The sequence below is a fragment of the Ixodes scapularis genome, unplaced genomic scaffold, assembly GCF_016920785.2.
Source record: "Ixodes scapularis isolate PalLabHiFi unplaced genomic scaffold, ASM1692078v2 PGA_scaffold8__174_contigs__length_109621045, whole genome shotgun sequence".
Lineage (NCBI taxonomy): Eukaryota > Metazoa > Arthropoda > Arachnida > Ixodida > Ixodidae > Ixodes > Ixodes scapularis.
Genome location: NW_024609883.1, coordinates 66,072,003 through 66,214,298, shown reverse-complemented (window position 1 = coordinate 66,214,298; position 142,296 = coordinate 66,072,003). Strand labels below are relative to the sequence as shown.

The 142,296-nt window shown below is 46.4% G+C and overlaps 6 protein-coding genes across 10 annotated transcripts; 3 read left to right on the top strand and 3 right to left on the bottom strand.

The window, feature by feature from the left end:
- Positions 1-841: 841 nt before the first annotated feature.
- LOC120850393 (trichohyalin) lies at positions 842-15,009 on the top strand. Its single transcript, XM_040222860.3, has 11 exons — positions 842-886; positions 1,679-1,706; positions 3,369-3,467; positions 4,907-4,974; positions 6,857-7,043; positions 8,576-8,648; positions 9,934-10,083; positions 12,099-12,209; positions 13,205-13,283; positions 14,110-14,198; positions 14,806-15,009. Exons 3-11 carry the CDS (start codon positions 3,439-3,441, stop codon positions 14,845-14,847), a joined length of 828 nt encoding a protein of 275 aa, XP_040078794.1. The 5' UTR covers positions 842-886; positions 1,679-1,706; positions 3,369-3,438; the 3' UTR covers positions 14,848-15,009.
- A 3,268-nt stretch (positions 15,010-18,277) lies between these two features.
- LOC120850395 (exonuclease 3'-5' domain-containing protein 2) lies at positions 18,278-21,016 on the bottom strand. Of its 2 annotated transcripts, none has more exons than XM_040222863.1 (2): positions 20,978-21,016; positions 18,278-20,338 (listed from the first exon to the last, which is right to left on the bottom strand). In XM_040222863.1, the coding sequence occupies exon 2, from the start codon at positions 20,205-20,207 to the stop codon at positions 18,414-18,416; it is 1,794 nt and encodes a 597-aa protein (XP_040078797.1). In that variant the 5' UTR covers positions 20,208-20,338; positions 20,978-21,016; the 3' UTR covers positions 18,278-18,413. The 2 variants fall into 2 exon arrangements, with proteins under 2 accessions (XP_040078797.1, XP_040078798.1); XM_040222864.1 differs by having other exon boundaries at positions 18,278-20,329; positions 20,969-21,007.
- Positions 21,017-21,358: 342 nt separating this feature from the next.
- LOC120850394 (protein hunchback) lies at positions 21,359-24,701 on the top strand. Of its 2 annotated transcripts, none has more exons than XM_040222862.2 (3): positions 21,359-21,433; positions 22,228-22,359; positions 23,753-24,701. In XM_040222862.2, exons 2-3 carry the CDS (start codon positions 22,265-22,267, stop codon positions 24,135-24,137), a joined length of 480 nt encoding a protein of 159 aa, XP_040078796.1. In that variant the 5' UTR covers positions 21,359-21,433; positions 22,228-22,264; the 3' UTR covers positions 24,138-24,701. The 2 variants fall into 2 exon arrangements, with proteins under 2 accessions (XP_040078796.1, XP_040078795.1); XM_040222861.2 differs by having other exon boundaries at positions 21,377-21,547.
- Positions 24,702-30,753: 6,052 nt separating this feature from the next.
- LOC120850396 (syntenin-1) lies at positions 30,754-41,251 on the bottom strand. 3 transcript variants are annotated; one of them, XM_042286592.1, is made up of 8 exons: positions 39,841-41,251; positions 39,127-39,185; positions 36,242-36,457; positions 35,001-35,174; positions 33,211-33,386; positions 32,529-32,670; positions 31,495-31,616; positions 30,754-31,037 (listed from the first exon to the last, which is right to left on the bottom strand). In XM_042286592.1, the coding sequence occupies exons 2-8, from the start codon at positions 39,175-39,177 to the stop codon at positions 30,983-30,985; spliced, it is 936 nt and encodes a 311-aa protein (XP_042142526.1). In that variant the 5' UTR covers positions 39,178-39,185; positions 39,841-41,251; the 3' UTR covers positions 30,754-30,982. The 3 variants fall into 3 exon arrangements, with proteins under 3 accessions (XP_042142526.1, XP_042142527.1, XP_042142528.1); XM_042286593.1 differs by lacking the exon at positions 39,841-41,251 and adding an exon at positions 39,696-39,714; XM_042286594.1 differs by lacking the exons at positions 39,127-39,185; positions 39,841-41,251 and adding an exon at positions 38,553-38,852.
- Positions 39,837-128,752, bottom strand: LOC120850397 (CAD protein). The gene is made up of 44 exons (XM_040222872.3): positions 128,636-128,752; positions 127,433-127,582; positions 125,097-125,366; positions 122,013-122,071; positions 121,842-121,925; positions 121,273-121,414; positions 117,459-117,636; positions 112,236-112,421; positions 110,484-110,585; positions 108,949-109,099; positions 107,896-108,261; positions 106,456-106,677; positions 105,419-105,607; positions 104,795-105,028; positions 103,222-103,359; positions 100,683-100,850; positions 100,538-100,620; positions 99,436-99,685; positions 97,952-98,050; positions 96,844-96,945; positions 96,583-96,705; positions 95,251-95,433; positions 94,694-94,912; positions 91,944-92,111; positions 89,226-89,408; positions 81,540-81,644; positions 79,374-79,640; positions 77,823-78,071; positions 76,135-76,299; positions 72,401-72,532; positions 71,449-71,650; positions 68,476-68,591; positions 67,750-67,824; positions 66,677-66,817; positions 59,766-59,858; positions 58,141-58,252; positions 54,231-54,505; positions 52,325-52,466; positions 50,928-50,998; positions 50,258-50,383; positions 49,054-49,209; positions 48,305-48,406; positions 46,584-46,678; positions 39,837-41,256 (listed from the first exon to the last, which is right to left on the bottom strand). The coding sequence occupies exons 2-44, from the start codon at positions 127,515-127,517 to the stop codon at positions 41,154-41,156; spliced, it is 6,711 nt and encodes a 2,236-aa protein (XP_040078806.1). The 5' UTR covers positions 127,518-127,582; positions 128,636-128,752; the 3' UTR covers positions 39,837-41,153.
- A 254-nt stretch (positions 128,753-129,006) lies between these two features.
- On the top strand, positions 129,007-131,701 carry LOC8053939 (acyl-coenzyme A thioesterase 13). The gene is made up of 3 exons (XM_002435320.4): positions 129,007-129,260; positions 129,872-130,053; positions 131,250-131,701. Exons 1-3 carry the CDS (start codon positions 129,174-129,176, stop codon positions 131,452-131,454), a joined length of 474 nt encoding a protein of 157 aa, XP_002435365.2. The 5' UTR covers positions 129,007-129,173; the 3' UTR covers positions 131,455-131,701.
- Positions 131,702-142,296: the final 10,595 nt, after the last annotated feature.

Here is a 142,296-nt window from a genome sequence, read left to right as displayed (position 1 = left end):
GCTTTTATTTTCAATTTGATGAGAAATTCTCTTCTCAGTTTTATTTTGTGCGAATCATAATAAAAGCACACCCTATTCGCCGCAGTAGATGTAGCGCTGGATATTTTATTTTCATCATCCAGATTTTTGTACTGTGATAGAGAACAGCACACCACCATTCCAGCGCTTCGACACCTCAGCGCCGAAGGTGTTTGTTAGGATGACTACGCGTGCCACGTTTTCAAGCATTAATAAAGTGTGCTACTTCAAATACCCCTTCACCAAATAAACACAACGCGTGAAACAGGCTTTGCCGCGCGTTACCCACACAGCCCCATGAGGCGAGCTGACGAGCCGAGGGATCCAAGATCTGCGCGGTTTGTCCCAGTCTCTCGTACCCGTGACCTCACGGACGATGATGATGATAGCTAGATTATCGTCCCCTGTATTTCGCGCACGCCGCCATATAAAAGCAATACGCTAAAGGTAGACTCGCACGTTTGCGTATGAGTATGGCCAACTGCGTTACGGTCGCTATGTCTGCTTACGATAAGGGAACACTCCGTTGCCACCCATCGGGGTCTGCATATATTTCCTGAACTATACCGCAGGTTTTGCAGTATAGGGGTCAAATGCGGGAGTTGGTGGGGCTTATAACATTGCCAAAATTACTTTAAGCCGATAGTTAAAAAATATTGTGAAAACAAATTGGAAGGTGCGACGTACGCAGTCACACTCAAACACAGATATAACAACCGGCCTTTAAGCGCACGCAGAAATAAAATAGAAAAAAAACACAAGTTTTATTGAAGCCCTTTTGGCATTACTATCGCTGACCTCTACCTTTTGTCACGCAGGAAAGCGGGTCTCCACTCCACGCAACTGAACGCACTGTCATTGCCAGCCGGTGAGTGGCCCGTCCCTCATATTTGCGACCGATGTGCCATATATATATATATATATATATATATATATATATATATATATATATATATATATATATATATATATATATATATATATATATATATATATATATGGTCACGCAGTTCAAACTTATGTGGACTCAGATTCATTTTGATATGACCAAGTCATATATATGGCTCGGCTCTGCGCGCTTCATCGTCCGCCCAACTGGCTGGTTGGCGCTCTATTCGAACAGGAACTAACGTTGCAATGTTCTCCGGGAATATCTTCGAATGACGGTCATACAATATAAATAAACAATAATAATAAAAATTAAAACTCTTAAACGTGTATAGTTTTTTTTCCACGGCTTTACAAATTTATTAGCATGCATCCTATAGGCCACATTCGCAAAATTAATAGTTTCTGTTCTTCTTGACAAAAAAAAAAAAAAAAGAAATCGTAATTTTACCGAGAATTGTAATCGCCTTGGTAGCATAAAAGACAAACCAATTAGAATTTTGATATTTCCTCAAAAACTTGTTTTCATTCCCCGGAATGTCCCTGAATGTTGGCCATGCGAGCGAACGAACTCGAAGTGCAAATGATTGTACAGCCACTGGCAAACTTAAGAGAGGCAGGGCCTGCCTCGAGTCACGAACATATTGGTGCCGCTCCACAGCCGATGGGATTACAGTAATTGCCAATAAAAAAAAAGAACAATCCCAAAAGCCGAAAGTACTAATCGTTTGTTCTGTTTCTGTTTTCTCGTATTCGCTTGTTCCTCACGCAGGCCTCGAAAAGAAGCCTCAAGATGCCAAGTGAGTCTCCGCCGATACCTCATTTCATTTTTTTTTCTTTCTTCCACCACAGATTTTCGTTTTAGCCAATCTACAACGTGTCTTAAAAAAGAAGGGGGGGGGGGATATATATATATATATATATATATATATATATATATATATAAAGAGAGAGGGACGCTTTGTAGCAGCTACGCATGTTACTGTATTTGTTCTAAATTGTTTCAACGCATTTTATACAGTAGGATGTTTACCTACCTCGAATCATGCCATTTTTTTACACCTTCCCAGCAAGGCTTTCGAAGTAGCTAGCACTTGTGTCAAACACAATTAGTGGAATTTCAACACTACGTATCCCGAGCTCTAGACATCAATAAAAGCAAGTAGACGCAATCTTCCTCGATTTCCGAAAAACCTTCGATGCTGTACAGTGTAACCTGCTATCCAATAAAGTTCAAAACTGGGTAAAAAGTTACCTTAACAGCCGCGAGCAATGCGTTGTTTTAAATGGTAGCAAGACCTCACCCGTAGATGTAAGCTCTGGTTGCCGCAGGAGAGTGTTTTGGGACCAATTTCTAATTTTTTTATATAAATCACATTGTAACAGATATTCAGTCTCCGATGTAACTATTTGCCGACGACTGCATTATTTATAAAGGAATGCAAAGCCCAAGTTCGTCTGCTCCTTACACAGAGCTTGCGAACTAGTGGGTAGACCTGAGGCATCTCGCATTGAGGTCTAGCCACTATATAGCCTTTCTATCAAAGCCAATCAGAGCTCGGCATAGTTCTGACTGACATGCACCGCAACTGCTACGCAAGAGGCAGGCGACTTGCTCACCGCAGAAATTCGCCGCAAGACTATGAGGTATTGCGAAGCGATCTAGACAAAATAGTACATTGGTGTGACCGCTGGGGCATGAGGATCAATTATTAGGAAGTGCAATGATCTCACATTTTCAAAGAGTGTATTCAAATTTCCGGCAAGGTACATTCTAAAAACTGCGACGATCAGCAACGTGTTTCTGAGGTCAGTATTGGCAGCTGCAATACGGCGCGTGTGCAAAGCGTCTACATTACCAGAACGATGTTAAATAATAATCACAAAAATTATTAACAGCTTCTTAACCAATGAAGTCGATTTCAGTTTCTTCGCAGCCATCTTTCAGTGATCGAACGCACTTCTCGGGTGAATGTTGTGAAGCGTCAATCTGGATTAAACATTCTGACTTTTATTATATATATATATATATATATATATATATATATATATATATATATATATATATATATATATATATATATATATATATATATATATATATATATATATATATGTCTGTGTGCGTGCGTGCGTGTGTGGTCTGTGTGTGTGTGTGTGTGTGTTTCTGTGTGTGTGAGTTTTAAGCGTCAACTGAGCGTTTTAGTCACAAAAAAATGTATTATATAATGTTACCGGTTTTCTTTTTTTAGGAATGCATCTAAACGTTCTCTCTCCCCCCCGGCCCCCCCCCCCCCCCCTGGTCCTCCTCTTTCCCCACTAATTAGCATTAAACTTCGAGTGACGATAGTTTCACAAAATGTGATTGGGTTGATTTACGGCGTGAGAAACCCGAATGCACGCTACGTCTGCGCTCAGCTCTTTGGCTAGTGTGTGTTAACACTGTCCCGTCATCGTTTCAGAAAGCAGCTCTTTTCGAAGGAGAGCTACCTGAAGGAACTCGAAGCACAAATTAGGGAGAAAAAGGAAAGGATGTTGAAGGAGAAAGAGGAAGAGGTCAGGTAGGTTCGAACGCCGACGATCTATACTTCGTCTCATCCTACGATGGACTAAAGGCCGAAGCTACGGGCCGCCAGATCCAATCACGTTCCACGCTAAACTATGACACGCTTAGCATTGACGAGGTTTGGACGAATAATGCTCTGAATCCAAAATCGCTGCGTCATTTTTATAGCTTCGACATTGCAAAGAGCCAGTACGTCCTGGCTTTCTTAGCAATGTAAAATTGTTGAGTCACTCATTGCTCGATTCGAACCACTGTCCGCCCATTCCCATCAGTTATCCGAGACGTGGGCACTGATACGTGCATCGAAGCGAAATACCACGCAATGTCTAAGTGGTTCGTGATTGGATCTGGCGGTTCGTAGCTTCTGCCTTGAGTCCATCGTAGGGTGAGACGAAGTATAGGCGAGGAATGATCTCGTTTGAGGGAGCGGAGGCAGAGAGTGCCAATCTGAGCGGACAAAAGTGTCGTCTGCTCGAACGCGAGGAGCAGACAACGCTCTCTTTCGCTTTGATTGGTTGAGAAGCAGCGGCTAGAGACGAAGGGAGCGTTGCGTGTATACCCGCTAATCCTTCCAATCAGAGCTGTGCGCTCTGACGCCGCCGCTCGTTCTCTTCTCCTCCTCCTCTCTTACTAACTCTCTCTTTATCAGTTTCTAACCGTATAGTTTCAAGGGAAACTGAAGAGGTTCTTTATTTGAGAAGAAACGCTTGAATCGTCTTGATTTGGCCTCCAGGATTACGAATATCAAAATTATAATTCAGATTGATGCTCCAGGTAGAGACAACAGCACTTTCGAAATAACTCTGAAGCTTTTTTCAACTAAATTTTAGTTGTTCTAAGCGAACAACTAAAATTTAACTAAAAAAAGAAGGCTCAAGAAAAAAGTTATCAAAAAGCAAAACTTACTGTCAGAGGGGACATCAGTTCACACGTGCCAATAAAATCAACTTCCTTTTTATGCAAAAAAAAAAAGAATACACAATTGAGGACCGGTTGACGCAGAATACTGTGCACTCCTTTTTTATCCCATATGCTACCAGCACCCATCTTGCCACTTTACGCGACTCCTACTAATATTAAAGGGGCACTGATGTGGTTCCCTGCGTACCCTAAGCATCCTACAAAACCCGAATTTATAATCGTGCGCGGTATATTTTTCTATGTAAAACGCGATGTTGCACCTTAAAACGTTCCTTTTTCTCAGATATATATAAAACAAGCGGGTGTAACTGACAGTGCGTTCTTTTCATTAAAAGGCTCGTCCTGGCATTTTTCTCTCCAACTTCGTCTTTCTGTGCGCCGGATTTTAACGTATCTAGTCCCAATTAAGTTCGGTCAACATATATTGTTCTTGAAAATCAATAGACATGCCCTCCCTCTACGAGCGCAGTATAGAAGGGACAAATAAAACCGGTTGTCCCGATTCCTTTTCAGACTAGATCGCAAATGCATCGAGGAGTATCACGACCCATGGAGTCGAGACCTAGCCGTCGTCATGACTGGTGAGCGAAAACGTTAAACACAGCGAACGCCGTGTTCGGTTCCTCAGAAAATTTGAGGGTTCATCCGGTATCGGGAACAAAAAGTAGTGTGTGCCAGCCTATTTATTTTACGCATTTTCAATGAAATTGTGTAAGTCGAACTTTATTATTTTTATTTCTTTATTTCTGCGGATGAACATGAGCATCGTGCACATATGTTTTGGTAAATAATACTTCAGGAAAATAATTGAATTACAGTTACATTTACTTTGCTCAAAACATAGTGTGATTTACATTAAAATTACCGCGCAAAAAGTCATGCCTCGGAATTAGAGTATTACACCTTACTTTATTAAAATACTGCAGTTACGTTTCCTTCGGAGCGGCCGACAATGTAGCAGCATTTGGCCAGACTGAAACATGTTTGTTCGATCCTTGTCTCACTTGGGTATTTAGTATACACGTACCGCATTTCACATTTATTCGCGCGTTTGGTGTTTTGGTTTCACCGACTTTATTAATTGTATAATAGAGCGTCTATTTTGAAGTATGATATTGAGTCGGTGTCAGTATTATAAAACACTACCAAAACTTATTTTTTTTATTATCACGGCAATTTAAAGTATAAGTGATGTAATAAGAATCGAATAGAGATGCAAACTTTTCAAGGTTATATTAATCTGGAAATAGTCGACTGGTAATTTTACATGACACAATCAAAATAGTTTATTCTTTTATCTTTACTCTAACAATGGCACTCTATGTAGAGCATCATACGGGCTTATTTGCGTGTATTTTGACAATTGCTCAACTTCGCCTTCGCGGTCTGTGCTAAGACAGCGCCTGGGGCCTTGTTGGCGTCTGGGGCCTTGGCGCTAGCAAGGCCCTAGACGCTAACAGAAAGGCAATGAGACTGACGCACAGAGTTTTTTCTTCACGGCAATAAGCCCCCGAGACCGAGCTTCATAATTTTAATTGTAATTTAAATTCTTATATTACTGATGCTAGAGAGTAATTAATCAAAACAAACACGTCCATTGAAATTGATATTTTAAAAATAAAAGTCTCTCAAAAGGGTGATTACAGTTATTCAGGTAATATGGTGGAAGTACTATCCCACTAGAATCGGGCACTGTAGAAATTACATTCTGCATAAAATGTAACGGCGTAGTTCTTCGCCGTCATGACACCTGAAAACGATGCAAATATCATCCTGTGTTCGTCGGAGTTCAGAGTTGCCAGCCTAAGGCCTTCGGTTGACCGTGCCCGCCTAGGGTGACACCAGAGTCCACCGAGGGTCAACCTAGAGTTACTCCCGGTGCCTGCTTAGGGTTATGACACTGGGCAAGTGAAACGCCATGCCCATCGACCCTGCACGCGGACATTGCACTTTTTGTTCTAATCGTATTCTTAGCTTCGTCGCTTGCTGGGACCCTGGTGTTACTCGTCGTGATTCGTTGTCTCGTGTTCAGCAGGAAAGTAAAGTCATACACATTTTTTTTTTCTTTTAGAGTGTGGGGCTCCCTCGAGGAGGGGTAAACCCAGTGTTACCCCGAGGTCAACCTACGCGGTTACCCCATGGGATCAACCCAGGCAGGGGTTTCCCCAAGAATTGAAATCAGGGGGGGGCGTCTAAATTTTTTGGGGGGGATTAAAGGGGGGGGGGGGGGCATTGCAAATATAGGAGTCGTTGTGAATTAAGGGGGTGCCTTCGGAAAAACGAGGGGGGGTCCTAACCCCCCCTAGGGGGGGTCTAGGGCAATCCCTGGGTTCAGTGATTTCCCTACACTCTTGTTTTTCTGAAGGCACTTCTTTCATTCGCTACGACTCCTCTATTCTCAGTAGGAAACCCCTGTCAGGATTGCCCCCGAAGCTTTTTCGCTCGCAATTCGATCCCGTCCAGGACGCAAGAGGCCGCGGTTCCTGGGAGACTTGGTGAGACCCGTGGAGACGTCGAGCGACATCATGCCTTCCAAGGCCAGGTCCGAGTCCAACCTCCTCGGCAACGGCCGTCAGATCGGCGACGTCTCGGTCCTCGTGCCGGAACTGCACCTTCTGCTCGGCAGGAGAACCGACGCGGATGCCGTTCCGTGAGTCCATGGACGCCGAACCGCGGACAGTGCAGTGCCACATAGGAGGCATGACGTCATGGATGGATGAATCCGGCTGAGCCCTTTGGATGGGGCGGTAGCTTACGCCACCTAGCCATTTTGTTTTACCATTTAAGCTTAGAATATTTAAATGCGAAAACTATATTCACTCCGCACTGAAAAGTAAGTGAGGAGTGTCAGCGTCCTTGCCGCGTTTGCGGATCCTCCGCCCCCAAGCGGCAAGGACGCTGAAGTCTAAAACGAGAATGAGTGACGGTTATGCTTATATGCGAAACGCAGTCTATTGGCGTGGCCACGGCAAAACGATGTCCCCCAAGAGGCGCTGCGTGGACCCACTATAGTGATGACGTTTAGGGTAGGGGGCGCCTTGTCTTTTAGGTGGTACGGGGAAATCTGTGATGCGTATGGTATGCGCGCTCAGCATGCAAGGCCACCGCATCAGCTACAGATGAGACGTCAACGGAAGGGGCCGCTGGCACGCCCCGCTGGGGCGTGCCAGAAGCCCGTCGTTGGTTTGGCACGTAAAACCCCCAAATTTGACTTTGACCCATACAAAAAAAAAAGCTATAAAACAAAACTAATTTTTAAGTTATTATGTATACACCTCTGGCGGCAATCATAGGGAATGTTAAAGTGATTTGCCCTAGAATACAACAGTGTTGCCTCCTGAAAGAGATAAATGTGCACCAATTATTAGATCAGGCAATTTTACACTCTCGTCAACATGTGTAACTAAAAACCCAACCGATATATTGATGAAAAAAAAATTGATCGTTATTTAAGTATTAATCGATCACTCGGAGGGTTAATCGATCTATTGCTCATCTCTAGCAAACTGCCACAAAAAAGCTAATGTATCATATTTGCTCATTTTAGTTCTTTATATATATATATATAAAGAAAAAGCTTCAAATTTACTGCAACGCCAACATATCAAAATTGTTGAAGGCTGGACAGTATTAGTCAAGAGTCAGGACCAGGTCAGCAAAGGTTTACTTTAGAATCTATTGAAGTTTACCTCGCTATGCGGAAGTTAAGCAATCTGACGAAATACTTTTTTTTTTTTTTGCAGAAGTTATTGTAACGGATGAATTCGCTGTTGGCAGCGTCCTCCAAACAATCACCACAAAATACCTTTTTTTTTTTTTTTAAGTAAGAGTTACACTTTAGGAGGTTCGTGCGCCGAATATAGTCAATTTCACTGATCGCCCTCTGCAAGCTGCCATCTTTGATTACTGGGCTGTGGGCCGCGTTGTGAGCATGCGCTGTAGCTCTCTTCTGCGAAATATCAGCCGCCGCGCCTGCCTCCGCAACCAACTGAGTTAACATTTTTCGCATGGGTGATAACTGGGGGAAAAGTTTATAGACACTTACAAGCATTTTGAAGCTCACCGAGCACATCTAGAAGAGTTTTAAGGATATAACTCGCTTCACCAAGTTAAGCGAAGCATGGCTACCAGGTAAGTCTCTGATGTATACACGTTGGCTTTTGTTTCATTTTAACATTTCAGACCCCGGCTGAGCAGAAAAGTACATCGCGAAGCCCTGCCTCCGGATGTCTACAGTCAAGAGCTACAGAAGCAGGTATGACGACCGTAAATAAAAATAAGAAAAAACAAAACAAAACAACACTAGGTAAATTATATGAACACCGAAATGTCCGGATGCACAGGGTGTCACAAATCAAGGGGCTTACCGTAAAATACACTGGATAACCCGGCACCTGTACGTAAAAAGGTGGAGCTTTCATGAAATATGTAGCTTAGCGGAGAATTTTTTCCGCGTGTAATTTTAAGACGTAACTCCGTTCCTGCGCAAATCTAAAGCAACACGATTCATATTTACAACAGCGTGTTTCAATCAAGACGAGTCGCCTGAGCTTCGTGCGTGTGGCGCATACTCCCGATAGGGGCAGCGAGCAGACAGTGGCGTCGTCTGCTTCCCATTGGGAGTGTTTCCTCCGACCTCGGGAGTTGGCGCCACACGCACGACTCTCGGATAACTCGGTCGTCTTTCAAGAATGGCGTTCTAACTTTTCACGAGAATATAGCTATGTTTTGAAATGTCACTAGGTAAACTTCCCAGAAACAATCATGACCTCATCATGTACTCAACATGTGTGGACATTACATCCTAATATATGCTCGCACAACATCAACGGCTACTTTGAAACTTTTACTGCAAGTTAGGGTTGTTACATCACCATTCATATTGTTATAGTATATACACACACACACAAACACACTCACACACTTTGCGCACGCGCGTGTGCGCTATACCGCACAGGGGGTGTATCTTCTCTGCAACGCACTAGTGCATAGTGAGAAGCGCACTCAAAGGAGCTAACTCTCGGGCATACATCAAGGCCGTGTCAGTACCACACGTGTGATTATGATCCATCGCAGTGGGCTTTCTGTAGTTTTGTCGATGTAGGGGAATCGGTGGCCCTGTCTTAACTTTCTGCATCTCGGAGCATCGGGAGCGGAAGCTCGCACTGCAAAACCCAGGGATCCTCTCCTCGGTCCACAACCCTGCACGTTTCCATCTGGATGAGCACGGTACCGGCGTGCGGTTGTGTATCACTACACTGCGCGATATTCACGCTAAAAACACCAGGCTAGCAGTGGTGCCGCACTGGCAACATCTTTCATCTACAGCCGGAGACGTTAAACGCCCATTGGGGCTGACTTGCACCCCATTGTTCTAAACATGCACGCAACATACTCTTACGCACTTAACGTACTTTGAGAAAAAAATGGCTGTTGCTAAATCAGGGACATCTTCGTAGAGCTGCGCGAGAGGAGAGTCAGGCTGGTCTCAGCCTCGTGCCGATAATCGGACGCGCTCTCGGCTTCTCACACTGAAGCAGATCGAGGAAAAGAAGCAGCGCGAAGAAGAGCAGCGGCTGAAGGACGCGGCTGAGGAGGAGAAACTGGAGAAGCGGGTCGAAGAGCAGCGGCTCAAAATGTACCAGGAGTACAACGAAGAACGGAAGCGAGGCAAAGGCAAAGACCTCCAGGTAATCCGCCCAGGAAAGTTCGTGCATTAGACACATTCATCACAAAAGCGTGTCCGGCCTTCTACGATTTGCCAAGATCTTATGACGCATATCTACACTTGACATACTAACACCCGAGACGGAGGCAAACAAGGGAGACGAACACAACGTCTCAAACACGGCTACTAAAATTCTATTCGCCACACTACAGATTTGTCTCCATCAAAGCAACCTCTCACCAGTTTGCACACGCTACACATCAACGTAAACTTCATTCTGTCGACCTCCACTCCTACGCCATCCTTTCGTCTCTGACTGAATCATTCCAGAGCTTGCAAAAACTCCAAGATCACATGTATACGCTATCAATAAAAAAAGCGCACCCCCCCCCCTCCCCCCCCCCCCCCCCCCAGAAAAAACAACATATCGTGTACTTTTTTAGTCCGTCCTGTCTGCTTTTTCTAATTTTCTCCAACCCTTTTGCGTTGTTTTTAATTATGTTCTGTACTTCCCTTTGTTTGTTTACACCTGCAAAAAATGTATTTGTTACGTCATCGAGTGTCACTGAGTATTCCATCAGTAGGAAATTGTGTAATTCAACCCGCAATGCTCAATGACACTCGATGATGCAACAAAGAAAACCTAATTGTGTCCTTCAACTCTGCTTTACACAATTTCTTTAAACAAAACCACGGCACCATCCTATTCTGCCACACAGTCATTACACTCATGAAGGTGCTTTGCAATTTCGAAGTTGGCAGAGTTATTTTTACAGCTATCTTATGCTCATTTAGGCGATCATTCAAACAACGCGTAGTCTGTCCGACATAAGAATACCCACAAGCCATCAAATATCATCACCCCCGAGGCAGTCAACTGATGCAGTAAGGCACCCTTGTGTTTTTTAAGGCACTCTCGTTGTCCTCCTATGAAAGGCCTTAGTTTGAAGTCTGTCGTGATTGTGAAGACCACTTGTACATTTTCTTGCGAAGGGCTTTAATTCGAAAGAAAATTCAATGTAAAAGTGGTTTGACGACAGACACCAAGCCGAGCAAACTGACGCCTTTCTTAGGAAGACAACGTCAGTTTCAAAAGAAACAGAGAGATGCCTCAGTTGATTGCCTCGAGCGTGTTGTTGATGATATTTCGATGGCTTGTGAATGTTGTTATGTCGAACAGACTAAACGTTGTGTGAACAACCGCCTAAATGAGCGTAAGAGCTGTAAAAATAAGTCTGCTAACTCCGAAATCGCAAAGCACCTTCATGAGTGTAATAACTGTGTGGCAGAATGGGATCCCAATCGACTTCCGGTCGCACCGTCTTTGCAAGCCTGTTGAGCTTGCTTATGTCACCAGTGCTATAGAAAGCATAAATGCTACACGGACAACAAAGTTGGAAATTTAACGAGGGCCTTCGGCTGTATACAATATTACATCTTGGGGGAGGCAAGTTGGTTTACTCGAAACATTTTAACAGATCATGCACTCCTTCGTTCTTTTGGCGCTCACCTGGAGAAGTGGTGGTTAAACATTTCATCTACATTTCAAGCAGCGGTGTTAAGGTGGCCTTTGTTCATTCTTTTTATAAACTGGAAGTTACCTGAGACGTCAAAAACCGGAGCACCACCTAATGTCGTTTGCCATAAAAAAGGGTCTATACACCTTTCCATTGTTACACAATGTAGCCATTGTGTAACAATGGCTACATTGTTACCCGTTATCATGGATGTTTTTCACCCGGCCTCGGTTAAAATTAAAGGAAAATGTGAGCGTTTTACGTGCAAAACCAGTGACGATCATCAGACATGCCTCTGTGAAGGATTAAGCATTAATTTGAACTGCCTGGGGATCTTTTGATGTGCAACCGAAATCTCCGCTATATAGCGCTTTCTCCGCCGCAAGCCTCCGTCCAATTGCGGGCTACCGGCCTGGATTCGAATCCTCCAAATGGCGATCTGTAGGCCAGCGCTTTGCCTTGGAGCCACAGAGGCGGCAATCGGTTAGGATGGACTCATCTTTCTGGCCTGTTGTTTCAGGTTAGCAAACGGCCGGAGCGAGCGCAGAGGATGCACAAGGCGAAAGAGAAGACGGGTTCGGAAGCAAGCAAAAAATCGACACCTCATCACAAGTCTCAGAAACCGATCAGCGTAAGACAGGGGTTTCCAAACGTTCTTATCGCGAAGAACCTTTATCTGCATCAAATGGCAAGAAAGTAATCCTTCAAAGTCTCGTCTGGATGCAATAAAGCAGTGCAGAAGGCTACAGATTTTGTCAAAAATAGTGCACGCAATAGGAAGTGTTCCATGCGTCAATGAGTGGCTCTAATCTAAAATATTGCTTGAGGATATCTGAAAGCACTGTAAACCCATGAGGGTATACTCTTGAGGAACCCAGGAACCCAGTTTGAGAACCAGTGGTTAATACCCGTGCCACACGGGCAACTCGAATGCCATTTACAACGAATAACATTTGAGCGGACGGCCAATCAGCGCGCGACACTCCGGGCGTGGCGCATTCCACGCGCGATAGATTGCGAGCTGATTCGCCGATCACACAAATGTCATTCGTTGTAAATGGCATTCGAGTTGCCCGTGTGGCACAGGTATAAGATATCGAGCCTACTCGCTGCTGATAGGCAGGAGTCTACTGAAAGTAAAAACAGGACATGCATTTCTGACGTCACACCAAGAAGGCTGCCACTGACTGTAGAAAGTGGGGCGTGTGCAGAAGTTTCGTGATTCGAAAAAACGGGTATCTGCGCGTGCGCAGTGCCCACCGCGGCCGCTCGATCTGAAACGCCGAGGTGCGCACGGCCAGGCGCACATGAAGGGATTTGCCCTCCCTCCTCTCCCAGCTTCCTAGTACCTCGCCCTGTCGTCGCTCTTCGTGTGGCGTTGCCTTCGCCTGCTCTGCACACAAGTGACACGGAGTATGGTACACCCGGCGACCACCGCGGCGTTAACGGTTGGACTGTGGTCCATCACCGGCGCTGGTTGCAATGGTTTGTTCCGTGGTATCTCTCCGCTGCTGCTAAGCAGCGCGCGTCCCCGGAAACTGATCAATCTCGCCTTCACCTGTCGTACTTTGTTTTTAATCGAGCGGCCGTGATACTGTACCAATGACCCTCGACGTAATATTTCAGATAACTCGTCCTCAAGAAAGTGGTAGCAAGAAGAAAAATGAAATCGTGCAAGAACTCCGGCCTCCACGCAAAAGAAGCGGTACCTGGTTTGCTTATCTTTGTTTACGCCTAGTGTTTTGTGTGATATAACTTAAGCCGTAGAGAGACAATCACATGGGATGCGCTTCGCCCGCGTCAGCGTCACCTCGCTTCGCATTGTTGTGGGTGACCTCGGGCATAGGAGGATATATGCCTCGAGCGACGCGCACCGACGCTGAAGCGGGCGAGAAGAAAACGCCCTATGTGGTCGGGGCTTTAATACTATGAACATTTTTGTATAGCACCTCGTCATTTGTCGGCCACTCTCGCAGGTATTATCGACTGGCACTTCTCACAATCTGTGAAAAAATGAAAGCCGTTTACAAATCCCTGTAACGCCAAATTGGAGCGCAGCTCTTGAGGAGGAGTAGGGAAGGATACTGAGGGGGGTCACGTCACCCGCGGGTAGTCACGTGACCTTGGGGGAGGGGGGTCACGTGATCTCGGGGGGGGGGGGGGGGGAGGGGGGGGGTCACATGATCTCGGGGGAGGGGGGTCACGTGATCTCGGGGGAGGGGGGTCACGTGATCTCGGGGGTGGGGTGTCACGTGACCTCGGGGGGGGGGGGGGGGGGTCACGTGACCTCGGGGGGAGGTCACGTGACCCCCCCCCCCCCGGTTACGCCGACGCCGCTCAGGCTGGAAACGGGCCCCTAAGAGCTGCGCTCTAAAAAAAAAAAGTTCTTTAAACGAGGCCACTTTATTACTCTAAATAAGGGTGCCGAAAGGGCGTAGCCATGGGTGTAACTATTCAGAACACTTTTTTTCACAACCTTGAGGGTGTAAATAGTCTAAGTGTCTAATGCCACTGTGCTTCACTGACCGCAGAATCAAGGGACAGAATGGCCGGCAGTTTGGAGATCTTACGAAGGCAGTTGGCAACGGAACAGCAGATCAGCAGAATTCAGCAAATGCAGGTACTACATCTCCTGTGGTTCTTCTCCGCCACGATCGACCAGGAATGAGGCAGAAATATCGGGCCTAAACATCAATTATAGCTGCTCCGTTTGTTTGCAAAGATTGAAGCGTCTCATCGAACTGTTTCCCCGAAGCCCACTCAGTCAGGGATGGTGCTACGAGGGAGCAAGGGCAGGCGCTGCAGACTCCATAGTACAGAGAGCGGCCGTGTTTGAAGTCGACCGAGCTGACACCCGCAACCCAGAAGGCGTGTGGGGTACATAAAGTTGTGTTGGACAAGGAGCAATCTATGCTCGCTTTTAGAGGGGCACTGAAGTTGATTGTAGAGTTTTTCGTTCATGGTTGAAACAAATAATTGACTGTAGTCAGTGACTATAGGTTAAGCATCTAGAACCATGTCCTGCCTCGAATCTTTCTGCCTTTAATAGCACTTCGTCGCACGCGCAGTCAAAGCCCGACTGGAAGCAAGGCTTCTACTGCTTTCCTAACCTGTCACCGACTGTAAAAACATAACTCTATTTAAAAAAAAAAAAAAAAAAGACTGATCTGTCTAACTTGCATGGCAAAATAAGTTCCCTTCACTTTGGCTGCTATCTTCTGTTACAGAAAAACTACGTCGTTGGAGAGCATATTCAAGGCTTCGACTGATACAGACAAGGATCCTTCTATTGTGTCTGTCGTTCATCTCCATTGTGTTGATCCTTAGTTGAATACGAAAGATGGGTGCTCTTCATAAACGGCACGGTTTCCCCCCGGCATAGCGACTGACCAGAGAATAAACGCGTTAATAAAGACTGTTGTCAAGATGATATACAAGAATAAAATGTTTGTTACAAGTGCCTTGTCTCATCTCGACTAACGAATAGATTGGTAATGAAGAGCGTAATTGGACTTCCAAAAGATATTTCGGCGCAAATTAGGTAGTTAAAAAAATATAATGATTACCGTCCCTTTAACTGGATGAAAATGCAGCAACAAGTCGAGTTTAGTACCATTAAACAGTCAAGTTTTACAACTGTTTCTTTTTTTTCTTTGACCGCAATACCTAAAAATCTAACCTAAAAAAATAAAATAAAAAATCTATGCGGAGTGCAAGTTTGTTTGCTTCTTGCACAGGGGTTTGCAATAATCCCAAAACGCCGATTACTGACAAAAAAAAAATCGGCAGAGATATGTAAAATTGCTTACGTGTAGGAATGTGATAGCATTCCTACACGCAGCACATTCCTACAAGCGCCGTTCCATGTCTTCATATCGCACACGGCGCTCCGGCGGTGACATCACGCTCCCGCACTGCGCAGGCGCTGCCGCTTCCGAGACGAAGCATTGCGTTGCTGTGCTTTTCTTTGTGTTTTGTTTTTGAAGCGTGTCCGCTTTGACCTTGAGCGCCGGCTACGCAAAAAGCAGACGATTTTCTCTCCGCTTCACGGAAGCCGTGAAGCCGGCGGGGGCGCTGAAGGTCAAAGCGGACGCGCCTCAGAAATAAAACACAAAGCACAGCAACGCAGACGCATCGTCACGGAAGCCGTGAAACCGGCGGGGGCGCTCAAGGTCAAAGCGGACGCGCCTCAGAAATAAAACACAAAGAAAAGCATAGCTACGCAGATGCTTCGCCATGAGGCCGGCGGGGGCGTCGCGCCTGCGCAGTGGGGAGCGTGATGTCATCACCGGAGCGCCGTGTACAAAAGGAAGACGTGGCGCGGTGCTTGTAGGAATGCGCTGCGTGTAGGAATGCTTTCGCATTCCTACACGTAAGCAGTCTTAAGTGTCTTCAGCGTAGTTTTTTTTCTTATTCAAGGACAACTCTAACTAGGCGTCTCGCCGTTTATTGGCACACACCGAAAACGCAAACACCTGGTCACGATTTAATTTTCACTTCAAAATAGTTGCAGATACTTAAATTAGAAGAGGGGGTGTTCCTTCCCCCTCTACTAATTGTTCTTGCCCAACCAGGCAGATTTCTGCCAAATGTTTACTTTCAAGATACTTAAATGGCAGGTAGGTCGGTTGAAGTGAAACTCAGTCCAACGGATCAAGAGAATTGCTCTATCTTCTAACCAGGTGTGATTTGGACAGGGGTGCTATGTTGCGCTTTTTGGACTCCCAGGAGACTAGGGAGACGGAAGTGACGTCAACAACGCAGCAAATGCAGATTAGATGTTGATTTTGTTTTCTTCTGTCAACATCCAATCTGCGTTTGCTACAGTCGTTGACGTCACTTCCTTCTCCCTAGTCTCCTGGGAGTCCAAAACGTGCAACATAGCCCCCCTGGACTTGCCTTGTTCGTGCCTATTCGCCCATTAAATATTAAACTTTCATAAAATGCCTAATTTTTCTGTTTAGCTATAATATTCGTCTCAAATAATGTAACTAGCGTACAACCTTCGTAAAAAAGCATGAATACTACAACTCAGCACAATCAGTTTTCAAGCAGCAGAAAAATACTGACAATTAAATTCTCCAATTTATAATTATTTTTACATGGATCCAAAGAATCGTGCACTCGAGGACGACTTCTAGGACGCCCTCAAGGACAACTTCTAGTACAACCTCAACGACGATAAGCTATCAGGAACTCACTATCTAATAATCCCAAGGAAGGCTGACTCACGCTGGTTGCCCCCTTTTTTTATTTATTCATACTTGCCCCGACTAATAGGGAGTTTTTTGTCAACATCCACGGACACATTTTCCCCCAGATCATAGCGCAAAACAACTTCGCTGCTCAAAAAAAAAAAAAAAAACATTGGCGTTAGGGTTTTTAGCTTGGGACTAAACTGTGGCCACTGGAAACGAGGCAAAATTGGTTAATGAGTTAGCTCATTAACTAAAATATCTTAATTATTTTTTTCACATTTTCACATTCATGTAGTTGAATTGATGCCCTACCTAATTAAAATCGAATTGTGACGTGAGGCTTTCACTAAGAACTTTGTAGTGGGCACTACAGGCCAAGAAGTGCCATAAGTACATGCCTTCAAACCGAAGCTAAGCCACCAGAGCGCCAGCGACGTCGAACCCTCTGCTCTGAGCTTGTGTCAAATTGCTCACGTCACCTGTGCCGTGGAAGGCGGGTTGCGGAGCCGGTGCAAAGCAGATGGAATGTCATCACGGCAGGGCCGGATTTATAGGTCAGACATGGGGGGAAGGGGGGGGCGGGGGGGGGGGGGGTTGCACGACGACATCACGGGTGAAATATTGTCCTGATCTGTTTTGTTGACCTAAAATTTGTTACTTCACCAAAAACTAATACTTTTTTCTTAAAAAAAGATGGTGTATGTCGATTTTTTCTTTAAAAAAGTCGGAAGACACCTAAGCACTTCTTACGAGTTGTGAATGCGAAAGCATGAATGTCCGACGATGTGGATGCTAGAGGCGGCGCCACGTTCGTCGGCGTCGAGACGAGCAGAAGCACCGCCAACGATGTGGATGCTAGAAACGGCGCCATGTTCGTCGGCAGCGAGACAAACAGAAGCCTCCGAGCGCACGCCTACGTGTCCGTTTTAATCGGCACGGGGCCCGTAGTGGCATGGGGTTGCGGCGGTTAGTTTTATCGGCACGCTGGCGGCATGGACACGCAGCGCCATCTGGCAGCGATCGTTGAAACTGACGTGCACAGCGGCCAATGGGAGCCTCGTCGCCGCGCGCCAGCCAATGAGACCTTTGGGGTCAGGGAAACTAAGTGCCGTTTTCGCGCTGCAAGCTGATGACGTCGGCTCGCTCCATGGGACAATTAATGCTTTTGCATTAAAAAGTTGACCTTGGGAGCCTTAGGGGTGGGCCGTCAATTGCGACCGCCCCCCCCCCCCCCCCCTCTTAAATCCACCCCTGCATCACAGGCACCCTTGGCATCTTAGTGTCAGTTTGATGCCGTGTACAAGGATGACATTTCTCGTCCCGTAGTCGAGCGTGAATTCCCCAAGCACACAAAACAGTTAAGGTCATAAATTTTTTTAGTTAATTGGCAAACTAATTAACCAGTTTTGCCTCTAAAATAACCCTAATGCAAGTTTCCTTTATAAAAGTTTGCATCTTATTAGAAAACCAAACATGCCCTGTACCATAAAAACATTTTTTTAAATAATTCAATTAATTTTTTTATTTACTGCTTTTCTTTTTCGCTTATTTGAGAGATATGTTTAACATAAAATTCTTTCACCAACACTAACCGTGAAGGCTATTAAAAAAAATGGCATGAAATTTACAATAGTCTTTCAGTCTTCCGCGACATTAGAATGCACACCATTATCCGTAAGATTAAATCCCACCTTCTCCACAACATTGTCCACCAGCTCTTGAGTGATCCCGATTTCTGACAGGTTTGCGTCCTTCACGCGGCCCTGCGCAAACTTGAGAGCAAGCACTTCATGATGGTGATCGACAGACCAGAGTGCAGGCAGAAACTTGGGCTTCATCGTTTCCAGAAAGTGCTGCCTCCATCGAAGCTCAAAGTGGACCAACCCTCCATTCTTCTTAAAATGCTCCACCACCCTCTCTCCATGAGGAACGTAGTCCATGTTGACAACCTTGGTGTCAATGTCAGCTGCCATGCTGACATGTCCTTCGGAGAGACAATCTACACCATAGTGATCCTTGAGCACTTCCAACAAAAGGGTAACCCTGTCTTGCGGAAGTTTGTTGTTCCGGGAGTGCATCAAGAGGGCACGAGCTGCCGATCGAACTTTTCTCATTTCGGAGTTTTCCACGGACTTGCTAAAGGTTCCGTCCATAATGGGAGCGTTGCATTCCTGCGCCAGCGCGTACCTGAGCGTCATGTCACGCATGTTGCTCAACTGATGGCAGCGCACGCAGAGAAGAAGGATGTCGTGGGAGATGTGGTGCTTCATCACCTTTGGAAAGAACTTGCGGTACTCGTGGGGGACCACATTCTTCCGAACGAGAGACTCCGCCGAACCACACACGACGCAGTTGTTGTCCTTGGCTTGGATGTAGTACTGGCTATCCAGGACAGGACGGTTGGATGGCTCAAAGTTGAGCCGGATAACCAGCGGTTCTCCTTGCTCGGAGACCACTTTTCCAAGATCCCTGTCGATGTACCAGATTGCCTTTTTGTAGTCGCAGGTGCACAGTGCTTCACCATCGGGTGCCTGCAGAATGCAGTTGTCGTAGAGTGGCGTCTTGCGGGTCATGTACGACCTGAAACAGCCCAACTTCTTCGAAGCTGCTTCGGGATTGGGCATCTTGTCGGGGGAGTGTGGCTTCACCCGGTTCTGAAATGGGATGTCAACGGCTTCTTGGCACATTGCTATTGTGTCTTCCTTGAGCTTGTCGTACCACCCAGGCCGGTACAAGAAGAACGTCAGTCTGTTCCGGATCATCTGGTCGAAAATCTGCACCGCGAGAAGCGCGTCGTCGGCTGCATACCGAATTTGCTTTTCCGTCAGGACATCTGCTTCCCAGTTACTACACCTGAGTCGCCACGACTTGTCAGGTGAGACCCCTAAGAGCGATTCAGAGAGAGACCTAAGACCCACCTTTGGGAAGTTCCCCAGTTCTGGTAGGCAACCCAGGGCGTGCCTCAAGTCTAGACAGCCCCAGACGTCGATACCGTAGTCCTGGAAAAGCTTGCGTGCATCATCGATGACTCCCACTCCAACCTTGATGATCTTGACGTCTTTCAGGATGTCCCTTAGCGATTCGGGAAGTGTCACTGTTGACGCCTCTTCAGTGAACTGGCACAGTCTTAGCAGAACGCTGAAATTGGCGTTTGGAGCTAGTTGTAGTAGAGCAACCCTGTGTCGATGGCCTTGCACAGTTGTCCACTCAGAGTCGAGGCCGAGTACGCCTGTTTCACGGCAAAGACGGCAGAAAACGTCCTCGATTCTGCCGAAATCCTCGAGAGTAGAACACACGACGATTGTTTTCGGTAGCAAGCGACAAAGGTATTTGTGAAATTTCGTTTGGTAGAGGTAGCCGCCCGCAATGCCGGTAACTCCTGCCGCTACACATGCCAGCATGGCATTTCTCTGCCATTGGGCCGAAGACATTGCTAATTTTCTCTTTAACTCACCGCATTGTCCCTTACTTCTGGGTTTAGTTGGCAAGGTGATCTTTCCTGCTTGACTTTCAAAACACGTGTTGGAAACCAACCCACAGATGTCAACACACAAAACGGGGCGAGTAAAGCTATACGCACTCCGGAGTGCGCTTCGGACGGAAATGGCTATACGCACTCCGCTTTTCTCGTATAAAAAGAGTGGACACAACGAGTTTCCTACGTTTCCTAAGCGGTGCCATGGCATAGGGGTTAGGGTGTCCGCCTCATACGCACGTAGACGCGGGTTCGATCCGCGGTGGGCCTACTTTTTTTTTTTTTTTTTTTTTTTTTTTTTTTTTTTTCCCTCGAACATTTTGTTTTGTCGAGACATTTGGCGATATTTACGACATTTCCTTTTTTGCGATGAACAATAAAAAAAAAATATATATAAAAAAAAAAATCGAATGTTGTCGAGAAACTTCGCAGAACTAAATGGTATCGGACTCCCTTTCCGGAGGTGCGATCGGGGACAGCGGGGCTTGGATTGCCGGCTGGACGCCGCGAAGCGGCGTGTACTGGTTACGCTTTGTAATTAGCAGCCGATACTGTCGCCGCGAAGCGGCGTGAACGCAGGCGGGGGGCTGTGTTAACGAGCGCCCCAGTGATTCAACCGCCGTTCGAAAAGGGTGGCCCGAGCGGCATGATCTCTCGGAGGAGTGCGTATAGCCATTTCCGCGCGAAGCGCACTCCGGAGTGCGTATAGCTTTACTCAAACGGGGCCGACGGGGCCAACGGGGCGACGAAATGAACATATCAAATGGATGATGACACAACAATTTGTCATGATTTGCGTGCCTAGGGTAGTAGCTTGCGTCATCTGACGAGAGCTATAATAACTAAATTAGTGTATTTAGGTATTATTTTGCGTTTTATCAATTAAAAATGTGAGTAATAATTATTACAAGCTTTGTATGCACCATATCAAAATCCTAAACAAGCTGAAATATTTTTTTTCGAAAGTTAGTGCCCACGTTACACTTACAAGAAAATGTCCAACTTCTTCTAACTGAGTTATTAAATACAAATATTATTTAACTATAAATTTTAATCAAATACTGTAATTATTTTATGGTGGTTCGAGAAAAAAAGATCACGATGAGTCACAACACACTCATGAGATGGCGCAAAAACAAAGCGGTGCATTCTGGGATTGGAATGGCCATATGCTCGTTCGTCGTAAGTGATAGAAATCTCGATATCTGCGCATTTTAACGGGGTTTTCGCCGCGAACGCCGTTGCCTGGTGTTTCTCACGCGCACTCGGAGAAGACATAAAACGGCCGCAGAACACGTAAGCCTCCCCGCATATTCGGGGCTCTCGTAGAAACCGCGCGAGCTTTTCGAAAACTGTTCGGCGACGTGACAGAGTCGCGCGCGGTCGACCATGACTTGCGAGTTCGCATCGAACGTCCTTGCGGCCAAAACGTGGGCGCTAACTTTAGACGAGAGGTGGTTGCGATGACGCAGTAAGCAAGGCGCAAGTTCCTTCCATAAAAAATTGTGTCGGACTCGACCGGATGTGCTCTAGTTGCGGCGTCATCGAGCTGTGACCTACATATTTGCGACGTAAACAGGACCCGAGTTAAATCAGTCGTAGTTAAAAAAAAGAAGAAAAAAAAATCATTAACGTTGTCGCCTTATATTTAAGACCAGGCTAGCGTCGACTCTTATTCGAACCCGTACCGACACCAACGCGTGCTATTTGTGTTAAAGGTATCGTCAAGATAAATATAATCGATGAATGCTCAAAACATCTACGTGAAAAGTCACGTTTGAATTTAAATTGAGTCGTAGTAGGTCCATAAATCCTGGCGGAATATATCTTAACTATGCGTAGTATGGTCCTGATCAACGTTGATCATGATAGCGTTTCTAGATGTCTAGCAGGTCTGCATATGAGGTAGTGTAATGATCCTCTTCTGATGCATTTGCTGTCTTTCTTCTTTTTTTTTTTTTTTTTTTGCTGGACAGGGAAGCAGCGGCCTTAAAATTGAGGCATGTTAGGGAGATGGATAAAAATCATCAGCAGCAGCCTCCACAGCAGGTTCCAGTGGAAGAGGATCTGCAGACAGCCTTTAAGAAGCTGAAAGTCAACATGGTTAGGTAAGCTCCTCTGTGCCATGCTTTATTACGAAGAAGGTGGGGGCCAACTAGTAATGTAGGTAGCCACGTTACGTGGTGGCAGGTTTTGAGATCTACAATCCACTGAGAAAGATGGTTTCTCTGTGTGAAATAATTTAGTCAAACATAGGTCAAACTGCAGGGGCGCATGTGTTCCGACCATCAGCAAAGTGTTGCGGTATGGAGTTGGGCATGCTGCCTGTACTGAAAAACTTGCAATTTCTATAGAAAAGAAGAACCTACTTTTACCACTCTTTATAATCATGTAGGGTGTCTGTAAAACGAGCTGGAAAAATCGGCACCTGCACTGAGCAGGCCAGTGTTACTGTGTGAATCCTCAAAGTGTAGTCCTCTTTCTCTAAAAGAATGAGTGCGAAAAACTCTCCAAAGTCTACATTAGGCCACTTGCAGACGACCGAGTTACCGACGCTATTAACTTGTGGCATCATCTCCCGATAGGCGTGGCAAGCAGATAAGAGTGAGTCGTCCGCTCGTAGCCCCTATTGGGAGATGATGCCGCAAGTTAATGAGGAACAGAAGTTTGTCTGCTTCTTGCACAGGGGTTGCGATGATGCAAACACCAAGCTCTTATTGGCCGATTGAAAGTAATAGTGAGTAGACCTCGAGACATCTAGCATTGAGGTCTACCCATTATACTTCCAATCAAAGCCAATCAGAACTAGGCGTCGGTATTACGTCACCGCAACACCTGTGCAAGAAGTAGACGACATGCTCTCCGCAGAGCCTTGGTAACTCGGTCGTCTGCAAACGGGTCTAACATGGGCTTTGGCAAGTTTTTTTTTTCTCATTATTCACAGAATGAGAACTAAGTCACGAGATTTTACACTGTAAGTTTGAGCTATCTATGTGCAGGTGCCAATATCTCCGGCTTGTTCTACAGCGTGCCCCGGTGCAGACGACCGAGTTGCCCGAGAGCAGTGCTTGCGTTGCCATCGCCCGATAAGTGCAGCAAGCAGACAACGGTGTCACGTGCCTGCTTGCTGCGTCTTTCGGGAGATCTTTCGCTCAAGTACAACTGTTCGGGTGACTCGGTCATCTCCTTCGGAGCCCGGCACTGAAACTGTCAAGGATGTTGTTCCAACGTTTGACGAGGAACGGAGCTATGTTTTGGAGTTTCACAAAGTAAAATCCACCACTGACATACACTTTCGATGAAAATTTGGTACTGCTACGTGGAGGCACAGATTTTTCGATGCTCATTTAGCCGTGAGCCCTCCAGTTCTTGACGCCCCACACACCGTGTGTTGGTTCCAGCGTCCTTGCATTCATGTGCAAGTCCCAGCAGTAGTGGAACCATCACATCAATTTGTACTTAGAGAACCGCACAGCATCTTTCGTTGTACCACCCTCGCAGTGAAAACCGGCGGTTGGCGCCTGGCCTACAGCGGCACCACCATTACCACCACCACCACCACGGGAACCACCTCTCTGGTCCCTTACGGAAATACCGATCCCGGTCCACCTCAACCAGCTCCGCCGAAGCGCCCCTGGACCTGAAGACGGCTGCCACGGCGTTGGAGCGCCTCCCAAACACCAACCTGGAACCGGCGCCAACGTTGGAAACGCGAACCGCGGTTCGAACGCCAGCACTTGACGTTCGAGCCTCGGCGGCCGACATGACGTGCTCGCAGCAGGCACGGATGGACGACACGACGGTGGACGAGCTGGCGGGGTACTTCGACAACCTCGTTTATATCCCGAGAAAGATGTCTCTCATGGCGGAAATGATGTACACGTAGCACAGATTACACCCAAAGTCGTCCACTGTAAAGGCGCCGCGAACTTCCCTTTGCCACATTTTTATCCCCTCCCTCCGAAGCGAAACTACAAGTTTCGCGGCAAATCAGAGTGGAACTTTGTTTGCTTTTCGAAGTCGCCGCAAGGGATCGCATCGTCGGAATGAGCGGAAGCAATAAAGAAGCGCCGAGTTTGAGTTGGGGCGAGTCGGTCCTTAAGCGACACGGATGTCTCGGTTTTTCCTCCTGGAGTGGAATGGCTAGATCTTCGTTTATGTGATATGTGGAAAGCTGCGTTTGTCTTCCTATTTAAAGCGCTTTTCGTTTGCACGCGTGCAGATTCAGATGCTTTCTTTCGAGGGCTTGGTTTCGTAGCGCGGGTGCGTTAACCGGTAGCAAGTTCCGCGGTGTGGAGCAGTGTCCTCGAGCTTGCCGTTACGCCGGCCGAGAACTAGCGTGCTAGGGGCTCCGTCGCGTGGGTAGTCTGGGAAAAATGTGAATGTTGTGTGTGAAGAGTGACGAGGTGAAAAAAAGAAAAGAATAAACTAAATGTTTGCAATTTTTGAAGCATTGTGCAGCGTCCGTTTTTGTTTCGTTAAATACGAGGACAATTTTTTTTTTTTTGCACAAGATTAAGCAAGTTTGGGCTTCTGGATTGGGGCTGTGCAAATTTAGACTTGCAGGTCTCATCCAGACCTCGATAACATCTGCTGCGAAACACCCTTTTGTATGAATTTTCAGTGACAAGCTAATTCCCAAAGGGCACAAAAACAGTCTTTAGAATGCACAAAAGAGGCCATGTAAAAAGAATTCCTTCCTCCCTGTCTTCTCCAACTGCTTGTGTTAAGCTTTCGCTCCTGCACCTTTGATAAAACTGCGGAACAGTGAGATGCAGTACATAGCAAAGTTTCCGAATGCAATTCTCTGGCAATGACGATCTGTGTGCTCCAAGCATTTTAGATAACCCAAAATTACCGTTGTTGGCAGCCTGTATTCAATTTAAAAATGCTGTTGAATTTAGACATTAATGTGGTGCCGATTCTTGGAGGCAAATATTCCAGCAGTTGGGTAACACAGCACTTGTTGGCCAATTGCAAGCCATGGCCCCCTAAATGTCACTATATCCCACAAAGATTTTAACTCGGTCCAGGGGACAAGTGACCAAATGCAATAATACACACCAGCTCGGAGCACATAGAGCGAAAACTCGTGCTTCGGAACCCAGGGATCCTGGGCTCAGTCCCCACCCCTGCGCATTTCCATGTGGATTAGCATTGTACCGGTATGCAGTCGTGTATTGCTACTGCGTGGTGCATGTTCAAGACCCCGGTCTAGCAGTTGTACTACACTGGCTCATTTACAGCCGAGAGAAAAGTCGCCCATTGAGGCCGACTAACTTCCGGCTCTCTAAACCAGAGATCATACTAACCCTATGGTCTAAACAGAAGCTGCAGTAGACTCAATATTTAAAATTTCAGGGGTCCACGAATTTCGTTTGAATAATCTAAATTTATTTATTTCACAACATACATTGCCCAGGGGTCATTATTGTAGGGGGACTTGATAATGCAAAGAAATAGTTTTTCACACATACAAAAATAGTCTACCAAAGCTAAAACATTTCACAAGAATATAAAATACAAAAGGGAATATCGAGAAGAAAAACTGTTTTGGAGCACAAATACTTTATAAAAAGTTAACACACAAAAATATTAAAAAACAAATATGTTGTTGTGACTCTTTATTAAGAGACGGATGGCCTGGAGGACGATATATATAATATATATATTTTAAAATAAGTATATATATATACATAATAAAATATAAATGTAAAATTATATATATATTTTGAATAAAATTATACATCTAATAAAAAGGTAACGTTGAATCGGGAGTTTCTGTGACGATATACTCTGCGAGACAATTCCAGTCGTGGATCGATCTTGGAAAAAAAGAGTTTTTGAATAATTCTGTTCTACATCTGAACTCTTATTTTCAATAGATGATCCACCCTTGTTAAAGTGTAATTGGGGGTATGAAGATATTTGCCTTTGTTAATACGTGTAAGGTTTAGGAAAAAATTTCTAAAAAGCTTTATTCCGAGCTATTTCCTCCGCATAGTCACCAGCTTCCAACTCAGTCGATATTTGTAATTGGTCCTACTTGATCTGAAGTTGTGATTATTTTGTAACAAACCACACTGCTCTATTTTGTACATGTTAAATTTTTGAGGATAAATTTAAGAATTTAAATAGGAGGTGAGATAAATTATTTGTCATAAGATGGCTGGCTACACATACATAGCAGAAATTTGATGATTTCCTTTATACGGACTTACTAATTGTAAGCTGGTATGCCACACATGACACCTCAAAACAAAATTAAGTTTATTTATTCAGCAAAAAAGTTCTGTTGCCCCGTTGAGCACACTTCTTACTGAGCACCGGAGCAGTGCGGAGAAGCAACACCCGCAGAAGTGAGCTCTGCAGGTGTTGCTTATCTGCAGTGCACCAGTGCTCGACAAGAAGCGCGCTCAACAGTGGCACGAGAACACAAAGTATGAATTGCACAAAAACGCCATTCAAACTGAAGGGGTACAGAATCGAAACTATAAATATCCCCGGAACACTTCAAAATGGGGGAGATATGATCCATGATATCCATAAATGATAATCACACGCTTGTATTTTCAGCGGATGGCTATGTTTTTTGCTGCAACCGACGAATTCTGGCGAGTGCTTCAAAATCAGCCATCGAAGCGTCGCGATGCGTCTCGGCAGTCTCGGGATATTTGCCCGTGACGTCACGTTCGCAACGTCGCGATCCCATAAACAGCCAAGGGTACCGTAATCATGATCGTCGTCACTAGGTGGCGCCAGCTTTATCGTCAACGCGTCACAATCCCACCCAGTGGGAATACCTGAGATATGGTGTAATATAAAGTCCGTTGCAACTCAAGAAGGTAGGGCGAGGGAAAGGAAGGCCAGGGAGGAGGAAGCAGATGAAACACTAAAGAGAGGACAAGGTTTCCCCTCTCCAGCGTTCCGTCTGCTTCCTCCTCCCTGACCTTCCTTTTCCTCGCTCTACTTTCCCTACTTTCTTGAGTTGCAACAGACTACAGAACCAAGAGGTGAGCCAAGCACCGCTCTTTCCTGCGCATCGGACATGTCATGCTCTGGTGCTGCTACTGATGGGCCCATTGACGTCGAACATTCCAACAAAGCTGGGCCTTCCAACCAAGATGGTATTGAAAAATCGTTTTTTTTTTTTTTGTTTTAAAATTGCTTTCCTTGCGTTTAGGGACAAAAAACTGGCGCTTGTGAGCTGCTGTCACAGGAGGGGCCATGTCTATACCAAGAAATAGGGGCTAAAATTTTGCTTTTGTAATCCTTTAAGCGGCTTATAAACATATTGAGAACATAGCGAGACAACCAAGTAGTGGCATAACAACTGGGGGGCCGAGGGGCCTGGTACCAAGCAACCCAGTCACCCAGTCGTGGGGGGGGCTGCCACTTCTGGCAGCGTTTGGCACCCCCCCACTTTACTGGTTGTCGCAATCTCGGGGAGTGAAGGGGAGGGGGTGGTGTGAAGGACATAACGGCCCTGTGTTCCCGATGGCCTAGCTACACTACTGCAACCAAGATTTTACATTTGTCTGAATTGACTCGAAAAACGAAATATCCAAGTTTGAATTATCGCGAGCCTACTGTACAAAAGCGACCTCCGAGCTTTCCGGCTTCCCTGCCGAGCATGCACACTCGTGCAGCGCAAGCATTGTACAGGGCAACATGCTCATAATTGTAGCTTCAACTTTGCTCACACAGGAAGTGAAACAAGCTTGCAATTCTCACCGACCTCGGACAGCAGCATCCGGCAGCGGCATCTCGCCTATGTTGCTGTCGTCGCCGACAGCTTAAGAACCAAAGGGCGCGTGGCTTATGGCCACGTTTCTTGCCTTGCCAATCATTCTCCGGTGTTCTTGTCGGCTAGTGCCGCAATCTTGGTGGCTGAGAAGCAATAATATGGTGCTTGGGACTCGCCACATCCTGCTTTCCTTAACCTGTCCGTAACTATAATCTCAGACATGTTTCTGGCAATGCCAGTGTACATGGTAGCTAATGTTAAAGGGGCAGTGCGTCAATTTTAGCTTTGTAAAGAATTTGCAATTATTAATTTTAATGTGAAACACTCTTTGGCTAGGTGTTCAGCGTTTCGTAAAGCCCAGATAAGAGCGTGGCCGTGAGGCTGAACACCGATTGGTTGACAATTGGGAGAAGAGGAGCGAAGTGCTTGACGTCGATTGGTTAAAGGGGAGATTATGTGACCAGGGGGGTAGGCGAGGAGGAGCTCGACCGCCTGCGCACACTAAGGGAGAGGCGCTTGAGATTATGGAAGGCTCCGGAAGATCGCCAGGTTTATAGGCCCGATTTGCGGTAGTATCGCTTCATTCTAGGAACCACTATCAAGCATTGTACGCATTGAACTCTCTGACAAAGACTGCTGTGAACACAGCTGTCTGTCAACTCAAGAGTATCGCGAAACATTTATGATGCCAAGTTTCACGTATGCGACACCATTGCCTAGCAATTTGCCATATATTTTTTACATTGTTCATTCTACCGAAAGTGATGAAGAAACTGCATCATTCTTTTAAAATATTGCGATTCCATTTCACAAGAGCAAATTAAACGGGAATATTTCGAGACTTGCAGCCGCAAGTGGCGGCCATCGGAACTAAGGCACGACGTTAACCTGGGTGCATGCACTGTAATAAGTTGGCAAGACGTGCCACTGTGTGCTCAATCTAAGGTTATCTTTTGTAAATATTGTCGGTTCAACACGAGTGACTGTGTCAACGGCCTTATATCATTCACAAAATTGTACTATATTTAGCTCTAGTGGGGCCATCTGCCCAAGGTGAACAAAACCATTTTCTCACCGCGCCGCTACTACGTCAGTCTAATTTCCTTAAAAAGCATATGCAAAGGAAAACATTTTTTTTTTAAAACAGCCTCGATGGAAAAAGGACGTCACAAAACAAACTTACAACAAAAAATATATTTTTAATCCGAAAGCATTAACTGTCCCATGGGGTGCAGCCAACATTGTATGTAACCGCGAAAAACGGCTCCTGAATTCCCTCAGCAAAACGGTAGTTAAAATGGCTGCGAAGCGCCGAAGTTCCTCGGAGCGCCACCCCACAGAGAAGCCCTCAGCTGGCGCCGCGGCCTGCGCACTAGTAAAAAGGAAAGGGCGGCGCGTGAGTGGCCACCGTGTCAGGCGTGGTTGGACGGGGTGGGAAATTCCCACTCAGTCTGTGCGCTGCCTGCGGCCTTTTCTGCTCCTCTCGGTGCTGAGGAACATGGCGCCGCCACAAGAGTCTATATCGTCGGCGGCTGCCACCATTATATCGCAGACGAACTAAGAGAACGGATGTTAGTGCTTTCGCATTCCCAACTCACGAAAAGTGCTGAAGTGTCCTTGGATTTGTTTTTTGCAGCTATATTTATGGCGCAAAACGAATTTGTAGTTGGTGCCTGTGCGAGCCTGCAAAAAAGTGGCAGCTGTGGTCACGTGGTGCTTGCATTCTTTTGGGGGCTTCCTATGGGCTTTAGAAGTTACTTATTAATGTTCGTTTAAAGTGCAACAAGAAAACAAAGATTCAGGAATAACTTTTAGAGCCCAAAGGAAGCTCCCGAAAGAATGTAAGCACCACATGATAGACCTGCGAGTCAATCAAAAATTGATGGTGGCGGTGCGCCATCGATTTGCTGGTGGCGTGGGGGTTCTGGGGACTTCAGCGGCGGTACCGAATGGCTCTGGCATAATTTTCGGCAGAGCAGAAGTCTACCACGTGACCAGTGGCGGCTCCCGCAAGTGCCAATTACAAATTCGTTTTGCGCGTAAATATAGCTCTAAAATTATTTTTTGTTCGTTGTAAATTTATTTTATAACATACTTTTCCTGTCCAGGCTGTTTGAAAAAGTTTTCTTCCATTGCATATGTCTCCGAAGGCAAAACAGGTGCTTTGCCCCACCCCTCTCCACATCGCTCAGATCAACCCTTAAGGTCGCCACGCACGTTGCCAATTGCAAGCAGAGGGAGCGCGCGACCCAACGAGAAACACCGTGTCCACACCCAGCTACACGTCACTGCGCACGAGACTCGGAAGACTATGCAAGATTGGGGAGGCACCCAAAACTTCAATTGTACGACAATATACTTTTACGAAGAACTAATGCACACAGGCAAAATTGGTTTTCAGTTTTTTACTCCAGGACAAGGAACAACTCCCACACTAATTTGACCGAAGTCCAAAAATTGTTGCACGGCCTCTCTAAAAACACTGGAAGAGCTGCAAACTCTTTCGCAATGCTCGGCGAGATGCCGAGGCAAGCAAGCATGCCTTCGGTTCTCCCATTCGATTCTTAAGAAGTCCGTTCAAAAATCCATGTAAAAAAATGGCGGCTTAAAAAAAAAAAAAAAAAAAAAAGACAGCTGGCATGTAATAACTGCTTGACTTCAGTCGCACAGATATCAAACTTCAATGGACGCCAGCGGAAAACTATTCTGTAATCGACGCAACCTCGAACGTACCAAACACAAACGTCCTCAGATAAAAAAAAGCACAGCACAGTTTAATACAGCGATGTACAGTGGTATAATATAGCGTAATTTACATACTGCTCCACTTCAGCAGGGGACAGCCTGTCAACAAAACCGGCGCGCGGGGCGCTGTCGGCGTAACAACGGCGAAGGGAGGGTAGGTAAAAGCAGGCACTGCGTCAGTTAGGAATTCTGCCTGCGGAGCAAAGTGTGGGGGGCGTCGCTTCGGATAGAGGCGCGGCTTATATGTCTGGAACCGAGTGGTCCATCAGCTTCTTCAGGATGCTTCCCGAGGTGCTGCAGAAACGGGAAGAGAGAGTCAAAAAGGACGATAGACAGACGGATGGAGTAAACATCCAGTAAGGTATTGGCATACTTGGCTCACAATCTACCCCTCTGTACTTTGCTTCATCCTTCAATTGAAATACAATTTAAATCCCAAGCTCTTTTGAATTTCATATTTTTGCTCGCTTTCCGACAAATTTTAAAAGCCCTTCTGGGTAAAGGAGGCAAAACCGACAACTGCCCTGATCAAGCTGGTGTCGCGAAAAAAGTGCTTCAAACGTGCATCGACTTTAAGCATAACAGACTTCCTGCTGTAAGTAATAGACTTGTAAGAATCCCACCATAGCAACATGCATGTCCAGGATTCATTCCGAGCCGTGACTGGCAAAAGTAAGGAAAATTGCTTCGTGGCTTATCTCACAAGCTTGCGCTACGGACACGTACGTCACAAGGCTCAAAGCACACTCACTGTTTGATCATGTGGTCGTAAATAAAGGATGGCATCACGGTCACAGTGATGACGTTGCCGGCGCTCTCGATGATGCGCGTGATCTCGGGATCCTTGATGCCAACGACATTCTGCCCATTCACCTGCGAAGAGCAGTTGCACGGCATTAGCCCAGCTGCACGGCCGTCCACTGTCCTCCAATAACAACCATCGATCATCATCATATGGGTCACACAAGCCCAACTTCGAAAACATAGCCCCCCCCTTCCCCCCACTTCCCTGTACCGCAGCGTCAAGATCTCGGATCTTTGCCAACTTACCTGCATTCTAGCCATTTCTCTGGCAATAGGAGTGCGGTTTACTTTGTAAAACAAAGCAAACCAATCAATTACAAACCAACAGAAGCCTTAAATGCAAAGGAGACCTCTTACACTGCAGCCAGGTTCTCAAACTCTTTGATCTCGAGAAACCCCCGTCTGCTTTTAATGGCAGCAGAGGAACTCCCTCCGACTTTGGCATTGGTGCAACAGCGCAGTACAGGAGTCTAGAGACCTTGTAAACCAAAATGTACATATAGTACTACTAGGCAGTGTTCGGCTTATGGTTGGGCGTCAACGAGCGACCCAGATCTGCTAAAATAGTGCTTAAGATCACTTTGCTTAGGGGGCGGCAGAAGAAATTCGAGAGCTCAGGCAACCCATGATGGTGCTTTGGAGGGCCTCCGGGTTCCCAGGAACCCAGTTAGGGAACCCATGTTTCAGAGCGTAAAGACATATGTCTTCACGGCTGAACGTTTTCCTATCTCTATGTATCATCTCTATACACCCATAAAACTAACTGGCTCGTCTGCATCAGAACCCGTGCAAGTGTTCCCAACCACAGGTCTGAAAATAATAGCGAGCTTACATTGGCCGTAGTTTGAACAGTATTGGCTCACCGATGAACCTAGCCTTGTACCGTTGTGAAAAACTGAAAAACTGCTCGGAGAGTTTCTCAACAACAAGGAAATCGGAAGACAACGGGATATTTCGGCAGAAGCCTTCCATGACCCGTACCTCAAGAAGCTGGTGGTCGATGAGGAGTCCATTCCGCGTGGCCGACGAGTCCTTGACCAGCGAGATGATCTTGCCGTCACGGAAGGCGAAGCCGATATGGCCCGTGCTGGACTTGTGCATCGTCACCGTGCGCTCAAACGGCCTGCGAAGGACAGAACGCGGTGCCCAGCACAGGTCAGTGACCTTCTCTTTCTGCACTGGAGTGAAATTTAACTTTGTCGGTGACTTTTCAGAATTGAGTCCGGTGAGATGAGACATATCAGTGGGAAGCCCAGCACCACGGAATATATCGGGCGTCACATCCGTAATATCACCCATGAGGAAACAAAAAATTTAGCCGGCCGACTACTCGTTAGTGGCCGTATTTGCTCCACCCCAACGACGCTTAAAGAGCCACCAGAGACAACAATGAGTATTTCTTACTCTCCTTATGAACAAACATTTGTCTTCAAACTTTCCCCTCCACATAGAATAAAGCACACGTACGGCCTCTAGAAATATGCCGCTCCTGAGGGAATGCCGACAAATGCTTCCCGATACTGAGAATGCCCAGAACATTTTTACACTTGTTTGCAAGCCTGAAATCTGCCCTCGCCTCTCTTTTTGTGCCGACAGAGGGGGGGAACTTTCTTTCGCCCCAGTGGTCAGTGAAGGTAGCGAGAGCAACAACAAAGCCTTTTACCTGTCCCTGACGGCCATGACGATGCATTCTGGATTGGCCTTGCGGATCATGTTGTGAACCTTGTCCACGGAGTAACCGGCGACCACTTCGTCGTCGATGGTCAGAATTTGATCCCCAAATCGCAGGCCCACCATGGCAGCAGGGCTGTTGGCTTGAACCAACACCACGAAGATGCCCTGGAAGGAGAGTGCCGAAGGGTCAGGGCCACAAGCCAATCAATCAACCAAACAGGTATAGAGTGTCTAACTCTACCACAATATCTGAAGTCGACTGCTGGTGGCCACCATTTTAATTAGACACCAATGTTACTAGATCAACCTGTAGTTGCGAAAGTCTTGTAAAGAGGCAGACCCCCCCCTCTCCCTTCAGAGGCTGCCGCCCACAGTTTGAAGCACCATCTAGAGGCTGGATTTCGAAATCGTATTGTTTAGAGCAGCTCCAGTGAAGAGTCACTAGACACTCTGCTTCAAAACCCATATATTTGTTACCCTAACAGCCGTCTCCAAAACCGTGGCTTTTCGAATGGCGGGAGGCAAACCTTTGGGGGAGAGGGGAGTTCCTCCTTCAGCTCCTCTCTCGTTGTGGCCGGAGGCGAGAGTTACTGTCACTACCTGTCAAGGTTCCTAGATAGGCATTACAAACGAGGCGTTAGCGACATCCACCAGGTGCTCTTTGCTAATCGTTTAATTCGTTTTAAAATTCGCTTTTGTGTCTTTTTCAACAAGAGATTGGTGCGCCTGATGTGATAATGCTCCATTGAACATGAATAGACCAAAAAATTAAGCGCAGAAATTTCGTTGTAGTACCCCTTTAAATTAAAAAGAAGCCTTTTTCTTTCTTTTTTTTCTGAAAATATAAAAAGCCAGCTTTGAGAGGGTCATCTCAAATTTGAACGCATCATAATTACCGAAATCTCTATTGGAACTTTCACACACTAGACGTTTTTGTGAAAAATCAAACAAAACGGTTCTGTTTGACCACACACAGACTTGTTCAAACGAGGAAGGTCACCTCCCTCTGTAATGAAGCAGGTGCCGTGGTTCGCAAAGTAATGAACACAGAGCATGCATTCTGCTGGGAACATTCTCGGAATCAAGGCTATCATAATTGATGTCTTGAGCATCAAAACACCAACACCCAATCAGAAGAAGCGAAAGTTTGGGAGACAGTTGCCCCCCCAACTATGCTCCACATTTACCACAAGCTCACAGAGTGGTGGGAGCCAACATCCTTAAATTTATCAGTTGACAAGCTCCACAAAAGAGCGGCATTTAAAAACGGCTCTCCTCCTGCTTGCCCACGAGCAGGTACGTGAGAATAGTGTTCCTAGTGTCATCGACGGCAATACTTCCATGCACAATCGACAAGGACTGTTTTCGAACAATGTTCTTTTTCCACAAACTTTATGTTTATCATAAAAAAACCACGATAGAACCACTTTCACCGCAGACAATGGGCATCCAACTTTCCACCGGCTCTGGCTATAAGGTGGGCTGGTAGTGTGGTAAGAGCCGTCGAGTGGACACACCACGAAAGGGGGTCGGGCATTCTACGAAACTTGTCAACTGAATTTTATCTAGTAACATCGGTGGGAGCGACAGACTTGTGGGGCCAGTGAACTACCTCACCTTCCTCGACGGGTCACCTAATCTGTGTGTGGGCACTGGCGGGAGCATGATCACACAGCGCAAAATAGACGTATGACTGGGACCATGAGCACATGTATCTTCCGCGGCATTGTTTGCTTAGGGCTGACTAGGGTATAACGAAGAATCTTGAGCCAGACGCACCTTGTTGATAGACTCGAGGCGCAGGCCAACCTTCTTGTCCTGGTCCTTGCAGAGGACGACCTCCCGGATCCCGTGGCTCACTTCGGCCCTCCTCAGCCCCACCGAGGAGCCCGAGACGGGGGCCACCATCGTAGACAGGCGACTGGCACCCGTCTGCGGTACAGCTACGTGGGCCTGCAAGACGCCGCACGGCAATGGTGGCTCTTACACGATTCACACAAAGACACAAGGACTACTGTGAAGTCTTGAACGCTAAAAGCTAAATGGAATTTGCCGGAATATGGCTCAGGTGGTCAAACCTAATGTAACAAAAAATGCAAAAAAAAAAGTAAAAAAAAAAAATTGGCTGTGCATATACTGCACCCCTGGTGTATTCCAATGTCGTTTTTGGCATCACCTTCAATCTGAATTTCACCATACTAAATAGCGTGCCAGGAAGGGTAAAAGGCCGGGGAATAAAAAAAATATAGGTAGTTGGGGCAGTCAAAAGAAAATTGCCGGAGTATGGCTCAGGTGGTCAGGCCTAATGCTGCTAATGTAACAGAAGACATGGCAAAAGATGGCCAGCCTAATTACATATATTTCACCTGATCCTATAACAAGAAAACATAACAGGGCGGGCATCCTCTTGGGGTGCAACAGCAAACATTTATATACCAAAATGAAACGTCTGCATGCAAGTGCCCGTTACAAACTTGTGCGATGCAGGAACTGAGACTGTTTGTTGTGGACACGGCGATCTCACATTCCATGGAGCTGTTTCTCTACTTTAACAATGCTATTACAAGTAATTTTATTCACTGACCCGGAAAACAAGTAGACGTGTCTAACGGCAATCATGACCGTTGTGCCAGCCCATACAATAGAAACTATTCATGCCACACTTGTGTCAGCGCCCTGTATTGCCAGCGTAGATGCATCGTGAGCACCGCTATTTTTTTTTCACAATTTTTTAAATCTGATATTTTCTTATTTGCAGGCCGACGTTTCTGCATTCTTCGTTTAGGGGTATTTAGTCAGCAGAATGGGCTGGGCGAATTTTCGTGGGTGCCATTTGCTCAGACGATTTTATGCCTAGGCTTGTTGCAATGTTGTGGCACCAACGGATTTCACCGCTGCCACTAGGGATTGCGCTGCATTGGGGTTCAGTCCTTAACGATGCAAGTTTGAGGCCATTTACACAAAGGAGAGGCACTCTTCAACGGCCCAAACTGTGCAGAGCGGAGGCAGACGACACTCACCGGAGGTCGCACGGCCAGGGCAGCCATTTCGGGCGGGAGGTCACGTGACAGGGAGATACCCATGTAGTCGTCCAGGGTCGGGTAGAGCGCCTGGAACTTGTCCCCCATGCCTGGTGCCTCACCTGCACCGCTAGACGGATACAGGGCATACGGGAGGGGAGCAGACGGCGCTGGGGCTCCCGGGGGAGCAGACGACGGCATTGGCCTCGTCTGCGCCTGAAACGCAATGGGGGGTTTGTCTGAAACTATTCTTAATGATGCTAAACAAAAAAAGCTTATAAATATTCATTAAAAAGAAAGGGGGGGGGATACTGAGAAACACAAGAAAGGGGGTGATTACTCCACTATGCTTATTTCAGTCTTAAGTTTTGTTTTTCATAATGCTATGGGACAAGGGGTGGCAACGTTCCACTGCAGGGGGCCAAATTATTGCTACAGAGAGCAGGGGACATGTAACGCAAGATTACTAGAGTCCCTTCTCAGTAAGATTTTGGGTGTACAATATTGATTTGCCAAGATGCAAATATTCACATTTAAACTCTTAACCGAAAGTCTTAAAAAATTTTGGAGGTGCTCATCTGTCATTTGCAAGGACCATGTTTGACTTCACAGTCTTCATCTTGAAAAAGTGTACTGTGGCGAAAACTTCAATCAAGGCCACTGCAAGATGTCAGATTTTAAAGCTTTAGTTCAGGGTGGCCAGTGGAAAACTTAATGAAGTCCTTTGCTACAATTGTACTTTTCAGCCTATTGCCTGTTTGGGGATCAGCTGATCAGCGAATTCTATCCGGCAGATCTTTCGAACTTGTTCAGAGTTAATGCGGCTGATTGTAGTGGGTTTGCAACCAAACATACCTCTTGTCCTTGTGTTTGGGTGGGGGGGAGGGGGGGTATTTTTGGTTGCGTACCTGGGGGCATATAAGGCCACTACGCACAGTTCTGTTTGAAAGCGTTTGACTGCGTTGCGGCTGCGAGAAACTAGGACATATCTGCTTCTTAGGTTGCGTGGCAAGCTATTCCTTGAATTGGATTCCACCCTTCATACGAAGCACAGGTGTGCTTCGTATGATGGGGATGAAAAAGAAATATAGAGGATGAGAAAGTTACCAAAAATTACAAAGCTGTGCAACTTATTATTTTTTTTTTTTTCAATCAAAGTATTTGAAGCTTTTTAGAAGCCACGAAAATTGGGTCTAATATTTTTTGTCTATTTTAGTAGTGAGTGTGAACCTTCGATGACCCATGCCTTCGATTATCTTTGGTGGCTGTGTCTAAACCATAGAAAACAGCCCTTGACCATGGAGAAGAGAGTGAGCGCAATTCAAACCGACCACTTCTCGATCGGCAGTTTTCAAGTGGAAAGAAAACGAATTTCGAGCCGCAAATTCTGTTATGGGTTGTTGGGCTTTCATATGTCGCGTACAAATAAATACCTTGGTCACCATACACACCGTCATAGTCTCTTTAAGAAGCTAATTATACCGACCATCATTAATATTTTATAATGATTCCTTTGATAGAGACAAATGTAGCATTAACCTTTTTTTCAGTCACACTTTTCGCAAGAACGATTTGGCTCACATTTTGAAAAACACCCTGTATATTACCGCCAAAATGCTGTTGCAAAGCATCTGTAGGTGAATGTGCTGAAGTAGCAACCGAACCTGGATGATAAAATTTGCTGTTTGCCACTAAAGCATTTGAGTAAAATGCAAAATAGGGACAAATGACGTTTTTGCCCAAACTTTGTTGTGCCATACGTACGTCCAGTCATACTCCACCTCGCCAATTGCACACATATTACCGAAGATAAAGGGGCGAGAGTGCAGTGCAAGCATTTGGAGAGGAGGGGAAATTCCCGTCTACAGATACTCTCGTTTGTATTTCAAACGCTGCCTTTGTGCCCTTCAGGAATTATCTTGCCACTGAAAACCTTTTAAAAAAAATAAAGGCAATTTTTCCCTTCCCTCCTGTGGCCTCCACAGTACAGTGCTAAACTTCTAAGGCAGAGTATACAGCATTCGTTTCCTCAGTTCTGGCAATAACCGGAGTAGTTTTGATTCCTAGATAGATATATGGTTTATTTAGTTCATATAAACAGCTAAGAGGCCCACACGCCAGTGCACTTGTTTGACGCAAAAAACAACAGTGCTACCACAGGCACAGTCAAAGAACACATGTCGCAATACACCCAAGTGTATAAAACAGCCAACTAAATATGCCACTCTGTAAAGCATCAAACTGTATGTTTGCTGTTAGCCGTGCCATTAGACACTTCGAGTAAATTTATGTTCATATAAAGTGTACACACCTGCAGGCTTCCCCAGAAGGGACCCGGAACCACACTAATTCAAGGTTTCTTCATCTTCGCATAAATCCAAAAACAAGTTAATTAAGTAGCTAAAAAATCCCCCCTCACCCCCTGTAGAGGATATGTTTTGATACTGCACTGCGACATTTGAAGTTCGGTGATCGCACAGCACATGCAAAATTAACTACGGTGCTGGCAAGTCGGAACACACGCAGTTGTCGACGGGAACCGACAACAAACACCTGCGCATAACCTGACGGAAGTGGTTTGAATAAACCGCACACATTAAAAACAAAAACGTTCTTAATTTGTGTAGAGCACCGTACAGACAAACAAAAAAGCTGAGAATAAACGTACGTAACACCTTTTATTTGCCGGCTGGCATAAGAGGTGTCGCCGATTACTCATCTCTGATCGCGGGGAAAACCGGCCTTTGCACGCGCACTGGGCGCACGTACGCTCTCGTATAATCAGCAAATATTCTTCGAACGGAAAAGAAATCAACGTCATACCGTCGCAGATAGGCGCGCGGCCCCCGACAAAATATGTTACTACCGGTATTGCAACCACTCACCTGAATCATATGATCCACCTTCATGTCCTCCAGCGTCGGATACAGGCTCATTTTTTCAGCTGCACAGAAACGAACGGAACGAACTGTTCGAGGACACGCTGAGACGAGCGAATGTAGCGCAGAACAAAGAAGGAAAGGAAGTTAAAAAAATAACGTTATCCACGGATCGCAGGAAACACTCAAGATATATCGATCCGCCAGATAAGTTGCGACGGTTAGAACAAACAAATGACGCACTGCCAGTCACGGGACTTTTTGTTTCTTTGTTTTTTGCATTGTCTGCCAGTGAGAACTTGGATTACCGTACGAGTGGAAACGCTCCGGTATGGTAGCAGCTAACGTTAGTGGCAGCAGGAAACAGCAGACATCCCCAACCAATAAAATTGCCCAACAAAACAGCACGGAGCAGCCGCTTCAAATCTCCCGATGGAAAAAAAATCCGGTATCTGTTTACACGACGAGTGCAAGCTCCAATTTCACCGTCCCGACAGAGCAACGTCGCTAACCGCTTTCGACAGAGAAGTTAACGAACACTTTGATCGAGTTTGGGCCACTTAAATCATACATGCCCGTTTTAAATTACGAATAATCAAACACGACTTGACCGCTGCCCAGAGCGCAGCATTGAGCAGCGTCAAACACTCGTCGTTCGCACCTCTAACAACAAACGGCCTAACCAACTATTTGAATCACTTGCAGGAAAGTTTAGCTCACCTTTATCACAGGTGCTTCTTGAACTAGATGCAGCCAGAGGGCCGGTGAAGAGATTGCAGCTTTTAAACGGAATGACTCACGCATCAACACAGTCAAGCCTCAGCCCCTCTGCGGCGGCGGTCACATGTGCGATCACGTGCACAGACGTCATGATGACGTAATAAGCAGCGCGCGCTTCCCGGTTTTACGCGGGAATAAAGAGTGACGCGTTGGAACAAAAGGGCGGAAGCTGCACCCATTTCTTGGCACTGGAATCGATCAGTCTTCGGAACAAAATATAACGTAAAGGAAGTCAGACATAAAAAAGCCATGAAACAATTTGCGTTCTGCAATTGTTTTATTGACGTTACAAAAAATATATATATTTTATTCCAGCACCTGCGTAGAAATATCTGCAACAAATTCTGAATGGAAATGGCACTGAATCTGATTACAGAAAAAATAAAAAAATAAAAAACACAAAACAACAAAAACAAGGCATTTTATTCTCATTAATATGGCACATCTAAATCAATATCAATCAATGTATGGAAACTTGCAATCATCATTTAATTAATTTATGTAGACTCAGATCTGTATAGAACATACTAGCAGTAGAATCACCTGGTAAATTTGTCTCCAAAAATAACTGGCTAGAGTAGACGTTTACTGTTTAATAAAGTGCAAACCTATTATTTATGTGTGCTTGATTATAGCCCACTTTAAACTCCTGGAGTGAACTTGTAGCCACGACTAAATTTTTCAAGATTGAACTCGCTTAAACACTCAGAGAAAAGGCTGTGCTTTTAACAACACAAACCCCACTGCAAACAAAACTATAAAATGTTAGCAGGTGCAGTCATCGTGTTGCCAACAAACGTTCGGGCGAGGAAAATTCATCCCAGCATCGTTGCCACCCCAATTTAACAATCACAATAAAGTAGGCAATGTAATCATCATAGCGGCGACAAATGTTCGGGTGAGAAAAATTCACAGCATCGGTGCCACCAATCTAACAATTGCAAAGTATAACACGCACCAAATAAAACTGCTACCCCCAATTCAGTACACGAAACCTATGTAAAGAGTGCCCAGTGCCGCCAATATTACGCGCTAAACAACATACAATATACAGGAAACGCAAACCACGGCCGATCATTTCGAGAGAAGGGAGCGTAGCAGTGTGTCCAAAGAGTAAAAAAGTGTCCCGACGCTCGACGAATTCAAATGTCCACACACGTGAGGTGTGCGAGAGGTGCGCAAACAGAAACGTCGCACCATAACAACAAATAGACGAACACAACGCCCAAAAGAAGGTGTGCGACGGCCGCTTCTCAGACGCGGCCGAGGACCATCGCTAGAAGGGCCATGCGGACGTACATCCCGGCCTCTGCCTGGCGGAAATACGCGGCCCGTGGATCCGTGTCGAATTCGGGGCTGCAAGACAAAAAATAATTGCCTGCCTTAGACAATTCGTCAAATGCAATGGTGGTGAGATAGTACTCAATGGGGTTTCCAACGAGCAACACTTTGAAATGCCTTCATGTCTCCTAGGTTATTCTACTAACAGTTCCTATATTACTATGCAGCTTTTGGCCCTACGCAGTGGAGGAGGGGGGAGAGGAGAGTGCTTATGCCCCACTTACCCCCCTCCCTTTCCGTGCAGTGCTGTACCATTCGTTGCGCGTACAATGACGTTGCTGACACTTTCTAACAGCCTTGCTAGTGAAACCACCACCAACAAGAGGAAGCAAGATCAGTGCAAAATTCCCATATAAAGCCGTCACTTTAAAACTAATTTACACCTTGAATACGAAGAAAATGATGCCGGTTAAAAGCAGCCACACTCGTCAAGATATAATTTCATTTCACTCTTTGCTTTCTCTGTCTGCCCGTCTTTCCCTCCCCATTTCGAAACGCAAGATGCCACGTCACAATGAAAATCACATTCTCCTCTGCTAAAACGCTGCAGTACTAAAGATATTGCATCTAAAAACAAGTTTCCGAGTTCCTCTACATTGTCGAAGAGGTGATCGGAATATCTACTGAAATTTCATACAAATTTAGTTATCATACTAGGGTGATGTGGCAGGTATAAGAGCGAACCAAGAACGCAGATGAAGTAACATGCCACCCAACATTCGATTACGGACATACCAGGACAGACATTGAATGGGCCAAAAAGCTGCTAATTAACAATTAGCGGAGTAACTCGTTATCAAAGCATTAAAGCAGCATTAACAACATTCACGAGAATTAAGAGTGTAGGTTGGGTTAGTTGGTTCTGATTCACACCGAGTTTTTACGCTCCAAAACGGGGGTAAAAAGTGAGAGGGAACACAGGACAAGGCATCGTCCTGTGTTGCCTCTCACTCTTTGTCCCCGTGTTTACTGTCGTAAAACCTCAGTATGAATTCATGAGAAGTCGATGGTGGGTTGGCATTAACTCTTTCCAAAGAAAAACAACACAAAGTCCATTACAAAGTGAGCTTTGCATGCTTACATGTTGCCTCTTTTTCTAGCAGAAACAACCCCATTTTGAGGGAATATTCGAACCACACTGTAAACCAGTTCACGAAAAGCTATGGTCCTACAGTAACACTTTTATTTGCAAAGATCAGGTGGCGGGTCAGAGATTCAATGTTTGCTACAAATTTCCATTGCCGGGGCCACTTCGATACCCCTCCTTGGAGGCAGTGCATGTTTCAATATCGCAGAACCGTTGCACCAGCACCAAGAGCACAATCTTAGCTAGAGCCTCTAGATAATTTGTGTCCTTTTCCCAGTTTACTTTTGGGTGCCGCCATCTTGGTGCACCCACAATTGGCAATTGTTACGATTCGGAAAAGCAACATCTTGAATTTAAGGACCCAACGTACACTTTGCCCTTTCCACTTTTGCCTGCCTCCTCTCCTGTATCCTGTCCACTTTTTACCTTGCCCCACCTTGGCTTCCCTTGCAGCTTAGGAGAAGAGGGGGAGCGCTAAGAGGATAAGCTCCTTTGCAGAAAACCAAGGTTGTATGGCGGCCTTTAAGACACCGTGTGGGGAAGCTTCGGCGTCACAGTGATGGAAGCAGTACTGGACCTTGTGTGGCAGGTTTTGTAGCAGGCAAAATATTGGTTTGGAGCAGCCATTGACATTCTTCGAGCAGACGCCAACGTCTGCTAGCCCGTTGCTTGATAATGAAAACGTGATTGTCTCACTAAACAAGTTCATATCTGCTAATGACTGGGGGTTCCTCTTTGATACTGAAGCATATTACTTTCTCGTCTTTTGTAGTAAGAATAGAGAGGATGCAAAGGGAACATGCAGCCTTCTTTAAAAGTCAGGCTTGGGTCAGAGTAGGTTTAATTTACAAGCATGTAAAAACAAATGGTTGAAATGTGAAGCATATAGCCATAGAGCAACACTTCAGTTGAGATAAAGACTCTCTCTTCATCCCTCTATTACCCTTGGTAATTAATTTAGCCTGTAAATATAATTTCCGTAAAATGCCGGCAAAGATCAGCATATTTGCCAAAACTGTCAAAAAATAAAAGATACCCCCTCAAGGTTTATGAATACCAAACTCAAGATTTTGATTCTATAAACTGCAAAAACAGCCACTCGTAAATATTGTGAAAACCTACATTTTCGGTTTAAAAGTTACATGGCGCTTTAGCGGCGTTCAAAGCAGGGTTGAGTCAAAGTTTGCTGCCCTTTCGATCGACCGCTGCACAGGAGCCACCTTGACTAATATATTTATTCAAATATAGACCCGTGTTTTTTCTTCTTTCTCAGCGAAGATTTTTATGAATGGAGATCAACCTACAGTCAAGACCAAAGAAGCTAGGTCGGCACATAATAGTAATGAGCATAATTTCCGAGCCGATCTCGCTATACTTCGTTTCAGCTTAGCTCCGAGCATGGTTAAAGCTACGGGTGGCTAGGGCCAATCAAACGCCAGCGATAGGACATGACTTCTCCTGCACTTCGTATATCAACCTGCAACGAATCTGTGCGGAGGTGCAGAAAAGTTGAAGAGAGACATTTCGTTGGCTATGGGAGTATCAACGGCGTCGTCTGCCCCATAAATAAAAATGTCATTTCGCGTCCTGAATTAAAACTCCGGTTCAGTGTGGTGGTTGCTCGGCTTCGCGAAGGTCCGTCACACTGTTGGCAGAGGAAGGCCAGGGCTGGAACATGGAAGTTGGTAATGTTCTGTGCCCAGACAGGTCTTCCTCTCTGCCGTGGTTTCATTTGGAGCCCACGGAAAAAGCAGGCTGAGCGAGCTCTCTTGGTAGACTGTCTCCGATTTCAGACAAAGCCCTCCCCGCAAACGCATAACAGCAACAAACGCATACCGCCTCCCTCCGGTTGCACTGGAATATGCGTTTTCTCGGCACTCCACCGACACCGCATGGTTTTGTTTCTGACCTGATTTTGACCCATTTTTCACCGGAGAATATTTCCCGCCGTCGGCAGATAAACTTTTCTTCGATTTCCCAACGTCTGTCAGCTCCGATGTTCATTGAACAACTTTGCGGTGCGACACAGTTTGAGACTCTTAACAAAGTAAAGTACACATTCATCACGATCTTGAACCTGACGCTCAAAGAAGCCTTTCTTCTTATCTTGCGTTGTCGTTGGAAATTGGAAAAACAGAAAACCAAAGGATATCCAGCCACCTGGCGAGGAAAGCGTTGAACTTGAAACTTACGATTCGGTCATTAAGAACACAAAATCAAACAAGAAAAAAAAAAAAAAAAAAGAACTGAAAAAACTTGTAGTAGTTGCATCAGTGTTGCCAGCAGGTAGGTGTTTTTCTTCAAACCATATTCATTACTATAATATAAAGAACCTGGAACATCATTTATTTCATTTATATTTTTATAATTAGGTCTCAGCAGGATACAGCTGGAAAATTGTGCAATGTTTTCCCATAAATAAAGTATTTCTAAAATTATACTTTTGCGAACTACATTGTGATGCGTACGAACGCTCTTGTCCAAGTGGTGAAATGACCCCAAGCCTCTCGCTGCGCTCGGACCTAAGCTGAAACGAAGCTTAGCCCGTGAGCTTCCCCACGTCAGCCGCTGCTCCTAGCACTCCGGTGCAAAGCGGTGAAGCTTCGACGCGTGTGCACTGGTGAAGGTTGACGCGAGAGGCACAGGTGCTACGGTACACTGTGCCCATGGCATGCAGGCACGTGTCAGATGCAATGATCAGTCAACATTATTAGGAGTAAAAGACCTTGATCCTGTTTCCTTCTAGTAGCCGCAATCCCACTATCTTGGACATTTTTTTCGCAACTCTTTGTCACCAACGTAGTCTGTAAATTCAGACAATGACGGGGCCGGTGCAGTTGACAAGCCATATCAACAGTTCATCTTAAGTCAAAGCATGGCGATGCTACAAGCTGATGGGACAGTGTCAAAAGCACGACATCGTGGCATTCGTTACAGCTTTCGTCAGCTAAAACAGCCAAGTGCAGCAAATTCCCCTGGAAACTCGTGCTTTTAGCCCGTCTTCGTGATAGTATACATTTAAGCCTTTGAACGCGCTCCAACCTAAGATGAAAAATAACCTAAACGATGCGTAGGGTATAGATGCCGTGAACCACAGATTTGTACAATTTTCGTTTCCCTCCACTTCTCCAAGCATTGGCATCGATTAATAACAGAAGATTTTGATTTTTGCTTCGTTTAAGCCTGCTTTGGCACAGTTGCGGCATGGTTCTTAGCAAAATCGGTGCTCTGGCGCAAAGTGTGGCACACTTTCGTTTGAGGCACGATTTGGCGCCAATGGCGCAGCCCTTCCGTCGCTGGCGACGTCGTTCTGCTACGTTGTGGACCATTAATTTCTGGAGGATGGACAACCATTTCTTGCGATCTCAGATCGAGCTTCGGACAACTGGGAACGGCGATTGTAAGCATCGAGGCGGCCGAGGTGTCGTTACTCCAATGCGTCACCTATTTAGTGGCTATCTTATTTTCAATGCTTTAAACCACCTCCCGGAGTCAAGCGCACTGGCAACCCCCCCCCCCCCGCCCCCCCACATTCGTTGTAATGTGAAATGCAGTAGTTCGGCCGTAACATCGCTCGTGGCCGACAAACACGTGCCACCGCATTCCCCACAGAGACAGTAAACATGAGAGCAAGCGGACCTGACCTCTGCCCTTTGAACTTGTCAGTAAAGGTCGTAGAGACTGTGGAGGCCACCGACGTGCAGCGACCATTTCGCCGTAACTTGGCGGAGTTCAAAATTCGAGTTTGACTCTAGGCTCAAAATTTGTACAAAAAGCGGCTTTATTCTTTTTCCTGCCCGTGGCTTCGACAGCACTGCATGCAACTAGTAAGATAGGGTACAGTCACGCGCCTTCCAGCTACGTGCAGACTGGCTCGCCGGGACCGTAGCCCTCGCCGCTCGCCAAGTTACGGCGAGACAGAGTGTAGCAGCAACTGACGCGCTTGAGCGGAAGAAAAAGTAGGTAACGCCCCAGAAGCTACAACCAACCCCCCCCTTTTGTTTCTCCTCGAAACAAACATCCTGGTTGGCTTTTTTCGACGTCAGTAGTACCTCTCCTCTCCGTCCAAAGGTAAAAGACTACAGTTTCCCTCGATACTGTGCATAGAGCATAGAATTTGGAAACCCTCAGGGGTTTCCAAAATTCCCAAATTTCCTTAACCATGTGCAGCGCTTTTTTCTCTCCAATTTAAACACGAGAGGCGTAAAAACGGGCCTTCGGGTGCCGGCCACAAACGCATACCGCATTCACGCACCTGATCTCGAAAACTCGCGGCAGGGGGTGCATCACAATCATTCTCTTCTTTGCCCTGGTCATCAGCTGAGGTGTCACAACGAATAGGCCGCAGGCCTGCGGAAGAGAGAGGGAAGAGAAACACGCCACTCAGAACCCCGTCGGTTACAACTAGAGTTCCCCGTTTTCAAATAAATCCAATAAAATCAGGGAAACACTTGCTGGTAAAACTTGTTAAAAAAACTCAAAATTTCTAAGTCCCAGTGGCAAAAATAAATAAATAAATAAAAAGAAGAAAAAACACTGCATTTTACAAGTAAGCTTGGTCATAGCATAGGGTCTTTGGTCCTGAGGAGTGGCCTCTGCAGTTTCCTTTCAAATCTCTGACCACTGACAAAAGGGGGTCCACCGTTTATCTTGTCAAGTTTTCTCCAGGACAAAGGGTCATCGCAATTTTGGGTCATGACAAAAGCTGCTGTTGTGGCTTTTGTCGTGACTCAATTATCGCTTTGGCTTGTGTCAAGGTTACAACTGTAGGAGGGAGGGGGGCAGCTGAAGGATCCATCTTACCACACTGCTCTGTGCAGCCACAGGGCGGGGTGGCGAAATGGAATGGGAGGGAAACGAGCTTTGCAGAGACTACGCCACAGATCTCAGTGACTTTAAAGTCGGGCCAAGTCGGGCACCTTGTCAATCGCAAGCTCTTGTGCAACTTTCTTGTTTGGTGCGTACATGCGTGCGTCCGTGCACAACGTGCTATCAATGGGGGTTCGGGACGCTCTACAAACGTCTGTGTAGGGTGTTCCAGTAAAGCTTTATTTACCCGTTGGCTTTGTCCAAAACATTGCTCAACCGCGGTTGCTACGTGCGGGGAGAAGTAGCAGGTTCGCGGCGACCTTACTTTGGCAGAGACAGACTTTGACCCTACACTCTGCGGTTACATTCCAGGATATGGGGCATTCGCTTACCTTGCGATCCCTGACTGGGTTACTGCTTCTGTTATATTTCCGTTTTTCTTTTTTTTTGGAGGGAAGGTTAATTTTTTTGTGAGCAAAAAAAAATTTCTCTTCTGTTATCTCCATCCTTTTCTTTTCGCGCGGATACACTACCACTTCGGGGTCGCTCACGGAGGAAATGCATAAAGAAAGAGAAGGAGAAGTGTCTTTCTCTCCTTCGCTTTACTTTGTCACGGACGTCCTCCAACTGTAACGTCTGCGGCCACGTCATTCGGGTAGGATGAGCGTTCGCAGATCGCGGAATCCGCATTGGGGCATTTGAATGGGTGGGTGATGACTCGGTGTTTATTTGGAAATCGATATTGGCCCAAAAAATGGGGTGGGCGATGACTGGGGTTATTACGGTAGCACTATAGACACAAAAAAATTAACCAAGTGATGTCATAGGAACCTAATCTCCTCGTATATAAATTGAGCTTTGTGATTCACCTGGCTCACTTCAGAGATGAGCAGAAACGAAAAGAAGAGTGCCACTATGCTTACAATGTCCCGTTTGAACACATCTGTTACAATGTGCAAAAAATTAAATGAGAAACATATCCTCACACTTTTTAAAATTTTTATTATTTTGCTATTTTTGTCTTTCAAAGGGAAATTAATATTCATGTTAACCAACCTCCCATTGAAAAAAAGAAAAAGTGGGTGGCAAAGTTAGAGTACAATGCTCATATATATCAAGGAAGGTAAGACAACGAAACGAGAAAAGAGAGGTGAGACATCACTGTACCTTCTCGTATTCCTCGGCACTGCTGAAGCGTTCCTTCTGAATCCTCGTCATGTACAGCACATCCGTGTCTGGCAATGCTGCCTCCAAGCTTGCAATCTCCTCCTGCATTCCAAAATCAAACATGTCCAACAGCCTTCTTTTATCCTCTTGTCACTGGCAGTACGAGAAAAGCAGGGCGCAGCTTAAGTTTCACACTTCTTGTTTTGAGATTCATTCCTTAGCGTCCCTGTCAGGTAATGCGTCGACCTCATTAGCTGCAAGGCGATAATGAGGTGTCCGACACTCGGCACGCCCCCTATTTCTTGAGATGTCGGCGGCTACAAAAGGACGGTCAAAGCACAGCCTGTCCACTCAGGCGCCCGTCCACAAACCCGCCCCAGACCATGCTCGAACGCACCTTTCTCCAAGCAGCTAACCGACATACAATGCACTGCACGTTGACATCCGACTTTCCATCGCATCACGACAAATGCCTGGACGGGCAAAACCGAAGCAACAGATCTAAACAGCTCGACACAACCGTGCTACGTTCTCTGCGTCAGTCGGCTCTATGTGAAGCAGGTTCCAATTTTTGTTTTGTACAGCTAAGCGCGCGGATATTGCTGCACCATTCACGTCGGAGAAAAGCGTCTCCAACGAGAGGTGCCGCCCTGTTTAGTGCTGTATGAAGTTTATGCAGTTCCACGAAAGACCCAACCTTTTCCCGTCACGCTGTACGTCCGCAAGCCGAGCCGATTCACGCCACCCACCTGAGGGATGCCGCGGGAGGCGACAAGTTCCTTGACGGAGTCCGGCATGCCCAGGTTCTTGGGGGCGACGTAGCGCAGCTGCACGTCATAGTGGGTCAGCAGACGGGCCAGAGAATGCACCGTCCGCCCGTGCTTCAGGTCTCCCACCAGTGTCACCTGCACAATTCCCGAGCGGTTAGCCGAGCCTGAGCCGCCAAAAATGAGCGGGGTTGGAATAGGAGTACATATGTGGTACATTCTCCTCACCCTGCGCAACATAACCAATAAATCGTGTGTAGAACACTGTTCCAACATTCTTAATGTGCAACACTGCTCCAACATTCTGAAACCCCCTATATGGAAAGCACGTGTTTAGATGTACCCTTATTTGAACCTTGAAATGGAAAGCGCATCTAAAGACACGCGACACTTCTCTCGGACGGAGGGAGCGCGGTGTGGAACACGTGCCATTTTTTTTATGGAGGTTATGGGGTCTGCCATCTATCGAACACAATACCAAACAGGATTAGGTTCATTTGCATTCGCTGGCTGGCAAAATAATTTAATTGCTCTGTCGAGAAATATGCTTTCTTGTTCCCATTTTGGATCATGAAATTTGTTTTTCTCCAATCCATTTATAAAACACTCGTGTTTATGACCTACAATCCAAAGTCAAACGTGTAAAAAATAAACAGTGCTCCCCTTCTCTGCACTTTAGCACAAGATTGAACGACGAGAATAAACCCTCGAGAGAGGGAACCAGGGGGACAAAGGACAAACACAAATCTCCAAACACAACTAGGTGACTGGTGTACGATTGAAAAATCCCATCTGGTCCTGGTGGTTCAATATTTCCAGGACCATGCAGTGGTTTCTTGCTTTCAGTTATGAAAAGTTTAGAAGAGTGCAGCAACAGCAGTGCCTCCTGGAAAGAGCAACACCACCTATGGCTACGTAGTTCGGTGCTCCACAAAAAATGGCGTGTAGCGCACGAAAACATGACGTCGCACCGTGAAAAATAAAGCATATAAATTGCATTGTTGTTAGATGAATCAAGAATAATTTTTCAAAAGAACTGTGACCTATACACCGGAAAATACGGTACCATCTGCCAGTTTTTCCTTTCTAAGACCACTCCAGTTAGTGTAAAACAAATTCTTCAAAAGTATGTCACACACAAAAAAAAAAAAAGAAGACATATTTAGGAGGACAAACATCCATTTACCGTGAGGCCGTTCACGGTGCCGATTTCTTCCCGGATGGTGTAGATGTCAAGTAGCGCCTGTGTGGGATGTTCGCCAACACCGTCTCCAGCGTTGATGACAGGCTTGCGGCAGTGCTTGGCTGCTCGCTATGCGAACAAATAAAGAGGGAACATTGGTGTAAGGAAACCAAACGTTTCTCCTAAAGTGAGGTACTGAAAGGAAAAGGATTATCTTAACCTCAATCAAACACACAAACCCTTCCAGCTGAAGACTAGTATCAAGAGGTAAGCCATATCATTTTTCTCAACAAAGACATATTTTACTACTATAGTATTTTACAAACACAAAAAACAAAAATTTTGAAAGCACAACTTTTTTGACTTATTGGGACTTTCCATGTAAGAAAATTTCTAAATTAATTTTCTCAGGCATGCTTTTCAAGTAGATCATTTACTTCAAGCTACCACCAAATTCAGCACGCCTGTGGTCACGAAATTTGTTGTTTGAACCATTTGTTGACGATCAATCGGCTCTTTCAAGTGCCACAAACCCCCCGTCGTAGTTGCGCCCCTAGCTAACTGTAGTGCACCTCTAACTTACGCAATTGTCGTGATAGCAAGCAAGAAAAAAATGAATTCCAGGAAGTTTACTCTTTTCACAAAGGTTTCACAATTTCTTAAAGAAACTCACCATGACAGCGCCGGGTTGTGGATGCCGCAGGACCACGACATCGCTGTAGCCGGCCATGACTGCGATGCTATCTGAAGCGAGGAAACAAACAAGTATTCGGCAACACTTCACAGTTCACTTTGAAGGTCACTAACAAAACAACAATGTCACAGACCTCCATGTGAAGACTAGGGCATATGACTTTCCCATGTGAAGAGTATAGCATCCGATTTTTAACAGTAGCTCCACAAGCTTGGGGCTCTAAGAAAGGGCCTTGAGCCCAAAGCTATTCTCTCGCTTGACACATGGAGTGCCTCACAGTTGGGACAAACGAGCGATCCAAGGCATTTCTGGTTTTTTCTCTCGTAATCGAAAGGCTGTCAACAGAATTACTGGTGCGGTGAAAAAAGCTCATTCGGGTCACTGGCCAAACCAATAATATTTGCTGGTCGTACATGCCCCATCTGAGTAAAATACAAAAAACGTGCCGACACCGCGTTTGCGCCGACTGCAGGCACCAAGTAGAGAATGATGCGCTCACCGATTGTACGACGCATGATGTAAAGCTGTTAGGACAATAAGGTTTTTCTTTGTTGTTCTCCAAGAACAAAAAGGCTGCCATAAAAACTAGTAGCATGGAAGGAAGTCCTCTTACAGGGCACTGACCCAGGTGCTAAAGTTTGGAGCGCAGCCATACATCATCCGAGCAAAGTGAAAAAAAGAAAAAAACTTTCACTTTTTCTATTCTGGTGAAGAAGGAAGAGCAGTGAAGCTGTAGCTTCTGTTCTCAACAGCGGCTCTCCAGGCAAGCTATCTGCTCTTCTTTCAAAAGAGAATCTGAAGCACTCGATGCAGTAGAACTTTTGGGCGATAGCGGCCTCGCAGCGGTTGCGGAACCATTCCCGCTGCTGCGCACATCGCCGCTCGTTCTGTTTCTGCTCTTCTTCCTCCGAAGAAATGTTGCCGCCATCTATGAGCAACAACAGCAACCAGTTGTCTGGTTGCCGAGGCTTGAAAGGTTGCCGCGATCTATGAGCGACGGCGGCAAGCAGACAACTGGCAAACACGACACTCTGGACAGCTACCGCCATCTATGAACGACAGTGGCAACCAGCGTTGTGTTGACATTTGTTTGGTACCGGACACGATCCTGGGGAAACTAGCCCTTAACAGCTCCGCTGTAAAAAAGCAACCACCGATGTTGTGTAGTGCAGTGCACAATCTCATTGGCAGTTTTGTGCACGACATCGTGTTCTGGTTTTTAGAAAAACCAGACCACTGCGTGTTCTGGCCGCTCTGTAAACGCAAGTTTGCGAACACGTGTCAGGGAGCGACGTGCGCTCCCCACGGGAGAGAATGGTAAGCTTCGTCCGGGGAACGAGAAAACCCGACGTTTGCAAGTACACCCCGTTCCTCACCCTCGAGACTCTCTCCTTTCTGGGTGGAGGAGCTTGACTCCGCCATGTGGATGACCGTGCCGCCGAGACGCTGCATCGCCGCCGCAAAGCTGCACGACGTACGCGTGCTCACCTCGTAGAAGACGGACGCCATCACCTTCCCCTGCGTGGCAGGAAAAACGCAAAGTCGCGAGATAAAAATAAGGCTTGTGAGCATTTTATGCTGTGTTGTACCGTGCAACTTTTTCTTGAACTGCTTGGGAAATGTGGCAAAAATTCTAAAATTATTTTTCGCCAGCGTACGTAAAGCTTTTTTTACTACACTTGAAACCAATTCACATAATTGTCTGATATGTCTACTTCCCACAGACGAGCCTCCTGCGACCAATCTACTTTCCCTGAAACATTACTGCAATTAAAATGTTTCTCTCTTATTATGCCAATGTAAACAAAATGTGCATGTAAACATAATAAGAAGCTTGGTAACTGTATTTTCCAGTCAGAAGCTAATAGTACACCATATCACATTCGTTGGGCGCATTACCCCTGTCTATGCATAATTTGCACAAATATAACGCAAGTTTTTTTTCGAAATTACGTACTCCAAAACGCACCTCGCGTTATATTCGGAATCGAGTTCATCCACGAGGCGTGCAAGTCTGGAGAAAGCCATCCCTCCGGCTTAATGCAAAATATCCAACGGGAAAAGAAGTAGGGGTGTGGAAGGGAAATTATTAAAAAGAACAAATAAAAAAAACAACAAAAAAAAAACAACAACATTTTTATTGTTTTTGTGTTTGTACAAGGCGCGCACGCCACAGAAATGTGGGCACTGGCCAATTCGAGCCAAGCCAAGCCGAGCCAAGTCAAGTCAACACAAGCCAAGCCAGGTTAAGACCACCAACCGCGTTTACGTATTGTTTATGCAGAGGGACCAGAACAAGAAGTGTGATCGTGTACTGGATTCAGCAGTCTTTTTTCCACCTGCGCATTGTTTAGTTTCTGCTCCAGAGTGATCTGGTGTTTGTGTGTTGGTGCCTCTGCTCCGTGCCTTGTTTGGATTGTGGGCTGCCGAGGAGCTCGCATGCACGGAAGAAAAAGGAACTACCAGACAAGCAGGTGCTGTGCTGCTGCTTCATATCTCCGTAAACGGAAGGACCTGAGCAGTGAGGATGAGTGCAGTCAAAACATAAACTGACATTTCTTCTATTTCCATTGACTTTTCGAATCTGCTATGTCCACGAGTGCGAGAAATTGACGCAGCCTCAGTTCGCGTTATAATAGTAATAATTTTTTTTTTTTTCTTTTTGAGGGCATTAAAACCTGCTTTCGCGTTATATTCATGCAAATACGGTAATTAAAGTAGGTCTACAACATATGTGTGCCACCTGCTTCTTTGGTCCCAAACCAACCGACGGACACAAAAACGTTGAAGGCTCACTCATAAATGCTGTCACATGTAATAACGCACATACTAGGGAGTATCCGGGGCATTGCCACGCATTCTTGGATGGTTAATATTTGCAGAAGTCGTGCTTAGACTAAAAACAACACTTTACTTCAGGGCGAATAAAAGAGGAAATTCGGGAGCTCGGGGAACCCTTGAGGGAGCATTGGAGAACACAGTTTGAGAACCCATAATTTAGGTGCAGTAGGGCGTTGGTGGCACGCGAGCTCACCACAAGTCAAAATCAAATTTGGGCGCTTTACGAGCCAAACCAATGAAGGGCATCTGGTACGCCCCAGTTGAGTGCTAAGGATTGTCTTCGACCACCTGGAGATTTTTTGACGATGCAAGCAAAACCTCGGTCATACGTTGCCCTCTCCACAATGAGCCTCCGTCGTATTGCGGGTGCCTCGGCCGGGCTTCGAACCCGCCACCTGGGGATCCCGCGCCCTGCCTCAAAGCCACCGGACGCAAGCTCACCCTAAGCACGTGGTCGAGCGGGCGGTCCTTGTTCACGAAGAGGCTGAAGGCATGTGCCAAGTTGAACATGGCGTGCATCTGGTCCTTGGAGAACATGTCTGCCGAGAGCACGTGACAGCCCTGGAGGGCGTGGGGCACCTCCGGCAGGGACCACTTGCCCACAGGGGGCACCAGCGGGCTCGGACACCGCGGGAGTAGCTTCGCGTCCTCCGACACGGAGGGCATCTGGAGGTGCTCGGGCAGGCCCAGCTCTTGGAACATCTTGTTGTACATCTCTGCACCGGGGGAGAGATCAGCCTCAATGATAAGCTTTGGGATGCAAAACGCTGATTTATCATACAAACATTGTAGTGAAAGAAAAGAAATAATGCAGCATCAGCCATTTTAGTGAACCACAAATATTTCAGAATGACGTTAAAAAAAGAATCTTCTACTATTGTCTTATATTAACACTACAGGAGTGAAGTATCGCTGTAGTAAACTTCACAAGAATGAAGTTTAAGTTTAGTGATTAGTTAGTTTCTGTATGGTGTCTAAAGTTCACTCTAGTGAGCTTCTAAGCTCAGTGAACTGTCGTTATAACTAAGTATCACTATATAAAGTTTCAGCTTAACTATCATTTTTCTCGCATTACCTAGAATCACTCAACTGAGCTTAAACCCTAATAGAAGTATAGAGAACACAAATAACAAATAAAGATAGACCTTTCTATGCTTTCAATGAGAAGAAAGAGTTACTTCAAATTTAATAATACTTCTCTCAGTGTCATTCGAGCCTGCAAAATGCCATGAAACTGACCAGCAAACTAATTAAAGAAATTAATTGCAATTGAAGCATGAATGAATAATGCTTTAATTGCAGTTCATTTCTTTATTTAAAGCCATTTTGATCCCGTTCCTTGGTCTGGGACCAAGAGACGGGAGAAAAATGGCTTCAGATAAACTTGGGAACATAAAACTGATTCATCATATGAACATTGAGTAGGAAGAAAAACAATGGTACAGCATCAGCCACTTGGATGAATCCAACTTTAGAACAGATTACAAAAAGATGTTACGGAAAAATGTTGTGTGCCACAGCCTTATAGGATTAATAGTGAAGTTGTTTTTTAAAGCGTTAGCTTTACAGGGCTAACCAACCTTAGATGCCACGTAAGCACAAAATGTGTAGTTCAGTTCATAACTGTTAAATGATTTTGAAAAAAGAAAGAAAAAAGTGAAAGCCGTTTACTACTCCCTGTAACGCCGGATTAGAGTGCAGCTCTTGAGGAGGAGGAGGGAAAGGTACTGAGGGATAGGATCAAAGGGTACTGAAGGATAGGGAGGGGGGTCACGTGACATAGGGGAAAGGGTCACGTGACCCCCCCAAGGGCACGTGACCTTGTTGGTGTCCCGTGACCTCGGGAGGGGGGGGGTCCACGTGGAGGGGGAGTCACGTGCCCCCCCCCCCCAGGCCATGTGACCTCGGGGGAGGGGTCACGTGACCGAAATTTTTCGGCTAGATTTAGCGGGGAAATTTTTCGGCTAGATTTAGCGGGGAAGTTTTTCGGCTAGATTTAGCGGGCAAGTTTTTCCGCTAGATTTAGAGGGAAACTTTTTCCGCTAGATTTAGCGGGGAAATGTTTTCCGCTAGATGTAGCGGGGAAATTTTTTCCGCTAGATTTAGCGGGGAAATTGTTTTTGCTAGATGTAGCGGGGAATATTTTTCCGCTAGATTTAGCGGGGAAATGTTTCCGCTAGATTTAGCGGGGAAATTCTTCCGCTAGATTTAGCGGGAAAATTTTTCCCGCTAGATTTAGAGGGGAAATTTTTCCGCCAGATTTAGCGGGGAAGTTTTTCCGCCAGATTTAGCGGGGAAGTTTTTCCGCCAGATTTAGCGGGGAAGTTTTTCCGCCAAATTTAGCGGGAAAATTTTTCCCGCTAGATTTAGAGGGGAAATTTTTCCACCAGATTTAGCGGGGGAAGTTTTTCCGCCAGATTTAGCGGGGAAGTTTTTCCGCTAGATTTAGCGGGGAAATTTTTCCGCTAAATTTAGCGGGGAAATTTTTCCGCTAGATTTAGCGGGGAAGTTTTTCCGCCAGATTTAGCAGGGAAGTTTTTCCGCCAGATTTAGCGGGGAAGTTTTTTCGCTAAATTTAGCAGGGAAATTTATTCATAATGCACCGTGCGGTTAAGCCGACGGCGACGCCGCTCAAGCCGGGAACGGGCGCCTAAGAGCTGCGCTCTAAAAACAAACAGCAGAAACAGGTGCCAGAGATTGAACCCCAATCACCGGCAAGGAAGCCGAGTGTGCTGTTGACTGAGTTACAGACTCAGCATGCAGGAATGAGAGGAGCAGAAGCAGGTGGTGGGAAAAAGTGTGAGGAGCGGAGGGGTGGAAAGGGCAAAAAAGAAAGAAGAAACAGGTGGTGTAGAAAGAGTGTGCGGAACAAGGAGCGGAATGGGCAGCAAAGTTCGCTTTCCTTCTCTTGAGGACCTAGAACATTTAGTGCAAAGTCTTTGCATCCGGAAGGTGCTGAAAAGAAATCCACGCAGCATTGCAAAGAGACAATCATGACGTAATATGTTTTCATAAAAAATCCTGTCCTAGGCACCGAAAGTATAAGGGTCTTTCTGTCCTAGGCACACACAAAACAAGGGCACCACCCACCCTATAAAGCTACCACATTATTTGAGCCCGCTGTTTAGAGTGCATGCTCAGAACGAGCACCCATTAGTAGGATACTAAAACCGACAATCTTGATGGTGTGGAATGTACGTTGCAATAGAATTGTGGAAGTTCGCCGTCAGCACGTGCTCAGCAGTTGTGCACACAGGTATGGCTGCCAGTGAGTACTACTCCCTATACAGTTGCCGACCGATTTTTCAAACTTCGCAGGGATCGAAAAAATGTCCAAATAGAGCAGTTCGAAAAATTAGCAGATCAGAGAACCATCAAATCACTTCTAAAAAATATTTTCCAATTATTATTCAGATGAAAAAAGACTCAACCAACCAATTCCCAGTCTCATGCACCCAATGTTAGCGGAGTGACAAACGGCATCACATCATAAAACTCGTATTTTTCGCTTACAAAGTGCGAAGAAACGAAAGCGATAGCTGTAGCATGGTCGCGCAATGTGGGTGGAATGGTGCCGTCACATACCTGAGGACGGAGGTGCGACGTGGTTAATTCTCATAGCTGTCACGGTTGGCATCATGAATGCCACTGACGACCGCTACGAGTGCTCGGCGATCCGTGAAGTAAGCAGATAAGCGCTTAAACAGTCATACATTGCACGTAGCAACTGGATACTGTCAAAGTGGAATTTTGCATAACGCAAGTAATGTTTGAAAACAAGTCTTTCAAGCAGACGACTCAGAAGGCTCTCCTTTTGTCGCATTTTTACTGACGGGATGCCAGGGCGGCCAACGGAAAAACCTAACTTCCCTGAACTCGCGCCAAGAAAGGAGAGAAGAGTTTTTCCGTAGCGGCAACGACAAAGGGCGAGGTGTAAATCTCTCTAATGTGTCGCCCAAAAAGCTATCGCTTTAACCCTTTAACCTACAGTCACATTCCTCCACCTCGACGCTGTGCTGCTCTTTAGGCCACAGACGAGTTATGGTCGGTAGTTGATTTCGGTTATTATTTTCAACACCAGGGGGCGATAAAAGTTCAGAGAAAAAAAAATGTTTTGCAATATTGCTGTGCGTCAACAGTCAAGAGACAACAGTCGGTATCCTAGCAACGGTGATTTAAAAATGGCGGCACGCACGAGGAAAGCCGGTGGCAACCAGTGGCAACGATGTTTTCAGAAAAAGGGCTGTTTCTTGCGGTATTTCGGACAAGAGCGGACAACTTTTTGGGGGTTAAAGGATTAAAACAGCAGAAAACCTTGCGAAAGTGCCAGATTGAGAAAACGAGAACTCGCCAGTCGTGAGTGTCTTGGCCGAGCTGACCCGGCGACCGGGAGTTCTCCGCCTGGCTTCTGCGACTGCGAGTGAAACCTCCGCAACCCCGGAACTTGCCTTGTCCGACACAGCCTGTGGGAAACAGACAGATGTCGCAATAGAATGACTCTGGCACCCCAGTGGTGACCTAAACACATTGCACATAGCTTAGTTGTCCTAGATAAAAGTTGATCATGCAAAATGAACAGTGGCTGCTACAGCAAAGCCCACCTATATATCTGTCTGCTTACTTCATATGCCGCTGGTTCTTACAAAGGCCAAGATGGAGGCTTGGGAACATACCAGTGGAAGGCACGACACCCGCCGCTTCAAATGCAACATGCAACAAACTCGTGTCACACACAAAAAGAAAAAACTTTCAGCCTTTCCACTCTGGTGAAGAAGAAAGACCAGCGAAGCTGTACTATGGTCAGACAACCTCAAGGACGACTTCTTGGACGACGCCTAAGGACAACGTCTAGGACGACCTCAAGGACGACTTTTAAGACGACATCAAGAACGACGCTTAGGACAACCTCAGGAACAACGTCTCGGACGACCTCAGGGACAACGTCTAGGACGACCTCAAGGACGACTTCTAGGACGATTCCCAACACAACGTCTAGGACAACCTCGAGGACGACCTCGAGGACCACGTCTAGGACGACCTGAAGAATGACTTCAAAGACGACCTCGAGGACAACCTCGAGGACGACGTCTAAAACGACCCCAAGGACAACTTCTAGGACGACCTCAAGGACAACCTCAAGGACAACCTCTCAGACAACCTCAAGGATGACCTTGAGGACAACACCTAGAGAAATTCAGCCTTTCCACTCTAGTGAAAACCAGAGTGAAAAGGCTGGAAAGGATGTCGTCATCTATGAGCAAGGCCGGCAAGCCGATTGTCTGGTTGCCGCCGTTGCTCATAGATGGCGGTAGCTGTCCAGAGTTTGTCAACATTTCTTTGCGGGGGACACGATCCTGGGGAAACTAGCCCTTAACAGCTCCGCTGTAAAATAAAAAAAAAAAGAACTGGTCACCTTGTGTTGGTGCATAAGGTACACATCGCGACACTGTTAGCGCGAATATGACATCGGCGCATTTTGGCATTTTACTTCTAAATTGTATTAGCAAGCACGAAATTTTATCACTTACATTATAGAACTTATATCAGCTCTTTCCGTAGCAATAAAAACTTGGATGACATCCCTTGGTCTCAAAGAGAGAAACTGGAAAAACCAGCGATAGCTTGTTCGCGGTAACAGTGTCGTGCTCTGTACCTATACCAGAACATTCGATTGTTTTCCCACTAGTACTAGGTGTTACTTGGTGCCCTGAAGTTACCGTTTGGCGTGCCACTCTGTCTGCATTACAAATGAGACAGTAAAGGGTCAGGTGCTAAAAACATAATGTAAGCAGGCACCCACATTCTTTTACCAAGAACAGCCTGAAAGTTCTTGGCCCCATACAAAAACAACCTGAGCCCCACAAGTTTTGTGACAGCAGATTTCAGCAGCATTTGCAGCAGCCTTGGAACCCTGGTAAAGCTGCTGCAGAAAAGGCCTCCAAGGTCCCAAGACACAATACGAAAACGGGTACTGACCGCCGACAGGTTGACGAGGCTCGAGGTGCGCTCCAACTCCGTCTGCGCCGGCACCGTCATCACGTCCTGGCCATAGCCTGGCTCAACCAAGACCTGAGTGGGGTGAATGCAAGGTTTTCATTGTACCACCACTGATAACTGTAATCTCCAATTATATACCCTAAAGTTCAGAAAGAACGCCCACCCAAAATGAAGAGATAAATGGTGAAAACATGAGGTGGGCTATCTTTGGGAATTTCACAGCAAAACTTTAACAAAAATAATGAAAAACACCGGGCACCTGCTACAAACTACATGACGCGGGAACTGATACTTCAGATCGTGCACAGTGTAAATTCGCGTTTCACGATGCGATAAACACATGGGAACTCGCTACGAACTCCTGTATAACGGGAAAGGATACCCCGGAACCGGGGGGGGGTCAACAGGGGCTTGAGCCCCCGCTGTCATTTTCCAGGGGGTGCCGGGCAATATGCTGAGCCCCCATGCATTTGGCTCATGGCCTCCCTCTCCCCCAGGGCCGAATTAAGGTATAGGCTTAGGGAGCTACAGCCCAGGGCCCCATGTGGCCCCGTGCTGGTCCCCGGAAATTTGGGGAAAAAAAAAAAATGCTAGTCAGTTTTAGTTTAGAATAGCTCAGACCTAAGAGTGCAACAAAACTCAGAGAAGCTTCTGGGCCCTGGCTTTCTGACATCGTGCCATTCCCCCACCCCCTTTTTTATTTTATGTTTTCCACGGGAAAACAGGGATGCCACAGAGTTACCCTCTTTAGACGAGCTGGTGTTTGTGAGCTTGTTGTAAAAAAAACTGCGCTAGAGCAACAAAATGTAAGCGTTGCCTCCCACCCTCCTTGTCAACGCTGGCGGTCCTTTGAGGTCTCTTCTAATTGAAACCAGACGGAAAAACGGCCACGGAGTCCTCTATTGTACTGGGGCACCCTCGACGCGTTGTACGGACAATAGTGGGTTGGAAGGCAAGCAAGTGTTGCCGAAGGCTACACGAGCAACATACATGTTACACATTATTTTTTGTACTAATTTTTGGTCTTTTAGTGTAGTTCCACATGGAAAGTTTCCTCCGAAACGACAGGTTTAGAACACGCAAAAAGAAATATCGGTGAACTTTCCGAAGCATTCCTTTCTAACCACTAACAATTGTTTCAAAAAGCCGGCTCTTGAGATGTCCCCCCAAAAGTTTTCGAAAGGCAGTGACTGCAAGCAACTGCTCTGGAACCTGTGTCTAATCTGGCATTCCGAAATAACACTTTTACTGCCATCGAGTGATATGACCGCTGCAATTTTTTTTTACGAGCCTCTGAGGTATGACTTTCAGAGTGCGGCTCTTAGGGGCCCGTTTCCGGCTTGAGCGGCGTCGGCGTCACCGCGAGGTCACGTGACCCCCACAGGTCACGTGACCCCCACAGGTCACGTGACCCCCACAGGCCACGTGACCCCCTCAGGCCACGTGACCCCCTCAGGCCACGTGACCCCCTCAGGCCACGTGACCCCCTGAGGTCACGTGACCCCCTTGAGGTCACGTGACCTCAAGGAGTCACCTATCCCTCAGAACGCTTCCATCTTCCTCCTCAAAAGCTGCGCTCTAACCGGCGTTACAGGGAATTGTAAATGGCTTTCATTTTTTTTATTCTTAGCTTAGAGCAGGGGTGGCCAAGCTGTTGCTCTTTGCGTGTTGAAGTGCGGCTCGTGGCTTCATAGTATACCTAACACACCACCCCCCACTCCTTTCTTGCCTCCCTCTTGGCCACATGAGCGCTTCCCCAAAAGAAAAGGAACGAGTTTTAAATCGAGACAGGTTACGGTTTGGTCCTGTACTATTACTACCATACGTACGTGCAGTTGAACTGCTTTTGACTTAGATAGAGCTGAAGTAGTCTAGTTTCATTTAATGGTCTAAAAAAAGTTTGAACTCCCCCCCCCCCCCTTTTTTTTCTGCCTTTTTTTTTTTAGGTGGTTTTTGGAAGTTGGTGGTTTTGTTTGCGGCTTTTAGGCCAGATCAGCCTGGCCACCCCTGGCTTAGAGTAATAAGTCTAAATGGCTGCAAAGCTCTAAATTTTGTGAACTTAGAAAAAGCAAGACCATTTCTAAAACTAATTGCAACATTTTACCCTTAAAACAGACACCATGTAGGAGAGGAGTTTGAAAATACCTTGTTGATCTTCATGAGAGATGCCCGTGAATGTGCCCAAAATGATAGTGGTTGCTATATTACAATTGCATTCATTGTTAATTATTTCTTTTACTATTTGTATGCAGAAGTCGGTTAGTTTGGGACATGAGAGAGGCGGTTTGAGCCCTAAGTACTTTAACCACCAAGATTACTTTGTTGTATGTTTTGCTTTATTGTTCAACTCCCCATATGTAAGATGAGAGTAAATACAGTAGAATCTCGATAAACGGAAATCGTTTAAACGGAATTGCCGCTTAAACGGAAGAGTAGCCCGTAAGTTGGTTGGTTTTGTATTCAGATAAGGTAAAAAAAACTTTCGGTAATCGAAACTAAAATTTGCACTTCACCATGTAAACGGAACCGAAAATAGAACTTCTGGCAGACCCATTGCCATGAGCATCAGCCTTTTCCGATTCCGGCTGTTTCTTTCTTTTTTTTTTTTTTTCTAGCCTCGTAAGCCTTGTTGGTAGTCGGCGCAACGAATGCAACACCGCTGTTCCTGATCAAGTCGTTCGGTCTCTGTTCGAGTCGCCTAGGTTACAGCCGCATCGTTCCTGCCGTCGTGGTGCCTATCGTGCTTCATTGCCGCGTTGGTGTCTTCCAACTTCGGTGGCTCGTAAGCGCTCGCGAAGTTGAGGCCTTGCCTCCGTTGTTTCAATGGCGACACAGAAGCGGGCACACCATGCACTGACGTTGGAAAAGAAGATGGACATCATTCTTGGCTTCAAAAGCGGCTCATACTCGAAGACGGCGCTTGCGACAAAGCACGGCGCCCCGAAAAGCAGCTTAACGAGGATCCTGCACGACAAGGACAAGCTACGAGATGCCTTCGAAACTTCGCAATTCGGGCCCCAAAGGAAGCGTCTGTGACACGACGACCACGAAGAACTGAAGAAGTGTCTGGTTTTGTGGCTTAGGAGAGCCCGGAGCCATAGCATTCCCATCAACGGGCCACTAATCCGTGCCAAAGCAGAAGGGTTTGTTCTTCAGCTCGGGATAACGGACTTCTTGTGCAGTGAAGGCTGGCTGACAAGGTTTAAAAAAAGAAATGGCCTCGTTTTTCGCACCATTGCGGGAGAAGCTGCTGCAGCTGATGCGACTGCGTGTCGTGACTGGCGGGCAGGACGGCTGCCGGAGATAGCAGACAGTTTTAGTGGACCGTACGCTATAGCTTTGCGTACGCAAGGAGATTGCGGGTCGTGAGTGCACATGCGCAGAACAGGCTAGCGTATTGCGTACGCACGCAACGCTGGGGATTTTGCGTTGCTGGATAGCGGGCCTTGCGGGACGCTCTCGAGAGATCTCGGACCCAACGAGAGCGCCAGTTTCAAGATGGCGGTTGCCTCAACTGGCGCAGCAAGGGCGACGTGGTGTTTTCGAAGTTCTGTGTTACGTGAAATTGCGTAATGTTGAGCTCGGCGATTCTTTCTGAGACCTACCACGGTCGAATCAGATCGCCCTGCAGCTGAAGGAGTGCACGGTGGAAATGTTCGCCGCTCGCAGTGTGCGTCGATGCTGCGATCTGCTCAACGCTAAGCCTATTCCCACAGTTCATCGCCGACGGACGAACGACTCTAAAAGAAATCGCCAAAGTTCTCGCTATGCACTGGACATCAGGGCCCTGAATTTCATTCCGCGACAGCACTGATAAAAGGTGCCGTTTCCACGGAACGACTGACAGAGGCTCCGTGATCGAATTTGGCTACGCACTCGTAGCCTCTGTACCCCGCAAAAAAGCCCGCTTGACGAGGCAGCTGTGGCTTGGTTTAATCTGAAATAAAATGATTGGACACTTTCTTTTTCAATATTTCTTTCCAGGAGCATGGTTGTGCTATAAGCACGCGGAATTCTACGGCTCTAGCAAATTTAACCAAGATCATGCGCGGTGTTCACTCGAAAACGTAACGCACAACTAAATTCGGTCCGACCAGGTCATTTTTAGCGTACGCTATACTATTGCATATTGCGTACGTAAGATCCAGCAACGCTATAGTAAGACTTTCTAATGCGGCAGTTCAAGGACGATGACATATACAACGTGGATGAAACAGCCCTTTTTTAAGCTCCTGCCATCAAAATCAATCGCTTTTAAAGGTGAACTGTGCACAGGTAGCAAACTCAGCAAAGACAGACTGTTTTTGTGGGAGCAAACATGTCGGGCAGCGACAAGTTGAAGCTCCTTGTGATAGAAAAATAAAAAAATCCTCGCTGTTTCAAGGGCATCACTACTCTGCCCGTCACTTACGAGCCGAACTCGAAAGCTTGGATGACCCAAGCCCTCTTCAGCAAATGGCCGCACAACGAGGATGCGCGATTTTCGCGGCAAAATAGGAAAGTCCTTTTCCTTATTGACAACTGCCCTCGACATGGGACTGTAACAGGACTGAAGTCGATTCAGTTGGAGTTTCTCCCAGCTAACACCACAGCACTGTTGCAGCCCATGGATCAGGGAGTTATCCAAGCCCTCAAGTCACGCTTCCGCAAGGGTCTCTTGCAGGGGATGCTCTTGTGCATGAGCCAGGATAAAGAGTACAAGGTGGACGTTCTTGGCGCCGTTCACCTCATTGCCGATGCCTGGAGGCAGCTGACTCCCACTAGCATAGCAAATTGCTTCAGGCAAGCAGGATTTTTTTCAAGTGACCTGACATCTGACTTGGAGGACTTTGAATGTGACAGCGAAGATGCCCTTGAAAGGCAGGGGGTACTAATTGAGCAGTGTGCTTTAAGAGAAATCACATTGGACTTCGATGAATACGTGCAAGTTGGCAGCGGCGTTGCAACTTGCCCCGACAACACTGTGCAAAGCATTGTTGACGAAGTATGCGATGAGGAGGAGGAGGAGGTGGAAGAAGACTCTGAAGAGGTAGCTGCCACAGAAGTTATCACACTTCAAGGGGCAGAGTCTGCCGTGCTGTACCTAAGGAATTTTTTTCTTAAGGAGCCAGAATCGGATGTGTTTCTCCAAAGCCTAAGTGACATGGAGAAAAAGATTCTGAAGATAAAGATGCAAGTACTCAAACAAAAGAAAATTTATGCATTTTTCAGTCCACAGTGATTAATTGCTGCCTAATAAACTTGTGAATGCTATGTAAAAACCTCATGTAGTCTCCTTGCTTTCTAAAAAACTATGAGTTACATTCACCTCATAGTGTTTAGACATCCATAAAATAGCATTAAGAGAGTGTACACACATAAATCGGCACTTTTTTACATCTCTCTTAGTAAACGGAACTCCTGTCAAATGGAACAAATTTTTTTGGTCCCTTGGAGTTCCGTTTACTGAGAGTCTACTGTAAATGAATTGAAAAAAAAAAAAGGCAGTAATTAAAGGGGTCATGAAACGATATCGGGTTGAAATGTTCATGACTTTAAAGAGGCGCACTGGTCCTAGTCTGAATGTATGGACAAACCGTATAGCTAGGGATAATAAACATTTTATAAACAATGAAATATTTGTAATGATTGTGTTTTTCAATTTAAACTTGTTTCACTCCCCCCCCCCCCCTTTTTTTTTTATTTTGACCTGTAGCCACCCCCATGTAGAATACACTTCCGGGGTCGCTGAGGATACCACAGGTTGCGGACGCAGCAGATTCGCGTTTTACCGTGTGAAGGACCCGCAGAAACCCGCCGAGAACTCGCATCTCACGGGAACAAATACCGCATATCGCGGACGCAGCAGATTCAAGTTATATGGTGCAATAAACATACGGGAACCCGCAACAAACTTGCTACAAACTTGCCTGTCACGGGAAACGATATCGCGCGCGCAGATCGTGGACAAAAACGCAAGAATCCGCTACAAACTCTCATGTAACAGGAACGGATACCGCAGATCGTGGACGGAGCAGATTCACATTTCATGATTTTATATACACACGGGAACAACCAGCGTATTACGGGAGCCGATATGGCGCGCGCAGATCACGGACAAAAACGAGGGAGCCCGCTATGAAGTACCGGTACAGCAGATCGCGCGGCGGATGCAATTCCTGTCAGAGATTGTGTGAAGTCTGATGGGAATCGGGGGGTGGGCAATGTTTCGTAATTTTTATGTTACAGATATGTATCCAGAAAAACTGGATGGACAATCTCTCGGGGGCGGGCATTCTCTCGGAATTTTACGGTATATATAAAAAATATATTTGGTGAAAATAACAAATAAGGAAGTTCGAAAGGCTATCTGGTATTTACTTTTACCTTATTTCTTGTACCTGGTATGAAAATACAGCGGTCTTGATGTTGGTGTACATGCCAGTCATGACAAACCTTGTCTTTCCAAGCTAAATATGCAATAAAGCTCAAGCTCCCCATTATAAATGAGCACATTGACAATTTTATATTCTTCCAAACCTTCCTTCCTTTTCATGCCCCACTATTAACCTGATAACATCTTTTTCCAGCAACTTTTCCCATAAAAATTTACCGACATTTTTTTTTTAATTTTATATTTTACTCCGAGAAATAGACGTCAAGACATTCATAGCGAAATATTCAACAATTTAGTGTTACACCAAGAAGAGTGTCAAAAATAAACTTTGAAAACATGCAAGCTTGCTTTTGACGATAGTGTGCAAAGTAACCAGAGCAGTCCACATCACACACAAAAAATATTTTGAAAGATTCATTTACAGAGTACTACCATCACTTGCTCAGCTTGGCTACCAAGAGGGCCTTAACCGGCATACAGAAATTTTAAAACGTCAAGAAGATGCGATACGCACCTGTCCGTCGACGAAGGCGACTTCCCCACGGACCACGACTCTCCTGACTTGTCCACGGACCTTGCGGCCGGCGAAGGGGGTCCATTGAGCCTTGCTGTACGGAGGAGCTTCAGGAATGGTCCACTCTTCGTCCAAATCCACCTGTGGCGAGAGCGCCGACGGCCAACCGTTGTAGAGAACAACCACCTTCGTTCAAAGTCGGAAGATTCCCAATGTCCGACCTGGGTATCGTTGGAGCTCACTCACAGGAGGGGCTACTGTTATATACCCAAGAAACCTTAATATCCAGCAATCTGAAGGTAATGTCTCAATTGCTTGTTTATAAAGATCACATTTAGCGTGCAGTAAAAGCTCTCCTCAGAGGAGATTGGCATGCAGTCCTGTCTCATTAATATGGACCCCGTTAAATATGGGTGCTCCACTGTGTAGACAAAATTTTCGGGGAACGACTGGGTAAACACGTGCATTTTTGCCTTTTCATTATGGACAACTCACGTTATGGACGCTTTCTTACGGGAACGGAGGTGTCCATATCAACGAGACGTTACAGTATACTCATTGACAGACGAGGACAGTGCAAGCCTCCAACCTTTGATGATGCTTCAACGTCTCATGACACTCGAGCAGGCACGTGCAGCCAAAGAATGACAGAAGGCAATGAGTGCATGCTTGAGGCCGGGCATCTAAGGGAGATGCCTTACTGTCCTTATCCTGTCGGTAACTAGAGTGGCCCTATGGGTATTTAGTGACTATATGGACACCTAGAGATGCAAAGCTGAAAGGTTCCAATACTGGTATGGACGTCTGGGATTTCGTACGGTGAGGTACACTTCTATATAGTGGATACTTACTGGAAAAACGGACTCTGCTGGAGAGGTTACATCACAAAATAATTCTGTGGCAAGCATCTTTCGGCGTTTATTCAACATGATACGTTAAGTGAGGCTTTGCATTCCGCTTTGAAGCTACAAGGTCGAGGAATAAGCTGCAACTCTTTTTAGGCAGAAGCCTTTGTTGTGACCAGCTCACGAGTCAGGAACGGCAGGAATCGGAGAAGCGCCGGACATACTTACCTCGATGTAGGTGTCTGGCTGTACAGGAAGGTTAAAGATTTGCTTGGGGTTGTGGTACATCTTCTTCACCAAAGCCTGCAAAACATTTTCCAACATACGGTAGTTTGTTAACCGTTCGAGCACGGAGAAACAAGCCTGGCTCATAATTTCGGGTCGACTTCGTTTACGCTCCCCAGAAATCTCCAGGCTCATACTTTTGCAAGAGGTGCGAGCTGCATGAGCAAGCACAGCGAGTCTTTTTATCGAGCTAGCTGCTGGAGCTCGTAGGTTTCGCAAGGTGCTGAACAAAGCGCAGACGAACAAAATTCTGAGCCATCATGTGCTGCATAAACAGTCCACGATAAACAACATTTTTGAGTGAAAAATAAACTTATTACCTACATTTCACAAATGTTTCATCTGTGGCATATCTGCTTATGTTTGATTAGGCCTAAGTAGAGGAAATCATCAAATATCTGCTTTGTATGTGTAGCCCTTCATATGGCAAATCATAATTTTATCTTGCATCATATTTCGATATATTTCTGATATTTCAAACTTCCGATAATTCAAGCGAAATTTGGGGCTTCCTGGAGTTAGAATTAATGGAAGTCTACTGTAGTATTAGGCCCAGAAGTTGAGTTAATTTCAAAAAAAGGACAGCCAAACTAGTCGCTGCAGCGAGGCTGGTAGACCACGGGGAGATTGGGGCCAAGAGCAAGAATCAAGTCGGAAGCCAATCCTTGCCTCCATTGTCAGCTTGCCCTCTGCTACAGCAGTCAGCATCAGTGGCAACGCAGTCTCCAGTCCCGGGAAGCCCGGGGGAGCATTTTCGTCCATCTTCTCCTCCAACGTGTGCGGGGCTGCTCGCAAAAAAAAAAAAAAGACGCAAAAAGAAAAATATTTTTGGCAAATCGAGAAAGAGGTCTCAACGTAGAGCAATCGGTGAGCCAGCAGGCCTTCAAAATTATTCGCAGCGTGCGACACCCAAAAGGGGGCGCGCCGGTCTGCCTTGGAAGCTGGTTTACAGTGCCGCCAATGCAGTGTCCATGTTGCATTGCATAGTGAAACCAGTGAAATGCTGCCGCCTCGACCTCTTCTAATGTGCCAGCAGCGTCTTGGCCGTGTCCGCATCTTCCTGCGCTCGTTTTTTTCAATCTCGCTCCGGAGTGAATGTAGGGCACCTTAAAGTTTGCAAGCCTAACCGCGCCCAGTGTTTCTCTGAATGTGTCTTCGTGTCGTTCGAACCGCACGAGTTGCTCGGAGCTTGGGTTCAATCGTGTGTTTCGCAGACGAGGGACAACGATGGCAACACGCCGCCATGCTTTTTGTTTGTCTGCACCAGAATGTGCCTTTACAAAGTGTCTGTTTGCTCGACAATATGGAAATCACTACGGAACGACGTTCACGGTGGCAGTAATTTATAAAATTTAAATAAGAAGTATTTTTCGCTCCTCTTTTATGGTGGATTTCTCTTCGCTCGCTGGCGGATTGAGTAGACGTAACGCGATTGCGATGATCGCAGCGGTGTTCGCCGGCGCACAGAGGGGATCAGGGGTTTTTAATATACGTGTCTCGTGTAAAAAAAAGTCAGCGCCGAGCTTGGCCTTGAACGTTTTGTAAGCCCTGTAGTCACGCAAACACAAGCAGACATTGATTAGAATAGCTTGGCCGCGTGTGCTTCTTTGAGGTTCGCGAACGCCGATGCATTATCGGAGGCAGGAAACTTGTGCTGGAGGTCCATGGGGGCAACGTTCGACATCGACAAGTTGGCTCAGCAGGTGTTGGTTGGTTTGCCGCCCGCTGCGATTAATCAGCACCACGCTCGACATGATCGCGAATGCTCGGAAAAGTCGCAAATAGACCGGTCACATCGCTGTGACACAGACATCACAATCTGGTTAACATTTGCAATCGCATGAGGCATGGCGCAAACCAATTGCGGCAGGGCGCAAGCTCACCAACCAACTCAAAGATCTGGAACTGGCACCCCAGTAGCTCCCCAAGCGTCGTGTGGGAAAGTACATACTATTAAATTATACATGCGCAGTTCCAGAGTCTCTAGGGCTGAATGACAACTAAACAATTTAGCCTGATTATTTGCTACCGATTAATCGAATAGTTATTAAATTAATCAAATGCATTGACCTCCAGGCATAATATGCAATACTATAAAAAAAAATCACATTTTCTGTTAACGGCATATTTTGGCGAAAAAAACGGAATAATTTGAAACACACATCATTGTTCTAGAAATAGCCTGAGTAAATAAAATGGCTGTGCAGACATTTGAAACAAATGTGTTTAACTTCCAAGATTGGAAATTCTCGCTCAATATGAACGGTGTCATGTAAAACAAATGTAGACCTAATAGAAAACACAGTAAGGCTCGGGTCAGGTTCGGGTCCGGTTTGGGGTGATTAAGGCCGGGTTCGGGTTCGATTCATATCAAGAAGAATAGTCGGGCACGGGTCGGGTTCGAAACATATATTTGTTTTTGGTCAGGTCGGGCTTGGGCTTACGCTTAGAAAGCCCACTCGAGCTTGGGCCGGATTCAGGCCGAGGCTTTATCGGGCTGGGTAGGGTCGGGCCTAAATTCTGACCTGATCTGATCTCTATCGCAAGCTTATGCCAAACAGTTTAACATGTTTCACCCATTTGGCTTTTGGGGCTGATGCTACTGATGAGTCATGTAACCACATGCCCCTGGGACGTTATGTCAGTTCAAGCGACACCATGGTGAACATTGCAGCGGCCTGTGATGTCGCACGGCATCAGTGTCAGACATCATGTCACACGATGCTTTGGAGTCATGCTGACATGTCATGCTGGCATGTCATGGTGGCACGCCATGCTGTCACAGGACACCTTGGCATTTGTGTTGCATCGTGCTGTCACGTGACCTCAATTTAGCGGGAAGTTTCCCCGCTAAATTTAGTGAAAGAATGTGTTGGACGTCAAGACACTGTGCACAAGCTGCTTTAGTCAAGCTTTCCTGCTATATTTAAACTTTGTTATTTTACAGCGTTATTGTGTTTTCGTAACAAACTTTTGTGATGCTCCAGAAGATGGGATCTCTAACTGGGTTCAGAGGAATCCAATGGTTCCTCAAGAATCCATCCCTACTCCTAAGACTAAGTGTTTTTCGACTTTATGCACCGTTTTAGCAGATCTGAGCTGCCTACCGAGGCATAACTATAAGCCAAACGGTCCTCGGCGTGCGCATTAATGTTTGCAAGGTCAGTTGGCTCATGCACTGCCTTACTGCGTCAATGCTAGGACCAAGAGGGGCTCCTCAGCTATCCGTAATGAGGGATGGGTGTACCTCAAGATAAAAAATTTCGAGAACCCAAGCTCTACACTTGGAAACCAGACCTAAAACGATTCCTGCATTAAAATCTTTCAGCCTCTCCACTCTGGTGAAGAAGGAAGACCAGCCAAGCTGTGCTATGGTGGGAATGAACTAATGGCCGGCCGCAAGTCGGCAAGCCAGAGTGGAAAGGCTCGAAAGGTTGCCGCCATTTATGAGCGACGGCGGCAGCCAGACAACCGGCAAGTCGGTTGTCTGGTTGCCGCCGTTGCTCATAGATGGCGGTAGCTGTTCAGTGTTTCTTGTCATCGTTTGTTTGCTGGCGGACACGATACTGGGGAAACTACCTAGCCCTTAACAGCTCTGCTGTAAAACTGCGACCGAGGCAGTTTCGAGCTCCTGGCACGCACCGTGGTCGGTGGCGATGCAGTCTATGACGTCGATGTTGTCCCAGAGGGCCTTCTGGTCCCTGGCGGTCACCAGGGGAGGCTTGACCGCCCCTTTGCCCGGCGCCGCAGCGCTCACGTCCTCTGTCGTCAGGAACAGGTGGTGCGGGGTGACCTCGCAAGTGACCTCGTGGCCCTGCTCTTTCGCCCTCTTGATTATCAGGATCTGCAAGAGTCAGGGTGCCGTCTTTTCGATCCCCGAACTATCAATGAGAACTGAAGTGACTCATTCGCAGGGTTTTGTTAGCGAATCATTTATAGTATGGCCGATCTGGCCATACTATAAACTAGAAAACAAATTTCGACCTGCCAATTGTGTTCTGGGTAGTCAAGCTCTCATATGTGATGTACAAATAAAAACCTTGGTAAGCATAAGTACCCTGTCAGTGTCCCTTTAAGCATGATCAAAACCTCGAGACTGTGGTTTAAGAACGACAAATACACTAGACACAAACGTAACCGTAAGTTAGAAACTTGAGGAATGACAAAAATAGGCATGTAATTGATGCTTGCAAGTTTTATGACGCAAGAGCTCCGATGGCCACACTGCACCAAACCAGGGAAATATACACGAAAAGGATATGATAACTGAAAGAGCTACCGAACACACCAACAAGTAAAACACAAGTTCAAAAATAGGTAATGAAAAAAAACATCCGTCAACCAGTTGCGGCTAAAAAAAAAGTATACGTCAAAATTTCTGCTTTTGTTTTTTGCAAGCTTATTTATATAGTAGGCGCAAACAATTGACCATACACAATCCACCCAAACTTCACTCCAACTCGGTTGTCTAGTAAAATAAAGACGGCGATAAAAAAGGCCGCACAATCTCAGACGTTGTAGGAAACAGCCGAAATGCAAGACAAAAACTAAAACTCCGGTTGTGCCTCAGTTGGCAAGCGGAAAACGTCATTACCTCCTCCTCCCTGGCGACATGGCAGATGTGGACGGGCCGTTGGTACAGGCTCGCCAGCAGGATGACGGCCGCTGTCGTCCGTCCCTCGGCGTGGCAGCAGAGCGGGACGTTCTTGGGCCACTTCTCAAAGTGCTGAGAGAAGACGCAAGCACCCTTACAGCTTGACATACATGTGAAGCCTAATATGTATTCCAACCTAACGAAAATTGGAACACAAAGAAAAAGAAGCTTTGCAATGCACACAAGCCAATAAAAAACAAGTTGTGAATAACAATACAATGCTGCCTGTCATGATGTTGCTCTGCTGTCCTGATGTACTGACGACATTTGCGGGAGATCAGTGGAAGGAATGGAGAGCTCGTAACCGTACGCACAGCGAAGTGTTCCGTCGGGCTGCCTCGGTAGTAAACAGACATTTGTTGAGAACTTTGTTAGTGCTATATTATATTCTGCAAACTTTAAAGAAAGCTAAAATTTTATTAACACTTTTCAACGTCAACAGTCTCTAGCTGGTTATGAAGAACAGCCAAGAAATTTCTGCTTGGCACGGTTCCAATTAAAAAGCTTTCAAGCTTACGAGCTTTGATAATATGAACACACCGGGGAGCTGGGGGTCTAGGCATTAACGCTTGGCTCAGCCCTCGGTTTCAGGTTCTTGTCTTGTTTTTAATGAAATTCTTGCATCTGCCATACGGTAATTTGGTGCGCTAAAAAAAATGCAAGTTTATTCATTCTGCAGCTAGTTAAATTTTCGAGAAAGGCACGATTTTGTGACAAACATTTCTGGCCCTCTTTTTTTTTTTTACTACATGGGGCGTGTTACGGAACGCCGGCCAAATCGTTTTTACTACCGGTACGCCTTGCATGCAAGGTGTCGAACCGGAAACGAACCGAACCGAAAACCGGAACCGAACCGGTATTTTTTCCGGAACTGAACCCGAACCGTTATATTGATATCGCGATGAACCCGAACCGGAACTGAACCGGAAAAAAAATAATGGTTACCGGCTCATGTCAAAACGGTTCGGCCACGCGCTGTTAACAATGAATGTGCTATCAATGCCATTTGTTTTTTAAGTGCCGTCAACTGACACACACCTCGCTTACATATTTTTCTTCTCCACTCAGTCTTAGGAATACGTATAAACGCTGCATCCATGAATCTTGACATAGGAACCAGTATTGCGCTGGTCGCGGCTTGCGCGGAAGAGAGAGAATTGGAAGGCTGTGCAAAAAAAAAATTGCGTCACGGGATTTCATTTTCCTACAATCTCGTAAATCCTAAATGCTGCTGTGTGCTCATTTCATAACATGTTTCTAGAACGCGCGAGTTCTTGAAGCTTGCTTCCATCGGAATGAGAAAAGAAAAGGCTGTGGAGTTCGATAATAATGCATCCGGTTTCGTGTAGGCACTTAGAAGCTAACATATTTGTGAGACAGCGAACTCTTCTATTTTAATATTTATCCTATTACGTCTTTCTGGCGTTGCGTTTGGTGAAGTATTTTTCATATTCCGTATCTTGTTTAATGAAAACTTCTTTAAGGGTCTAATTTGAGTTACCGAAGGCTAGTTCAAATAAAGAAAGCTGTATTTTCTCCCCACTGTTCCTTCAATTGCTTACACGCCGAGGTGGCGGGATAGTTAGCGAGTTCTACTTGTAAGTGGGTTTGTAAGGAGGTCGCGGATTTTACAGCTACTGCGTCGGACCCAATTAGATGAAGTCCGAATGCGTAAACATCGGTGAGGTAACCTTTGAGTGCACATAAAGAAACCATTCCTGGTAGAAATCCCTGAGCCTTACACTACGATGTATCCCGTTTCGTATGTGCTGATTTCAGATGTTTTATTTGTAATTTATTTTGATGTTGCAATTTGTCATTTATAATTTCCGAACCGGTTCGCGAACCGGTTCAGTGCCCCGAACCGGTTCGTGGATCGAATTAATTGAACCGGAACTGAACCGGAACAAAATAAATTTACCTGAACCTGAACCGTAACCGAACCCGTATTTTTTTCGGTTCGACACACTGATTGCATGGGGAAAAAAAAAAGAAAGCATCGTATCAAGAGAGAAAAAAATTGTTTCCTGTAATTTTGGCTTCTTGTGCAGAAAAACGCCACTTTAGGCATGCGTTTCTCCGCCTCTCTCCCAGTATGTTCTGCTATTATGTTTTCCAGAGCAAGCGACGGAGCTTTGGGACTCGCCATTTAGACGATTTAATTCCGCCTTACAGCATCCTCGATCATCCACGCCGGTGCGCACCGGAGTCCTCGATCAAGGCAGCGCACCCTCCCGGTGCAGTTTTTCGTTGCCTCAATGTGTACCAAGATAATCGAAGGTGCACCGGGGTGCAGTTCCATCAGGCATTGCGACCAGGAGTGGAAATCAAGCAGATGGCGGGAATAGCAGACGTGCAGTCTCTCGAGATGGCGACCGAGAAAACGTACACCCCTTGCAGCGGCACTCAATGAATTCCTTAGCCCTTTTGACAGCAAGAACGACGAGCTTCTTACCATTGCCGCAATTACCGGTGATTGCTGCGGTGGCAAGGAGTGCCCAAAAATTAAAAACTTGATGGAGAGCGCTGCGAGGCATTTCAATGACACTAAGGTACGGCTATTATCTAGCGGTACTCCTCCTTGAATCAACAATGATGGGCAAAACATATCTGTGGAATTGTCACCCGCTTTGTGACCCCATTGATAATCATGTCCACGACGTTCATTTGTGTGGGACCGCTAAATCCGCGAGTAAAAAGCAAGGAGAAATTGACCAACAGACGGACACCTTGTGCAGGCGTATGCAAGAAAGAAACAAACAAAACGCAGTGTGACGCATGGTGGCGCTCGCCGCGGTGCACTGGTGCAGCGCAGTTTGTCTGGTTGGTCCTCGATGTTACATTGACTTCGCGCTGCATGACCGAGGAGCACTGTGCACTGTCCTGGTTTCGAGGAAATTCCGGATGAGATATGATCAAGGATGCTATTTGACTTCTGAAGTAGGTGTGTCAACACAACGCAGAGAGATACGAATCCTGGACACGTCGGCTCAGTTGCTTCCTTCCGCGACATGCAATGTGGAAAAAAAATTTTAGCCTTTCCACTTTGGTGAAGAAGAAAGACCAGCGAAGCTGTACTATGGTGGGAATGAAGTAATGGCCAGCCGCAAGTCGGCAAGCCAGAGTGGAAAGGCTCGAAAGGTTGCGCCATCTATGAGTGACGGCGGCAACCAGAGTCTTGTGTTGACATTTCTTTGCAGGGGACACGATCCTGGGGAAACTAGCCCTTAACAGCTCCGCTGTAAAAAGCTGAGAGATAAATCGCTTGGCTCAGACGTTACGTCAAGTGCAACGATGGGGGGGTTTTTGAAGAGGAGCACTTGCTATCGGAATGATAAGCAATGTGACAACCACACGGTGAAGGAATTGCGAATTTATAAAGGACTATTCGTTGTCCCTGCACCCCTTCTTTGGGGGCATTGCACTCTTTTCTTCGAAACACAACCACGCAAGCAATCTGACCGTCAAATACCGCCGTGCCTGCTAGATAACACGCTACGAACTCAAACCTTGGGGGAGAGAGCCAGCCATGGGAGAGTGTCGGCAATAGAGCTACACCTTGTTGCCGATGCTCTCTCCACGGCTTCACTTGCTAGGGCACGACCAACACGACTGCGGAGGGTCTGTGGAGGGTTCCCGCATCACTTTAAAAGTGGGCGAGGAAGAGCGCTGACCTCAAGCCAGTCCGACACGCTGTCCATGCAGAGCGGCCCGAAGGTGTCGTTGAGGTACATCTTGAGTCCCACGACGGACGAGGCCAGCGACAGCACCTCTTCCGCATTGGTTGGACTGGCGCCGGCAAACAAGGCGTAGTCGCAGCGAGCCCCCGCCTTCGCCACCTGTCCACGGAGGGTTGCACATTATTATTTAAGCACACTCTGTCGGCATTTGCAGAAAGACACACTTTTAAGACCTTGTTATTTCCTCCAAACAATATTTTTTTCAAAGACCACTGTCAGCAGGAGGCTGTATAACATCTGACAATGCTCCGTCGTCTTCCGAAGAAGAAGAAGGTGACTTTGAGCACTCGTTATTTCCCTCAGACTAGGTTGCTACAACTTGATAATGTTCACGTGTGGCGAGAGAACTATAAAGGTACAATGCTAATTACACTCGTCTATAATGCGGGAGCACATAACTTTTTCCGGAGAGTGCTAGACTGGTGGCATTCACAACAACTAATCTGGTCACGAGGGCAACATGGAACAGTCCACTCTGAGGGTGTCCTGCCCACTCGATGTGGGCTGCGCCGAATGTGTGGAAGGCTGCTCGCATGCTCTTTACAAACGCGAGATAGCCATAGCGATAGAAAACAAAAATAAAGCACAAGCGCTTATCAACAACGACAGCATTAAGAAAATAAACGTGCAGGAAAAAGCGAGCTGTTGATATGTGCACAATAGCGTGCTGTTGATGTGTGAACCAAAGCGGACGCGAAGCTTGCAAGCGAGCGGCCTCCCGCATTCAGCAGCGCCTGATGGAGGTTAGGACACCCCTCGAGTGGACCGCTCCGTGTAGCCCATGTCACCAGACTCAGTTGCCGCCAACACTAGTCTAGCACTCGCCGGAGAAACCCGCAAGCTCCTGCGTTATAGACCAGTGTGATGTTCGCTCCACAGAGCTTGCTCTTTTGTTGCACTCGGGAAATTTTTGCGACCTTCGCAGCCCTGTGCTTTCCAAGAAACAACAAATGATAAAGAATGCCGTCGTCACTTTTCGTTTGAAGCTCCGAAGCCTGCATTTTGAAAGCTCGACTGTTTTGCTTATCGTAAAATACCGAGCATGCGCCCATGTCGCAATAAGCTCCCTCCCACTACTTTTAAAATGTTTCTAAAAGAAGCACAAAACACATCAAACACTCAACCCAGGTCTCCGAACGCACCTTTGCTAACCGAGATCCTCCTACACGTCAGCCGCCTCTCCAAGCATACCGGTGCAAGGCAGTGAAGCAAGACGTGGATGCACCGGCCGGTGGCAAAGCCCGCCCCATCTCGTACTCTTCCCGCACTTTTGCTCTTCGACCTAACAGGTGCCTGCCGCCCAATTTTTCAAGATTACCTCCAACTTTTGAGTGGGCCCTTGCTAGGTATCTCACAATAAGTGCAAGCTTTCACCCAATAGGTTCTCAAACAGACAGGAAAGCAATGTAACAGAAGCCCCAAAAACAACAAGTTTTGAAAGGCAACTATTTTTACGGGTTAGTTGCGACTTAATTTGCTCGACTTCCATTCCAGTGACAAATGCTTACAATCCCACAAAAACCTCTCACATGCAAGGCACTCTTTAGTTTAGATTTGGATGACAAAACTTCCAATCATTCTACTCATTTAAATTCGAAAAATATGTACAAACATTGACCGACCTGTTGGCAGAGCGCAAGCGCTGCGCCATCGCACAGCGGTGGCTTGGTGTTGGGCATGGCGCAGACAAGAGTGAAGCCTCCGGCGAGGGCGGCCGCCGTTCCGGAGGCAAAGTTCTCCTTGTGGGACGCGCCGGGCTCCCGAAGGTGCACATGCACATCGATCAGCCCCGGCAGCCGCACGATCTTGCGCGACGTCATGCAGTCGATGTGAGTCTTCACCGGCGGTGCCTTGCGAACCAGGCGCAGGGCCTGCGGAAATGCGGACAATATTGCACGCAAGCAACGAAATCGCACATAAAGTTGCATGTGAGGTGGCACACAACACTTTCAATGTGCCGCCACATTTGAAAACGAACCGTCGGGCTAGTTGGGTAGATACGGCAAGAACACAAACAGCACTACTGACACAAGGACAAGTAGAAGTGAACCAAACAAGCACTATACTTTGTTTCGTGTTACGATGAAACGCAATAGATGCCACGAGCCATGTTGGCCAGTTTGGTGCTCCACACGTGACACGTGGCTTCATGCTCTGTGCGTTGCTACGCCAAACCAGAAGGGCACATGACACCCTCAGAGCCACGATTAGCTCCGGTTGCTCATAGTGCCCTCTGCGGTCTATCGCAAGGTGAGACGGAGTATAGCCCTGTTTCCCTCTTCTACTTGTACACGTCTGTAACGCTATATTTTCACTCTTGCCACATCGCCATGTTACTCAATGTCTTCACAACAAACCAAATCAAATTTATTTGTTGACGCATCATCTTAGATGACAACAGGGGACTTGGACAAAAAGCTACCAAATAGCAGCTTGACGAAGGTCCCAGCCCCCGTGCAGTTCGTGACGTTGCCTTTAGTCTTCTGCAGATGAAAGGCAACTTTAGGCAACAAAAGTAAGGTTCCTCAAACACATCTTCGACTGATGCATTTTGCATCCTTTACTGCCCATGCACTGAAAATGGTCCCGAAGCAAAAACAAACGACGTCGCAGCAGCCAGTCTGTCGTGTTGTTGGACTTCACTATCCCGGCAGTTGACCATAAAAGTTCTGGCAAAGGTACAAGCAAAAGTGAGTACTGTTGCCATCGTGACATCCCAATTCCCGGCTACGAAAGCTTCCGGGGAACGTAAAGCTGCAGGTATGACATGCAGCAGAACAGGCCCGTTTATGCTCTATTGTGGCAGGCAACAGTGTGACTTTTTAAGATTTCATTGGGCACAAATCCTTGAGGGCATGGTAAACTGACCAATCGGAGACGTGCTCCAGGCACCATAATGCCACAGAGAAGGACAGGCAGAAGCGAAGGAGGTGAAGCAAACGTGGAAATAGCGAAGAAGTAGAAGTTATCAAGTAGCAGAAGTGGTGAAGTAAGAGCAGGGGAAGAAGCGGCAAAGCAGTGTCGTAGCAAAAGTAGAGCTTGTCCCATTTAATTCCCCTACTTGTCCCTGCCCACGCTGCTATTTTTGCGCCCTTCCCGTGTCACCCTGTCACTTGCAATCTTCCGCAGACTCGAAAGGAAAACCGGGGGAAAGTCAAAGGGAAAACACGGACCTCGACGAGGAGTTTGGCACACTTGACGTCGGTGACAAGGGGCACGGCATAGTCGACAGCCATGCGGCGGGTGCGGTATCCCTGTGTGAGCACTGTGGAGATGCGCCGCGCGCCGCTGCTGCACATGGGCAGGTTCACCACCAGGTCGAAGCCCTTCTGCTCCAGGAAGTCCGCGATGCTGCAGCTTTGGCCGTCCGAGGACACGTTGGAGGCGTTGGCGTTGCCCTCTTCACCCGCGTCGTGGAATGGCCATGTCATCGCCTCGATCTGCGGACAAAAATAAAGGCAACAATAATAATAAAGTTCTTTATCTAAGTGCCCAAAAACAACCACAATGGCCTTTAGATTGCTGCAAAAATGAAAAGCAATTAATGGTATGTTCACACAAAGAAGTTTTCCCGAGAAGCGAATTAAACACTCTCCAGTTTCTAGGACACGTGTGCTGCTCAAAGGACATTCACCAATCCTCCCTCAACACCAGCTCGAAGAACCAAAGACTGCGCACTAGAACTTTTACTTTGTCGCAGCGAGATCGAGCGTGGACGCAGATTGGACGCAGCTGCTCCATCAACGTACAGCCCGGGCTTCGTGCCCAGCGACAGCATCAAAGGGCGCTCGGCGTCCGGCTCGGGCCCAATCGCAGAGTTGGCACCATCCGAATGTGATGACGTCACGTGGAGGAGGAGGAGGCTGTTCAAAAGCTCCGATTGTTCCAAGTATTTTAGCCCAACCCCGCGAGGAGCTGCGGAAAATCTGCAACTGGTCCGCGGAATATCCGCTGTCCCGTCGGAGGAAACGGACTCCCTCCTTTCAGGGAAGGAGGGAGTCCGTTTCCCTCCTTCCCTGAAAGAAGGGAGTCGGTAATATCGAGCCGCAGCACGCTTTCTTTTACGAAGGCAGCCGTTACGGACTCTTCCCACTGCTGGAAACGAAATCCGTCGGTGATATTCCAATAGCTCTCAATAGCTGCAGCGGCTATTGTTGTTCACGTTTTAATCGGCGATGTAGGGCATCCGTTGTCAATGTTGCTAAATCCTGAAAAAAGACTGCCCACAGAAGTCAAACCTGGGTCCACCACGTACGAAGCGGAAACGTTACCACTGAGCTACGCCACAGCATTAACAACCCGCTCTATACATTTTTTTTTTTTTTGTAGTATTTAATGTTTTCCTCGTGATCTTGGAAAAAAAAAAAAAAATTAGCCTTTAACAAAATGTTGTTGTAGCACCGTCAATGCCAAGGGCTCGTGCCGGGAGATGCGCTCTCACACGCTCCGGAACAAAACAGATATCTATTTTGTTCCAAACGCTTTTGTTCACGCACCCTACGGTACGTGAACGCGACATTGCCGTGACGTGTCGCATAGCTGTCGCTGGGACTGCATTGCGGATTAATGCAGGACTGCTCAATTTTTGTTTTTTTTCGTTTCTCTCTTCCTTTGTTCGATGAGCCTGAAAAAGTTAACAAACATGCTTATGGAAAGGAAGACTCCGCTGACTCGACTACATGCGACTCTCGTGCGAAGGCTGGCCCCGGGTTTTCTGAACCGCCGTCTCTTACCCGCAGTCTTCTCCATGGGTAGGACTGGTTCGCACGTTTGCACTTTAATGTGACCAAGTGTGTTGTGCCCGCTTGTAAACGACTACGATGAACAAGCTGGCGCCATCCATAGCACAGCCCTGAAACATCTTCGATCCGCGTAAACCTTGACCAGAGGTTTTGCAACGTTTGCGAGACAAAATCTTTGCGCCATCTCTGGTAAAAGGCTGCTTATAACGCTTTCAGGATTATTTCGAGCCCACGATCGAGGGAAGGTATATTAAAACATTAGGAATCACATAGTACCGTAACAAACCCAAATTTTGCGACGACTCAATTTTCGCGAAATTTGCAAGTGTAGAAATACCTCGAAAATATATCACAGGTATGTGTGGTGCACTTGTCCCCCTGCGGTAACGAATGCGTAGCGTACCTCGACCAATCGCGCAATTTTGTGACCGTCAAATACTTCCAGAACCTACACACACAGTGCCCCCGTGTGCCCTTTCGTCGTCGTAAGCAGTCATGATCAATCGCACTCAAATGCAGATGTGTGAACCAGCCCTTCGACTCTCGGAAGTCCAGATCCCTCTTCTGGCGGGGGGTGAAAAGAGTCCGAACGCCTACCTTGATGCCGTGCTCCATGTAGAAGTCGGAGGTGCCCAGGCTTCCGTACAGCTTGTAGCCCATTTTCTCCAGGGTTCTCACACTGGGCAAAAACTCTGCCTTGTGCTGGAAGAAAACAAATGCAGTCACATGCTAAAACTAGAGCTAAGCGAATATTCAATTACCTAGCAAATACTGTTTGCTATTCGATTCAATTCGCAGCACACCTTTACTGTTCAAAGTAATGGAGTTTTTCAAATATCCAAATTACAAATATTATTGTATTCGGAATAGTGTTGTGCAAATAGTATTCAAATTTTCGAATAGTAGGTAATTTCGAATAGTATGCTATTCAATATTTGCTTCGATATGAACTTTGATATTATCATTTTTCTAAGTGTTGACACGTTCAACGGGGCTAGCCCCGTTGAGCGCATTTTTTTACTGAGCACCGTTGCACTGCAGAGATGCAATGCCCGGGGAGCTCACTTCCGGAGGTGCTGCTTCTCCGAGTAAACCAACGCTTGGTAAGAAGTGCACTCAACAGGACTAACCTGCTGCGATCAACACACCGAGAAGTACAAATATTGCTTAGGAGGAAAGCCCACTTTTTGAAATTAAACTCTGGCAATTATGCAAGAGTATATAATAGGCAGAGATGTCCTGAAAATCTAAACTCATCAATCATGACTTCTTTTTTTTTTCCCCCTCATATTTGATATTAAAGAAAGGATATTAGCATATAGCAAGAAGATTTACAAATCTCTTCAATAAGGTACAGCTGGACATCTCTACAGATGTCCAGCTGTTTATTTTATGTTAAACACATTGTTTACTTGCCCTTCCAATGTAGGCAGTGGATTTTCTGAGCCCACAGTTTACAAACATGGCTTGATTAAAATTAACTTAGCTCAGAGATGATGTGGAAGCTTGGGAACTACCTTTACGAGTTCAGCTGAGTTTTGGTTTAAGAATGGTGCAGTAGTGAAAGGCTTGGAGAAACTATTCAATATCCAATTAGAAAATATTTGTCCAAAACCATTATTCACTTTGAAATTGAAATCCCCTATACGCACATGACTGCTTCAGAATTCCCCGATTTCTCGTGTCAAGCTTCGCTGCTTTGCACCGACATGCTAGGAGAAACGACTAGGGGTGTGCAAATACTCGAGTATATGAATTCGAATTGAATAGAAAGTTCCCGAATAATTTGATTCGCGAATCGAATTCCTAGCATTCAGTCACTCGAATATTCAATATATTCGGCCAAAAACACGCGGTTGGCGCGCAGCTGACAAAAAACTGTTTTTTTTCTCCTGATGTTAGTGCCGTAATGTTAGACAGACCATGCAAGAAACACCTCTTGGTCCTACCATTCCACAAAAATCAAACGCACAGGTTAGAAAAAAGAAAAGTAATGAACACCACAAACTTTATAGCACATAGATTTACTCATGATCATGACAATATCTACCCTTGATTCACAACCGAAACATCCCGTTTGGGCCGCTTCCAGAGAGAGGAAGCCCCTAGTTTCAAAATGAAGCACCGATGTAGAACACACTTGCCGCACTCACAGAAATCGGCGACTGCACCATCACAAAAAGAAACCACATTAACCATGCCGATGGAACCAGCCGAGTTATCGTCGTCATTCTTTTGGAACCTCAAGCCACAAATTCTGATTCGGAATGAAACTGAACGGAAAAATAGTGTGCCTAGATTTGAGAGTATTTCCAACCATTCCATAGCCACGTTTGAATTACGAACTGCGAGAAGGTGACGAAAAGACGAAAGTGTTGATCGGGATCGGGCAGGCAGGGCAGGCGTCGCTTTCCCATTTGCTCACCTTTTTTCCACGAGACAACACAACACATGCGCGCTTACGACCAATCTGCGCTGGAGCAGTCTCCGTGGTTTCAGTTTCGCTTGCTCCCTCTTCAAAATCTAGGCTCTCTAAATCAGGATAGATGGACAGAGGAATGGATGCATAGCGGCAGTTGGACGGTGACTTGAGCCACCTAACCCTATGTTTTCTTTCCTTATTTCAGATTATATTGTTTAAGCCTGTTTACTCAGATTTAAACCCACTCTGTTTATTTATGGGAAATAAAATCCCAGGTGCCCTTTTTCTTCCTCAAAATTGAGACCAAATATCGCAAAATGCCCCTTTTCTAAAATATGCAAATAAAGATAAAAAAAAAAAAAAACGACGCAATGTTAGGTTGTGCTTTTAACTAGAAAAAAAAAAGGGCACACGTGGCTGTAACTTTGGGTTTTTTGTGACATTTAGGGTAGATAGATTATGTTTGGGCCATAAAATGGAACCTTTAGTGCCCAACGTCCATCAGCAGATGCTTTTATTTTTTTTTTCACCAGCATTTTTATACATTTCAGTTTTTGTTTTGTACGAGATGTATATTCTACATTAGGTGCACACTCTGCACATATAATAATCTCATTCGCAGCACACTTTGAAAAATTCCCACAAATAAAATCACCATTCAATATTCAGCTTTTGTTTCTTAATTCGATTCGGTATTCGATTCCAAAACTACTATTCGGTATTCGCACACCCCTAGAAATGACTGATGTGCGATGGAAGCTACTAGTTTGCCGGACCAATCAAACACCGTGCTTTGATCAACTGACCGTGCTCTCTGCACATGTGTTTGGGCAGGAGCGTGATGACGGAACTCGGGATAGAAGTATGACTGGTCCATCGAGCACGTAGCTTCCACTGCACTGTCAGCTTAGCTATGAACGGAATAGAGGGCAATTCTACGAAATTGCTTTTTCTTCAAGTAACCCGCGTCCCGCCATGTAGATGAATGGCGTCCGCCACTTGCTACATGCGGACACTTAGTTATTCACATCGTTTTTGGTGCTGGTGAAATGCTGAAGCATGGCGAGTGGCTCCGTCAATGCCAGACCTCAGTCAGTACTAGGGATGCCGCAAACTTTTTTCGAATCGAAGTTTCGATGATCGAATCAAGCGGTTCGAAAGGTTCGAAAGATTTCGATTTTTCGAATTGTCTATACACCAACTCATGTTTACAAACAAACCGGAGCGCCCGGAGCGCCCCTAGCGGACGCCACCGGCGCCGCGCATGCGCGATGGGGGTGTGGGCAAAAGCTCGCCGTCGCCCATAAACAAACCATTGAAATGCGATGTTGTCGGCGCCGGTGCGAGTCCCCGCGCTCTTTTTCGCGTTGGAACTGGTGATTCTACGTCCTCCTAACGATGTCTGACTACTTGAGCAGCGTCAGCAAAATTAGCGAGGCTCGTTACACCGCAAAAACTTCGCGTGAATAATCTGACATGCGGCGATTCATTCCGCGTGGACGCCGCAGAACGTACGCTAAAGCCTGATTCGCATGATGAGATTTCGCTCAGAATTCTCAGTCGCGACGCCGCTCGTGCTGCAAAAGCGTGAACCGTAGCTGAGTTGGTCGACGACGATACTGAAAATCGCAAGCAGAATCGGACCAACTGAATTAGGCATAACAACAAGTCGGTGTTGGTCACTGAATGACCAACATCTCCTTGTATTTACTGTTTACATCCAGCCTGCTTACCAACCTTCAAATGTATGTCTTTTGAGGCCTGCACTCATTTCTTATCGCAACTACCGGGCCAACATTTGGTCTACGGACCGGCGTCGTCTAAGAGAGCAGACGACAAGCAGAAACGTTTGAAAGAGCAGACGACAATTCGAACAATCAAGCGGCCGTTTGAACTTGAAGACGCACTGAACGTAGTCCGCAGGTGGTCCGCACAACTTGATGGTAAATTTCTGTCGTTCATGTTGGAACAAAACAAATAAATCTGATGACCACAAGTATCCGTGAATTCAACCAAAAGTGCTTCCCGCCCACGCAATCGTTGTCCGACGGCGTCTGCTTTTCCCTTTTCACAGCACATGTTCAGATTCTCGGACGAACCGAGCACGTGAAAACTGACCTTCAAACCTTTCTCGACTCTTCTGGTACGGCCCCAGTCCCGGCGTTTTGACGGGAAGGCAGTTTTTTGTCTGGTTCCCTTCAAAACAACGCAGGAATACACGTCTGGCATGGGGACTTCTGCCCACAGCCCCAGACCGGAAGTGCGACCGACGCGCCACCACCGCGCCGTGACGTCACAGAGATGAGTTGGTGTATATCGTAAAATTCGACGGAGGTCGAATTTTCGAACTTGTTAAGCTAAGAAGTTCGACGCTTTTCGAACCGTCGACCTTATTACGCTAAAAAATTCGATATTTTTCGAACTTTCGAACTTATTGCGCTGCAAGGTTCGATGCTTGTCGAACTTTCGAACTTGACTGACCAAAAAATTCTATTAATTTCGAACTTTCGAACTTATTTATCAAGAAAATTCGAAAAGTTTCGAACTTTCGAATTCTGAAAAGTCAGAAGTTCGACGAACTTCGAACTTTTAGGGTAAAAGTTCGACGTTCGTCGAACTTCGAAAGACCGGCGGACGGTTTCATTTGATTTCAAGTAGTGGGGTACATTCGTAATTTTTTTTTCTCGAACTTTTACACGCGGTGCTGCGTTTCTTACGAAAGACAATGTCATTTATTTCAATGTTCTGGCATGCTTAGGTTTAAAGAAATAAATCCCGAAGGGGCGAGGACGGACGACGGGTTTTTGACGATTATCGTTTGTGCCAGATTTGAAGCACGCTGCAGCCGGAGCTATTTATGGCAGATATGTTATACTTTTTTAAGAATGATCTATGTATAGCCTAGGTAAGTGCCGTCTTAAGATGTGATTATTGTTATTCAACGTGAGTTTCGAAGAAATGTCCAAACATGTATCTGCATGCAATTATGACCTAAACTTGATATTTATTTTCGTCTAAGTTGTTTGAGGTATCGCATTTAAATTAACACCACAGACAGTACATATCATTGCCATCTGCAGAATACAAAATAATATATTTATTGTTTTTTCACGTTAAGGAATAAATTAACTCATTGCAGAAGATTTCTAGTAGTGTTCAAGTTCAGCACGTCATTAAAAGAAAACTTTTTTTTTTCGCTTCACGTTCCTGGGACGTGTTTCTTTTAGCCTGTACACATTTTAATAAAAGAAACTTGTTTCGAAGTTCTGAACCTCTGAATATGCAAGAATAGAACACTTCCGACGAATTCTTGATAGTTTTTTTTTTCTCTTGCTTTTTATTCCCGCATTTATTCGTTTTTTTTTTTTTTTCTTTTGTTACTATCGGCACAGGTGTTTAGGTCGAAAAGACATAGCTTTGACCTTCCGAACCACTAAGCATGTGACGAGCAGTGCCTTCTGACAACGAGTTTCTAACAGTGACCATCTACGCAACCTTTTATGCAGTGAAGAGCGACAGTAGCTATACATATGCATAAATAATTTCAGATTAAAATAAGCTCGACCACGCCCTCTTTCCCCGTATTGTTTTCTTTAACAGTCCGAAATACCTGCAAGAGGGAAAAAGAGGTTGAAACCCCCCCCCGCTACCCTCTTTCCCCCCGTTTTTCCTCTTCCGACGCCACTTGTATGGTAGAACGCTCCTCGACCCCGAGTTGTGTCGGCTTTTGTGCTTTTTGCGAGGCGATTCCTCCGTCCCAGAAAATAAACCTCCAGGACAATTATAAACTTCACCGGATCGGATTACTACCAGCGTGCAAGGGGTGGCGAGCTAGTTTGCCAGGTCACTTCAAGGTTTTTCTGAGCCTCAACCTCCTGCTCGCCCCTGGCCGTTTCGAACTGGATGAGTCTCGTAAAACAGTGTGTTCGTGCAATCACTACTGCGTGATTCAGGTTAAAGACACCCCCGGGGCTGGCTGTCACAATTCTGCACTGGCAAATATTCTAGCACGTCCGGGACACTCGTGTCTCATTTAATTGCCTGACCAACTTCGCAGAATCTAGATATCACACCCTAACTTTTCTAAACTTGATTTTGTGAAAACCAGTGAGTCGTGAAAACGTTATTTGAAACTGAAACTGTAGAAAAACTTGGAAATCGGACTTCAAACTTTGAAAACTTGGATTAGAAAAAAATTCAAAATCTTCGAAGGTTTTTTTGTTTGTTTTTTTGAATTTAGCGTTAAAAGAGAATCGAAACTTTCGAACTTTTCAAACTTTATGCCAAAAGAAATTCGAAATCTTCGAGTTCTTCGAACTTTATGTCTATAAAAATTCGAAGCGTTCGAAGTTTTCGAATTTTTTTTACAAAGAATTTCGAAATCTTCGAATTTATCGAACCTGAAGTAAAAAAATATTCGAAATATTCGAATTCGAAATTTTTGGAAACCGTGAAAGCTTCGAAATTTTCGAATTCGAAACTCCGATGTGGACAAAAGTTGCGAATTTTTCAAAATCGAACCTCGGTCGGTACGAAAATATCGAAATTTTTCGATATCGAACCTCAGTTCGCTTCGCAAATATCGAAACCTTTCGAAATCGAACCTAGGGTGGTTCGCGACATCCCTAGTCAGTACGGTTGGGAACGTGCCGTATTTACTTGTACAATGAATGCACCCCCCCCCCCCAGAACAGTCATCAAAATTGGGATTTTCTTTTTTTGCGCACAAAGTGAACGCACTTCTATTTTTTGTTTTCGCAAGTCTCAAGCTACGTCCGATGCAGTCAACCACTAAATCAAGTAAGCTGCCAAGCACCCAGATGAATCCAAGCCAAGGATGTCAGCAGGCGCGCGCGTTATGGCGGCAAATGGGAAGTTGCAAAAGTGATCCGACAGCGTAACCGAGAGGCACACACAACCAACAAGCTGGGGTCGACGAATTGCCCAGCCTCCGGACGGCTTTCGTCTATGGGATGCATTGACGCCAACGAACACGCCGTCATCTGTGGTCTGATTTCGTATAATGAAATCGCGAAAGTGGCTAGGCCCAGGCACGCTCACTTCGCTCTTTGTGCCGAGTAAGTAAGGCACTCTCACTTTGGCTAAAAGGACGCCAAGGCGCCATTAAAAAAAGTTTGCAATCTGTAGAGCATGTTTACTGTGGTGCGCCCACAGCCAGCCATGAGCACTGCTCCATTGGCGGAGATTTGCCACGGTAATGCCTCCATCAGATTGGCACCTGGAATGACATCTACACAAAATGCATAAATGCACGGAATTTTAACGCCGCATAATGAGTGGATTTATGAAACCTCAAATATGCATAAAGCTTTCAGGACAAAAAGAGTGTTCATTATGTGAATTAATGCAGTGTTTAAGGTTCCATAAATCAAGTTTATTCCGATTTGTTTTCCTTCGGAACCTCCTGGGCGGCTTTTACAGAGACCTTTATGGCTGCCGACGGGGCGACTTCTCTATCACCGGCTCGGCTTCAGTCCGAATAAAGACCGGTATGTACGATAATTAGGTGTCAGACGATGCTCCCTTGTGCCCCCGACCATGCCGGCAGACACAGCCAATCACAACGCAAAACACGTCGACTGAGCTGGAAGACACTCTAGCTCGGTCGAGACAAACAACGAAAGTTCACCGATATGGCGTCTGGCGAGAGTTTGAGCCGAAAGTATGTCGCGTGAAACCTCCTCACGGCACAGCTGGCAGACGATGTGCGTGCGCACAAAGCGCTGGCAGCGCCACAGCTATGAATACTTAGACGCGGCTCCAAAACCTCTTTGTTGTGCAGTATCTACGGGAAGTTATACAACTGTGGTGAGCCACCGGCGCTGGGTCCGGCGACATACTTTGTAGCTGCCGATGGAGAGGAAGATGTTCTTCTTAGGGATGCAGAAGCCCGTGCTGACCAGGGCCTTGAGGTACGCCTCGTAGCGGTTCTCCCCGAAGCAGGCCACTTCCCCCGTCGATGCCATCTCCACCCCCAGGCGGATGTCGGCTCCCGCCAGGCGTGAGTACGAGAACTGCGGCACCTGGGACGGTGGCAACCGGGACTCGTTGGCAGTCCAAACGCAGACGTAACCGATGGCTCGAAATGGCTACGCGTGCGACGTTGCTTTAAGGGGCAAAAATGCTTTTAGAGCTTTTATAATGTAACTTGCGATCCAATTCAGATGAAATTTATGTAGCTTATCTGCCTTTACAACCTGACTACAAATATACGCTCGGTTTCAATATTGCCTAATTAATTAGTTTTGTTAATACTGATATGTAAAGACTATGAAAGACAAATTGAAACACTGAAATCAGGGGGAAAAATTATCACGGGAAGCAGAAAGGTGTGTGGAATCCAATAAGGTAAGAATGAAAGCTCTAGGGTCATTTATATAACTTTTTTGTGATGCTTTCAAATTATTTATTGCAGGATGTAATAAGAGGCATCTAAAAGAAAGAACCTGACGCTATAGGTCACAGATTTATACCCCTCATTGGATTGCTTCCAGATTTATCTACCAGAGAAGAAAAAAATTATGAAGACTGGATGTGTGCACGTAAAGATATGGCTTCCATAAAATAGCAAAGCGTGTAAATACTACATTCTTAAATAACAGCAAGAAACATGCACAGACCCATTTTTTTCCATATTTTTGAAGTCAAAATTTCAAGGGATTCGACACAGCGCACAAGAAACGAAGACGAAGAAGAAGGAGGTACAAAGGACAAGCGCTTGTGTACCCCCTTCTACTCCGTCATTGTTTCTTGTGCACTGTGTCAAATCTACAAAGCATGAACCAACTAGCCCGCACCGCCGCCCCAATTCATTATTTTAAGATAAAAAGAGACTTATTTCACGAAAATACTTCAGCAGAATATGATAAGTGCCTGTCAATCTCCAGAAACACAATTTCAAAAGTTAGTATTCTTTTTTTTATTTTTTGCTTCAAAGAGCAGTGTCTCCCCTTAAGAGTTGCATATTTGTTTCGGGCTTCGACAATTCGGAAAAGATTCGGCCTTTCTCAAAACACTTGTTGGTTTCACAGAGGGCTTTATAAAATTATCAGCGGTATTCAACTGCGCTAAGTAAGCAAACTGTAGGAAATTTCAGGAGTTACATCGCGGACATTACGAGCCGAGACAGCCCTTCATGCTCCTTTGGTGTATCTGCCATTTTTGAGATAGCTGTGGCTCAAACTACGAATGGAATGCGAAGTTGGAGCTTCAGGCTTCAGACCAGTGGGCAAATTGAGACAACAGAGCTCGTGGGGACCGCAGGCACAGAGAAAGGTTGAACCACTCAGCTCGTATTGTCTGCAGGGACTCGATGGCAATTATAAATCAAACTGCCGATGAGAGCAGAAGGCCATATCAAGGCTGGACGATAAATCATCATAATGAAACACCCGAGACTGTAATGCGGATATTTTAAGAAACTTTCAAGTCGAAGGCAAAGACACCAATAGGAGAACGTCTCAAATCCAGTTAATTTAAATTTATTTTTCTCGCTCCCTATATGTGTACATCTGATGCTGGCGTTACTGAACTCTTCGTGGGTCGGTTGGGTCCTCTTTGTGGACACAACAGAATGACCTCTCAACTGCAAGACCTTGATAACGGTACACATATTCATCTAAACTGTACATCCCTTTCTCACAATGGCTATGACCTAGAGACACTTTCTTTTACAATGAATCCCGAAACCCTCTAGAAAAAAAAAAAGTGATTGGAGACATTCTTTTACTGTTCGACCTGCAGGTTTTTTGATCTTGTTGCGGCCAGAGTCTCAGCTGTTACATTATGATTAAATAACACCAGCTCGCCTGCGCACTCACTGTTTTTTCATTACTGGATGATACTTCTCTTTGTCATGTGATAACGTCAAGGTGACATCACTGTGACATTACCCTGAGGCCACTAATATTACTAAGTCTAACATGACTCATCATGCGTCAGGTGGCAATTGGCTGCAGAGATTTTCATCTCTCACATTTAGCCTTTTCTGAGACTACTAGTTTTATTGTACTTCCCCTCCCAGCTCCACCGAGCAAAATTAAAGGATTACTCATCGCAAAAATATAAACCTCCAATTGTCAATTACAGAAAGAATGCTTCATGGCCGTCGTTCTCAAATGGGGTCCACGAAGGCATTTTAGGGATCTGAGAAGCCCTGTCTCATCAGTCAAACCCGACAATAAAAGTTGTCTATTTTTTTTTCAGATTGAGAAGAAATCTCTAAACTTTGGTGCGAGTTTTCACATGTCAAGGAGAGAAATCTACTTTGCACCAGCCCTTAGTTATATTGAATTATTAAATCATTATCATAATTAATCTATACCCGTGCCGCAAATGAGGTCCTCCATTATCTCCACTGATCCATAAGGAATTCGCAAAACATCAATGGTTGAAACCCACTGCTTTATAGCACTCATATTGCGGTGCATAGATGAAACAGTATGAATGTGAGCGAAAAATGTGTAGTTGTAAAAGAATAAATCATCTCTTTCATAATCTCTTCTAAGATACAACGAAGAGACACAAGACGAGGGGAGGGCCGAAAAACGAGCACCAACCTTCACGCCGACCTTGCCGCACCCAAAGGTCACCTCGATGGGTTCTATGGGCAAGCCCAGGATGACTTGCGTCGCCAGAGCCACGAAGTCGCAGTTGAGCGTCTTGGACACAAACGGGAAAGAGCGGGACACCCGCAGGTTGCACTCTATCACCTTCAGCTGGTTGTCCTGTCGTGCCAAAAGAAAAAAAAAAATGAAAAAAGAGATAAACATGGCTGTCCAAGTTGTGTAAATGGTCACATAAGAAAGTGAAAGCTTGTGCTGCACAACTCAGGGATCCTGGGTTCAATCTTCACCCCTGCCCGATTCAATCTGGATGAAACTTGTTTAGAACAAACCCACACACAGCGAATTACTGGCGATATCGAACTCACGGAAAATTTAAATAAAAGTGCATGTAAAAAGTACTTTTCATACCGAACAACATATTGGCTATATTGAACTTTTTCTCCCCGGGAAGGCTTCCAAACCGTGCAAACAATCGCCTTCTAGCCTGTCCTTTCCCCCCCATAAAAAATCTATGAAAGAAAGAAAATTTTAAAAGCTCCTGCCACAGACAAAATTGACGAAGAGAAGCGATTCAGAAGGGAAAAAAAGCTAAAAAAAAACACTGCACACACACACCGAAAATAAAACCATCCCAAAGCAGTTGCCTTTGAAGGGAAGTGATTCAAAAGGAAAAATAAGCTTCTAAAAAGAAAGAAAAACAAATCTTCTGCACATATGCAAAAAAAAGTTATTCCACCGCTTTATTACAAGGTGGAAGCGAAAAGATGAGAGAGAAAGAGAAGCTCTCGCCTTACAACGAAAGCATTGTGAAAGTTCGTTGTAAAAGGTTTATGCTACATCGAACTACTTTCTATATCGAACTGATCGTAGCGTTTGCTGCTGTTTGTTATAAACGGGTTTGACTGTACCGGCGTGAGGTCATGTACGTACCACTACTGCGCGGCGCACATTAAAGGCCCAAGGCTGGCAGTTGTACCGCTCTGGCTAGATTGCTCATCTACAGCTGAGACACCAGGCGCTCATTGGGGCTGACTAACTTCCGGCTGCATAATCATGCATACAATACACAATTACTACATAAGAACCCCAGGGCTGGTTTGCTAATGATGCGGATACTGCTCCCAGCGGTCAACTCTTCCGCAAGAGAGATGTTTAGGTCACTTAACTGACTCCGTGGGAACAAGAAAATAAATTTACCCCGCTGTCCTAATCGCAGACTCGTGGCGAGGCCACGTCGACAAACACTTGCGTTCCGCTGTAAGTGCTGAGTGCCTGACTTGGGCCTCAGCAAGTTTATTTTACGAGGTCACTATCGCTGCCACCACACAGCCACTGACATCATGAGACTAGCGTTACAGGCATGCCATAAGTTTGTCCTCGCTTGGAGTATAAAAATCCAATTTCATGCTCATTACATTTTTTCACGTATAACCTGCATCAAAATTTTGATACGAAATCCAAGGCGAAGTAGGGGCACGGGTTATTAGAGAACTTCGGCGGACAGTGCAGCTTCACGGCAATGCACGCAAAGTTACATGGATAGAATCCCTCAAAGACTCCAAATCTCCGGTCTCTTCAAGGGACTTTCTTTTTCTCACTTTCTCCTCCTTCTTTATTACCTTCTTTCGAGTAGCCATTTTTGCATTGTTTTTGCCGGCGGAGCAGCAGAACAGAGTCGTCATCGATTCGACGGCAGCGCGCTGAGCGTTATTGCTGTAAAGCATGCATTGCAGTCGACGGCAACGATTTTCGCGGTTTCTGATCTCTTCGGCAAAATGTGTGACTATCGCGAGATACGTTGCCAAGAGATCAGAAACCGAGCAAAAGGCCGGGACTACAGCCTTCCGCTCGGTGCCGAATTGTGCGTGCGCGATGGATTACGATGCTACCTGCGACAGTGAAGGCACATCAGAAAGCTGCAGTGACTGCAGCGATGAGTGTATTCAAAATAAAGGTACGGTTTCTAGCGAGATTTGGACACTGCTTTCCGTAGTTAGTGCGGAAAATATGAGGTATATTTCTGTTTTTTTTGAGAGTATTAAGTTGGGGGTGCGGGTTATAAGCAGGGGTGGGTAATACGTGTGAACCTACCGTAAAATGCAGAGCAACCGCCTAATCTAGAATATCTTCCTACACGTCAATTTGATAACTCTCGGAAAACATACAAAAAACATAGTTTTACATATCGTTGACCTAAAGAGTGGCCATCCCCCAGCTTGCTCAAGATTTTATGATACAACAAATGAACAACATTGCTGTACCTCAAAAGCGGCGTGTAAATTTATTTCCGAGGAAGGTCGTGTTAAGAGAGAATTAAAGAAGACAAGCGAAATCAACTGAAAGGCCCCGGTGCTCCTCTCCCCAAGCCCCCCACCCTTTCTACTTCAGCAGAGCGAACGCTGGAAAGGAAGGAAGAGAGTTTCTCTTTGCCTCCTTTCTAGCGTTTGCTCTGTTGAAGTGGAAAGAGTGAAGGATATTGCAGGAGAAGCTTGTCCTGCACTCTTAACCAGTCACTGACTATAGGTACTTCTTCCCCACAGAGCCGGTCACGTGACCTCAGAATCCTTGTGGCTACTTTACCCACTGACCGAGATGATCGCATTGATAGACAAACTGGCCCTGGAATGCTTCGGTAGCCCAGGCTTTTCAGAGAACTCGTGAATTCCCAGGAACTTTAAGAAATTGCAGCCTACAGAATTGACAATTGACACCCTCCCAACCACAACCCGTGCCAGACCGACCTTTGCGATGAGCTGCATGTTGTAGGGCCCGCTGACCAACAGGGCCTGTCCGATAGCCTGACAGATGGCCCGGATCTTGGTCAGGGTTTCGGGGTTCAGATCCTGGGCCGGGGTCACCAGGGTCGCATCCCCGGAGTGCACTCCGGCATTCTCGACGTGCTCCGACACTGCCATGGCCACCACCACGCCGTCTTTGGCCACGGCGTCCACGTCGATTTCCTGCGCGTCGACAACGTAGACGCTGTTGGTCGTACGGCCGCACCGTCTGAACGAACCACGCTCGGTGACCAGATGTCAACCTGGTAGCTCTGGAGACGATGGTTCCTCTAAATTTTATTTTAGCTCAGTTCAAGTTCTGTGTTGCTAGAAACGTGCGATTGGTTGAGCTAATGCTTACATAAAACATTTTTGTGAGGCCCTCCAGGTAAGGGAACAAAAAATTCCGAGGACCCCAAAGCACTTCTTTTGAGCTGTGAACGCGAAAGCATGAATGTCGTTCTTCCGCTCCCTTAGGTCGTCACGTTTCGTACAACGCGAGAAACAAGGCGGCGGCCCACCTTGGCCTCGCAGATGAACTTGGAGATGACGACGGGGTGCTCCTTGGAGACGGCGCTCGCCTCGCTCAGGTAGCCTTCGAGGTCGCGGTGAGAGTAGGCCACGTTCATGGCCGCCCCGCTAAGGACGTAGCTGGGACGAACCAGACACGGGTAGCCAACCTCCTCGCAGAATGACTTGATGTTCTGCAAAGGAAGAACGAGGAAGAACGTCTGACTGGGGAGGGAAGAGCCCTGTGCCATCCACACCAATCTCGTGTCTCTGTTCCGTCGTGTGACGAAAGCCGCACAACGCTTCGCCGGATTTCGGTCAGAGGTTGCCCCTGGCGGAAGAAAGGTGGGCTACTGCCGACCGCAGCTTGATACGAGTTTGTGGCGCGAAGACACAACTTTAATGGGAAGCGATGCATTTCTCAAATGTCAAGCAAGTGCTTTAGTCTATCAGGTGTTGATGGCAGGAAAAAGTAGAAACAAAAATAATCAATCAAGGAGAGATCCCCTTCTGCAATGAAACTGGCCCTTCACAGCGGCGACAGAATCGAAAACTCGTGTACGAAAGGAAGTGCAAGTTATCGATGAACCCCTGGCAGCTTGTCCCGGTCTTGTGCCCTCATCAAGATATACTATACCATGGGCGGCCACGCTGACCCGGCCTAAGAGCCACAAAGCAAACCACGAAACTTCCAAGAGGCGCGGGGGGGGGGAGGGGGGGGGGGGGAGAGAGAGAGAGGAGAGGGGGGGGGTCAAACTTTCCCAGAGCAATAAACGAAACTCGAGTTACTTTCAATCTATCCGAGTAGCCCAACTGTATACGTAAGGTAGCAGTAGCACAAGACTACCAAACCGCTACTTGACTTTCGATTCAAAACTCGTTCCATTTCTCTTTTTGGGGAAGTGTTCGTGTGACCGGAAGTGCTGGGGGGGGGGGGGGGGGGGGGGGGTGGAGAGAGCCGCGAGCCGCACTTTAACACGCGAAGAGCCGCAGCTTGGCCACCCCTGTACTGTACTGATGTTGTCTACAGGACAAACTTGAATACACCTGGTTCTAAGTAGCAGACTAGCAACTGGTTCCAAGAGTGTATTTATTTTTTTGTAACAAGATCCCCGAAAGCACCCCGTGTCAAACACTAGCAGAGATGTGTGTTGGCATACAAAACACGATTCTTCGCAAGGGCCACGCCTCAGCCGAGACGACGGTTGAAGAGAGAAAATTCATCTTAGATGTCCCCTCGGGCTGTAATGGACCCCTTAGGGTATGGGTCTCGGTAGTGCAGTCATGTGCAACCCCAGGATAAATGAATAGTGTTTCGGGTAAACAACGCCTTCTGTCCTCACCTCAAGGTTAGTGAGCTCCTTCCAGCGAGGCTGGGATATTCCGATGGAATCGAGCATCCGCGAAAACTTGAAGCGGTTCTCGGCGCAGTCGATCGATTCCGGGGATGTTCCCATGATCCGCGCCTGTGCGTCAAAGCGTGCCACTTGTCCCAAACAAATGTCATACACAACACAACAAGGCGCCTCAACATACGCATGAAACACACGCAATGGCATTTCGTCAACGTGTTACTTGCTAAACGAAGAAAAGGAAGTGCAAACCTTTTGCCTGTGCAAATCCATAGCAATGTTGTTTGGCAGCTGGCCTCCCATGTTGAGGATGATGCCTTCGGGCTGTTCTAAAGTGTAGATGTCCATCACCGTCTGAATGGGAACCACAATCATGGAAAAGTGACTTGTTGCAAACTCTTTGGTTAAGAAAAGCGGTGCTACAAGCTATGAGCGGGACAACATTCAGGGTCAAAGGCATTAGTTCATCCATCACTTTTTCTAGCTGATGAGCCACACACAAATAGAACCCTCACCTGAAAATTTAGGAGATCTATAAGGAAACAGAAACATGAAAGACGGCAATCCTAATTTTCTCCATCTACAAATGAGCATTAGTGTGTTCAACCAAACAATAAACGAGGGTAGCTGGCCTAGAAGGTTAGTTCTAAGTGGAAGTGAAATAGAGTTGTATGCACGAGGAGAATTCAAGATTTTTGCACACTGCACATATGTGGCCAGTAAGATTATGAAATTGCTCAAATTCTTAAAAGCTTTTTTTTTTTTTTTCAGTTGTGAGTTTTTTTTTTAGTTTAGAGCACTGTGCATATCTATGCCGGCTAACTCATTCTAAAAAAAACCTTGCAGTCTCAGAATTAAAAAAAAAAGACGATGAGTCGGATCAGCTCTCGCACATGATCAGCCATTCCAAAGTTAAAATTAAACTTTGCGAGGGAAGCCCCCTACCAAAATCCCCAGAGGACCACTTTACCGACGGCACAACACAAAAGGATTCAGCAAAATGTTTTGCACCCGAAGATTCGCCAAAAAAGGCTCGACATGCTTGCAGCTGGTGTCTCCTTTTTGCGCGACATATCGAGGCCACATGTTGACTGTAAGACAACGGATAGGATGTGTCTTTCCACTCCCTAAAAAGTTCCAAACTTCAGATGTAACTTTCGTAAAATGCATTATGTGTAAAAAGGTGCACACAGGTGTAGTATACGAACTAGGTAGTTTGTTCAACCACACATGGGTGCCACCATTTTGCTGTGTTTACCAGGGATCAGTTATTCCCTCATGATCCTGTAAGAAGGTACAACCAGATCTCGATAGACTACAAAACAATGGGATGAAAGGAACGAGTGAACACAGGACCTACCTCAAATGATATCTCGTCGAAGTAGAGCCGGTCGCACATGTCGTAGTCCGTGCTCACCGTTTCTGGATTGCAGTTCACCATAATGGTCGCCTTGCCGAGCTGTTGGTCACAACAAAAATACAAATTGTCAAAGGGTCAGTCTTGAATCGGAGTGCACGTAGCATTGTCACCAAGATCCAGGAACAATCTAGAATTTCAATTTGTCTTACAAAGACCAGAGCAAGCCATACAACACCGCAAGAACACCTAGCTATGTTATTAAAAAAAAAAATGGTGCATATGTCAATAAACTATGGCATGTTGGATTCCTGCTTGAGGATGTTAGCGGCTGTGGCACCTTTACCCATAATACAGAGGTCATTTGTGACACTCTATGTTGAACTTTTAAGCAGTTTATGCTGGGAAGCTTTCTTTTGAAACCCTAAACGGACTCTGACGACATTGTATCAGGCTCTGCTTCCAGAATATGGTAAAATGTCTAGCATGCGCTCAGGTCGCAATAAGTGCACTCCCGCTACCTTTGAAATATTTAAGAACTAAGCAAAAGATGTATCAAGCACACACCCCAGACTCCTGAGCCCACCTAGCTAACTGAGCTGCTCCTCCCCATAAACCACTTCTCCACGCACCCAAGTGCAACGCTATGAAGCCCATTCTAATATGTGCCCCTTCTGCATTTTTGGTCTTGGACCTAACGGGCATTCCTTCCTGACTTTCAATTGATTAGACTGGGTAGGCACTTGCACAGTATTTTACAGTAGGTTTCTAGGCTGTTTGCAGACCATTTCCAGGCACTGTTTCAAGGATGTTTTCAAACCGTTCGTTTTCAGACTGTTTTCAGACCGTTTCATGACTGTTTGCAGATCATTCGAACCACGCTTGCCGACTGTCTTTGGACTGTATTTAGACTATTTCAAGACTGTTTGCAGGCTTTCAGACAGTTTGCAAAATGTCTCTGGACTGGATTTGAACAGTATCCAGATTTTGTTTGCAGACTTTTCAGGTTATATTTGCAGACTGTCTTTGGACCAAGGTTAGACATTGTTTCCAAACTCCCTTTGCAGACGGTTCTCAGACTATGTTTGCAAACAGTCTTCTTACTGTGCTTAGACAGTTTTCTTTTTTGTCTGCAGACTTTTCACACTGCTTTCAGACTGCCTTTGGAGTGTGTTTAGACTCTAGACTCTGACTGTAGATAAGCTTCAGATGTTTGCAGACCATCTCTGGACTATGTTTAGACTATGTTAGGCTATGTTTAGACCACGTGTGGATTATGTTTGGACAACGTTTCCAGGCTCTGTCTGCAGGCATGTCCAACTAAGTTTTCAGAATGTTTTTGAATTGTGTTTAGACTCCATTTCCAGACTGTCTGCCGACTTCTCAGACTATGTCTGAAGGGTGGCCTGTCCTTGGGCTCTGGTCAGATTCTATTTCCAGACTCTGTCTGCGAGACTGTAGACATTCCGAAAGAGAAGCGAGCCCACCTTCCTGAGCTCCTGGACGCAGCTGACAGCGCACCAGTCAAACTCGACCGAGCTTCCGATGCGATAGACGCCCGAGCCCAGCACCATGATGGCGCTCTGGGCCACGAAGGCCAGGTCGCTGCTCGTGGCGTTGTACGTCAGGTACAGGTAGTTGGTGGCCGCCGGCCACTCCGCCGCCACCGTGTCCACCTGCTTCACCAGCGGCACGATGCCCAGCTCCTGACGCGTCTTGCGCACCACCAGCTCGGTGCTGCAGGCAAAAGACGGGTGGAAACAGCGTACGCCTTCGCGGTCGGAGGCACAAGAATGCTGAAAGGGCCAACGGGAAAGACACAAAACAAAATCCCGAAACTTGCAGGCCTGTTTTTGATTCTTCTGCAATTTTAAACAATAGGCAAAACTCATGGCTGCATTTCAGGTTTAGAACAGCGGGAGTAGTCCCTCGTCACACTGATCCCTACTTTTTGCGGTTGGTGCATGCATGGTTTCCTCCTGTCCATTCACTTCCTCTCTCGCATTCACTGCTAAAGTGGAAAGGACGGAGGATTTCATGGAAGGAGCTTCACCTGCTATTCTGCACCTGCAACGCACTATAGGTAGCGCCATATTGTGGACAGCTACAAGTGCTAGATGCAACCGGGCGGATGGGTTTGGTAGCTGTACCCGCTGCCTATGTACAGCCGAGGGGTTCCTCAGGAGCAACACTGCTTCTAGAGCTTTTAAAAGCATCAAATGCCTTTTAACCCCACCCCACCCCACCCCACCCCACCCCAGATGTGTTAAGCGTTTGTCTCGACAAGCACACTTTTCACGAATATGTGTACCAAAGCGATCCTACTTTTACGAAGACACTTTTTTCCGATTTATATATCTTAGTTTAGGAATATGACCAAACTGGAGTTATGCATGTTAACTCTGGAAGACACTTCGAGACTTTTACTCGCACGACTACATGCCTACAGACGGAGGATAATAAAAAAAAAAAATATCAAATAATAACAACACAAATTATCGTCTGCACAATAATTCTTATCAAATAACTGGTCATCTAAAAAAAATACAAAAAATAAATAGAAGCCGACAACAAAAGTATGACACTGACCTCTCCACACACTGCGCAATCTGCTTGTCCGAAAAACCGAGCTGCTTGGCACGCTTCAGGATGTCGTATGAAAGTGCCTCCGGCTGTAAAAAGACAAAGGAAATGTTACGCACAGTCTGCCGCAACCCTCCACCCAACAACTCACCTTGTTTCGAAGACCTTCGAGGAAAGTGTGGTATTTGATGATGTTCATGATCTTGCTGAGGAACCAGGGGTCGATCTGCGTGAGCTCGTTCAGGCGCTCGAGCGAGTAGCCCGCCTTGATCGCTGACGCCAGGTAGAACATCCGCTTGTCTGTTGGACACTTGAGCTTCTGCGTCGACCCACAGAAATACGATGCGAGAAAAGCTTCATTGCAGGCCTCTGTTCTCACAGAAACCCACAAACAGTCATGCCTCATTAATACGTACCCTGCTAGTATGAATACCCCTCGATGTTCACATAACTAATGATCTTTGCTGGAATACCTACTTTAACTGTGTCAATAACAATGCTGATGAATTATTGGGTTACATCAAAAGGAACTTTTCTCTAGCCCCATTTGATTCAAACTTCTTTATAAAAATTTAATTCATACTAAACTTGAGTATGCAGCTTCAATCTGGGAGCCTAGCATCACCCTTGAAACTGAAATAAAAACTATCCAAAATGACTCTGCTCATTCATCACCATCATCAATGTTTATTCACGTAAAGATGTACAAAGAAATGTCTGATTAGTCATCTGGACCCATAGCCTACATGGCTAGTAATGGATCCATTAAAAAAACATTCACATTTAAAACAATCCTATAGGCATTCACACAATCTATACATAGCTGCACAAATAATATAACTACTAGTACAGAATTAACAGGGTGAGTTGTACACTTCAGATGAAATAAATCGTTTTAATGAGAGTACAAAATTTGTTGCTAGTTTTATATTACATGAAATGTTATTCCATATCTTCGCACCAATGAACGATATTAAGCGGCGCCCGTAAGCATTGTAAGTTATCGGCAAATTAAGGTTATTATAATGTAGTTGTCGGGTTTCACGTTTTGGAAAACTGAATATAGAAGAGTGATATGGAGTATTCTGGGTTAAAATTCTTTGGACTAAAGTGGCAGTCTTATGGTCGCGAGCTATACTTTCTAAGTATACTATATTGTATACTATATATATATATATGTATACTATATTGTATACATTCCAACGGTCACTAAACAGCTAGGATCACCTCTATGAAAGCAGCCCTGTTCTTGCCTAGTCTCTCCCTTCATAGGAAAATTTCCCAGCCGTATTGGTTTCACAAGATGTATCGCTCGAACCCAACACTTTGCCAGGCACTATTTTCAGAACCATTTCACTTATCATCACGCACCAGTCGTCAACTGAAACTTTGGATCTCCCACAGAAGCACATCTACTTTTAACGCCTCCTTCTTAAGGGGGACACTATCTGGCAATGTCAAATTTTGAACACGCAAAAAGTACCACAATGCGAAAAATTATTTTCACATACACGCGAACCTTTTTAATTTTGCTGCTTTTCTTTCCCCTTTTACCTCCTCGCTTCTTTTTTGTGACGTAATTGATTATGAAATTTAGAAGGTTTCTAAGTGGCATTTTTATAATATTTAATACCAACAGTCACAAAAATTTTTTTTTTTTTTTACGCAACTGCAAACGCATTATGGCCTTTCGTTTAGAAATACAGAAAATTGGAGTCCGGAGTGATGTCGCCTCCTCCCTCAGAAAACATGGCGGCACCGCGGCGCTCCGCACATGTAGCACTGAGGATGATCGGCGAGTCGGGGAATCGAACGAAGTTCTCTTTTGTATGTGCCTGACGACCTCTCAGACTTCGAAAAGGAAATCGTCAAATGGTCAAAGCAACTGGGATTGGTGTCTGTGTACCAATTTGCATTGTGACTTAGCCGGGGCAGCCTCTCACACAGAGCTGGCGTGACATAGCCCCTCATGTCGCTCACAAAGGTCCACTGCGTTCTCTTCAACCTCACACCATTTCAAAGAATTTGAGATCGCTGCAAGGGCCCTAAACGAACTTCAAACTCGAAAGTGAAGCATCATCTGCACACGGCAATAGTCAGTACGCACGGAGGAGAGCAATTGTTCGCGGGCGAACATGACATTTCGGGTCTGGTCAGTTCAGAGGCGTGAGAGAAACTCGAGTTGCAGGACGACTCAATCTCTGACGACGCTGCATTGACGAGGATCGCGCGGGAACTTCAAATTTGCCTTTTGGAAATTGTTCTTTTACTTCACAAATACCGAGTTCCTAAGCTTTTCATTTCGAGGGTGATGTCCAGGCATCATTTTCAATCATTTCCAATAATAAACAATAATATGATTTTGACCTGTCAGCTTCCCTTTAAGCTCTTCAACCCTTACTGTGACAGCACACGTGACCAGGGATCACAAATGTTGCATTACTCTTCTACAAATGTCCAGCACCTGTTATGCCGAGGGCAAATTCACATCTGCTATTGTGACTGTATACAAGGCTGTGTACCTATCCCCACTATACCACAACGTCTCGTCGTGACTGTCCTGTTAACGTCCGTAGGGGCCCCCCACGGCATCCGGGTACTTCTGGTTCGGCGTGGGCACCTTAATGAGGTCTTACACCGCTGAGCATGCAAGTTTTAATGCGTCCATTAACATAAACACAAACATTTACCTCGTCGCTGACCGGCTTGAGGTACGGGTCCAGTCCGAAGACCAGTTCGTCGACCATCCGAATCGCCTTCTGGAACGCCTCTTCGAACGACCGTCCGATGGACATCACCTCCCCGACGCTTTTCATGGAGCTCCCGATCTGCAACCGTACGACTGTGACTTTGTAACAAGACTCCTGGTGGAGAGGCAGCTGCATTGGTACATGGTGCCTGGGGCACATCTCCGGCTGGTGAGTCTGCTGTCGTCTCAAAAGTGTTCCCTCGACTTCCGCCCGATGACGTACAGGTTTCATGCTGTATGTAACTAGTCACTGAATCTTTCCAGAGTATTATATTTGATAGCATCCACAGCGACAGCACTATTACAGCTTTGATCGGCCATTTTGGCGCCGAAACATATACACTGCAAGGGGTTTCGGGAATGCCAAACCCTGTCTTCGAAGTAAACGCGCCACGAATTGCCACTGAACTTTGGACCCACCCAGGACGGGAGGCACTACCTGAAATCACCGGAGAGACAAGGTTGTATAAAAACGATGTTAATTGTGCTGCAAAACCTTGTAAACTAAAATTCCACGAAGACATCACGTTTCCGTGATTCTGTACTAATCTCCAATAATAAAAGTTCATACGAAAAGGGCTTTTTCCGTTCTGTTTTTACGCAAAAACATGTTTTCTAAGCTCATAACGACTAAAAAAGAAGAAGATTGGGCCGCCATCTTGGCGCTATCGAGCCTGGGAGTTTCGGCGACACTAGCTGTCACCGGCTGCGATCCTAGCAGAGCGACCTGCGGCAGACGCATGCTCCGCTGCAGGTCGCTCAGCAGCCGGGCAGCCCACGGAAACCAATGCGAGATGGGATGCCGCGACGACGGCTACTCATGCGTCTGCTCGCCTTTTCGTGCTGGCGTTCCTACGGCCGATTGCCGGGATTGTGACATCCGACGGCACGACACACTCTCTCCAGTGACTCAGTCAGTTGCCACTTCGGGAGCACTTTCAATGCATGGGCAGGATGGGACAGGAAGCACATCAGTCGAAACACATTGGAGGCACTGTGATGGACCCTTTTCCAGTAAGGCCCCACACCCACTCCCCTGAACCTTGCTCCCTGCCGTCGCCATTTTCGGAAGGCACTGTCCCGCACGACCAACTTGTTTAGCACCCGTCTTTGCACATAGTTTGTCGTTTTTGACAACTCTTTTGTGGGCATGATAGTATGGGGCATAAAGACCAATACGATGGCAAAACGCCAATGGGTTCTGACGGTTGTAGGAACATTCGGCTGCCCTTTGTTCATAGTTAGCAGACAATTGCCAGATGGCACTCGTTACTCAAAAAAAAAAAAAAAAGTCCATACTGAAGAACAGGAAGTTATGGCACAAATGAGCTGGTGACGATTAGACAAAGCACAGCTTCGAGAGTGCAGGCAAGGAAAGCATGACACACGCACAAAAAGACTGAAACTTTTCGTGTGTTCGTGTCGTCCTTTGCCTACCCGCGGTCTCGGTGGGTAGTGTTCCGTCCATGTTGAAGGCAGCCATATTGGTGCACCCGGCGTGCCCACACACCCACCTTGTTGCTGACGTGGGGGAACTTCCCAAGGTCCCAGCGGGGGATCTTGACCACACAGTAATCGAGGCTCGGCTCGAAGCAGGCGGTCGTCTTGCAGGTCACCGTGTTCTTCAGGGAGGGCAGGGAGATGCCCAGGGACAGCTTGGCCGCAATGTAGGCCAGCGGGTAGCCCGTCGCCTTGCTCGCCAGGGCGGAGCTCCGCGACAAGCGGGCATTCACCTCCACAATGTAGTACTGCGGAGAGAACGGTTGGCAGCTGTCCTCGTCAAGGAAAGAGTCGCACAGCTCTTTCTTGGACACTAGGTTATGCCAAAAAGACGTATCATTCAACGATGCATAGTTCATTCTTGCGATTAAGTGAACAGCATATATTAAATTATCAATATATTGAGCTACTTTACGATCCCCTTTGAATTCTATGTATCAGAGTTCGACTTCGCATTTGCGCGTGGAAGTCAAATGTCTGGTTTTTCGTACAAATGAAGAGTGCTCGAGAACACTGTTAGAGCACCGCTAAAACATACCAAACTTCCAAGAAACAGCCCCCGACTTCTCTGCTAAAGCGTGCAAAAACATTCAACCTCTAGACTCTATTTAACGTGGCGCATGGCAGAGCATGCATACCTCAAAGGAGTGGGGGCTGAGGGCGTACTGGACGTTGCACTCCCCGACGATGCCCAGGCGGCGCACCACCCGGATGGCGGTGGTGCGCAGGCGGTTGTACTCCTCGTTGGTGAGCGTCTGGCTGGGGGCCACCACGATCGACTCGCCCGTGTGGATGCCCAGCGGGTCCAGGTTCTCCATGTTGCACACCTGAGGGGAGGCACCCACGAGATTGGCACAAGGGCAGGAGGGCCGTGACAACACGAAGGTCGCAAGAATGTCATAGAGGTCGTAAGGCCATGGTGGTGAAGAAATCCGCAAGAATGTCAAAAAGGTCACAATGTAGAAGGTCACGAGAAACGAGGTCATGAAGGTCAAGTCATGATGAAGAATGTCATAAGGGTCGTGGTGAAGAAGGTTGTAAGGACAAGACGAAGGTGAAAAGTAACAAGTTCATGAAAAGTAAAGTCACGGCGGAAAAGGTCCTACCGCAATATATCCCAATAGATGGCCCACCTAAAATCGAAAACAAATCTTGAGAAAATAAGGAAAAAGCTACCTTTCGGAGTGCGATAAAAAGAAAAGTTGTAAGCATGATAGTTTTAAATTCTGCGATTTGTGAAACTTGTGATCACAGGGAGGGTTTAACGAATTAAAGACGACAGTCTTTCTCAATCAGTAATGTTTGCCTATCTCCTGCCGTGTCTAGGTAACACCATTTTGGTCGAGGTCACCATTGGACAAGGCTCTGCAATAACTAGAAGTGGGCTATCTGAGTGTTTTAGAAGAAAACAGCAAATCATGTAAAAAAAATAGGGGGCGGGTTATCTTTCAGGCGCGGGGCATCTTTCGGGATACTATGGCAAGAATGTTATAGATTGCAAAGGTCATGATAAGGAGGTCATGACGTGTAAGAGAAGTTAGTGCCGACCGTGGCACCAGACATCTTATCGTGCTTCGTCACTCTTCTACGAGCTGGTAACCCTAAATCAGGCCACGCCTCTACGGCCGGCTGTCCCGCATTGACGGTGACCGCCCCGTCGGATCACCCCACTCACCGTGATGCAGTTGTCGTAGGCGTCGCGCACCACCTCATACTCGACCTCCTTCCAGCCCTTGAGGCTCCTGTCGAGCAGCACCTGGCTGGAGCGCACCAGGGCCTGGGCCACCAGGGCCCTGAGCTCCTCGGAGTTGTGGGCAAAGCCAGAGCCCAGGCCTCCCAGGCAGAAGGCGCCCCGCACCAGGATGGGGAAACCCAGCTTATCCGCCGCCAACATCGCCTGGCAGAGACGCGGGCGGAACGTGGCTGGGCGTGAGTGCCGACACGGGTGGACACGAAAAAAACGACAAGACAGCGATGGAAAAGTGGAAAAAGGAAGGCAGACGATAGGTCCTTCTTCTCCCTTCGGGCTGATGAAATGTGGTAAACACAAGGGCCGTTTCTATGCCACAGTAAAATTTGGGAGTTGTATGTGCTAAACGTTGTACGCGCCAATGTCGGTGGTCCCGGGGAAAAAAATGAGAAAGGCTGCGATGGAAAGGAAGAAAAAGAAAGCGGATAAAATATTTTCTTTCTCCCTGTGGGCCGATGAATAGGTGGAAAGCACCATTCCAGAGCTTCAATGAACGAGAATGTCTTCCATAATAAAGAGAAGCAAGTTACTAGGCAGATTAATAAAGCCACAAAGTTGGAAGCATCCAGCTTCAATATAGCAAGGAATTGAAGGCAAAAACAAGTTACCGTTTCACAAAAAAATAAATAAGAGGAAGTCGGCTATGGAAGTATTTACACCACGAGCCCTGGTTGACCAAGAAAGCTATGCTGTGGTCACTGACAAGGTCAGACCGGCAGGACATCTCTTTCGAACGCCCCGCCTGGAAACGTGCACTCGTCACTTTTGGCACCGGACGCCGGAACTTTTTGTTGAACGCAGTCTCTCACAACCAGTTCAAAGTAAAATGAAGCAGTCATTTTCTCACCCTCAAACTCACGAACAGAGAAAGGTCAAAACTCACTCACCCTCACATTCACCTTATAAAGTCTCACTCACAAAACTCATGATCTCAAAAAAACATAAACTCACCAAACACCTTAACTCACTGAACTCGGGACCCTTGCAGACATTACGCCCCTCACTCAACTTCAAACTCGCGAGTTTTTGTGGCTAAAGAACTCACTCACCCTCACCTCGCACCTGATCAGTGAGGACGCTTGAGTATCACGTGACATCGAAGCATCATCGAAGGTAGGAAACTCGCGATGAAAGCAGAACCGAAACTCCGCCCTGCCTTTCTTATCCTGTCAGCAACCGTAGTCGGCGCAGCGGGTGACCAAAGAAGAGAAACTTTGGGCAGGTCGTGCCGCTGAGCGATGGTACATCCGAGCCCCAGATGGGGCTCGACGGTTGCAACCAAAGTTGCAAAAATTCCGTCGAACCATATTTCACAGCCCGGGCCGGTGGGTATGGGACGATACGGTCGAAATCCGGCTCACTCACCTCGTCGATGCTGTAGACTGCGCAGTTGGGCACCACCTTTTCGTTTATCTCCTCGACCAGTTCGGCGAACAGCTTGCGGTCTTCCGAGTGGATGATGGAGCTGATCGGCGTGCCCAGCACCGCCACACCGTAGCGCTCCAGCACTCCAGTCTGCTGAAGCGTCACGCCGCAGTTGAGGGCCGTCTGTCCGCCAAACGTGAGCAGGATCCCGTCTGGCCGCTCCGACTTGATCACCTCCTCAACGTAGTAGGGCGTGATCGGGAGGAAGTAGACCTTGTCGGCGAGGCCCGGCGACGTCTGGACCGTCGCGATGTTGGGGTTGATTAGCACCGTCTGGATCTTCTCTTCCTTCAGCGCCTTGATCGCCTGCAACAGTATGAGACGTTTGCGTTGGTGCGCGTCCGGGGATTTCCAACGGGACGACCCGAGAACGTTTGGACGTTTTGGCCGTTGTAAGAGGCAGAGTGTCTCGGTTCCGTCCAGAATGTCAGCGATAACTCCGAGAGTAGAGTCCCCGAACAGAACAGACTGCATTAGAGTATGGGCACTCAATTCCCCGGTCGCCTCATGGGCGCCGCCATCTTGCTGCCTAGCGCAGAGCGGGAATGATTGTTACGATTAGAAAATGCAACTTCCCGAGCTTTGAATGCGGCGCCGGGAAGCTCAAGCAATATTGTTTCGCTTCGTCACGGACCATTTCAACGATTCTCAAGTACAGAAAAGTGTTTCCTGGCATTTCAGATACAGCTTCAGATAGCCGGCAATAATGATTTTTGGCGTCAAGACAGTCGAAGTGTCGTTACTTGGAGGCGTAGCTTAATTAGTGGCCCTGCCTCCGAGGAGAAGCGGATGAGAATAAAAATGAGTTTCTTCTTTCAGAGCTATCTTCCGTTAAACGCAACAACGAGCAAGTAGTAGCCGTCCCAAATATGGAAAGAATAATTTTAAAGATTCTCAAATCCGGTGCCTTCCCCAAAATTTTAGAAGACAATTTTTTCACTCGATCAGCGCTCTCAGCGTGCCGACCTCGAACGAGAACAGAGAGGCACCTGCCTGCGATCCCGAGTAGTCAAACTCTCCGGCCTGGCCGATGGAGAGTCCACCCGACCCCAGAATGAGGACCTTCCTCGGCCTCTTGGCTGCGACGGTCGGAGCCGGGGACAGGGCGGAGAACTTGTTCGCAATCCGCTTCTGGATGGGTATGCTGTCCAGAAGAAATCGCCCGTTAGCACTCGGGCTTGGCTCGTTGAAGGCTACCCCACTATGCTGTCATCTCTGTTGCAAGGATGGAGACACTAACGACTACCCTAGGCATAGAACCTCCTTACTGCGTGATCCCGCTATTCGAGAGGTTTTTGTTTAGAGGGTAGATATGAAGTGCGAATGACAAGATTGCCATCTGCATTTTCACTTTGCTAGTCTTGTGCCTGAAGCACGAGCGGTAACTTTACTGCATCGCCGTGCGTCCCACGTGTTTTGGGTCTCTCTAAAACTGACCGATTTAATGGTTTTCAATGATGCACAGCAACTTATTGATTGAAACCCACTGTTTATTTGCACTAATTAAAAGTTAACTAATTTTTCTTACTTACGCCGACCTATCGTGATGATTAGCCCCATGTATTATGCCAACCTGGCCAGAAAACTCGCCTGCACAGATTGCACTAGTGCAGCGTTCACGGCCTTTTCTTTTAAAAAAAAATCTAGACCCTCTAAACAAAAGTTCGAGGACACCTAATCACTTTTTACGAATTGTGAATAAGAAAGCATGAATGTCATTCTTCCGCTCCCTTAGCTCGTCCGTGGCGTACTGGCGTGGACGGCCGCGCTTTGCTACTGCCGAGGTAGTGGCCAATGGCCGAGCGCGCTTTCGTGAAGTGGCCGCGCCATGCTAAGCTCGGCCGTGCAGCCTCTCCGGAGTTTGCCCGAGCGGGCTGTGCCGCCAGGCTCGCATCTTTTACCAGCGGCCAGGCCACTGTGTGCACTGTGCCGCCATGGAGGCGTTTTCCTCTATGGTGGCGCAGCCATGGAGGAAAACTCCCTGGTGGTGTTTTTATTACCTACTCCGCGTGTTTCCTCTGGTGGTGTTTTTATTACCTACTCCGCAAGAGAGCTAATGGGAGCCTCGTTCCTTGATAACGCACGCCAGCCAATGGGAGCTTATCCATCAGATCACGGCTTCACTTTGCTCCATTAGGACAGGAAAGTTTAGGTGCCGTTTGGCGCGGCTTCAAAGCTGATGACGTCGGTTCGCTCCATGGGACCAGTTAATGCTTTCACATTAAAAACACCCAAGAACACAGAGTCCACTTTTCACAAGGTTCGGAATTTGCCAAATCTTTCAAGTATCCGAAAGAACACAATCGGCACTCTCAAGACTCGTTTGGTAAACCTCGTTAACTGAAAAGTTTGCGTGCATGCATTGACCGCTTGAATTACAGATATCCCTATTAACTCCTGGGAAAATACTTACAGAATTCTAGTTTGCAAAACGTTTTTCTGCAATTAGATATCAGTGTTACTGCCCCATGCATCACTGTATCTATGCATAACTTGGCTGTTGGCCAAACGAGACAAAAAGTACTTGCCATGGTTTCTCAGAAAGCATGTCCTGAACGGATTCCAGGAACACGTCAAAGAGAAACTCCAAGTCCGCCGGGCCAGCCATGTGCTCCGGATGGAACTGCACACTGCAAGATCAAGAAGTGCTTGCTGTATTCGTTCTAAATATACCGTCTGCTTCTCATAGCTTCTAAAGAGATCTTTCTAGAGCCACTCGAATCAAGGGGCACTTGAACCTACTACCTACCAACTTTAACTGAAGAAACTTGGTTTTTGTATAATCTTGCTGAACAAGAAAAGTCAGACTATGAGTCTTTAGACCTGGATTCAGCTCTTATGAGAGGATTTTCTAAATTCCATTCTTTCTTCTTAATTTATCGTTGATTCTTTTCGTTTGTTGTTCTAATTCCTCTGATATTCGTGCCACACATTTCGCAATGCTTTAAAAGCATAGCCTTCCTAGAACCAGCCTACGGATGTAGCCTCGATTGAGTGCGGGGAATTTTCTCGGTGTGCACTTGGTGGCAGCAAAGTGGACTGTGTACCATGAAAGCTCTTGCTTGAGGCTTTACGTACTGCCAAAGTGGTGCAGGAGCGGCAGCAGCGAGCACAGCAATGTGAGAAAAGGGAGGCGCAAGGGACACGGTCGCAAAACAAGAGCACCAGGCCCAGCCGTGACAAGAAGCCGGTTGCCATTACACGGCAGCCGACCGGGAGTCGAAGTGCCAGTCACAAATAATCCGTTTGGTACACTGTGTTATACGTGCGACCAAATATGGTTTCGGGTGAACGTGGGCAAAGACGTTCTTAGAAGAACCATGAAGACGATTTTGAACTTTTGTTTTAGAAAAGGATGTTTTCTGACTTCCTAGAAACCAAGCAATATGCTCAATCTTTCTATAGAGTTCTATAAACTTTGGCTTTCCCGCCATACAATCTCTTTTATAATGGAAGTGACGTCAATAGTGAACCATTGGTTTCGGTATAATTTAGCAGTCATGAGCGTAGATGGCGCAGTGAGCTGTAGCGGCGCTTTGTGCTCCGACACCGTCGTATCGCGTTACGACTGCGCGTAATCAGGACATTTGTGCTTCGTTTCCAGATTGCCAAATTACTCCTTGTATTGGTTGGCACGGTTCACACGAAACATGAATGACCTGGTGACTCACGGCTGTTTGTCGACGCAATGCAGTCGAACACAAGTGAGTGTATGGACCTCATTTTTTGTCAACATTGCTTATTGCCAATCGCGTTGTGAGCGGCGCCACTGCATTACGAATAACAATATTTGTTGCGTGTCGTCATTACATACTGAGATGGGACACTGTGACAGGCTTAACGCAGAGAGTCTTGGGCTCGCCTCAGGGGCATCCACCGATGTCTTCGTTCCCGCATATTCGCACTCAGCAACTTCAATACACCACAGGTGCAGAAAGGTCTCGTTGGATGAAAGGCTGGATGGATGTGAAGGAAACACTGCAGCGTGCAAGACGAGGTCCAACAGAAGTTTTTTGACGTGGAACCGGAGGGGTACCGGAAACAGCAGCGCATCAGTCTGAACAGTTTCTGCAGCTCCCTTCAGGCGTGGAACCAAGAATTGCACGACAAAACGAACTGAACACTAAACACCATTCAAGTCAGTCGCCGCCAAATATTCACGAGTGAAAAGTGCCCTGCTCTTCGAGTACACGCATCACGCGCGGCTATTTGAGTCCAACGGTCACAGAAACGCAAAAGCGAGACTGTCCCAAAAATTCTACGACTTCGCAAGACCTCACCTGAAGAACGGGAGCTTCTCATGCACAATGCCCTCGTTGGTCTCGTCGTTGGCGTTCACGAAGAGCGGCTTCCAGTTCTTGGGGAGGCTGGAGACGTCCACAGCGTAACCGTGGTTCTGGCTCGTGATGCAGCACCGCCCAGAGTCGGCGAACAGGCAGGGCTGGTTGTGGCCCCGGTTGCCGTACCTGCGCTCGAAAGACCGCCGCCCGGCGAGCGCCGTTTCTAACACACAACTTGAGAGGTTCATTACACAAACATTCCACTCTGAGATCTTTGGACAGAAACGGTTTGCTCTGACTAGCGTTCCGAGTTTTCGGTATACAGTGAAGTCCACTTATAACGATCTTGAGAAAACTTGAAATTTCAATCGTTGTATCTGGACTAAAAACTGATCGTTATAAGCAATACATAGTTATATGTGGTATTGTTGTAAGTGGATTGCACTATATATCGACGAATTCCAAAAAGTAGACCTCGAGCGAGTTTCATATAAATCGGAGAAAACGGATAACCGACGAATCGGAGCTGTCCTCGAAAAAGAAGATCCCACACTTCACAGAAAGAAACCTTTACCCCACGGCTTCATTTTGTCTCGACTTGGAACACAGTCCGTGTTCAACAACTGTCCACGAGGATGCGTTTTTCTTTTGGCAGCTATGAACACCATCCCGTTTCAGTCTCTCGTTTCTTTGTACAATGCCGAATGTGAACACTGAAAGAAACAATCTTTGAGAAAAAAAAGATGCAGAAAAAATAAGAAAAAAACCGAGTTTGAAGAAAAATAAACCACAAAAATGCAGAAACCTTATTCATCAGCCTAGTTCCCTCTACCCCTTTGTGCCAAGCAAGCCTAGATTCTCTTCTTAATCTTGGGAGGCTGAACAAATATACCGATCCCCAGAAATTTGTCGAATATCTGCATTGAAGGGTCTTTCTAAATCTCCCCCTTAGGTGTTTCTCTGTTAGATTTCGAGTAATTAGCACTTATGATACATACTTAGCAAGAAGGCACGGTGAAGTTGAGCGACCAAAAGTTTTGGGAGGCAAAAAAGTCCCACGCTCGTTTACACAAGATTAAAAAAAAAAACAAAGCCCGCAATCTGGATTGTTTGAATTTACTATAGGAACCGTGCGGATCTAATTGGATGGATGGATGGATGAATACGGCTGAGCCCTTTGGATCGGGCGGTAGCTTACGCCACCTAGCCATTTTGTTTTACCATTTAAGCTTAGAATATTTAAATGTGAAATCTATATTCACTCCGCAGTGCAAAGAAAGTGAGGCTATGAAACCCCCTTGCCATCAGTGAATAAGAAAATACCTAGTTTTCTCTCGATTTCTGCCACCATTCACTTAATCTTTGCTTGGTGATCTCTACAGTCTTGAAATCCACTCTCCCTTCGCTGTCTCTAAAACCTAATGACTTTATTAAATCTATATTGTCTTCGGTAGGCATAGGGTGAAGCCCTTTACAGTAGAGTATCAAGTGCTCAGCCGTCTTGTCCTCCTCTCCACAAGCAGTGCACACTGTATCCATTTCCTGGTACTTCACTCTGTATGTTCTGGTTCGCAAAACACTCGTCCTCGCCTCAAACAGCAATGAGCATCCCCTAGAATTGTCATAAATGCTTTCTTTGGCAATAACTGTTTTGTTTAATCTATAGCCTTCCAGAGCCGTCTTTGTCTGCATTCCCTCTAGCCACCGATCTCTTTCTGTGGCCTTAACTTTCTTCTTAACTGAGACTTGCTCTTCCGTATCTTCGCTATAGCCTAAAAACTTTCCTCTTAATTTCCTAGTGCGCTGTCTCCACTTTGTGTCTACACTCCTCATGTATAAATAGCTGAAAACCTTTTGTGCCCATTGCTCCCCATCCATTTGCCTCAACCTATCCTCAAATTCTATCTTGCTCACCGCTTCCCTGCTCTCAAATGACGCCCATCCCATGTCTCCTTGTACTCCCTGGTTTGGCGTTTTGCAATGTGCACCCAAAGCCAGTCTACCTACTCCGCGCTGTTTTATTTCTAGTCTCGCATGCACTTCGGATTTCATGCATAGCACTGCGTTTCCAAAAGTCAAGTCAGGCACCATGACCCCTTTCCAAATCTCTCTCACCACCTCATACCTGTTGTAATTCCAAAGTGCTCTATTTTTCATTACAGCTGCATTTCTGTTGCCCTTACCTATTATATACTTTTCATGCTCACTGAGATATTCTGCACCATCAAATATCCATACTCCTAGATACTTGTATTTACTAGCTCTCTCAACTGTAATATTCTGTATCTTCAGCCTTTCAACTTCATCCTCGTTAAAAATCATGACTGCCGATTTTTCGCTACTGAATTCTAAACCTAATTCCTCTCCTTCCCTACCACAGATGCTCATTAATTCCTGCAACTCTGTCCTGTTGTTAGCCATTAGTACGATATCATCCGCATACATCAATTCCGGTAAGGATTGCTGAATTTTTTGGCCTAGCTTACTGTAAGAAAGGTTGAATCCAAGCCCAATCTTCTCTAGTCTATCCTCCAATCCTCTCAGATACAACATAAATAGCAAAGGCGATAACGGGCACCCCTGCATAAGGCCTCGTCTTATCTCTATTTTCCCTGTCGCCTTTCCTTCCCATGTTATAATCACCTTGTTATCTTTGTAAATGTTCCTTAATAGTGCTGTTAATCCATCTAGGTTTAAGCTCTCCATTATGTCCCATAGGTTCCTTTGGTTCACATTGTCATAGGCACCCTTGATATCCAGAAATGCCAGCCAGAGCTGTCTGTTTTCTTTTTGCGCTATTTCTATACACTGTGTCAGAGAAAATAAATTGTCCTCCAACCTTCTTTGTTTCCGAAACCCGTTCTGTAACTCGCCCAGGATGCCTTTGCAACCTACCCATTCCTCCAGTCCGTTCTTTATAATCTGCATTACCAACCTGTAAATAACCGGTGTCACGGTTATAGGACGATAATTCCTAATATCAGACTTATCTCCCTTTCCCTTATATATCATACTCATCCTACTAAGCCTCCATTCATCTGGAATATTTCCTTTTGTTATCATGGTACTCACTACCTCCCTTAGTTTTGCCTTAGATTTAGGACTCAAATTCTTCACCAGCTTGATTGAGATACCATCTGTGCCTGTCGACGTGCCACTAGGGACTCTTCGTTCCGCCTTTTCCCATTCTCTTTGTCCAAAGTCCGCGATGTCACAAACTGGACTGCTACTTCCTTCGGTTCTCCTATCTTCCACATGTACCCGTTCCCGAAATTTCTCCTCCATCACTGCTCCTATATATTGTCAAGCCCCGACCAGGGCGCCCCTAGCGGCAAACGGGTCCGTTGCATCGGGAGCTTCTGCCAGTCACTGCGTTGGTTGTGCGTTGTAGTGGGTTAGCGCTGTAATTTCTGAGATGGCTATTCCGCACCAAGAAAGTCGCAACAATTGCTGCGTGTTCGGCTGCAACAGTACGTCGAAGATCGCGCACGGCACGAAGTACTACATCGTCCCTTCGAAGCCTTACGAGGCGGAGTACTGCGCGACCTGGGTGCGGCTTGTGCGTCCATACAGGTTAGTGGTGTTCCTTACCTTCCAGTTCGCGCTTTGTTAAAGCTGCTGACGAATAATACAATTAACTCTTTTTCTATTCTAGCGACGATGGAACAGCATCGACACCGACGGCAAACTCTAAAGTATGCAGCAAATACTTCACCGGAAACGAGAAGCGGAATGCGGTGCCCACCTAAGATGTTTCCATCAGCCTACAGGAAGATAGTGGGAATCGCAGAACGACGCAAAAAAAAATCGCCCAGTTATTGTCAAGCTGATTCAGAAATAAACGTACATAATTACCACAGTCCACTCAACGCCAACTACATTTTTCTCGGGCGCGCTTAATTTTGTTAGAGGAATACGGCGCTCCGTGACATCCACTTGTCCGTAGAAACGGACCTCCTTTACATCATACACGCGGCCATATTCACGGAAAAGTTTTCCCTTCGTCATATTGGCACCACGGAAGAAGCTTTCTGGATTCGTAAACGCCTTAAACCCCGTCGTAACCACCCCGGGAACACTGTCCGCTGTTCTGCTCATCGCCATTGCTTTCCCCCGATGATTCTGCACCGACTATCGAAGAAGCTTTCTGGATTCGTAATCGCCCACTGTCCTCTGTGGTGTTTGTTGCTATTACCTCCCGATGACTCTGCGCCGACGGCACCGGCTACCAAAGGAACTTTCCGAATTCGTAACTGCCTTAAATTCCTTCGTAATCACGACGGGGACACTGCCCGCCGTGCTGCTCATCGCCATTGCTTCCCCCCGATGATTCTGCATTGGCTACCGAAGAAGCTTTCCGGATTCATAATCGCCCACTGTCCTCTGTGGTGTTCGTTGCTATTACTTCCCTATGATTCTGCGCCAACGGCACCCGCTACCGAAAGAACTTTCCGAATTCGTAACTGCCTTGAATTCCGTCGTAATCATGACGGGGACACTGCCTGCCGTACTCTTCGTTGCCATTGCTGCCCGATGCTCCTGCGGCGGCTACCGCTAGGTCGCGGCGAACAATAGGCGACCGCTGCAACATGGCCAGCTTGCTCGCTTCCTATAGGCTACAGGCCAGTTGAACCGATGACGTCCAGCGAACATGAGATGTCATCGCCCTCTTCGGGCAAGTTAACTAATCGATCATCAAGAAGGCATTGTATCCCATTAATCTTCAGCAACCTGAAGCCAACTGAGGTAAAAAAAAAAGTGTGCAGTAGCCTAGAAAAAGAAAAGCTGCCCGCCTCTTTTATATATTCCGAGGGCGCGTGAACACAAGCATTTACAGGTCCACGACATCAGTGTCGTATCACGTCGTAGTGTCGCAGCATAGCGCCACATTATTCTATCAAGTTACATCACACCGTCACGAAACGTCGCGGCATCGCACGACGTTGCAATGTCACACGAGGACTGTCACGCCGATTACTTTGCGCGAATGCCACGACATTGTCACGTTGAACCTCTGAAATGCAAACGACATCGCACCAATGCCGTGACAATGCTGTCAAAGCCAAATCCCATGAACAAGAAAGCGCCAAGAGCTGGCCCCGCAAATGGCACGCAATTCTAAACAGGTGGGTAATCCTTCGGAAAAGTCGGGATCCACAGACACGGCCGGCGGCCCGTACACGCGCCACAAGCTCCCCGAACGCGGCACGCGTGCAGACTCACTTCATCTTGAAGGTGGTCGCTCCCACGGCGAGGGACATGAGCTGGTGTCCCAGACAGATCCCAAAGACAGGCGTGGGGTTCTCGGCACCGGCGCCCAGGACGCTCCGCAAGGTCTTCACCGTGGCACCACATTGGGTAGGGTCGCCGGGCCCGTTGCTCACAAAGAGGCCGTCCATTTCTGAGGGAAATTTCGCACAGACTCGGTGAAGCCGGGCAGTCCACGAGTCACCTATAGCCGCGGTCGGGCCGCTATAATACGTCGTACGAAAGACAATCTATAGGCACTGGCCGAGCCACGTTTCTTCCTCGTATGGTGGTCCCGTCCCGTCGCGTTGGTAGCGCAAAAACTGCCTGCAGGCATGCTCAAAGCGTACAAATGTATGGGGCAAACGTGCCTGGGGCGTGTCTGAGGACAATTCTGTCGTCGCGTCTGCAGCGAATGCGGCGTCTTTCGTACGATGCACAAGCAGCGTGACTCTGGCTTGAACAGCAACTCTGCTAAATTCCGAAAAATATGGGATAATGAGTGATTTCATATTGAAAAACACCGATAAATGACACTATGTCATTTGCTTCGCGAAAATTTTTTATATACACTGTTGAGTAAGACTTTAAAAGCCGACGACCAGACTCGAGATTCTGCAAAGCAGAATATCCTCCTCACCATGGGGGAGGAGGAAACAGGCAACGGTGGATAGGGTAGAAAGGGGCAAGGAGGAAGCGAGAAAAAAGTGTAAAGCGTGAACTGGTCGTCGGCCTTTAAACACGAGCAGAGATCAAAACTGAAACTTCGGCTCCGTCCGGCAACACTAGCCTCAGGCCGCCAAAAACGTGACTATGTGGTACGAGATGTCGGGTGATCCTCTACGTGACAACATTCGGGATTAAGGCAAAGCCACCGTTGGGGCGGGCATGTGTTGGATGCAGCATTTGCACAGCACTCTTCACCACAATTTGGCGTCTACGTAGTGTGAACGAAACTCCTGAGAGACAGTTCTCACAAACAGTGAGACGACAACGGCGGTTGTGACGTGGAAGACGGTGGTAACGGCTGGGCGCCTCCCAAAAGGCGCGCTGCGCAAGCACATTACGCTGACCGCATGGAGGCCATTGTGCGCCGAGGTAACATTGCTGATGTCTCCCTTGCCTAGAGGAATAAAAACAAACAAAAAGAAAACAATCGCATCTTTAAGTGGTGAATGATGTTGATTGGGGCGAAGCTCTGGTGATGCTTGTCTGCGTAGACGCTGAGCCGCAGCATGCCGAGCCTTTCGTTTGTTTCCATCCATGTCATGCTGCGGTCAAATGCTCAAATGCGTATATAACCACATTCCATACCACACATTCTCTTTCTGACATGGATGAAAACAAACGAAAGGCTCGGCATGCTGTGGCTCACCGTCTACGCAGACAAGCACCACCAGAGCTTCGCCCCAGTCAATATCGTTCACCATGTCGAGATGCAATTGTTGTTTTTTTGCCCTACACGAGCACGGGAGCACGTGCTCGTGAGCACGAGCACCCGACGCCGGACGGACATACGAACCATGGCTAGCCCCTAAAAGGGGCGATGGTGATGACGTTTAGCTCCAATGCTGGCTACGCCCATGCCGTAGCCCTGACTGCTCTGTTGGTTGTGCCTCAATTCGTCTGCTAGAGCCAGCCGATTTCGGCAACTTGGTGCATCGCAATGTTTGCCGGATTGTTTTAAGAAACATTTAGACAGAACTACGTCGAAATATTTGTTGTGTGGTGTTTCTAGGTGATACTGAAAAGGACTGCATTGTTTTTATGAAAACAAAAATGAAACGGAGTTGCCCTTTAATACAAACTGCGAGTGTGCCGAAAGAGGGAAAGAAGAAAATGAGAGCAGGAGACATGGCTTTGTAAGCTCTCCATTCTGAAAAGAGGGCACCAAACTTAGGGTGGAGGAGGAACGGATGAAAGAGAAAATATGAGGTCGGATGATACGAGAAAAAATAAAAATAAAAGTGAAGTGTATATATTCCAAGTTTATACGAGGCACATAGACCCTCTCTAATCTTCTGATGGCTTGCAGCCTCAGCAATTACACGGTGATGAGAGCATCAGTAGAGCCTTTAATTTGTGAAATTCATCCACGGGTACTCTGGGGAACAAAGGTGTTCCCAAAAGAACCTTCAGAGGTTCCGTGCTCCGAAATTTCCTCGATCTTCTAACTTTTTAAATAGAGCTTTCTCCGTAAAAGCAATATTTTAGCAGATGTAAACTATCTAATAATGCACAATTGTGAGCCAAACGCGTATTAGTATATGGGCATTACTGTTAACATGACCTATAAGCTTACGTAATAACTTTTTAATGCGAAAGCATTACCCATCTCGTGGAGCGAGCCGACGTCATCAGCTTTGAAGCCACGCAAAACGGCACCTTAATGAAACCGCACAAAGCCAGCTAACGGCACCTTTTACACTTTGGCCCCATTGGCTGGCATGCGTCGACGAGGCTCCCATTGGCCGCTGTGCGTCAGTTTGTGTTATCCTGACTGCGTTATCACACTGTCGTGTTATCGCTGATCACCGCATTCACTGGCCTCTTATCAATTGTATGGCACGTGGCAATACGGCGCATGGAATAAACCAAGGGGTTCGTTCTGCTGGGCACTATGTTGCTGTCTGTTCCTTCCTCGCACCACAAGGCACACAGAAGTTTGAATGATCGCTCACTTGATGGAGCTGCGTGTCCGCGAGGCAGCGGCTCCACCGTTCCACGCCCAAGGTCAGCGCGTTGTACGCCGCAGATTAAAGAAGGGAACGAAAAAGCGTGCGTGCTTTGCATTCACAACTCATAAGAAGTGCTTAGGTGTACCTCGAGCCTTTTTAAATTTCATTCCGAGAATGGGAGGGGTTCCTTGGCAACTCATTGAAAGAGATGGGTGCTTCTGAAGATAGGAATGTTCGGGATGCATTTCGGTCACTTCTTAACGGCAGGGCACAGACATGAAGCAGGAAAGTGTCACGCGCAATGTGTGCACCTAGTTTTTCCAGCTTTATTTCACAGAAATGCACTTGCGTTGCGCAGCATACAAAAAGAAACAAAGTTGGCAAATGCTCAAGCCACTTCAACGCGTCATGCATAAACGAACGGGCCTAACCTTTCGTCCGATATCTTTTATGTACTCCCTTTTTAGCTTTTCTTTTTCAGCCCCTCAGGAATACCAATGTCCGCGCTTACGATTTGTTTCGCTCTGCCTCCGTCTTTAGCCCCCAGCTCCAAATTGAACATCAAAAAACAAAATAGAATTGGTTTACTTCCCAAAAGTTTTACTTGCATATTCATTCTACAAGGTGTCCCCCCAAAAAACTTTCAAGGTTTTTTTTTTTTTTCATTACAAAAACAAACGATCCATTGCCAAACGCTCATTCTTTGCCCGAATGTAGCACCAGCGGTCCCAGTTATACGCCAAAGTTTCTGCACTAATCAGTATTTTTTTTCAAAAGTCACAAGCAATTTCCTCAAATTTTCAATGGGAAAATGGCGGTCGACGGAGTTCTTTAGTAAATGAAGCTCTAGGGTGCTAGTTTACGAAAACGGAAACAAATAGGCCCCGCTTCCCATTGAAATTTTCTGAAAATCACAACTTTTAATAAGATAACTGTTAGTGCTCAACCCTTAGCATTTGGCTTGGATTGCTAGCGCTGCATTTGGGTGGAGAATAAGGGTGCAGCAGTACATAATGCAATTTTTCAGTGAAACAGAAAACTAGAATGTTTGGGGGGACACGCTAAGCATTAAGAAACCCTAATGTACTGCGCAATACTGAATCGAGACATACCGTTAAGATTGATGGGGTGGTCCCAGGGCACCACAGTGACGCAGGCGCCACGGCCGATCAGGCAGCGCAGCTGGTTGTTCTTCATGCCGCAGTCGATCACCGTGATTCGGGGCTGCCCACCGCGGTTGTACACCACCGGTTTCTGTTGAACAGAGCCCCGACGGTCACTCCCGCCGCCTCGTCGGCTCGAAACAGCGAGGCGAGACGGAGCAAGCACCAGAGTGGTAAAGCAGACGAGCGGCACAAGACGTGGGAGATTGCACCACGCCGACACCGAAAACCCATTGACGACCCTCGACCCCAACGCGATCCTCAAAGCAACTTTTAATTGTGATGTCGAGATGAACTGGCGCAACGGCCGTCCACAAGTTCTACTGCAGTCGCCGAAATGACGAGAATGAAACAGAATCGCTCCGCTATGCCTGCCCTCCAGCCCACGCTCGTTGCTTTCCACCGCGCTTTGGCTGCGCATGCACGCTCGAGACTTGCGAGACTCCGAAACTCATCAAAAGAGGGGAAGCTCATGCTAGAGGCAACTGTAGAAAATACGCCACAACGTTGTTCCGTACCTTAATCGAGACTTCCTTGACAAGGTTCAAGCTGTTTGGGTCCTCAAATTTGAGGTCCGATGCCTTGGCTCCTCCCACGACGATCTGAAACAAGTCGGGCACGTTCACCGACACAGGCTACGCCGCGCGTCTTTGAGGCACAAATATTCTCCTCCGAGTAGTGACTAGTACCTTCCCGAGCATGGTGCCTTTCTCTCGAATTTTCTTCGTCAGTTCCCGGGTGTCTATGCCTGCAAAAAATTTTTCAAAAAAAATGCTATCTTCAGGTGCCATACAATCATTTTTCGCTCTCAATCTGCACGAGTATTTCGCTCGTCTTGCGTCGACTCCTGCAAAGCCTTTGACGCACCACCGAATTTTATTTCTTTAGCAAAGAATAATATATATATACTTCATTCACCTATAAGCTGACAGTGCAAGGGAAGCTATGTGTTCACTGGTTTTGTCGCCTGACCCTGCTCTCTGTACGTGGGTGAAGGCAAGATAGCAATCATGTGGCAAAAGATAGACGTATGACTGGACTAACCAGCACGTAGCTTCCACCGCACTATCAGCCTAGTGGATTACTCTTTCGACAAAGAGTCTCATATTTTGCCCCAAAAACAAAGTTGAACAGGAACCAAAGGACAAACTCAAACGAACATGTAGACTGAGGCACTCCAGAAGTCACTTGGGTTGTTTCAGTTCCCCCGGGACAAAGCGCTCGAAGCTTCTTTAAACTGATGTATTCGCGGTGCTGCAGTAATCACATATAAGTTACGTTCTCGCAATTTTATTATTGAATATGTGTCTCACACGGCTACATACTCCTAGAATAAACAGCATTCTGTGTCATCATCACATGCCACTAAAATAAAAAGTGGGGGAAGCCAGCAGCAGCCGATTTTCGGCCAGCAATACCAATTCCGGAGCGGAATAAAGGCTTCGGTAGCAAATACTTTTCCTTGATAGTCGAGGCCCTACGCAACACCAGGCACGCAGCCAGGATTTTGTTTCGGGGGGGGGGGGGGGGCCGCCAGTGACAAAATATTGTATGAGGGGAGGAAGGAGAGGAGGTCCCAGCAAAATTGAAGATTTCGGGAAGGGGGGGGGGGGGGGGGGGGGGCCGGGCCCCATGGGCTTCCCTTCTGGCTACGTGCCTGCGTGACGCGACGTCTTTCAGCAAATTTCCACGATACAAAGGTGCCGAGCAAGCTCTTTTCAAACAGGTGATGACACAAACAAAATCAATTGCACCCTGCAACTCGGGGGACAAAATGAGAAAGCTAATAGGCAAGGAATTATACAAATCGAGTATACAAAAAGCTGTGGCATTTATGTTTAGGTAAAGACAAGGGCACCAGCTGGTCCCAGCCGCCATCGCCAAAGTGTTTGATTCTCTCTGCTTACAAAGTGGAGAGACACCATGTAGCATTCGTCATGAGCGTCGCGGACAAAGTGCCATGTTGGCCATCCAGCAACATGTGCAACAGATACCAAAAGCCAAATCTTAAATAAAATTTTTAATGACCAACTTTATTTGCTAGGACACTATTATGAGAATTTAGTGCTGCAAGGCCTCGTACGTGCCCGACAGCGTGCGGAAACTGGAGGACCCTAACAGACATGATTCGCCAAAGCCGTGACGCAATTCCCAGTACCAAAACAATACAACTAAAAAGAATGTTCAAGCAAGCCTTAAAGGGATACTGACCCGAAACTTGGATTTCGCAAAATAAGGTAGCAGAAGCGTTGAACGGGACGCAACGAACTCCGAAACATCACTCATACATCAATATTTCAAAAAGATGGCCATACTTTTGGAAAAGATGGGTGCGATCAGGCGAGGGCTATGACCTCACGATCCTCCTGGAACAGTTGAGAATAATGAGGAGAAGCGGCCTCGCTTTTATCCTCCTCGCTTCGGTTCATCAGCTCAACGGGACGCAGCGAGGAGGAGAGAGAATGGGAATCGTGACGTGCCTTGTTTTGTCGGCCTCGTCAACCGTGTTCAATCGCACACTTCTTTTCCAAAAATATGGCGATCCATTAGAGATATTGCTGTACGAGCAGTGTTTTTAAATTCTGCAGAGTCCCGCCTATTGCTCCAGCCCAGTTTTGTGAGCTCGAAATTTCGGTTCAGTATCCCTTTAGCCCTTTGACGGACGTCGCCGTACAAGTACACCGGTGTTTATGCGTTTGAATGTTCCCGCTGCTATTCGTTAGGACTTCGGCGGACTATGAACATTATATGTACATTTTGTTTGCCTTAGCTAGGGCTGTTCACATTTTCAAAATTAGATGCTCCGTGCACGAGATGGTCGCTTCGTATGTTGGTTGCTCTGGCGGTGGTGGCAATTTGGGTGCTGGCTCTTCCAACTCTGACTTTTATTGCTTCTCGGAATTGAATCAGGAGGACAAAAGCTTAGCATCCGAAGAGGAAATTCTGTAAAGTATCTCCAGTGTGAAATCTTGAATCGCTGGAATGTTGTTGAACTGCACTAGCCAAAACGAAACCGAATGGAAGAACGGTGACGTTTCGCCTTCGATATTTCGGTTTGATGCTTCTAAGCCTTGAAAGCTTACAAGCACTGTAAGTGTCCTCGCAATTAGGAAAAAAACCTGCGCATTGATCCTTTTCTTATACTATTCCTTTGGAGACAATACCTGACCACTGGGAAATGCCTTTTGGAGAAAAAAAAACTCGACCGCCAAAGGGTTAATTGGGGACCCAATGTTTCGAGGCCTGCTCGGCCTCCTCTTCAGAGGTAACTATGGCTACGGCCGTTGCGGAGCAGTATTTTTTGTCTTTGTCTTCTACGGTCATGCCTTTGTCTTCGGATCGGCAGTATACAGAAGCCCGATAACATAGGTAAAGTGCCGAGGAACCTCGTGAACACTCGGCAAGGACCTGCATGGGTGGGGAGAGGGATAATCAGAAACCCAATGCTTTAAGGCAAGCTCCACCTCTTTTTCGGGGCGCGACTATGGCTATGGACGTGGACACCCCCGGTTGGACATTCTTTCCACTTGTTCTTCCCCCCAACTACCGTTGGCGACAGGTTAGGAGTTCGGGAGGAACTCCTCCTACCTCTTTATAAACGTTTGTGGAGCAGATACTGGAGAGGAAGCAACCTCCTTTTCGAGCGTCCGCTCCGCTAAAGTGGAAAGAGGTGAAAGGAGCCTCCCCTGAACTCTTAACCCGCCACGAACTGTAGACAGAGATCTGTCGAGCATTCACACTTGAGAAAACAAAACGCACGCGAAACGACTCACCCGTGATGCCGGGCACCCCGGCAGACTGGAGCCAGCTCGAGAGAGACTGCTTGGCGCTCCAGTGGCTGTACTCGTCGACGCACTCTCCAACGACGAGCCCCGCGGCCCAGATGCGTCGCGACTCGAAGTGGCGCGGCAGGCCGTGCTGGTCCGTCTCGTCCGAGGGAACCCCATAGTTGCCGATCAGCGGGTAGGTGAGCACCAAGATTTGCCGGCAGTATGATGGATCCGTCAGGGACTCCACGTAACCCACCATGCCCGTCTGGAACACTGGCGTCGAGAGAACCTCCTAAGTATGACGACCGCGGCGTGTCTTCGACCGCCACGTTTGTTGCGTCCATCTGTCGACCTCGTAAAAGTGTCGTGCCGTTGTCCACCACGATCGTGACACTGGCACAACCGCGGAGATGGAAGCAGCAGGTGCTCAATCTGCTGCAAGCCGCTTTGCAGCAAGACAGCCGACGAAAACCAAGGAAGACACAAGACTGGACACTCCGGCAACAGGGATCCTCACCTGTTTCGTCAGAATTATTACGATCGACTGCCGGGATCACGACATCCGACAGCACCACGTGCTGGCTTCCGCGACGCAATTAATCACAACTTTGGGACCACTTTTGATGTACGGACAGGATAGGATGGCAAACAGACCAATCGAAGGCACGTTGCAGGCCCCGTAGTCCCACACCGTCCACGCGATGAAAGTGGTTCGCCAGAAGTGCCAACAGATTGCACCGTCAAACATGACGATGCAGGAGCCCGATTTTGGTCGAGGCGAGAGCGAGAGCGTCCTCAGCTGCTAATTGGATGTGGAACTGCAGCTTGTGCACAGTTGACGAATGAGAGATTTTTGACCCGTTCACGAGTTCACAGTAGGGCAGAAATTTGGTGAGAATGGCTCACTAACATACAAATAGTGAGAAGGGTCTCGCAGCCTCCGATGTGCTTGCTTTTTGTACTCCTTCACCTACCGATAGATGCTGGCTTGTGTACGGTGGCAGAACTCGAGAATTGTAAGCAAAGCGTTGGCTGTCAACGGCTTCCAACGCTAACTAGCAGACGATCACAATTTGAGCCTGCGTCCAATCTCGCTTTGCTGCGGCACTCGGTTTGTAGCGGACGATTGAGATCATTTTTTACAATCTGTTAGCAGACGACACTTGCATTTTCTTGCAGTTTTTTCTTGTCTGCAAATGGCGATCCGTAGCAGACAAACCATCTACAAATGCCATTTAGTTTTCCTCCAAGAGGCAAATTAGATCTCGCTCTCACAGCAACCGAAATCGGCCCCTAGTAACCAACTGTAAAAATTCCGGCAAAAAAAAAGTGCAAACGTGGGAGTTGTTGTTGTTGCAGTGTCCCAACTCCTGGCTGCTAGAGCGTCCATGAATTGTCAGGCTGGAGAGTGACCTACAGCAGAATGGTGACACCTCTGCCGATGGGCCACCGCCAGGACCGCGGCGGTCAATGGCATGACAGAAGTGAGGTGTCACCGGGTGGGGTGGAAACAAAGAGACCATACACAAGGATGCGGTGGACACGCTAATGCGTCTTTGGCTGGTCTGTTTAGCGTCCGATCCTGCCCATGCCTCGAAAGTGGTCCCAAAGTGGCAACAAACGACGTCACAAAAGCCAGAGCGTCATGCTGTCAGACGTTGCAATCCAGGCGCTTCTGGCTGGTCGTAGAGATTCCAGCAAAAAGCAAGAACAGACGCGAGTGTCACCATTGTCACAACGTCAACACTCCTGGCTGCCAAGTTTCTGCGAACTGTTAGGCTGGAGAGAGACTAGCGGCAAAACAAGCATCTGCCACAACCACTACTGTCGCTGCGGCACCGCCAGGGTCATGGTCGCTGACGGCATAAGCTTCTGAGGCGTCCGAGACACCGACACGAAAGTGCATGCGAGCCCATACTAGGTTGTCTTAAACTCGAGAGGCTAAGCATGAGACCGCATTAATTCCTATCCACGTGCCCTGGCACATAACCTAGATTTTTTTTTTTTTTAGGAAACAATGCGTTTATATGGGAATGGATTTAAGTTGGTACTCTGTCCTTGTTAATATGGCATTGATTTAACTATTCGCGACCGCCTATATTCTGTCCCGGAATTCCCGTTCCTCGGTTTTAGAAATTCGCTGGCACACAGTGAGCGTCCTAGCAATAGTTTCCGAGATGCAAGGTTTTCCTTTCTATGCTTCTTGTTTCTTAAATCAAACTAAAGCTCCTTATGTTCTGCTGAAGTGTGCGCGATAAAAAGCCGCACATGCTCCAAGCAACCGAAAATATGAGAACGGAAGACACAAAACAAGGTGTCATGGCGTGACAACCACTCACCAACTTCGCCAGAGATGCTCTGTGGATTTCCAAACACAGAGCCGGTAAAGGTGGTCCCATCTTCCAAGACTAGTTCCGCCTTCATGGCTGATAAGCTCCGTTGCTCACTACCCAACTAGCTGCTTAATGTGCGAGAGGCCTGCACCTTTTCTGAAACAGCAAGAGGCAGGTTAAAACACCATGCGCCGCAGCAAAAAATCACTGCTAAAAAAAAATAAAAGTGCATGAGTGGAAAGACGAAAAGTTGAAAACAACAGGAAGATAGCTCAGCCACCAAAATCGTTACACGTGTTTTGCAATTGCCTCCCGTGGCGATTTGGAAAGTCTCGAAGGCACAGTAACCCGGCAGCTCAGCCATGGCAGCGCCTGTCAAACAGCGCACACGCACATTGCTTCAGAAAAACTATGTTCTATGCATGCGCAGTGCCCACCGCTTTTATGAAGGAAGGAGCTTCGGTCCCTATCATTTCGTCGGAAGTCGTTTCGTGGAATTACGTCTTGTGGCCAACTTTTCATGGACACACGTTTTGTCTACATGATCGTTTCATCGACACTCGTTACGCGAATTGCACGCTGTAGAAACATTTGGTCACGTCTGCATCACTGAGGTGCGCATTAACCCACGCCCCGGACTGCGTTCACGCCGCTTTGCGGCTAGTCTGCGGCGGCTCATTACAAAAATGTTAACCCACCTGACCCACCCGTACACGCCGCTTCGCGGCGACAGTCTCACGCAGCTTATTACAGAAGAAAAGCTAATCTGAGCTGTGGATGAACCATCGCACGTCGATGAAATGTCGTCCGATGAACTGATTGCCACCTCCATATATTCCTGACAAAACAGCGTCGTTCAAATCTGGATTCAGAACTTAAGATGTAGCAAACACCACGGGTCAGCATCCATTCGGTACCTTGGGCACTGAGCAGGGCTCTTGCAGCGTCAGAATATCGCTGGCGACATGTGATAGAGATAACCACACAGACAACTAACGTCCGTGGCAGCATTTAATTCGTACTTCTTTGTTACAAGACAGCAGCGTATTGCCCGAGAAAGCGTGCTGTCTCGAGTTACATAAAGCCTGTTAAATAACCACGCCAACGGCCGCCTTGAGACGGTAGTTTTCGAACTAAAAGCTGCAAGATTGGTTCGTCAGTTCGGTGCTGACATTAATACATGCGGAGGGAAAGCTGTGAGGGACTTACCAGAGGAGCATTGTTTACGCGCGGACACGTGCACTTTTTAAACTCTGCCGGCTGACATGATGAGCCTCCGCGAGCACCGCGAGCACCGCTTGCAAGTTGCGTTGTTTGCCGTGTTGTGGCGCCACTGTCCAAACCTGTTGTGGCCGTTTTCAAAAAGCTTTTGAAAACGAAAAAAAGTATCTTAAATAAAACTAAACTTAATTTTTATACTAATTTTTGACGTATACCAATACTGATATTTTTTGAAAATTGCAAACGTGTGTATGGTTTATGGTTTAGGTTGGGTTTAGGTATTTCGTAGAACTTTTATTACAGAAATTGGCTGAAGGCTTGCGCCACCTAACTATAAGTCCAAGCGCCCTTGGCCAGCCCTTGGCAGCCCAGGCCCCAGCTGGCCCAGCCACCTGACGATGGGAGTTGCTTGCTTGTACCACTTGTACCTGCTTGCAGCTGTGGTTTCCGATGTTCGGAGTAGTAACTTCATTTGAGCTAACAATCTGATCCTTCAAAACGGTTGAAGCTAGCCGAGGGCAGCAGCATGCCTCCGTACACCCTGGAACGTCTGCGCCAACTTTTGCAGCGGTCACTTCAAAGTGGAACCTTCACTAGCTCCCACTTCAAGACGGTATAACCACTCGTTCGTAAACTTTCTTTTGCTCCTGTGGCTAAGAGCCACTCGATCTAAGCTATTGTTGTCCGATTGTTAGTGAAATGTGGCTTGACAGATCTAATTTGATGGCCTGCGCTGCGTATTTCGGTTGGCTGCTGGACAAGCAGCTTCTCTACTTAGCAATAAGGTAGACGTCAACCAAAAGTTTGTGTCCTCGGTGTTTGGAGAAAGGTTCAGGCAAGTGGAAAATGTTTACTGGAATATTTCAGATCAGTGGCACTCGTGTGCAGTGCGTTGGCTTTTTATTTTTGAACATTTTCCAAGGAACAAAGTGTGAACCGGTGTAAAAACAACAATGCATCTTGTTCACGGTGATTGTCGCATGATATTAAATCACGTGAATTGTCCTTTTTGTTCTTACACGCTTTCTAACTTCAACATGTCTACAGAGTATAAACAAATATTGGAGAAGGTAGAAACATGTCATAGGATGTGGCTGTAGTCGACTACTAAAAGCTTTTACTAGGTAACAAGATAGCCTCAGTTCTTCATTGCATGATCACTCGCCAGCAACAGCCAATGTCCTCACTGAAATTCGAAATCTGCCTATAACCATTTGAACGCAGCTTCAACTTACGTCGGCGTCAAACGGTCAGTGCACCGCCGAGATCAAAGTTGACGAGAATCTGGTGAATCGGATGGGAAGCCTTCAGGGAGGCATGGCTGCAACTCTCGTTGACGTCATCAGCACGTATGCACTCCTAACGCTGCGTGACGTTCGTAATGTCAGCGTGGACCTGAGTATGAGGTAATATGGCAATCTCCCTCTTTTGGATGAACTGGTGCCCCTCGTCGGATATTTGATATGAGGATTTTTTTTGTTGGAAACTCGAAGAGAGAAAAGGCACTAGTAGGAAGGTGAGGGGAGAAGCCTCTTTGTACTAACTTAGGGGTGAAAGATAAGTCATAATGGGCACAAAAGCAATGTTTCGGGAGCTCAGTGGAGCCAGCCAGATCTAGCGTCGTCACTCGAAAGAATGGCCGTGCTCGCTCGTGCCACGTCCACGTATCTTCGCACCAAAAGGCTCTCAGAATTGGAATTTAGAAAGGAGTAGATTATATTCTTCATTGTGTTCAATGTGGCAAGGCTCTGAGCTTTGGTTCTGCAGTGGTTGTGCATCTTTGATGGCATCACCTGCTTTAACCAGATGACCAACCAAACTAAGAAGTAAAGCTTATGTTGTGTCATATTAGCTGCTGTTGTCCTAGGTGCCCCACCAAATCCCTATATTATTGATGCAAGCCTTTATGTATGCAGTATTACTCTTCATGCAGTAGACATGACATTATTGACCTTTTCATGACATCAGGTAATGCTCTGATCTGCTTCAAGTAGGCACACAATGCGCCACTTAGTACTCCACTCCAAGCACTTTTCATATGTACTTCAGCATGCACATACTTAATTAAAGATGTCCCACAATGATAGCTTCAAATGCAAACTCCTTGCTCTGGAGGTAGTGCCTTTGCTACACAAACTTGTGCAGCAGGAAAAACTGCCAAAGCTATGAGCTTGGGTTCCTAACCTTTGCTGTTATAGTAGTAGCAACATATAGCATATTCCTTCTTTGTTCTGTGTATCTATAGTATGGACTTATTCTATACTTAAATTATTTTCTACAGTGAGAATTTTTATTTGAGAACATCAGGGAGGAATTGAGAACATCAGGGAAATATTGAGAACATCAGGGAGGTAATGAGAACGTCAAGGAGGTATTACAGTGGCCTCACCTGCAGCGCAAGCATTTCTACCTTCAGTAATGCTTCAGTGTCTCAGGAGCTTTGAGCGTCCACGCGCAGTCGAAGCACTTTAAAAGGCAACGAGAAGGTGCTGGAGGTCGGGAATTCAAAAGAGACGTCCCATTATTCTCACCCTGTCATTGACTGTAGCGGTGGTCACATACCTTTGCGCTTTACCTAAATGGTGCATCCTTTCTCTCACAGCTATCTCGCAAAAGCCAAGCTCGGCGACGTCGTCGCAGTCGAGGCATACACGTCAAAACTCGGTAGGACGACTGCGTTCTTGACCGTCGACCTTCGCAACAAGGACACGGGAAACCTGCTCGTGAAAGGGCTTCATACCAAACATCTCTCCGATCAATTTGACTACCTAGGAAACAAACTGGAAAGTATCGACAAGTCTGGCTAAAATAGCCTCAACGCTGACAATGTCCATTTGCGGCTGACATTGCCCGTTGTGGGTTAGAACAACGAGGAGGTCATTCAGTTGTCCTGCCTTCAGCACGAGCTTCCTATCTTTGGTGACACTTGGGCACCTCGTGAGTCAAGAACGTGCATGCGCAGACAAAGGATGACGGAAGCCAACAAGTGTGCGAGTTGGTTGTAAAATAGTTCTGAACCCCGACATGGGAAAATAAAGGAAGTGGACCACATGACGCAGTGTCTCAAATGCAGCAGATACTTCCAACATTTTGTTGACTAACATACCTGGAACTTATTGCACCATTCAAGATACCAGTCACTCTTGTCTGGTAGGAACAGCGCTAAAAGACATAAGATCAGGACGAGGAAACACACAGACAGGGTTTTTACCAGTCGCTGTGGGCTGCCGAGCATTCGAGCGAAAAAAAGACTGCAGCCTCTCTTGCTTTGAAACAATTCCTTGGTGTGGATGTCTGAAGCAATCTTGAACAAGCATGCCGAATAGACCACTGTGTTCCCTTTCAGGTTGTAGCCAGATGGTTCAACAGGAGCTGCTGCGAAATTTGAATAGTCACTGGTTTACCTCAAAACATTAATAGACTCATCTGAACTAGTAACCCAAATAGACCCTTTCCGGAATTCAGTGCCATCTGGTGTCTCAAATGGCAGTTTATCTTTTACTATACTAGTGGCGGCAATGAACCTGTGGTTTGCAGTATTTAATGGGGCACCGTCACTTAAAGGTCAACGGTAAACGAAAATGCGCACTTCACTACAATTATTTTTCAATCTCTTTTAGTGTCGATGGCAAAACAAATGCAGCCAGTCGGAACGAAGCGCCAACCCATATAGGCGCCTTGATAGAGTCCTATACATCAAGGTGCTTTGAAGCCGAGTGAGTGCTACTAACAGATTGACTGGGACCGAGTTAGGAATGAACGCTTACGCAGCTCTTGCGTCCAATTCCTGCTTCACGTCGCGCTAACGTCGAGAATGTAAAGGCATCGAATCATCTGCTTGTGAGCATCTTCAACTTCTTCCTTCATTTCTAAACAGAAGGCCGCCATTAGTATAGCACATATGCCGTTTTCAGATGATGATGATAGTCATCAAAGTGGCCAGACTGAATTCCGGAAAGGGTCTATTACGAGTCACAATATATATTTTAGAGCGCAGCTTTTAGGGGCCTGTTCCCGGCTTGAGCGGCGTCGGCGTAACCAAGGTCACCACACGGTCACGTGACCCCCCACGAGGTCACGTGACCCCCCGATGACGTCATCGTCACTGATGACGTCATCAGTGACGCCACTGATGACGTCACCAACATCCGCATCGTCATCATCACTGATGACGTCATCGGTATCCGCATCGTTATCGTCACTGATGACGTCATCAGTGACGTCACTGATGACGTCATCGACATCGTCACGTGACCCCCCAAGGTCACGTGCCCCACCCCCCCAGTACCCTTCCCTCCTCCTCCTCAAGAGCTGCGCTCAAATTCGGCGTTAAAGGGAGTTGTAAACGGCTTTCACTTTTTTTTCTTTCGCGAAGTTGTTGAAGTTTTATGTTCAGAAAGGCTCTACTGACAACATTGGAGACGTGAAGTCAGATGTTAATGCTGTACACAACGTTACGTTGGCAGTATAGCGTGTTCGCGACGGTTAACAAGAAGTTAGATCACGCTAGCAAGAAGAAAAAAAAACGTGCGCAAAATTTCGTTTTTTTTTTTTTTAGATTGCTTGTTTGACGTGCAACTTGGACAACATGTGACGTCAACCCACCGGAGTGCGCGTGAAAATTGAAGGGGGGATCGGTGGCCGAGTGGTCTAGCGCACACCAGCTCGGAGCACGTGGAGCGAAAGCTCGCGCTGCAGAACCCAGGGATCCTGGGTTCGAGCCCCACCCCTGCCCGTTTCGATCTGGATGAGCATCGTACCGGCGTGCGGTCGTGTATCACTACTGCGTGATGCACGTTAAAGACCCCAGGCTAGCGGCTGTACCGCACTGGCTAAATTTCTCATCTACAGCTGGGAGACTCGTCGCCCCTGTGAGGCAGACCAAGTTCTAGGCTGTATAAACACACACACAACCCAATTATTATTATTGAAAATTTGAATGCTTGTTTTGGCATAACCTTCATTTGCCGTTTTCTCTATGGCTATTTTAAATTCAGAGATGTTAGATAGCGTGCCGGGAAGAGTGAAGCCTGGGTATTTCCAAGATGGGTTTAGTTTGTGTAGTTCGAGAAACCGCCAAGCTCCTTTAATGAAACAAACGTACATCACTACATCCATTTACGGCAGTTTAAGAACTGTACGCATGACCCCTTTAGGTAAATCAGCTTGTCCTGCCGGGAACGTAGCTATCGTTCCAAGGCCGGAAGTTTTGCTTTCTGTTTCGCAGACGCACGCAGACATGCGTCTGCCAACTTCCGAGGGCTAAGGTGAGCAGCCTAGCTAAACAAAGTCCGAGCCTCTCCACGCTAACGTCGCCGGGACTGGAGGGATATCCGTCTTAATCTAACAAGCTCCACCATCCATCACGTCAAAAGAGCTACCGTGACAACTCGTTAACAAACCAAGGCTGCGCGATGGTTTGACTGCGTCGTCTGCTAAAAGACAGAAAACAAAATGGCGTCTAGGCCTCCCTACAACTTATAAAGTTAATATAATAATGTTTACCCCTGTACGTGACTGCACGACCACACTCCTGCCTCGAGGACGTTACATCATTCCCCTCGAGGTTCTGCCGGTCAACTCTTTCTCGATACAAGTTGATCAGCTATACATCTACGAGACCGCGAGCTAATTTTAGAACTGTAGAGATCCCTGACGATGATTTCCAACTGTATCTGTTTGATCTTCGCGCGCGCTGTGTGTGTGTGTGTGTTCGTGTATGTCTGCGCCTCTGGGTATGTATTTCTGTGTCTGTGCGTGCGTGTTTATCTGTGTGGGTGTGTCTTCGTGCGTGCGCATACCTGTATCTGTCTCTGTGCGTACGTGTATGTGCGTTTGTGTCTGCCTGCCCGTCTATCTGTGCGTGTGTGTGTGTGTGTCTGTATATTTCTGTGTCTATATCTGTGTGTGCGTAATCCAACCCAACCATAATATTTCCTCTTCCGGCTTACTTCAACATTATCGTTCAAATTGTGCGGATTCTACAGTTTTCTGTCCACCCTTCCGCGTATACGTCGTTTGACACAAATTGGAATGGTGCCAGTAGCACGGTGAAATTCAATGATTGTCCATGTTACGCGCTAGCCAACTTCGTTCCTTCGGTAAAGCACGCAAATATACACGCAAAGTTGCCTTATACGCACATATACGAGCAATTTTCGTTTCATAAAAGGGCACTATAGTAACAGTTGTACCGGGAATTGCTGCGAGTACTTTCAAAAATTCCTGAAACTATGGTGGTTGAGGAAAAGAAAAGATCCTTTCTGGAACAAACGACCCGCCATGGCAAACATCAGAAATTTGAGAGAGAAAAGAAAAAAAAAAACAAGTCTAGTTGGCAATTTAGTTACCTAAAATTCACTCATTGACTTTTATCAGAAACTTGCTAAGCGTCACTGAAAGCCCCCAAATCAGTCAATTTTAGAACAATTCGAAGCACGTCTGAAGCGCGCGTGGGCGTGGCCAACGTTCTGGGACATTATGAGGAATAAAAAGTTTTCAAGGAAATATCCAAACTCTAATTGATTTGCGTTCTATCATCCCCAGACAATTACAAACCTGGGGAATACTACGATCTTATGTCAAGGAAAGCAGAAATAAATAATTTCCTAAATTTAACCAATAGGATTCAACGAAAAAAAACAAAAAAACTGTAGAGCCATGGAATAAAAAGCATGCAAGCCGCCCGTCTGCTCCCTTTGTCATCTGCCAGGATCTCTGAGGCCATGGCGCAGCGGCCAATGGGAGCCCCGTCGACGCGCGCCATCCAATGAAAACGAAGGCGAAATTGCGGAAACTAGGAGCCGTTTTCGCGCTTCAAACTGATGACGTCAGCTCGCTCCATGAGACAGTTAATGCTTTCGCATTAAAACTATATACGCGTCCAAAAGTTTGATTACTGCTTATTGATGTTCTATGACTATTCTCACCAATTAAGAAATAACTTGGTTAATTTTATATAACTGACTCGCTAATTTTTTTTTTTTTTCAATTTTGGACGTTTGCTGTGACTGGCAGTTTGTTTTCGACAAAGGTTTGTTTCTTTTTTGCTCGATCAGCTTAGTTTTGGGAATTTTCGAAAGTATTCGCAGAAACCATTTCTGGATGGGTCGTAGAACAGCAGTACGAGGTTTGGTCTGCGACGCGTCAGTAATTTTAATTTTGTGAAATACGAGCGATATAATACAGCCGTATTTGATTCCACATAAAAAAAAGGGTGAGCATGCACCTTCATTAGGCTAGGTGGCGCAAGCTACCATCCGTTACAAATGGTGTAGCCATTAGCATCCATCTGTCTTTCGGAAGTCGATCGTCTACGAGCAACTCGGCAAACGGCGAGGGCTACGGTCCCAGTGAGCCAATCAGCGCGTCGGAGCGACACACGTGACTATACTCTACCTCATCAGTTGCGCGCAAAGAGAGCTGTCGAAGCCACGGGCGGGGAAGAGAGAGGAAAGTATGACGAAAATAATCCCTGGAGAAGGGGAACAAGAGGGACAAAGGACAAACACAAATCCCTCTTGTTCTCCTTCTCCAGGGATTTTTTTTTTTTTCGTCATTCTTGTCCAGCTCGTTTGCACCTCTGCATTTATTCGCATTACAAGGAAAGTATATACTTTTTTTTTTTTTTTTTACGAATTCGGAGCGAGGATTTGAGGAGGTCAAAACCCACGCCTGGGACACACAAAAGTAAGTTTGGGTAAGATGGTATTTTCCCTTTCCCCTCTTCACCAACTCGTTTGGTTACACTGTCACGTGTTTTGCCTCCGTCGCTCTGACTGACTCGAAATAACGGTATAGCGTTCGACTTTTGCCGGGACACCGCGGTATACCACCATCGCTGAAATTGTATTACTACTAGCATCGCCTTTTTTTTTTTTTTTTACTAATATTAGTAATAATTACATAAGTGGCCGAATAGCAGCAGGACAAGCTCCTTTCACAGATCCCCCACCTCCTTCCACTTTAGCAGAGGGAAGGCGGGAGAGGAGGACAGATGAGCAGAAAGCCTCCAATCATGGTGAGCTTGTGGGAGCGGCCTGTGCTCTTTTTCTAAACCTGCCACGGATTGTCGTCATGATCGTCATTATTATTATTATTATTTATTTTCATAATCATTAACTCGTTCTTATTAATGTAAAATTATTATTTTTTATCAGAATTATTATTATTATTATTATTATTAGTAGTAGTAGTAGTGGTAGTAGCAGTAAAGATATATGTTCTCGAGAAGCTCTTTATAATTTTAAGATGTTTTTCCCTGAATCTGCAGTTAAATTACTAAATTTAATTTATTCACAAGTCCACGAATTATTATTTATTTATTTTATTTTTTTACTTTTTTTATTCAGGGCATTTCTATTTCAATAAGTGCACCGCACTTGTAATATTTTCAAGAATAAACTCCATAAAGTGCTACTTTTGTGACACAGAACACACTGCACTGTTTCGAGCTCCCTCGTTCGGGCCTTTTATCCCGACTCAATTTCCTCCTCTCTCCCCCTTTCTCAAAGTCGCCGCTAATGTCACTGTCAGGGTCGTGGCGTCTAAATATACAACCACCTCCCCCTTCTAAGTTCCGGCGGCTCCTCACGAAACAACACAACCTGCCAGCGTAGCGCTTACATCACGAGCCTTGGCAGTGATGCAACGGGCCCCCAAGGACGAATCCGAGCCCGCGGGGGCCGGAACACCGAGCAAAGCCACGACGGTGTGCCCGTATGCACCTTGCCAAATTTCCGTTCTTGGCCTAACAAGCGCTAAAGATCCAAGTTGAATTTGGGACGCCGAGACGCGGTTTACAAAACAAACCCGCGTTCGCCCTCACCGGGGGATGTGGGCGCACGCGCATGCGTGGAAACGTAAGGTGAATCGTCTGCTCACGCGCGCGTCAGAGCCGCATGTCGGCTGGGGGCTTTACATGTGGCACTGAAACGAACTAACCACAAACACTGACAGCAGGCATATGTCACGTAGATATTGGTGGCAACCTACTGTCATGACCGCCCGCAAGCGAAGGACGCTCGCGCCACCGACCGGTGGAACCGCGGAGTGATATCTCGAATGCGCGCGGCTCGTTGTAGCCCATACTAGCCCGGACTACGTTTAACCCACCGAGCCGCGCTCTACGCACGCACACACACACACAACAAAAATATAGTGCGTTGTTTTTGAGACGATTACTCCAGTATTACGTCCCCTCTCCGCAAAAAATTAACATTTCTCGACTTCTCTTGTTTGCTTTTATCATCTACAAAAGCATACACATTTTGTAATAACAACGTTTGCAATTTCAATGACATGTCGCGTTTTCATTGGTCACGTGTCCTGGCTGCCGGAACAATGCTTTACCCATCGCCGGAAATGATCTCGGTGTGTTCGTTCTTTCATCGCTTTTTAAAGGAGCAATGCAACAATTTTTGTACTTTGCACAAATACCGCTTAAAACGGATCCCTAACGTTAATGACCTATGAAACACGCGTTCGTTTTTCACCCCACGCAATAGAAGTCCCAGAAAAAAATTAAAGAAAAACGAGCAGCGTTCACCCCCTCAACTCGCAGCCAGAACAAGCGGCCACGTGATCTGGAGCCGATTATATGCCGCCAGTGTTGATCATAGCCACGCACTGGGGTTGGCAAAGCGCAGGACACGCGCTGAGTTCCAGACATTGTTATGGCTCGGCTGTTGTCGTCGTTGCAGCGATTGGACACGGGTCACAACCCGAATGCTTCTCGAGCTAGCAATTGTCACGAGCCCAAGTCGAGTGCCCACGCAATGCTCGGGTCCAATCTATGAACCGCATTCAAATATCGTCACTTGGGTGTACTGCGATCCCCGAGTTACGTCATTAAATTTTGCAAAGGAGAGATTGAATGAAAATGATCGCTTTTGTCCTTGAAATTACACCGCAACAAAGGTGTTTCTTGGCCAGTGGCGTTGCGTGTGAGTATCCTTGAGTCCCAGGTGTGCCAGTAAGCTCGTGTAGAGAGAAAAACATTCCAATTGAATATCGTTGCACAGCTCCTTTAATGGAATAATCGGACGCGCATCGTTATGATTTATGGATTTCTAGGATGCTTAGAGCCCGCAGAGTGTGTTATTGCTATATTTAGGCGATCTCAGAAAGCTCCTCAAGGCACCTTTAAGCCATTACAATCCAATCCAGTCCGATTCACTAACTGCCAGGTGGTGAAATAATGTAGTTGTAGGAAAGCGGATCTGCAAAGTATTGGTCAAATTGCAGAGGAGAAACAATCATTGCTCTTTTGGTTACACTAAAAAAAAAAAAAACTTGTGCGTCTACTTTTTCGCACAACACTCGGAGAGCCAATCACCGCGCTTACAGAGACAGCTCAGCGAAAGACGATGCCGAAACATATGTTTAGACAAAAAAAAAAAAAAAAAAAAAAAGCGTGACGTTTTGCATTGTTTAATGTCACAACTATATCTGGGTTTTTCGGTCTAAACATATGTTTCGGCATCATTATTCGCTGTCTCCGTAAGATGCGGTGATTGGCTCTCCGAGTGTTGTGCGGGAAAGTAGACGCACGGGATTTTTTTATAGTGTATGTTGTGGGATAGAAATATGACTTAAAAATCAATAAATAAATTCAATCTGTCTGCACTTGAATTCTTTATACTTTTAGTCAGGGATGGGCAGTATTTTAAATACAAGTATTTGAAATACGTATTTCAAATAATTTGTGTATTTTGCATTGGTATTTAATTACAAATTGGGTAATGTATTTGACGTGCGTATTTAAATACTAAAACGTGGGTATTTCAAATACAATTGTAATTAAATACAATTTTGTGGGCGAAAATACATCCCTCAAATTTATTGTCACTGTCCAGAGCAGTAAGAAAACTATGCTCTGCACCGAATGCAGTGTCTCTCAATCAAGCACAAGCGTTTAGTGACTTTGTGATTACGGTGCTAGTCCAGGGCAAGAATAGTGACGAAATCGACGTTCACAGGCAGACTGGCTAAATAAGTTCCTGTGACAACTTGTGATGCTTTCCAGCCTGATTTCTATCTATATTTTTGCCTGGAACATTCTAAATGCGCGGGTCGTCCAGATTTTCGTAACTGATGCGAGTTGCAACAATAAAAAAATTCTCTAGCTAGTGCTGCGCGTCTTGGTCGTCTCGGTTCTTTGTTGGTCTATACCAAAATGTGATCGACAAAAAAAGCTGCTTGAAACTCATTACTTTTTTCACCTATTACGTCCAAGCTGATTACATTTTTTTTTTTTTGTGATTATGTTTCTATTACCTTACTAGAGCCTCGCACACTAACTCCCGAGTGTGCGATGCAAAATTAAAATGAGATACCCAGAAACCCGTTGCAGGTGCCTTGAAGTCGCTGAGGTAAATTTTGGGGAATAGTATTTGGAGGAGATCAAATATATTTGGTTGTACTTGTATCTTGTACTTCAATGCTTTTTTGGAAATGTAAGTAGATTTGTAATTAAATACATTTTTGACAAAGTATTTTGTAATTGTATTTCGATACATATTTGCATGTATTTTGCCCATCCCTGCTTTTAGTTTAGATGAATATGTTGTAAGTTACATCTTGTTTTCTGTGATTCGTCTACGCGGCTAATTTTATAGGTGCACGCAATCTAGACTGCACTTGAAACATGGGGATATACGTAAGTACCAGGCACGTAGCCAAGGGGAAGACCCTAAAGGCCCCCCCCCCCCCCCAAAAAAAAAAAAAAAAATCTCATTTTGCTGGGATTTCCTCTCCCCCCTCCCCCTTATACAGCATTTTGTCATGGGCGGACCCCCCCGAACCAAAATCCTGGCTACGTGCCTGGTAAGTACCATGCATTTTGGGTGCCCCATCTTCAAAATGATTAATGAAAAATACTATTAGACAACTGAAAATATGTTGTCGGGCAATCAATTCAATTTCTAATTATCGTGCAATATGTTCCGTGAGATAATTTGTTCTATATCAGCGAAGTGTTACCCAGAAATACCCACCTCGTGAACTAATTGTTTTCTGGTGAACGAATAAAAAAGACAGAAACCTCCCCAAGGAAGAACCAAGAGGTGCATATTTAATAAAAGGGACCTATACAGTATATACCCTTGTTACAGGGGTACGCTTAACTGCAGTTACGCTAAGCCCCAGTTAGCGTACAATACTTGCGGACAACATTTTGTGGCTACGCAGTCAAAGCTATGGTCGCACGTGCGCTTCAGCATCTTGAGTACCCATCAAACAAGTGCACGCGCGCTCTTCACTTCTTGTGAAATAGCTATCCGAGACAATAGAGCGGCACCTGTGGTACCGCTTAACAGCAGTCTAAGGTGAGTTAACTGCGGTTATGTGTACCCGTGTAACAAGGGTATAAGAGGAGCAATAATAAAAATGCCCGAGGGCCAGTCACTGAAGTGCAAGCATCTTTGCCGATAAGACGAGAATGACGTCACCGACTTGAAATGCCCCTCAACAGGTCGGAGTTGTTATCTTGCACTCCTCGTCCGTCTTGAATCGCCGAATTCCATGGAATACGCGTGTATCATTTCAAGACGACGAACTCCTCTTTTTCGGTGACCGACAAGGCCGAGGTTAGTATACCTCCACCTCAAGCCTTTCTAAGTGTGACCCTTATTCCACATGACAATTACTAATATAAAAAAAAAAAAAGGTTTGAGTTATCGAATGCCGATGTCCGAACTTTAACATTTCTTTTTTGTGTGTGTTCGGACGTTTAGACAGCGCGTGAAGTGTTTGTGCTTGCGTGATCGTACATACGTACACTTCTAAGATAAGCAGGCACGAAAATCTGGAGTTACTGAACTCCTATGTGGAGCGCAAGTTCGTCTGCTTCTTTTGCAGGGGTTGTGGTGACGTCAGAGAGACGCCGAGTTCTGATTGGCTCTGATTGAAGGATAGTGGGTAGACCACAAAGCAAGCGCCCTTCACGTCTACCCACTATCCTTCGATCAGAGCCAATCAGAGCTCGGCATTCTGGAGCTTTGCGTATACTTACTAGTACTAATCATTCCAACCAGGCTCGGCGTATAGGATTGGTTTTTACGTCCCAAGCGTAATTTTACGAAAGAGCGTCAAGAAAAACCGTTGCACGGGACGCAGAATGTAGAAAATTTCCGGGCTCAGTAAATAAAGCTCACCAATGACTGCATTTTTGCGAACCCGGTGTGCAGTCAGTAACCGGCCCGTGTAGTCGGGCACCAGGGTTATAGTTGGCAGGCCACATTTCTATACAAAGAACGCCTCGAAAAATGCCAGCTTTATTAGCGTTCGAAGAAGCTTGTATCGTACAGGAATCATCATTAACGTAACCTTTCATTCACATAATCTATGGCATCTCGCTATAATGAACGATCTTTAAGAAGAAAAAAAAAAAAGTTTGTGTAGTCCGCGCAGTAGACGCTCAGCGCAGCTCAACACACACTGTATATTTTTTCTACCAACTTCATTCGTAGGATTACGATACAGTAAATGTTTTGGATTTCTATTCCCTGCAATGGCTTATTATTATTATTATTTTTTTTTGTTACAAACGGTGAGTTTGCTGCCGTAAAGTGTCGTTGGCTTGGCCACTAAAATAAAACGCTGGAAATCCAGAAATGACCGTTATAATCGGAATCTTCGTGCACAAAAAA

What these genes read in the sequence shown, in the direction of transcription:
- LOC120850395 (XM_040222863.1), bottom strand. Translation starts at nt 20,207, where the DNA reads ATGTCTTCGGCCCAATGGCAGAGAAATGCCATGCTGGCATGTGTAGCG.
- LOC120850396 (XM_042286592.1), bottom strand. Translation starts at nt 39,177, where the DNA reads ATGAGCCTGTATCCGACGCTGGAGGACATGAAGGTGGATCATATGATT. An exon ending in AGGTGGATCATATGATTCAG is followed by an intron (nt 36,458 to 39,126) that starts GTGAGTGGTTGC and finishes ATTGCGTTTCAG; the next exon opens with GCGCAGACGAGGCCAATGCC. An exon ending in GTCATGGCCGTCAGGGACAG is followed by an intron (nt 32,671 to 33,210) that starts GTAAAAGGCTTT and finishes TGTCCTTCGCAG; the next exon opens with GCCGTTTGAGCGCACGGTGA.
- LOC8053939 (XM_002435320.4), top strand. Translation starts at nt 129,174, where the DNA reads ATGCCTCCGTACACCCTGGAACGTCTGCGCCAACTTTTGCAGCGGTCA. An exon ending in CTAGCTCCCACTTCAAGACG is followed by an intron (nt 129,261 to 129,871) that starts GTATAACCACTC and finishes ATTTGAACGCAG; the next exon opens with CTTCAACTTACGTCGGCGTC. An exon ending in AGCGTGGACCTGAGTATGAG is followed by an intron (nt 130,054 to 131,249) that starts GTAATATGGCAA and finishes TTTCTCTCACAG; the next exon opens with CTATCTCGCAAAAGCCAAGC.
- LOC120850397 (XM_040222872.3), bottom strand. Translation starts at nt 127,517, where the DNA reads ATGAAGGCGGAACTAGTCTTGGAAGATGGGACCACCTTTACCGGCTCT. An exon ending in CCACCCCATCAATCTTAACG is followed by an intron (nt 117,637 to 121,272) that starts GTATGTCTCGAT and finishes AATTTCCCTCAG; the next exon opens with AAATGGACGGCCTCTTTGTG. An exon ending in CGCTCGACCACGTGCTTAGG is followed by an intron (nt 52,467 to 54,230) that starts GTGAGCTTGCGT and finishes CCTGCCACGCAG; the next exon opens with GGGAAGGTGATGGCGTCCGT.
- LOC120850394 (XM_040222862.2), top strand. Translation starts at nt 22,265, where the DNA reads ATGGATAAAAATCATCAGCAGCAGCCTCCACAGCAGGTTCCAGTGGAA. An exon ending in CTGAAAGTCAACATGGTTAG is followed by an intron (nt 22,360 to 23,752) that starts GTAAGCTCCTCT and finishes CCACCCTCGCAG; the next exon opens with TGAAAACCGGCGGTTGGCGC.
- LOC120850393 (XM_040222860.3), top strand. Translation starts at nt 3,439, where the DNA reads ATGTTGAAGGAGAAAGAGGAAGAGGTCAG. An exon ending in CCTAGCCGTCGTCATGACTG is followed by an intron (nt 4,975 to 6,856) that starts GTGAGCGAAAAC and finishes GATCCCGTCCAG; the next exon opens with GACGCAAGAGGCCGCGGTTC. An exon ending in AGTCTCAGAAACCGATCAGC is followed by an intron (nt 12,210 to 13,204) that starts GTAAGACAGGGG and finishes GTAATATTTCAG; the next exon opens with ATAACTCGTCCTCAAGAAAG.